Below are 120,819 nucleotides of genomic sequence, written 5' to 3' on the forward strand. Positions count from 1 at the left end.
CATGTTCTGTCTGTTGGATTTTCATGCCCAGACCTCACCAGGAGAGGCAGAAGAGATTGTAAGTGCTTCTTCCTAAAGAGGTACACGAGGCTCCAGGCACTCATCTGATCCAAGGCCTGAGACACCTGCTTTGGCTCCTGTGACTTTTTCCAGCAAGTCAAAGCACCTCAAAGGTTCCAGAAAACTGGAACTTTCTTGGGTACTACTCCAGATCCTGTGGCTCAGCGCAGTCAGTTTTGAAGGCACTGTTGGTGGAGAAAGGCCAAACCACCTGCCTTTAAACTTAAGAGTCATGTTTACTCCAGCTGTGTCGGTTCCAAAAAAGGCAACAAGGGAGGTGAGCGACACGATATCTTTTGTTGGACCATCTTCTATTGGTGAGAGACAGAGAAGCTTTCAAGCTATACGGCGCTTTTCTTCAGGGTTACGCTATTAGAATCCCAGATCACACGTCAGATTTGTTGGATCCGTCCAACTCTGTCATGGGCCCTCTGGCTCAGCTCCAAAACCCAAGCCCGTTTCAGCTTCAACTTTGAGAACGAGTGGTATTTCATTGGATTCTGCACTATCCTGCTCTTCAGCTCCAACCTCTTCTCCGGTTCTGGGTCCCTCTTCAGCTCTTATGTAGACCCTTACTTTAGTGGCAGATGTTCACTGTTTGGCTTCTGAGCAGTCTTCTGATCTGAGTAAGAAATAGAGGATCTTGAGGAAAAGAGAGGCTAATGTTTGTCTTCACCTGAAAAAAGAAGAGCAAGAGATTATTAGTCTCTCCTCTGATCTGTCTAGACTTCGTCCTCCAAAGTCTCCTACAGTCTCCATGAAAAGCTTTCTCCGTTTATTTCTCTCCACCATCCAGGACCATTGCTCTCATCTGTGTGATCCAGCGCAGAGCCGAGGCTGGATCCATGTTTAGAGGAGGATAAAAGAAGAGAACCTATTTCCTCCTGGTTCATGCCTCCTTTTGCTCCTCCTCCTGTGGATTTGTTCCCAGATCCAAGTTGCTGGGGAGTGGCAGTCCTGAGCTCTATGATGGGGTGCTGCTATAGGAATTTTTAAGTTGTCATCCTTGTAGATGGAGGGGATGTTTCAGCTGTACTAAATCTGGCAGCTGAGAAATCCTTGGACCCAGTTCCACTGCATCTCAGGCAGTGGCACCTGATACTCTATCTGAAGAGGAAGATGAGGAGATTGTATAGTCTTGTTCAAAAACACCTGAGAGACTCTACAAAACCTGATTTATCACCAGATGAGCATCTGCCTCTTTCCATTCCGAGGACACTCTACAGTTCCATGATCTGGTGGGTCACACAGCATCCATATTGAATTTACCTTCAGTAGCTGTGGAGGAGACCTCCTATCCTGTGTTTGACATTCTTGGGGATACCTTCAAGAGCAGGATATCCTTACCAATTCTCGATGGCCTGCTGCAGCCTGCTAGGCTGTTAAAAGGCAGGAGTTGACCAACTTCCAAGAAGATAGACATTCTATCAGACATAAACCTGTGTGTTTTTTTATATTTTCACACATCCTGAGCCTCACGCTCAATCTGTTCAGAGATGCTGAGGGAAGGAATCAAAGGGGACATCAAGTGCAATACCAATACCCATAATACACAGTCTCATCTTGAAGTCCTGTTACAAGTAATCCACCGTCATTTACTCATCTATAATTCCTCTTGTAGTTTTTCCATGCCTTACAGCCAAAAACATTTGAGGCCTTTCATGGTTTCACCTACCCAGAGAAAAAGCAAGGCTGTCACCCATAGCTTAAGTATAAGGCCTTTCAGCTGTTGCTCTCCTTTCATCTTGGCTTTATCCTATGACTTCCCACCTTTTGCTTCATTTTTTGTTGTGCTTTAGATGTGGAAAGAGAGAAGAAAAAAATCATTAAAAGGCATATGATACAAGAAGTGAGGCACAGGTTAAGCACTTCCAGAAAAAAGGAGCCAAAAAAAATTGGCGGGAAGGACTAGTGTCTTTAATTCAGCACTTGACTGACATGGAGCCATCAGATCTGTAAAGGGAGCCTACTGTGTAGCCTTCCATTTATAAGGCAGAAGAAGAATGTACAATATTTACATTTCACAGAGACTGGGGTAAGTTTCTAACTGCATGTTCTATGTGCAAATTACAAGAATAGAATTTGGTTCATTCCTCTCTGCCCCAATGAGAATTGAGCCCTGGTCTAAACTACAAAATTACTTTGGTGTAACTACATCACTGAGGGATGTAACTAATCCACACTGCCTGAGCGACATAGCATTGTTTACAGCAGTGCTTAGGTCAGTATAACTATGTTGGCAGGAGAGCTTCTCCTGCTGACAACTACTGCCTCTCACAGAGGTGGAATTATTACGCCAACAGGAGAGTGCTCTCCTGTTGGCTTAAAGCATCTTCATCAGAAGTGCTATAGGGGCAAAGCTTCGCTGCTGTAAATTTGTAGGGTTGACATGCCCTGAGACTTACAAACAAGACACTTAATATCTGTAAAGTGTAGTACACATTCTTGAGTCACAGCAAGTGAGGGTTGTAAGGCTTCAAACTGCACATTAAACTGTAAGTAGGAAACACAGGGATAGTCAATAACTAAAACCCTACCCAGCCAAGGTGCTGTCAAAGTGCATTTTGGTGGGTATTTTTAATTAATGGAATGTACCCCATTTATTAATACTCCTTATGTAAATAAATATTTCAAGCATTTCAATTCAGCTACAATTGGTGAAAATATTATCTTGGTTTATTGCTTATCCAGTAATGCTCAAACTTTAAAGGGGCTACTACAGGCATTTGATTCTTACTTTTTTTCAATGAATGTAATAGGCTCAAAACAATCTACTTTTCAACTGTCATACTTGTAGACCACAGTTTTGGTTTGTAAAGTAAGTTTACATTTAAGCTACTTTGAATGAGAGTTATTCAGCAGTACTTGATCTTGTTTTCTTCCTAATCAGGAGTGTCCCACTTGATAGCGGTTTGAGTATTGGCCTGCTAAACCCAGGGTTGTGAGTTCAATCCATGAGGGGGCCACTTAGGGATCTGGGGCAAAAATCTGTCAGGGGATTGGACTAGATGACCACCTGAGGGCCCTTCCAATCCTGATAGTCTATGATTCTATAGCACTATTAATATTTAAGTGATTGGCAAGTTATTTCCAAGGGACCAAGAGCCACAAATAGGGGAAACAGGGACATGCTGCATTCCAGAGTTAAAGGTGTGGAATAACTTTAAAAAACAAAATATACACAGAATCAAGTGTTGAGATTGCTTATGATGGGGGGATGTTTCTTGTAGTGAGCAGCTTTGTGTCTTATTAGAGCCATCCCTGAATTCTCAGGAAGTCCATGGTGTTTCCCCAAGAGGTTGAACAAACTTTGTTTAAAAAATAGTTCCATCTTTATCACCTGCCCACTAAAACTACAGTAAGCCACTTTCTCCAAGGAGAGTGCATATCACTAAAATCAGTGAATGATCTGGGCACCAGTTACCTGAGAGATGACCGCATCTTACCTGTGAGTCACTGCACTAGTTAAGATTGCCAACAATGAGCAAGAATCAGATAATGACCTTTCCAAGGCTGCAGCAGGACTTTTGAATTGGATGGTTCTCACTTTTAGGAACTGACTTCCACTGATTGAGAAATGAAATCAAGTGCATTCAAACACTGTAATTGGCCCTTTATAAATTCTTCCCCCCTATACTAGTGCTAGCTTTGCATTTCCACAAATAAAATACACTTTGTGTAGAATTGCAGCTACGGGAAGCTTTAACATAGCAGTAGTTCAAGCCTGCAAATGGTCTTGGCAGGACAACTCCTAACTGTCTAGGGTTTTATTTGTTTCTCAAGAAAATGACATCCAGCAAGTGTTCAGTTGTTGCTGACAGAGTAAAAACCCACTACAAGACAATGAGTTAGATTTGTCTGGGGGAAGAGAATACACCTCTTGACAAATAAGAAAAATTAGATCATCCGTGTATAAGTGATGGATATCCTTTTTAGTTAGTACTTACCTTATACATTCTACCTAACTTTTGATATTAAATTGATCTTGAAGATTTGCTAGGTTGTACAATTTCCTTTCCCTCTGAAGTATGATCAAACGATTTAAAAACTCTTTAAATAAAAACGCCATTCTGAACGTATACTTCCTGAGTCTTTACTGTTTCAAGTTTACTAATGCCTCAGTAGTAGTCATCAATGTAACTAGTTTAGTTATATGCTTTCCAGAAGTGCTGTAATTAGCCAGTTTAGTGACATCCACTGTAAATTGCTCCCTACACCTTTCAGTGCATTCCAGATTAATAGTCTTACTCTTCCATATGCTGAAACAGACATGGTGAATATTCATTATGCAAAAGAGTCAGGTTCATGTCAATGTGCTTACCACCAATGCAAAATTAAAGCAATTTATTTTTGATATAGTTAAAATTGTTATTAGTGCAATAAGTCTTTAAAATGGAAAATTCAAATTAAAAATATTTACAAGTTTACACAGATAACTTAAGAGCAACAGAACCAAACCATGTACTGAGGTCATTGCAGTGTGTCTTTTTAAAGTAAAAATAAGGCAAATTAAAACTCCATCACTATTCTTGGTCCAAACTAATCAAACCTAAAAATTTATGATTGTCTGTACATATTGTTCAAGTACATCATCTGCTTCCAAACTCAAACATTTTACAGCAAAAAAAAGTTACAGAATTGTTCTTTTAACACATTTTCAGAAGGCTGCCAGACTTCCATTTCTCCTGGATGGGACATTTTCACTGGATTGTATTTCACCTACACAGGTTGAGCTTTCTTCGTCATGATTAAAGCATTCATATGTGGTTGGCAGAGTGCCATTGATTGCTCTGTCATCTTTCCGCAAGGAGACAGGCAGATTTGCTAGAGTGAAATTTACATCTTTAAAGGCATGCAATAAAAAGATCCCCACAATGATCGTGAGAAAACCACTGAAGGTGCCAATAATGTCAGCAGCAGACATGTGTTGCCACTCCTTGAAAAGAATAGCAGAACAAGTTAAAACAGATGTTGTAAAGAATACATAATATATTGGAGTCACTATGGAAGTGTTGAATATATCCAGAGCTCTGTTTAAATAGTTGATCTGTGTGCTCACACAGATAATAAGACTTAGCAGCAGAATCCAGGACAAAGGATGTTTTAGCACAGGTTTTCCTGCAATAAGTTCCTTGATAGTGATGCCCAAGCCTTTCACACAGGAGACTGACAATGCTCCAATTACAGAGCAGATTGTTATGTACACAAGAATGTTGGTCTGTCCATGGCGAGGTCCTACCACAAATATCAGTATTAAGGACACAATGACGACAAGTGTTGCAAAAACCACAAAACCTGCAGTAGGGGAAAAAAAATCACTTATTTATATACAGTACACAAGAGCATCCAGTTAGGTACCAAGAAACTTAGTGCATATTTTAAGGGCCACAAGTCAAGGCTGATAGGCTTTTTTGCTCCCCTTCATTTTATTAATTACATGTTCAAATGATTTTTCTTCTACCAGTCATCCAAAATGGAGGCTACAACAAATCTTATGACCCCAGGCCCCTCCCCTTTTACTGCAATCCTTGACTTATTACAAAAGCACAGAACCAGGGGTATGGAGAGACCATCAGGTGTATGCATGTATCTAAATGCTGTCTGTGATTTGTTTTGATTTGGGTGCTTTATTCAGCAACAGGAATTTTAAGTCACCAATGGGACATGCTCATAATGCCCTCGAATAAGTCATTTCACCCCTCAGTTTCATCTGTAAAATGGAGCTTTACCTTCTTTGTAAAGTGCTTTGAGATCTACAGATATCAACTGCTATATAAGAAGCAGGTCTCATTTTTATTATAATATAATGTGAAACAAAGATGACACTGACCTAAATTTTAGTTACTAGTCCTAATGGAAACCCTTTGATAGTGTAAATTTTCCCCACAGTCTATGCTTCATTTTTTAAGATCGGCTCAAAATTGACTTAAACAGATGACGTTTCTTTGCAGAAAATGTAACAAGGGGAAAATAGCTGTCTGCTTCTTAGGTTAACATATTAAAGTGCTAATTTATTATTCTTTCAGAACATGCTTTTACTGGGACAAAAACTGACCTCAGTTTAATCCTGGCATTCTGTACAAAATAAATTCACTGGTATCCTTCAAAGCTTCCGCTAAGTCTATTGTAAAATTCAAACCCATATTTTATTTACAGCTGTAGAAAAACAGAGGTGGTCTTTAACTTTTTGGTACTAGAAATTTGAAACAGTTGCAACTGTAAATGAACCACAGTCCTTCTAGCAAAGTAGGATAAACATACTTATCTTCCTTCATTAGCTACCCTGCTACTTACAGATGAACTTGACATTTTCTCTCACCTGGATCTCCTAGCTTGTGGGACATTTCATTCAAAGTTTCTACCTCCTCTTCTTGTGGAGCATGAATGACCATCACAGTTGACCCCAATATACTTAACAAACATCCAATTTTTCCATGCAGATTAAGTTTTTCATTTAAAAAATAGGATGAAAGAATGGCACTGAAAGGAAAAAATACATTGACAGATTAGGAATCAGGAGATTAATGTTTTTTTATGTCTGCTGTGGGCAAATTAAATAGTGTCAAACTTCAGAAAACACTTTTCTCTAAGTAATTAAGAGCTGTTAATTGTTATTCTAAGTTAAGGCTCCAAATAAACAAAGAGGGCAAACAATCTGAATACAGAATCAAGTACATACTGCCTCACTATGCAGATAAAAGCTCTACTGCTCCCTTGTTGCAGATGACTAGAGGTTGTGCACTATATTAGATATTGAAATATTACTCATGTTCATACATTTCTATTAGACTAAATCCACTAATTAAATATATTAAGCATAATTACAATTGTCTATATTAACATGTCTGCTATGCACTAGACTACCTGTAAATGTCTGGAGGCCCAAAAGTTGTTTTAAATTATGCTGCCTCCTCAAAATTGCGAGGGAGACTGTTACCCATCATCCTCTCTATGAAATCCCTCTCCAAGACAATGTGGTGTACTGGTGCAAAATCCTTGACTCTCTAAAGACAAATAAGATCCGGACTTTGGTCAGGAATGAAAATTAGTTTATTAGTCTTGGCTTCCACCCTCAAGAGATGCAGAAGACAGGAATAGCAGGGTGTTGCAAGTCAAGGTAAAGGTACACTGCTAGAGCTGTGCAAGGGAGCTTGTAGAGCGCCAACTCAGCTTATGCCTGGGTTAAGTCAGTGCTACTCCTTCCATTTTTATGAGTATTAAGTTTAGTCAGAGTTAAGCAGAAAGACATTTCTAAATACGTACGTCGCTTCTACCTCTCTGAAATAGTGCTTCTTTCTAAACAGTTCTTACCTTACAAGAACACTGAGAGCTCCCAATGGAGTCACTAATGTAGCTGGTGCAAATGCGTAAGCAGCAAAGTTAGCTACTTCACCAGCTCCCACTGCAGAATAAAAAAAGAATGAGGAAGTCTTAACACATGTAAGAGAAACCTCTGAAACTGAACAAGTGTTCCCACAGAGAAGAAATTCAACTAATATGTTCAGCTGACATGGCAGTTTAATATAAGCAGAACTCAAAGCTAGCAGCTAGATATTCCATATAACAAAAATAAATCCCACCTCTAATTTAGGCTAATCTATTTTTATGCAACAGCCTCTGCATTTCCCCATCCTACTAACTCAGGTCATTTAATTCTCACATAAGCAAAATAATCTGCAATTGTATCTTCTATGAAGCAGTACATAAACTACAATGAGTCAAGCTAAATGCGCATAGTCACACTGTTTAAGTCCAAAGTTTAGGAGACATGTAAAAAGATAACAAAACCAAAGAGAAGGAGAGAGAGGTGGTTTCAAAATATTTTAAAGTAACTTTTTTCAGTGAATGGTTTTGTATTTTGTATTGGCTGGGCTCCTGCAGAAGGGCCACGTACACGCAGGAATAAAGGAGACAGCCAAAACCCCACCACCCGGGATTGGGGCTGTTCCCCCCCACCCCAGTCCCTCACAGGGAAGCAGCCCAGGCTCATGCCCCTCCACCCCCGCACACACACACAAGCCCTCACCTGGAGGCAGCAGGGCTCCAGCTGTCAGCCCTGAGTTGCTGCAGCAATGCAGAAGTAAGGGTGGCAATGGGGTGCTAGGTCTGCTATGAAAAGTGATACTGATGAATATCACTTTTCACATTTGCCACCCTTACTTCTGTCTGTGCTGCTGGTGGTGCAATGCTGCCTTCAGAGCTGGGCACCTAGCCAGCAAAGCTGCTGCTCTCCGCTCTGCATTCAGAGCTGGGTGGCAGTATATGTACCAGGGAAGACACACAGAAAGGGGAGCCAGATCAAACAAGTTTAAGAACCACTGGTCTAGTTTAACTGCCCAAGCTTAGTGAAGTGAAAAAGTAAAATACATAAATGGTAAAAATTAAAAAAGGGTGAAATTCTCTGCTGATCAAGAAAAACTATTGAAAACATTCACTGGAGATGCATCTTTTTACACCCAAGAACCTTCTTTTTAATTTGATTTTAATTACAAAGATATTACTAATAATACTTTTTTTTTCAAATACCGATTTTTATCTCAGTGTACAGAGGTATGCACTATTTCTAGCTTTGGTTATTGTGTATTCAACAATTTTTTTGAACATTTTGATATTTAAAATCTTTTAACACTGGTTATTCTTTTTGATACACCTCTACCTCGATAGAACGCTGTCCTTGGGAGCCAAAAAAATCTTACCGTGTTATAGGTGAAACCGCGTTATATCGAACTTGCTTTGATCCACCGGCATGCGCAGCCCCGCCCCCCCCCGAGCACTGCTTTACCGCGTTATATCCGAATTCGTGTTATATCGGGCCACGTTATACTGAGATAGAGGTGTACTTACTTGACAGAAGTCCAGCCCACCACAGCCACTCTTTAAGATATGCATGACCGCCTTGACCTGGAATTGGAAGAACGAGTAATTAATCAGCAACACATAGGGGCAAACATCAATCACTATGACTGAGAGTTATATTCAAAAAAAAGAATTATTTTCAACCCATGTTATAAACATATATGCAACCACTCATTAAACAAACACCTGCAGAATTTGATGCATAATCAGAGGCTAGGGTTGAAGTAAAAATATTTTCAACCTCTTAAAATGTGCAGATATTCCTGTGCAATTTGCTTTAAAGATTAGCAGCGTATATATATTTCTTTGGGACTAGAAATGGCATTACAGAATGCACGATATTTGCCTATTCTGAGGTAATGTTCTAGACTTATAACAATGTTAAAAAACAAATTAAATAAAAAAGAGGATTTAACAGAGTCCCTATTCTTACAGTTGACCTAAATAGTTCCAGTTTGTAATCCCAGTTGACTACACACATTCTTCCTTTTATACACTAAATAAGGAGGATATCCATAGGAAGATACAACTTTATCTTGGGGAAACAGTCAATCGTATAATCTAAGGAGAGCATACATTATACCGTATACATTAATGTACACACTTGAAGCCACACACCTCCATGGTATTTGGGTGAACTTCAAAGGTAGAGGCCATACAATATTTGCCCCCTCCCAAACTGAGAGCACACATTCTGTGTTCACTCATAGCAACACTAACTTCTCTGGAATCACCAGAGATGGAAGGTTCTAATCCTGTGCTGTGTGGTGGCGGCAGTGTGGCCCAGCTCCAGCTGGGCAGCGCGGCTGTAGCGCCGCCAGTCACTGCTGCTCCAGCAACACGGTAAGGGGGCCGGGGGGGGTTGGATAGAGGGCAGGGGAGTTCGGGGTGGTGGCCGGGGGCGGGGGTATGGATGGTAGTCAGGGGGAGGGGGCAGAACAGGGGCAGAGGCCCTGGGGGGAGAGTCAGGAATGAGAAAAGGGATTGGATGGGGTGGCGTGAGTCCAGGGGTAATCAGGGGACAGGGAGAAGGGGTGGTTGGATGGGGCAGGAGTCCGGGGGGGCTGTCAAGAATGAGAGGAGGGGTTGGATGGGGCAGCAGGAGTCCAGGGACAGTCAGGGGGCAGGGGTCTGTGGATGGGGCGGGGGTCCCAGAGAGGCCGTCAGGGAACAGGGGGGTTAGATGGGGCAGGAGTCTGGGGAGGGGAGGGGTGAAGATAGGAGGTGGGGGCTGGGCCACAACCCCCTCCCCTAACTGGCCCTCCATACAATTTACGAAACCCGATGCGGCTCTCAGGCCAAAACGTTTGCCCGCCCCGTTCTAATCCATATACACACACAATTAAACTTTTCACTTCTTTGATACACTGCAACTATTTCAGTGTGGATCGCTTACCTGGGGGCAATAGCACAGACTATTTTCAGACTGATACAATTGGTCAACAGAGAGCAATTGGTGTAGAAGGGCAACAGTCCATCCAACATCATCTTGAATATTTCTAGCTGTTTTCTATCTAGCTCAGCTCTTCTGTTGTGCCCGCCACTGTAGTATCTCAACACCCAACACACAGTTACCCCACTACTACTTCAAGTCTTTAACATACTTATCAAATGCACAGTCAGCTGTAGCAAAAATCCAAAAAGTTGGATGGATGCAATGCAATATTACCCAAGGGATGAACCAGTTCTTAAAATTATTTGCCTTCGGTTTTGATGAAGTACATTAACTGCTATTAAAATGTCAAAACAACAAATTATTTTAGTATACATACACAAAACCTAATAAGAATTAAGTAAAATAACCTTATGTTTTTGTGCTACAGTAAAATATTAACCCAAAACCCACAACCATCTAAGGTTCTGGAATGTCATCTTCCTGAGCACTGCCCTTCCCCCTTCATGCCTTATTATTTCAGCATTTCTGACAATGAAAGTCTTCAGGAGACATTTTAGTTTTAGAAAATAAAAGCCGTGATGTATTCTGATCCAATACTTTGACACAATTACACTATTTATGAGCCCATCCATTTCTGCATCCAGGCAATCGGGATTGATCGCATTGGTTCCCAAATCATTTTCAAGTACAATTCAAGGTGCAGTTTAGACCTACAAAGCCCTGATTTGGGTCCTAAGTATCTTAGAAATTGCCTCTTTCATCTCTATCCCCACAGTGGAGATCAACTGAGACACTCAAACTGACAGTTCCTAGGTTTGTTCACTTGGAGGCAAGCACCCTCATTGTAGGGGCCCTGATTCTGGAATTCATTCCCCTCCACATCCTCCAACAGTGACAGTATGTTGATCTTCCAATCACAGAAGATCATCTCTTTAAACAGGCTTTTTCCAGGGGGAGGGGGGAAGCTCAGAAGAGGGAGGCAGGTAGGATGTGACCAGGTTTATTCTTAACTGAGATGTTTTTTGATTAACATATGCAAATTTACAGTTTGTTTTGGAAATGTACTTAGAGGACACAAACTGAATATATTACAGAAAGGGATTTCACCTTTTACTATACTTAATAATGAACTAGAAATAATGCAAAGAGTCCAGTGAAAATACAGAAGCTGAATATTTTAGGTCTAGAAGTTTCATCTCTCAATAAGGAAACAAAGTAAATCAATACTCAAAAAAATCAGAGTGAAAATTCAGTAGCCATTCACTAAGCATTCAAATAAAATTAAAAACAGGCAAAAGTTCTCAAGTGCATAGCATACCTGCTCTCATGGAGCCCTTCCTGGCCAGCCGGAGGAGACCCTTCTTTTTTAGGATGAAACTCCCTCCAATGAAAATGCTGGAGCTCATAGCCAACACGAGACCAATATAGAAATCATATTTTCCTCCACTCTGGGTCATTTCGTAAACTACTGAAGTGTTCAAAACCGCCACATCGATCATGGAACAGAAGAGCTGCTGTTACTGGAGATAGGGTGATGCAATGCTGAAACCTGAACAAGCGCATATTATCACAACAGGATTTCATACAAATAAATCACACGTCTACTTTCTTATGGAAAAACTCTGTTTGCAGCCAACAAAAATGGCAGTGTGGCTGGGCCTGCCCCAAAGAACCTGAACTCTAAAGGCAGATAAAGATCAGAAAATACACTGGATGAAGGTGCATACTTGAGGCAGGGGTGAAATAGGACAGATAACGCATTAAAGATTTTGAAGAAGTGCAGAAGAGCATCTGGCACTCCAGATGAGAGTTCACAGTACAAGAAGCAACAAGGAATGACGCTTGAAGACAAACATAAGCAGAGCCACGTATTTTCAAACATATATAGTGTTTTTTTCTTCATATTCACATGCACGCCTCTACCCCAATATAACGCTGTCCTCGGGAGCCAAAAAAATCTTACTGCGTTATAGGCGAAACCGCGTTATATCAAACTTGCTTTCATCCGCTGGAGTGCGCAGCCCCGTCCCCCTGGAGCACTGCTTTACTGCGTTATATCCGAATTCATGTTATATTGGGTCACGTTATATCAGGGTAGAGGGGTAGTTCCACTCCATATAACACACACAAAGCATTGCTATTTATGTTTAAATTAGTTTACAATCCAGGTTTGAGTTAAGACAGCAATAGCATCTCAACAGCCACATAAGATTACGGGAACAATAGAAGAAAAAGGTTACAAAGGACTGTTCAAATCATGGTAGTTCAGTTAGCGGAGACCCTTTTTCAGGATGCATAAAAATAGTGCCTTGAAGGAACAACGTAGCAGAAACTGCAACAACCACCAGCAATCCTCTGTTTACCAATAGATTTTGCAGGGTTGTTTTTCTCAGTACAAGTTTAACAAAGCATCCCTGATGCTTATCTACAATGGTGATGGAAGAATTTACTATGGAAAAGCCTTCACTCAGACTATTGGAGTCTCAAGCCTAGTTATGTGAAGAACTGCAGCAAGGGCCTGGGGAAAGTGTTAAACAAGAACTTTTAGAACAGGAGTCAAAATCTTCAATAATGAACTCCTGTTTCTGGCATGATATGACAATTGTCTATTTGCTCTAAATTATATTACTTTTCTGATACATGGTGCAATAAAGATATTACAGTTTCTTTCTGAGACATTAGATTTGGATTTTTAAGATATGCGCATAAGCTGTCTTAAAACACTGAAATGTTCTGCTTAATTATATTTCAAGGTGGCTTACTAATTTCTGTCAAATATGAAAGGGAATGAACATTTCTCTCATTTCCACTTTTAAGTTGCATAGAATTTTTTTAAAACAGCTGACCAGTAGAGAGCACTACTCTGATATACTGCCACGAAAAAACCCAACTCTGGATAAAAACAGCATCAAGTTTCTATATACTGGAACTGCAGAGGGAAGAGGTCAACAAAAATGTGTTGAAACTTACAGGAATATATGAAATGTTCATAATATTCCTGGTTCACCTATGTAATATATGTTCCAGGTATAAAAGAAACTAACATATAGTGCAAGTCAATTTAGCATGTATATGATCTAAAGGACAGTAATAAAATATTTCTACTTCAACGTTTATTGCCAAGATGAATTTAGAGTCTGTGCAAACACTGTAAACCCATACCACAAACTACTGCTATTTCCCAAATATTGCAGGCGGTCTGAGGGGGCTAAGGCACTGGTCCATCAAGGCCCCAACACTGCTGCCTTAGCTGAGGACACCATGCTGTGAGGAGCCCCTGATGCACTAGTGTCTTGCCATTCACACCAAGCTCTTATCCACAGCAGGTTATATGGACAGCCCCAGATCCCCCCATTCAAATACCGTCACCCCATACTCCTGACTGCCCCCTTGATTCACCTGACACACCTTAAAGGAAATGAGGAGGGATATGAATGAGTAAGCAAGACTATGGTTCTCCCTTCCCTGCTATGCTCCCTTAACTCCTCTGTTCTATTAGGTTTTTAAACATTGATATATATCAGTGTGTCAAGGTTGAATATGGTAGGGCAGTAGGTGGACATGGTCAGAGAATGTTCTGAGATGGAGCAATGGGTGGGGAAGGGGCTGAAAAAGCAGAGCTGTGTAGGACAGTGAAATATGGGGGCAATGCAGTTTGTGCATGGAAAAGTGGAATGAAGGGAAAACAGGACTCAGTCAGGGAGTATGATGAAGTGCAGCTCTGTGGTAGGCCAGGATGGGAAGTAAGTCACAGGAGACATTCAATCTCTGCAGGGAAAGCATGCAAGAGAATACACAGTAACGATTGATTTTCAGTGTTTCTACTCAAAAAATTGGGAAATTCCCACACAAGACCTCTCTGACTTTGCTAGACTGTCTAGCCCATTCATACAAAACTGTAAAAGAAATCAGCAGTTTAGCTTGGCATAGCACCCCAATCCTCCACCCCTACCCTAACCCCCTCCCCCCCCCACGAAAAATATCATCCCCACCCACACTGAGCTAATATTCCTATCCTTGTCTGCCTGCTGGCAACTTTTGAGAGAAGGTTGGGATAATACTTCTGAAAGCAGGGTCCCTTCCATTTCCTGTTGGGAGAATTATGTTTGGTCAGTGTTTTCCATTTTAGAAATCTGACTGATATTCATACTGAGCAGCAGGTGGTTTCCAATTCAGCGATCTCTACAAAGTGGATGTGACAAACTGACAGAGTTCGTGTTATCCTACTATACCCGAAAAACTTAATTTCATAAAGTTAAATCTTACTGAATTAGTGTAAATACCTTTTGGGGCACATTGTATTAAAAGTGCAATTGTGTGTGTGTTATTTGGGCAGCGTATGTACCTTTTCAGTAGGGAGGGGGATGCTCATATACTTCCTCCTTTATAAGCCCTTTGAAACCACTTCCCCCCACCCCACCCAAGAAGTTCACATCCCTGGAAAATCCAGTTTGAAGGGGTAACAACAAAGAAAGAGTTTTTGGATAAATAGCCTGTTTTTAAACTGGCTCAGGGCCTTCTTCCTGATCCAACAAACAGATAGGACCCAGGGTTCACGGAGGGCCCCAAACATTAGTGAAAGATTAGGAGTGGCTCCATAGGACTGTGTGTTTGTTCTGAGCTGAAGCTCTGATAAACTTGTCACCACAAAGGAAATCCTGTGGATGGGGTACTGAAGGGCTGCTCTTGCCAGAGCTCATGCTAGTGTTGGGGGATTCTCTGGTAAGCTTATTTGCACACGTAGGTTCTTTCATTGTTTTAATAGGTTTTCTCTGTAATGCCTTTTACCTTAAGAATAAAATAGGGTTGCATAGGAAGTGCTGGGTGGTATCTTATAACTGTAGCAATCATACCTGGTAACCATCTCTGAAGAGAAAGCAAACAGGTGTCATTGTGCAATCTGTCTATGGAGGGAACAGCACAGTGAAGGCAGGGAACTGTACCTAAAAATACCCTGATCAGAAGAGAGAGAAAAATAGGGTCTCCACCAGAAATGCAACAGCAGGGGAGCTGCAAGGTGAGAGTGGGTGCCCCTGCTCAACCACTGAGGGGGAAATACAGGTGCAGTCACTCTGAACTGTGACAGTGAGTATGAGTACGCTCCCTAAAACTTGACTGTCATTCATCTCATGCGTCTCTGCTAAACAATTCACAAATTATAGATTTTAAATAAAGCTATTGCCCCAACCCTCCAAACATAATCAGAACACAATATTTTTGACTCCTCAATCAAGTGCTTAGTTGTGGAAGGCTTAATTTTTGATAGAACAGACCAAGGAAAGACAAAAGTTATTCAAATAATTTTAACTAGAGTAGGTTCTCTTATATGGTTCAATCTAAAAATGGATTAACAGAGCAACTGAAAAGTCAGTTTATTTGCTGCAAGTCCATTCTGATGCAAAAAAAATTTTTTATTGGAAATAACCTAGTGCACTGTCTAATCTTCATGGATGCACCCGCATAGTTCAAGCACCACTCTGTTTTCTTAACATGCAATAGTGCTTCAGCAAATACCAGTATATAAGAACTTTCAACACAGCCCTTTCCTGATCAAATAGCTGTTGGGTTGGGAAAATGGCAGGAGTAAGTGTTCCATTCACTAAACACACACATGGTACTGGTGTTGCTCAGAATAATGTCAGGTGAGCAATTTACAAAATACAAAAGAAACACTTTCCTTGGAAAAAAAAGTTTTATTGCATACAAAAAAGATTTTATCATGAGAAACCCAATCTCAGTGACTTGTACTAGGGGTATTGCTTGTTTATTGAGTTGACTTACCTGTTTATAGCATAACAGAGCCTTTGTCATACTCCTGATAGAGCTCAGAATCGGTTTTGACTTTCTTTTAAATGAATACATGTTCTTCCATCTTGTATAAATAAATATCAAAATGAACTTTAAAGACTAGCATTTATGCAAATCCTTGATGCTGTAAACAAAGGACAGTACAAGTCTTTAAGGGCAAAATGAGACTCAGTCCCCTGCTGAAGAAAGGCTCATTTCATGTAGTGAAGAAAGATAGTCCTAAATGGCTGTCTCCCACTCCTCAATATCAGCTGAGGAAGTGAGAAATAAGGTCAGAACAACCCATATCATATACCCCTTAAAAGCAAAGGTCAGGTCTACATTAGAAACTTGCAAGCATAGCAACATCAGGTAGGGGTGTGATTTTTTTATGTTATTTTTATGCCAGCGAAACCCTCTTTGCACAGATTAAGTTATACTGGCGTAAAAGAGCTTTTGCTAGCATAACTATTGGTGAAATGGTATATAAACTATATCAGCAAAGGCACTTTTTTGGCCAGGATAAGCTTCATTGATACTAGGGGCCAGTTTACACTTTAAACACTGTGCCGCTGTAGCGCTTTAATGAAAATGCTCTAAGCCAATAGGAGAGAGCTTTCCCTTTGGCACAGTTAATCCACCTCCTCGAGAAGTGGTAGCTATGTTGGCAGGAGAAACTCTCCTGCCTCATAGCACTGTCTACACATGGGATTAGGTGGGTATAACTACGTTGCTCATGGGTGTGGATTTTTCACACCCAAGTGACATAGTTATGCCAATATAGGTCTGTAATGTAGACCTGACCTAGTAGGGTTTTGCTAGTATAGCTACAGCAGCAAAGCTTTTAAATACAGACTACGCCAAAGTCTCATTTTCTCCACCCCTTCTTTTTTAGGAGATGAGGAGATAGGAGAAGTCAGGCTCTAAGATTTCTCTGCTCTGGGAGAGGGGAAAAAAAGATATCTGATCATGATACTGCATCATGTACAGCTTGAAAACTGATGTTATGACTCACTGGCACCGAGTTGCATATAGTAGGCAATTCTCTGAATTTAGGCTAGCAATACCCTAGGGCAAGTACAGCTTGAGTCCACTGTTTCTTTCAACTTCCATCAATAAGAATAATGATGCACTTTAGATTTTCGCTCTCAATTCAAGATTGCATAAATGGTTAGCAAACAACGCTCAGTTCCTGTTTTCTTTTGAACATTTTCATGACCCATTTCTAGCTCTTACTATGAAACCTTCAGGCTTTGTCTAAGGCTAATTCCAATTTTAAAATGGTATCTGTAATTACTGGTCAAACTCAAATTACTAGCAGACTAGAAGAAAAGCTTAGTTTGGAAAGGAAACAAAGCGAAATCCCTTTAGATTTTTCATCACCATCTAGGTGATGGCTAGTACTTTCTGTGGATGGAATAGTAATATTTTGTGACCGTTTTGTGGAGCTGAGATACAAATTGCAGATTACAATTACAGAATTTTCAAGGAAGTGACTGTCTTTTACTGTATATTTGTACACTGCCCTGAACAATGGGGACCCTGACCATGATAGGGGTATTGAGAACTGTAATACAAATAATAATTTGTGACTTAAATATTTATTCCTAGAGAAAAACTAAAAGGAAGGGTTCTATTAACTGATGTGACCTATATGACTAAATTACATTCTGCAATACATTTTAAAATGTTATTTTGTAATACTAAGGCCATTTTTAAAACACTGGCGTGGCAGTCCTCTGTCCATGGTTTATAGTTTATGGAAAAGGGGGGAAAAAACGCTTAGAGGTTTAAGCAAGAGGCCTGGTATGTTGGCTTGTCTTCACTGCAAAGTTCACTTGAGTTACAATTCAAGTCCTGTGTACCACCTTAACCTCAAGTGTGACAGTCCTTTTCTCTCAAGTTTTCTGGCTCATCATGTTTTATAGGTTAAAACTTGAGTTAGCAGCTGCTGAGTTTTGCTAAAAAAGACCACTCTGTATTGTGGATGCAAGCAAACGCCACTTGAGTGCCAACAGTCCTCCAGTGCCTTCCCCAATTTTCCACCACCACATGCTGAGAAAGAACAGACAGGTTTTCCCACAGTCCACTGGGAAAATATTCATAGAGCAGTTCAGCTTATTCCAGTGCAAAGAATTATGGGATATACCCCAACAGTGTTAGGTGCGTATGAGTGAGTGCAGCACGACTGTGGACACAGAAGCTGGAGTGTTATTTCACACTGTGACTGATTCTCACTTGAGCTAGGCTAACTTGTGAGAAGTACCTGACTGTAGATAACTTTAACTCTGCAGTGAAGACATGAGATATGAAAGGAAATATCTGAGCTAGGCAGTTAAATCTTTGAAAAACTCTGATCATCATGAAGGGTTTTTCTTTTCCAATGGACCATCTCCCAGAAGGTGCTAACTCCTCTTTGTACATTTGTCTTAAAAAAAAAAAAAAAACTGTTTGGGAAAGCTGGGGAGGGGATTTAATAAATATGTCTAGGTGGACAAAGGAGAAGTTGCCCTGTAGACTGCAATACGATGCTGGCAGGCTGAGCGGTCAGAAAGAGGGGATTGCTTTCAAGGGATGTAAGCTATTCACTTTTCCTTTTTCCTCTAACTACAAATAGTTTAGCTTATTCAAAATGAGAGTCTAGATACATTAAGCAAACCAATATTTTTGTTTAAACTTCATTTTCATTCTGTTTTTAATAAATCTTGGTTTTATTAAGATTACTGTTTATGGGTCATTTCATGCAGCATCCCCAGAAAAAACAGATCCCCATAACCTCAAAGGAGAAGAGTAAAGAGCTTCTGGAAACTACACCTCTCTCAGCCTTGGTTAAAGGGACACGGACAAAGCTGTCTTCTCCCAGTGACTTGTGCTGTCATTATGCTGAACACAAGGGGAAAAGCCAGAAGACCATGGAGAAGATATTGTTTTGGTCACAAATGCTGTAAATTTGCTAAGTGTTCTCTTACTAAGTGTATGGCCCAATTCAACAGGAAATTAACTCACTCTCACAAAGTTGGCTGTTGCTCAACTGTGGAAAATCAGCTTGACACTGAACCGATAAAGTTGTGACTCAGCGATCAGTTTACTTTTGTAGAATAAAGAGCTTGGAACCATAGCACCCACACAACAGTATATCACCCTTTAGGAGGCATCTACTCATAGTCTGTCCGAGTCAACTGATGTCAAAGAAACAGCTCTCACATCAATTTAAAGAATGGAGCTATGCTCTCCCTCATAAAAAATAAGATATTTCTTTTGGGAGCAAGGGGATAGAGGGAAAACAACGTTGTGGAAAACTTCTGAGAAGAAAGAAAGAGCACCAGTCACTTGACAAGAAACTCATTTGTCTTCAAAATCTAATAAAGGAATAGGCCACACCTGACAACGTAAGCCGTGAGGAAGCTCTTTGCCTTCCAAGTTGTTGTTCTCAATGTGCCAGCAGAGTAGCAAAGTGGTATTTCCAAAAGACCTTACCAATTTCACTTTCCTGTTTCAACATGAGCAAAGTGACTAAGTAACATTTATAGTAATGGTTCAATTTCACATTCCTACTCCATTAGGCCATAGCAGCAAGCATCCAAATAGCGCAACCAAAAAAAAAAAAAAGATTTTCAAACTAAACCAGGTTTTTGTTAAGTGGAGACGATATTGATTAAAATACATAAGTTTGTGAGAATGATGTGCACAGCATAGCACTTGAAATATATGCAAAGAAGGTGGAAAAAATAAAAGACAATGTAACCTTTCACCTTGTGCACGTTTACCTACAGATATGACCATAAAAGTTTCCTTTGTTAAGCAATGAGAAAAGGAAGTGGCCTTACTTGGTAAAAGCTTACCTGTTCAGGTCTAAGGGCTGGTCTACACTGAAAAGTTATGTCAACCTAGCTTTGGCTCTCAGGGGTGTGAAAAATCCACACTCCTGAGAGATGTAGTTAAGCCGACGTAAGTGTAGGCAGTGCTAGACTGACAGAATTCTTCTGTCGACCAAGCTACCACCTGTTGGGGAGGTGGATTTCTTATGCCAATGGCAGAAGTCCTCCCATCATCAGAGGCAATGCCTAAGCTGAAGCACCGCAGCAGCACCGCTGTAGTGTTTTAAATATAGAAATACCAGCTAAAAATCAATTGTGACTAAAACTTTCTACACAGTCAACACTAAATGAAGGTGGTATTTCATGAAGCACATTAGGGAGCTAGTCTTTTTTACATTTAAAATTAGGCAGTTGTAAGTCAATATCAAGAGGGTACTAACTTAGCCAAAATGACAAGTTTTATATCCTGTTTGCAAATGGAACACTGCTCATGGAGATGACTGTACTCTTTCCATTTGTGAGCAGAATGAATTGTTCCAACTTACCCAGTTTTGCCACTGAATGTAAACAAAGCCACATTAATAATTAGACAGGGTCTCCTTTATTCTAAAATAATCCATGCTGAAAATACTAAATGTTATAAGAGTTGTGACACAGCTCTAGCATACAAAGAAGCTATTAAACTGTCAAATATTACTACTTTTGAGGCCACATCTACATTGGAGAACTTTACAGTATAGGAATACCGGTATACTATACCAACAAAGCCAAAGCACTCTTAGTGTAGATGCAGCTATGCTGACAAAGCTGTGCTTTGCATCAATATAGTAAAACCATCCCCCATAAGTGAAACAAGCCACACACCTGCAAAAGCAGAGTTTTGACCATATAACTATGTCTACACTGGGGCTTCTGCTGGCATAGCTATGTCTGTCAAGGATCCCATCTCACTGACCCAGCTATGCCAGCATAAGTCTGTAGTGTAGACCTGGCCTGAGTTAGGTCGCTGTAGTGTTGATACTTACTACAACAATGGAAAGACTTTTTCTGTTGCTGTAGTAAATCCATGCCCTGAAGAGGCTGTAGTGAGGTTGATGGAAGAATTCTTCCGGCAACCTAGCAGCATTTACATTGTGGGGTAGGACGACCTAACTACATTGCACAGGACATGAAATTTTTCACAGCCCTGACCAACACAGGTAGGTGGACCAAAGTTTTAGGTATAGATCAGTCCTGAAAATGAATGCAATTAAGTCCTCATAACATTATATGAACATGTGGCTGTTACCATTCTGATTCATTTGAAAAAGATATACTGACTTTTGTTTTCACAAATTTAGCAGATATAAAACAAACTTAAAAAATGAAAAGATATTTGCTTCTTAAAAGATTTCAATATTAAGTTTCTGAAGTATTAATATATTTAAAATTATTTTAAATGTATTTTAGGTGGCTCTACCTAAGAAAATGGTCATAAAAACTGACATTGAGTGAACCCCAATCAATAAATAAATGGCCAGTACAAGACTTATGGACTACATGTCCCACTTCAGCCTTTGAAAGAGATTGTGAGATTTAAGCAGTGCATATGCCTTTGTTTGAGCCTCTGCACAAAAACAAATTTCATTCTTTCTACCTACTGAATCATATTCAATTTTTTATTTCAAAATTGGACTGTTTTCTTACAGATCTCTTACCTTTCTGGCATCCTATAGATACTTCTTCACATGCCATATACCCTCCATTTTGCTAATCAAACAGACCACATTGAAAGAAAAAGGAAGCTAGCCCAAAATCTACGCTGACACTATTCTTTAAAAAAAGTACCACGCTGAAATGTCATTTTATTGAGCAATAAAATGTCTTGAAATTTATTTTTTTTCTAGTGCTGAACTCCTTATATAAAACTCTTAACTTAATCATATTGAGATATTGCTAAAATAACTATTATAGTTAAGGAGTCCAAGATTTAAGCATTGTGTGTAAATGGATCCTCCACAACACCAAAATCAAGGAATGCCTTCAGAATCAAGACCCTTTTAAAATGAATTAAGAAAAGTTCACACCTGTTTCAGCCTGATTACAGATTTCAGGAAGAAGCAAAGCACCAATTTTAAAACAGAATTTTTAAGACCTTTCCTGTGGATTTCTGTAGACTATAGATCTGTAGATTATTTCAGAAAATAATCCTGCATCCTTTGTTCACAGATTTCGATTTTCCCAGATAATAATGAAGACTAAAATCTGAGATTTTCATTCAGACACCATGATGTTTAAATTCAACAACAGTGCATTCTGAAAAAACTGCCGATACTAGGAAGTTTATCCTAAGTACCAAACGACACTAAAAGTGTTTGTAATGTTACCTGGACCTGCTCAACTCTTACCATGTCTCCAAGACTATTTTTATTAGTACGACATTGAAGAACAGTATTGATACTTCACTTCACAAAGAAGAAAGAGCAAATCTTTTAACACTTTTTATCATTGACTTTTGTTTTCTGTTATGTAGCAGCAAAATGAAGCAAACCTACCACACTACAACATCTGGGGAGTAAAGGAGTAACAGGTCAAATATACTATAGGTACTACTTCATCCTATTTAGCAAGTCTCTGTCAGTCTACATAATTGCATTTTTTAAATACTTTGCAGTAGTAATAAGAAATATACTCCTCTTTACTATGTCACATTACATGGTAAATTAAAAGCAGCAAAAAGTCCTGTGGCACCTTACAGACTAACAGAAGGTGCCACAGGACTCTCTGCTGCTTTAACAGATCCAGACTAACACAGCTACCCCTCTGATACATGGGAAATTAAGCGCTTCAGTGATAATATAGTTTTGATACTGGAAGCCTTTACTTTAATTTATACAATAAACATTTATACAACATATAAATGAAATCTCTATGAAAATAACCAACAAAAACACCATAAACAAATATTCTCAATACCGTATTTTCCGGCGTATAAGACTTTTTATACTAAAAAACAACCCCCAAAAAATCGGGGGTCGTCTTATACGCCGGGTATAAACATACTGTAGCTTCGGCTACATACAGAACGTCCCTATTATTACCTTTTAGCCCGCTGGATGTGCCCTAATACAGTACTGTAGCTTCGGCTACATACAGAACGTCCCTGTGCTGATACTGTATGTACCGCGCTGAGCCAATCCCGGCAAGCGGTGCATTCTATTAATGCATACAAAGCCTGCTCGGATTGGCTGAGTCAGAGAGGCGGCCTATTACAACCTTTGCCAGTCCAAGCAGGCTTTGTATGCATTAATAGAATACACCGCTTGCCGGGATTGGCTCAGCACGGTACATACAGTATCAGCACAGGGACGTTCTGTATGTAGCCGAAGCTACAGTACTGTATTACCACACATCCAGCGGCCTAAAAGATTAGGGACGTTCTGTAAGTGGGTGTACAACAAATGGCTGGTAGAAAAGACCCCATCATGGCTCCAGCAAGAAGAAGGAAATTTGAAGCCAGTTTCAAGCTGAAAGTTGTAAACTTTGCCAAGGAACATAATTGTGCTGCTGCAAGTCAATATGGAGTAACAGAAAAGATGGCCCGAGACTGGAAAGCAAATGAAGATGCATTAAAGAGTATGCCAGGGAGTAAGTGTGCATTAAGAAGAGGCACCCCACATTGGTCAGAACTTGAAAAGCACATAACAGACATGGTGCATGAGCATCGTCAAAATGGTTATGTAGTGACACAAAACAAAATACGTATGTTTGCACTTCAGTGGGCCAAATCTAACCCAGATCACAGCAAAGGATTTAAGGCCACTGTATCCTGGCGTACTAGGTTCTTGGAAAGGCATAATCTGGTACTGAGGCAAAAGACCAGAATTGCACAAAAATTACCTGCAGATCTCGACGGCAAAGTAAGTCTTTGATGAACTTATGATGTCAGAGGATGAACATGATGAGGATTTTGAAGGATTTTAAGTACCGGTAAGTCAAAACCATTTTAATTAAAATTATTTAAATCAAATCTGATGTTATTAAATGGTGTTGCCTCGGAAGGGGGGGGTAGTCTTATATGGCGAGTATAGGCCAAAACCTATGTTTTAACTGGAAAATTAGGGGGTCGTCTTATACGCCGGAAAATACGGTACATTTTACTGTTAACAGCCTAACATACAAGTACTATTAAGTTAAAGCCTCCCCCTAGCTCAAGCATCTTTTGTCCATTCATGCCCCTTCTCTTCTTTAGTGTGAGATACAGATGCCTCTAAAGAAGGACAGCTGCAGCATAGCATGAAACCAACAAAGACTACAGTCACAAGAGATCTATAAAAAAGCATATTAGCCATAAAATTCAATAGTGCACATAATATCCACCTATTATGTCAGGTAACTAAACTAAAAAGCAATTAAACTATAACAATGATGTAATGAAGGACTAGTACAGAGATACTTAAAGCAACAGCTGTGTTAAAGCTGGATTTTAAATCTACCTGTTAGTGTAAACACCTTTAAGTAGATCTTTCACACTTCTTAAAACAATTGCCTAGCAGTTTAAGTTTTTTATTAACAAAAACTTAAAGCTGCAACTGACATGCTTTTGAAAGCCCCCATGTCCCAAATGGAGCAGAAAGCCACGTTTTTACAGCAGCAGTCTATCACAGCTGCACACTCTACTCCTGAGGGAATTGTGCAAAAATAAAATAAATAAATAAATCTGCAAACAATATTTTAAAATTCTGCAAATTTTGTCAGTAACAACCCTCCCCCCGCTTTCCCCTAACTTGGCGCTGAGGCTACACCTGACCCTGACACAAGGGCTGGGTCTATGTCCAGAGGTCTATGTCCCAGGGGGAGGGCTGCAGGATGATCTCCAACCTCTGTGCAGCCAGTGGCCTGTGCTCCCTACTGCCACGTTGGAGCCTCCATATTTATTTATTGACAAATAAAATTTGCAGAATTAAAAAAATATCATGTGCAGAATTTTTATTTTTTTGATGCAGAATTCTCTCAGGAGTAGCAGGCGAAGTAACTCACCAGGGCTAGCAGCCCCACGCCAGGCACACCAGGTGTGGGCGGGCGGGCAGACTCAGCCTGCCAGGACCTAAGTGTGGAGGGGTCCAGGAGTGAGGGGAGAGGGTTCTATGTGGAGCAATCTGGGTGGGGGCAGCTCAGTGGAGGGATCTAGATGCACAGGGGCTATAGAACTCTGTGGAGGGTGCTGGGGCTTGATGGGGTAGGAGTCCAGGCGCAGCTAGTTGGGGCTCAGTGGAGTCGGGGGATCCAGATGCAGGTGGCTATGTAGTGGTCCAGGTGCATAGGTGATGGTGCTCATCAGTGTGTGGGGTGCTCTGGGTGGGTGGGGGTATGGTGAGGGGGACGGAAGGGGCTGGATACACGGCAGTTGGGCGGACAGGGGAGCAGCTCCCCGTACAGTGATCCCCTACCCTCTGCGGCTGAGGAGCAATGGAAGCAGGGGGGAGAGGGGAGATACAGAGCTGGAGGACGTTTCTGGGAGTGAGTCTGACCCTGACCCAGCCGCTCTGTGCAGGTCAAGTGCACTCCTCCCCCAAACCCAAGTGGGACCAGCCGCTGAGTCCAGCGCAGGATGGGTGCCACCAGTCAGGGTGGGTCTGGGGCTCGGCAGGACTCTGGATGCAGGAGATGAGGCTGGTGGAGTATGGGTATAGGGGGTGTGCAGCCCCAGCCAGAGCATCCCCAGCCCCGCTCCACCTGCAGTGACTTAACTCTCCACTGGCTGCACCCAAAACAACTTTCCTATGCTGCTGGGTAGGGGAGCATGACTGCTCTTGCAGCTTCTCTTTGCTTCCCCCATCAGAAAGTATTTTTTCTTCAGGGAAGCACAGAAATCTGCATGGGATATGCATTCTGTGCATACACAGTGGCGCAGAAAACACTCCAGGTTTTGTGGCTTGGCTACTACAGTAGCTTTAGAAATGTTCAACATCACAGGAAGTTACAAAAAAAATCAGAGAACGCTACATTTTACATGGTAGCTACTTAAAAAAGAACAGAGAATATGTTATAGGAGTATTTGAATGAGAAAAAGTAGAAGTTCAGGTGACTAGTTTAAGGATGCCCTTTTTCTACCTATAAAATTAAGTATAAGCTAGTCAAGGCAGGTCTCACATCTGCCTATATATTTGTGTAGTGCCTAGCACACTGGCTGCACTGTCTCTAGGGAAAAAAGGTGTGTTCTTAACTTAGGTGAGTTAAAACGCACAAGATAAGGCCTTTATGCACATCTAAGACACTTGGATAAATGGTTTCAGATAAAGAGGGGAAATGACAAAGTATAAACCAAGGGTTCTCAAACTGGGGATCGCATCCCTCGGGGTAGCGAAGTTATTACAAGGGGGGTTGCGAGCAGTCAGCCTCCACCGACCACAAACCCCATTTTCCATCCAGCATTTATAATGGTGTTAAATACATTAAAAAGTGCTTTTAATTTATAAGGGGGGGGTCGCACTCAGAGGCTTGCTATGTGAAAGGGGTCCCAGTACAAAAGTTTGAGACCCAGAGGTATAAACAGACCTGGGAAAAGGTTTTAGGGTAATGTCTGGGGGGCAATGGGGCCACACGGACAGGGAGAATTGTAAATGGAAGCGGAAGCTGCTAGCAATGGAAAGCGCGATCCGGCAGTAAATGGTGAGTATTCAGCGCGCACTGAAGTTTAGGAAATTGCTTCCCGAAGGGGCGAGAAAAGGGCTCGGGCAGAGCGACCGGCCTGGAACGTGCTAATTCGGCGGCTGCTGCCGCCAGCAGCAACCGGACAGAGCCGCTGCCGGGGCTCCCCGGGCACGACCGAGAGCGCCACAATTTCGGACCGACGGGAACCAGCGCGGGCGGCGGCGGCACAGACGAGCCCCCGCCCCGGTGACCTCCCCTGCGCTGGCGGCTTGTCGCCTACAAAGGTCCCGCAGCCGCCGCCCTGGGCTCCGCGGCACCAGCGCCGGTGCGGGCGGGTTGCGGGGACCAGGGCCCGGCCCGACTGGCTTAGCGCGCTCGCCGCCGCGAGGGGAGGGGAGGGGAGGGGGGGGGGCGGCCCAGCACCGGGGCGACCCGCGGAGCGGCGGGGGCAGCTCGAGAGCGGTGCCCCCCCCCGCCCCGCGTGTCACCTGAACAGCGGCTCCGGGTCGCTCGGTACCAGGCGTGAGCGCGCGGCGGGGGGGGGGGGTGTTGGTCTGGGAGGCCCCAGGCCCGGGCTCCCTGCGCCACTCGGCGCGTGCCCCCGCCCCGCCTCCTCCGATAATAACCGATGTGCGGGGCGGGGTCGGGGACCAGCCTCGTTCCCAGGCCAGACCTGAACTACCCGCCCCCCCCCCGCGCAGCGGGTCCCCGCGCGCATGGCCCCGCCCAGGGGCTGAGGGGAGGGCGCGGCCCCCACCCCGGCCGCGAGTCCCCCCCCCGCTCACCTGCGGCGGCTCCTCACATCCCCGCCGAGGGGCGGCCCTGGCCGTGGCCCGGCGCGGGAGGAGGGAAGCTGGGGCTGGTCCCGGCCCGCTCCGCCGCCATGGAGAACCCGGCGCCCAGTCGCGACTCGCTCTTCCAGCCCTCGCCGCCGCGGGCCGTCACAGCCGGCGGAAGGGGCGGGGCCAGCGCGGGGACGAGGCAGCAGCGGCCCCGCCCCAGGGGCGCCGCCCACGTGACCGCTCCGTGAACGCGGGTGGGCGGGGGCGCTGGCCGCGCGCCCCCTCCAGCAGCCGCCCCCCCCTCCCCTGTGTGGGGCCTGTGCCTCTAGAGCCTGGGAAATTTCCCAAAATCTGGGAATTTTTGAGTAAAATGTTTCAAATTGGGAATTTTCATTCAAAGCCTAAATAATCCTGGGAAAATTTCATAAAAAGTAAAAGACTTTCCAACTCTCACACATCCTGGGAAGTTTTCATAACAAGTAAAATATTTGCGCTTTTTAAATTTCCCTCAAAATGCGTTCAGTTGGTGAATATTTGCCATGTGGCTGTGTGGCTCTCAGATTGATGAGCTTCAACATAGGGATAGCTCAGTGGTTTGAGCATTGGTCTGCTAAACCCAGGGTTGTGAGTTCAATCCTTGAAGGGGGCCACTTAGAGAATGGGGGTAAAAAATCTGTCTAGGAATTGGTCCTACTTTGAGCAGGGGGTTGGACTAAACGACTACCTAAGGGCCCTTCCAATCATAATGGTCTATGAAAAGAAAAAAAAAAGACAGTAGTGACAAGTACGCACAACAAACCAACCCCAGCAACGGCTGGCTGGCAGGTAATGAGGAGCTGGTTATCAAATTTATCTTCTAGGTAAAGTTTCTTCCAACAATTAAATATATTTTAATACTTACTGATTATGATTAGTTTCTTGATCTGTCATTAAATCTCTACAATTTTGGATTTTGTGCTTGCAGTTGCACAGAGAATGTGGACCAGAGCATTTGGCTGTTCTTAAACTTGTAACAGCACCTTCCTCCAGGCAAATATTAAATATCTTCACCTACTGTGTTAGGTAATATATAATGTGTTCCCTTCTTTGATTTAACTATAAATTGAAATATACATTATACTAATTATCATATTCCATTATTTCAGAGATCTCTTCACATTTTTTATCTATCATAAAAAATGAATAAAGAGACAGCTAAGGCTGGTGAGAAGAGAACTGCAGTAGTAGACAAAGATCCATCCACATTGAAACAAAAACAACAGGATAGCACCCCGGACAGAGTATTGAAGATTCGAGGTGAACTTCCACCAAAAGAGAAGCCATCTACTTTCAAAAAAGCCTTTCAAGACTCATGGCTTCAAGAAGGTAAATACAAAGACTGGCTGCAGAAAGTAGAAAACAATTGTTTTTTAGCTTATTGCAAATGTTGTGATGTAAAAATCCAGGAAGGTACTAGTGAGTTAGATAAGCACGCAAATGGTAAAAGACAAACAAAAGGTTGAGACAGTATCTAATACAAAGAAAATTGAGATGTTTAATAAACAAGATTGTAAAATTATAAAAGCACAAACATTTGAAGAGCAAGTTAAAAATGCAGAGATTAGAATGGCTTGTTATTTTGCTGAACACGTCAGTATTCAATCTGTAGAACACTTGACTGAAGTAGTTAAAAAATGTTTCCCTGATTCCAAAATTGCTGAGGCTGTAACATTAAAGAAAGAAATGTACTGCTATAGTTAGCAATGTTTTGGTGCAAACTGAGACTGAGGAACGTGTAGAAAAATTGAAAGTTAATGAATTTAGATTATTCAGGTCAATTCATGTTTGCAAATATATCTGAACTGGCTAAAAAGGTTTTCACATTACCACATTCAAATGCAGCATGTGAAAGAATTTTTTCCATGGTAACTGACATAAAAACCATAAAAAGAAACCGTATGACAACCAAAACACTCAATTCTAGTGTAGTTATAAGGTCAACTTTGAAAGCAAAGCAAGAGAAATGTTCTAATTTTGTAATTACTATTAAGCACTTGTATTTACATTGTAAAAATATGTACAGTAAAAATGACAGTGATAAAACTATTAAAAATATTAATGATGGTAATGATGTTTCTAGTGACGACTCAGACCATGAGTCAGAAAATGGATAAAACTCAGATTATAATAAGGAAAATTATGTAAAAGTGTTATTTGTTCTTTGTTTGCTTTTTTATCTTATTTTATAAACATATGTTTACTTTTTATTTTTTGATGTACAGTACACTGCAGGGCACATGCTGTACTTATTAATACTTTTTTTAAAATAGTGAAATTTGTGTAAAATACATTGTTTTCTATCATTTCAATCCTACTTGTGTGTTAAATATTTTATTTACTGTATAAGTAACAAGTTTAAAATTGAAAAACATGTCTATACATATAAAAATAATAAATGAATGAATAAATGAATAATTTTGATATAGTATATATTATATAGTTCTTAAAAACACATAATGAAGTAAAAATCTTAAGCGAATCCACATGTTCCATAGAATCTCTATGGATAGAAATGTCATGCTCTAATAAAAATATACATTAGGGATCTATTATCGATCACCTGACCAGGACAGTAATAGTGATGATGAAATGCTAAGGGAAATTAGAGAGGCTATCAAAATTAAGAACCCAATAATAGTAAGGGATTTCAATTATCCTCATATTGACTGGGAACATTTCACTTCAGGACGAAATGCAGAGATAAAATTTCTCGATACTTTAAATGACTGCTTCATGGAGCAGCTGGTACAGGAACCCACAAGGGGAGAGGCAACTCTAGATTTAATCCTTAGTGGAGCTGGTCCAAGAGGTAACTATAGCAGGACCGCTTGGAAATAGTGACCATAATACAATAGCCAGGAGCAACGCCAGGGTTTCTGGCACCTTAGGCAGAATTCGGGGGGTGGCATTTTGTGCACTCCCCACAGGGCGCGCGGGAGCTTTTGGTTCTGCTCCCATCACGCCGCCGAAGAAGGACCCTCCGCCGAAATGCCGCAGGCGACAGCAGCAGTCATTGAGCTGCTCAATTGCCTGCCGCTGTTTTCCGCGGCACGTTGGCAGAAGGTTCTTCTTCGGCGGTGCGACAGGAGCGGAACCGGAAGCTCCCGTGCGCCTGTGGGGAGTGCACAAAATGCCGCCCCCCGAATCCTGGCGCCCTAGGCGACCGCCTAGGGTCGCCTAATGGAAACGCCGGCCCTGACAATAGCATTCAACATCCCTGTGGTGGGAAGAACATCTCAACAGCCCAACACTGTGGCATTTAATTTCAAAAGGGGGAACTTTGCAAAAATGAGGGGGTTAGTTAAACAGAAGTTAAAAGGTACAGTGACTAAAGTGAAATCCCTGCAAGCTGCATGAGCGCTTTTTAAAGACACCATAATAGAGGCCCAACTTCAATGTATACCCCAAATTAAGAAACACAGTAAAAGAACTAAAAAAAGAGCTACCGTGGCTTACTAACCATGTAAAAGAAGCAGTGAGAGATAAAAAAGACTTCCTTTAAAAAATGGAAGTCAAATCCTAGTGAGGCAAAAAGAAAGGAGCATAAACACTGCCAAATTAAGTGCAAGAGTGTAATAAGAAAAGCCAAAGAGGAGTTTGAAGAACGGCTAGCCAAAAACTCTAAAGGTAATAAAATGTTTTTTAAGTACATCAGAAGCAGGAAGCCTGCTAAACAACCAGTGGGGCCCCTTGATGATTGAGATACAAAAGGAGCGCTTAAAGACGATAAAGTCATTGCGGAGCAACTAAATGGATTCTTTGCTTCAGTCTTCACGGCTGAGGATGTTAGGGAGATTCCCAAACCTGAGCTGGCTTTTGTAGGTGACAAATCTGAGGAACTGTCACAGATTGAAGTGTCACTAGAGGAGGTTTTGGAATTAATTGATAAACTCAACATTAACAAGTCACTGGGACCAGATGGCATTCACCCAAGAGTTCTGAAAGAACTCAAATGTGAAGTTGCAGAACTATTAACTAAGGTTTGTAACCTGTCCTTTAAATCAGCTTCGGTACCCAATGACTGGAAGTTAGCTAATGTAACGCCAATATTTTAAAAGGGCTCTAGAAGTGATCCCGGCAATTACAGACTGGTAAGTCTAACGTCGGTACCGGGCAAATTAGTTGAAACCATAGTTAAGAATAAAATTGTCAAACACATAGAAAAACAAACTGTTGAGCAATAGTCAACATAGTTTCTGTAAAGGGAAATTGTGTCTTACTAATCTATTAGAGTTCTTTGAAGGGGTCAACAAACATGTGGACAAGGGAGATCCGGTGGACATAGTGTACTTAGATTTCCAGAAAGCCTTTGACAAGGTCCCTCACCAAAGGCTGTTATGTAAATTAAGCTGTCATGGGATAAAAGGGAAGGTCCTTTCATGGATTGAGAACTGGTTAAAAGACAGGGAACAAAGGGTAGGAATTAATGGTAAATTCTCAGAATGGAGAGGGGTAATTAGTGGTGTTCCCCAAGGGTCAGTCCTAGGACCAATCCTATTCAATTTATTCATAAAATGATCTGGAGAAAGGGGTAAACAGTGAGGTGGCAAAGTTTGCAGATGATACTAAACTGCTCAAGATAGTTAAGACCAAAGCAGACTGTGAAGAACTTCAAAAAGATCTCACAAAACTAAGTGATTGGGCAACAAAATGGCAAATGAAATTTAATGTGGATAAATGTAAAGTAATGCACATTGGAAAAAATAACCCCAACTATACATACAATATGATGGGGGCTAATTTAGCTACAACGAGTCAGGAAAAAGATCTTGGGAGTCATCGTGGATAGTTCTTTGTAGATGTCCACGCAGTGTGCAGAGGCGGTCAGAAAAGCAAACAGGATGTTAGGAATCATTAAAAAGGGGATAGAGAATAAGACTGAGAATATATTATTGCCCTTATATAAATCCATGCTACGCCCACATCTCGAATACTGTGTACAGATGTGGTCTCCTCACCTCAAAAAAGATATACTGGCACTAGAAAAGGTTCAGAAAAGGGCAACTAAAATGATTAGGGGTTTGGAGAGGGTCCCATATGAGGAAAGATATGGGCTATGACTCTTCAGCTTGGAAAAGAGGAGACTGAGGGGGGATATGATAGAGGTATATAAAATCATGAGTGATGTGGAGAAAGTGGATAAGGAAAAGTTATTTACTTGTTCCCATAATACAAGAACTAAGGGCCACCAAATGAAATTAATGGGTAGCAGGTTTAAAACAAATAAAAGGAAGTTCTTCACGCAGCGCACAGTCAACTTGTGGAACTCCTTACCTGAGGAGGTTGTGAAGGCTAGGACTATAACAGCGTTTAAAAGAGAACTGGATAAATTCATGGTGGTTCTCCATAAATGGCTATTAGCCAGGATGGGTAAGGAATGGTGTCCTTAGCCTCTGTTTGTCAGAGGATGGAGATGGATGGCAGGAGAGAGATCACTTGATCATTGCCTGTTAGATTCACTCCCTCTGGGGCACCTGGCATTGGCCACTGTCGGTAGACAGATACTGGGCTAGATGGACCTTTGGTCTGACCCGGTACGGCCATTCTTATGTACAAATTACCTTCCTTTGAGATTTTGAAATAATAAACTTTATCTGGGAATTTTTCACCAGATTTGGGGAGATTTTTAGCGCTAGGTTGGGAAAAGTTGGCATCACGATATAGAAGCTCTGTCTGGGGCCAAGCCCATCTGCAGGCTGGGAGCCCAGGGTTAACCCTGTGTGGGGCCCAGGCTGCGAGGTGGGAGAGTCGAGGTGGGGGAGGGAATAGCGCTTAGGGGACCCACTGCGGCAGGTGAGAGCCAGACGCACTTTCCAGCCGCACCAGGGGTGGAAGATAGGGTGACCAGACAGCAAGTGTGAAAAATCAGGACAGGGGGTTGGGGGGTAATAGGAGCCTATATAAGAAAAAGACCCAAAAATCAGGACTGTCCCTATAAAATCAGGACATCTGGTCACCCTAGTGGAAAAATTGCTCTGTGCAACCTTGTCTCTGTCCCCAACTGCGGTGAGGACGATAAACGATACTACGTGCCTCTAGGGTGACCAGATGTCCTGATTTTATAAGGACAGTCCCGATTTTGGGGTCTTTTTCTTATATAGGCTCCTATTACTCTCCACCCCCTCCCGATTTTTCACACTTGCTGTCTGGTCACCCTACCTGACTCCCCCACCTTGTCACCCTCAGATGCAAGGGAGGGCCTGGTCCTGATTTCCTGCCACCAGCTAAGCTAGATCTCCAGTCTGTGCCAGGAACCAGAGCGGGGGCACGACCTCGCTTCCTCCAAGAACCAATTAGTGCTATCATGAACTGGACAGAAAGGAGCACAAGGTGGGGAGGCCAGTTATTGTACTGTGGCTACCTGTTCCTTTCCTGACCAGCTCACACCCACTTTCCCGAGCCAACCTTAGTTTTTATTTGTTTAAACAAGGCAGATAGGCAAACCATTTATCCCCAAGCCCTCTCCCACCCAGGCACAGTCCCAAAGTAGCTATCCATGTCAGCCCCAGCCTCCCTTTTCTTAAATTTAACATAAAATCTGACAAACAGCAATGAAAGATTTTCAATCTTTAAGGGAAAAAATGTGTTATACTATGGGATAAATTGCATTGTCCTTTACTTTTCAAATAGATAGATAAATAGGAGGTTAAATATTTTCTGTAACTTATCTTCCCTTTTCCCACTTTTTTTCCTTATTACTTTATACTTTCCTGTGGTCAAAATATATTTTCCCGTATGCACTACAAGTATTATTTTTTATTAAAGTCTCGGGTATATTTTATACTCTGACTAGTTGAGACGATTTCTCAACCTCACATAAGAGTGATATACCCAACTTTAACAGCTCAGTCTTAGGACCCAGGGGTGGGGTTTTTTGGGGTTTTTTTTGGACAAGACTACAATATTTCTCTGCGATGCTCTAAAACTTAAACTGCAGGACAGCCTTTGAATGTGTAAGAGGACTGTGTGCATATTGGAGAAAGCAGGGTGCATGATTGTTACCTTTTCTGATGGGGGTAGATTCTGTTTAGCCTCTGTGCCTTGCTGCCAGTCTTGTCTTTCCAACCTCTCTCATAGGTCAACTTGGCTCCTTGTTGCTCTTCTTCATAAATGGTTGCATGTGGCTTGCTTTTTTATTTTTCAAATAACAGAGAATCTTTGTTTTCTCTGAGGCAGCTCACTGTATTTCCTCACCAAGTGACTGCTCATTTAATTCAATCTTAACATTACTAGACAAAAATGGCCCCTCCCTGTACCAGACAGTCTCTATAGCATACTGAGGATCAATTGTTGTTTTTAAAATTCTAGGCCTATTTTACTCCCCATTGCATTTTATCTTGTGGATACAAGATTAAAACTGATGTAAAAATCATAACATTAAATGTACGTGCTTGTAAGAACTATTGCCCAAGTAAGCAAATATGTAGAGGCCTGAATTTTGTACAACTTTGTTTAAAAAGGGGTACTTTCATGCCTCAATAGTCTTGTGTCCAGTGCTAAAATAGATTAAACTAAAATATAAAATATACTGTGCAAAATGGTGCAATATGGAAGATGTGTATAAATGCATAACATCTGAGAAAGCTCAGTGTTTTAAGTGTTAAAGAAATTTGGAGCCTGTTGGATCCTAAAACTGATTGAGCTAGTCTAATCTTGGACACATCTTTCTTTGACCCTCAATCAACTCAGCAGAGAAACTAGATAGACATGGGGAAATAAGTACAAAACCAGAAGTTGCATCCTCAGCCTCAAAAATGTATGATTTAAAACTTTCTATTATTTGAGCAAAGGTTTGCAATTCCTGTTCATTATCATGCCCTTTGGAAATACTGAATATATTATATATTTTAAAAATTAAATATAGTTTAATACGATAGTAAAATCGGTATAATGTAAGACTGATTAAATGCATATAGTCTACTTAGCACTAGACTTCAGCTCTAGAGGTGCCCATTATAGCAACTTTTTCCCCATACACTCCACAAAAATACAAGCCCCGCCCCCGCCAAAAAAAGCCTTTTAAGAAACCTCTACGAACATTATTAAAGGGAACAATGAATAAATACATGTAAAATATTAAATAGATTACTTCAAGTATTGTAATTTCTTCAAGGAACTTTGTGAGTTTTTAGCTGCTCCTTTTGTTCATGTAATCTCGATTGCTGCCTCTGTCCAAAAAAAATTTAACCTTTTTTCAGACAAAAACATGAAAGTTTAGCCTAGCCCACGTTTCATCATGAATCATTATCTCAAAGCCCAAGACTTTGCTCTGTAACATGAAGTGTTCAAAGTATCTCTGAATAATTCATAGCCGGTTTCGTTACATAACATTTCAACCACGTTTCAGAAATACTAGCTGCCACATGGAGTGAATCCCAAATGTTAGGATGATGGTGACCCATCTAATCTAATCCATTTTTGCAGTGTAACTTCTCATTTAGACCCAGTCAGCAAAGTGATTCAAGTGTCTCATTGAATTTCACATTGAAGGTCTGCAGGGACCGACTCCTTTGCAGGACTGGGGCCAAAATCCTTAGGAATTCTGGGTTAGATTCTCTGGCCTATTTTGGTCCCTTTGCACAGTTCAGGCAGTGCAAAACAGGTAGAAGCAGCTCACATCTCTACAGCTGGGTACTCTCCTTAAGCTGAGAGTCCCATTCACACAGTCGTATAAGCTGTTTCATAAGTCATACTTCCCACTCAGAGAGAACCTGGGAAAGGGATTGTACTGTGGTGGGGAGAGGGCAGATATCCTCAGGTGGTGCATAGTCTCTTGGGTGACTTACCAGCTGAAACGGTTTTAAAACATCTAAAATATTCTAAATTCAGTAAGCGCTCTAGCTGGCAAAAAAAAATGGAACCTAGAATCAGGGAGCCTCCCTCTATTGCACTTAGTAAACGGAGCACAGCAAAGAATCTGGGTTTCTGAGTTCACTAAAACAATAATAAGAACAGGAGTACTTGTGGCACCTTAAAGACTAACAAATTTATTTTAGCATGAGCTTTCGTGAGCTGCAGCTCACTTCTTCGGATGCATAGAATGGAACACACAAACAGGGGACATTTATACATACAGAGAACATGAAAAGGTGGAAGTATGCATACCAACAGGCAGAATCTAATCAATTGAGATGAGCTATCGTCTCAGCTGGTTTTAACACAGTGCTACATAAAATGTGTTCTCCATTTCTATATTAAAGCTTCCACTACTGGTGCACTGGTGGAGCTGCTTCAGGTCTAAATTTTACTAATATCAACATCCCTAAAGTACATATCCTGCATCTTATTTCCTATTCAAAAGGTTCAGTGACCATGCATGTGGGAAGAGAAGTGTCAGCCTGTATAATTTTTTAGACTTTACATCTGATCACATTTGAATGATCACTGCTACCTTTGAATATAAAATAGAGCCTGGGTGTATTGACACTAATTGTTATTCACTACCCACAAAATATCTTTGACAGACACCTTTTTTCCTTTTTAAAATTAATCCAACTCCAATTTGAAGTAGCAATGGCATAACCCCTTCAACACAGGTAAAGAAGCTAACACAACATTAATCATTCCTGCTCATAAATCCTGCACTCAGAAAGACATCCTTGATATTCACACTTTTGTTAGCCTACACCGTCAGACATGATAGCATAATGGCGACTCTCAAAATGTTGCCAATTTCACTATAGCACTGGGTCCAATTGAAGGCAGAATTTGATGGGCAACCTGCATAATTTTCCAAGTGGTTTCTACTCTCACTTGCTGAGATTTATTTAGCAATGGGGTTAGAGGTGTACTCTGCTAAACAACTACCCAAAATATAGAAATGTATGGACAGAGTAAGTAATGACATTTGAGATACAGAGTTTGCAAAGGACTTCAAGCCCTGACAGGTATTTATAGCTTAAGAAAAATGCTCAGTTCATCTGTAAACAAACTGCAATGGTATTAACATATTAAAGCTTTGACCCCTTCTTGTCACTGTGTGCTTAATTCAGTCATCATTCGCATGACTCTTCTTCTATAAATGTACATGTGAACAGCACATTTACCACTATTCAAGGCAGGACTCCAAGTTTTGTGGATGAGCAAATGAAATAATTTTGGTTCATGCATCAGGACTAGGTCCTGTGGTGGCTAAGCCTGTGTGAAACACAGAATATTTTCTTTATGATAAAAAGCAGAGCAGGAAAGTCACAAACAAGCATTGAGCTAGAAATTAGTCATTTATTTTAAAATATTACAGATTAATAAATAGGTTAGTTATCAGAAACCTTAATAAATAGCCTTTTATAATTTACACAAGGCAAATACAACATGCCTATATCTATTTTTAAAAAGCAAAGATAATAAGCTAAACTTGTAAGCCATTAACAAATCTATATACACATTATTTGGAAGCTAAAATAGTCCATTTTCATTTCACCTGTAGTAACTATATTGCAATAGTATTTAAGTAACCAAACCTCTGACAATGCATATTTGTTCCCATCCCTATTTTCCACATTCCATTAAAATTGATTTAAAACATACACAAACAAAAAACAAAAAAAGAGTTCTCTCATTTAAAAAATAACTCAAGATTATCCCTTCTGTATAACATTTTTTCCCCTGCAAAGTGCAAACCATCTGAACAGAAAAAATAAAAAAATCTTAATTCTTTAAAAACATTTCCCCAACTTTGAAAAGTATTCTGGACTTTCCATTTCCTAATTTTCACCCTTTGGAATCTTTCAGTTTCAACACTGCTGTATGAAATACTTTGGCACTAAGAGTTCTGGAGCTCCTAACATTATTAGTGCAAATGCTACATGCATTAACATGTTCTGTAGCACTTAAACCCCATATTCCCTGGCCCCAAAGAGTTAATTACAAAGACTAATCTCCTTGAAGGCAGGAAGTTAAGTATAATTAGATATAAATTTGTTTCAATAATAAACTTCAGCAGTTCTGTAGATTACACTCTCTCAGGACAGTATAGGAAGTATTACAATGTCCTATGTTTAAGTAAGAAGGTGAGAGTGGTACATTTCTACTTTCAGTGCATTGCAGTTTGAGGTCCCTGTATTTATTTTCTTTAAATCATTCTTGTAATAAAAAAGCCTCTTATTTTAAAATAAAAAGGAAAAGTAAAGCTTACAGCTTCCATTATTTTAACAAACAAAATCCAGTGCTTTCACTGTCAGTGCTAGTTACTTCAGAAAAATACATATACAGTCAGTATAAACCAAAATTATTATTAGGAAGCATCACTTGTCAAAGTGTATATGACATTCTTATTCATATTAGTTTCAAGTGACTAATTAATAGGCTTTATTTACATATACAGTATCCTGGATAATTAGTACAACAGCTATCTTCTTTAGACATTTTGCTTTTTATACACAGATATTTGGGATTTAAGAAAAAAACATTTTTTGGTTGTATCAAAAACAGTTCTATTCTTCTGTTGGATGTTTGGGGGATTTATGTGGGTAACCCCTACTAATGATAATGGTGCCTACACATGTCAATCCTTCATATTTTGAATGGCTAATAGTTCTCAAAATCTATCTACTTCAACAGATTAAGAGCACTGAATATGTAAATATGTCTGATAAATTTAACAGAAGCCACAGAAACTATGAAACTCCTTTCACCGTGGGAATAAATATATTTTAATGCATCCCATCAATATAATCAGTCTACTTTACGACACTTTTTATGTATAGCCTCTGTCATTTCTGCTTTGGAATCAGAATTTAAGTAAGCTGGCTTTTGGCTATTGATATAAATAATTTATGAAGCAATGTGAAAAAGGTGGACCCAGTGGGCAGAAGACCAAAGCTCAGGAGACAATTATTTTCTCCCTGAGACGATGGAACTCATAAGTATTATTCAAAAGGTGCTCCCTTGCCTTGCGGGAGGAAGAGAGAAGAGTTGACAGTTCACTTCAACAGTGCAATTGTTTTTAAACCAGAGAAGTAACATGAAAAGACCTAGAAAAGATAAGAGGTCTGGGATGAGGGGAAGGGGAGAAAGAATCCCATCAACAGTGACAATACACACAACGTCAATACACTTTTAAAGTTAGAATTGAGCCAGATCCAGTTAGAGACAGGAAATAAAAAAACACTGCTATTTTCTGAAGAGTAACAAAAATAAAATTTTTCATTATTTATCATTCATGATGTAAAAGGCTGTAGGTATACATGACATGCAAGGCCACTTGAAAAGCTTTTCTCCATATGTGCTGGCTTTTGGCATCTCCATTTCAAGAGGTTCAGAAGATGGAGGAGGAGGAGCTGGAGAGAAGAGAATTCCTGCAGAAATGTATCAGCTCCAAGGATGATAGGAAGACCAAAGAATACATCTGCTATTTCAGTCTTCCCCTGCATAGAGACTGCTTATCATAACTTGGTTTTGAGATGTGGAAAGAGGTTGCTTTGGGACAGGGTAATCTTGTTGGTTTGAGATTGTATAATTTTAAAATTTGCATAAGCACCTAACATACGAGGATAGGAACTTTTTAATCAATAAAAACTTAAATAAGCAAACATACTTGGCCAAATAAGGACTAGGATGAGATATGACAGTCATGTTCACTTTGAACTGAGAAAGAATTTGGACACTTGCACAAGCCTTTAAAATACTGCTGCTGAACTACAACACAGCTGTGAAATACTGGATCTGAATGCGTGTGTACTGGGTTACTCAACTCCACCTTTCTAAAGACCTTAATCTTACCCATCCTTCTTCTGAGTTAATCAAGAAATCTCACACCTGTGCATCTCACAAAAAGTTTTTGCTCATACCAGTGCCAGTTCACAGCCTGATTTCATAATTGGCAATCTAGTGACATATAAGTCCATTTACTCATTATCCTGTTCTGAAGAACAATTTTGTCAATTAGCTACTTATTAAATAAATTCCTATATTCTGTGGTATAACTGGATTCTACATATACTGGATTGCTGTAAGTAGACCTCTTACCAATTACTTCTCATTATGATTATAGACGTTCGCAGAAGCCACCAAAGCATCTCAGCATTGACTTCAGGCTTGTAAACCTTTCCAAAAATATTCTGACCTTTCTGTCTCCTTTACATGCTTATAATTTGAGTACAGTCAAATATTACAGACAACAAAACTGGATTTTTCTAACCTGTTACAAGCTCTCAGAAACAAACATTCAAATTAAATGATATTTTTAGATTACAAAGGCACTGGATAACCCACCATATATACAGCAAGACTGTGCATCACTTCCACGTCCTTCACGCTCTTCCTGTCCATTAACCGTGAAAAGCTCTTGGATGAATGCTGTATGTCTTAATGCACTTAAAAGAGTTATGAATAAAATGTATACCTGTAATCTGGATGCTAGTTCCAGCTGGATCTATGAGCTAGTTTCAGTTGGTAAGTAAGTAGTGAAAGATTTTAAGGGTTAGATGCACTACTCTATACCAATGACTTAATTTAGAACTCCTCAGTGCATTCACCTGTGTCAGTCCAAATTGCGGAGGCAGTTACTGTACAAAGGACAAATCTGTAGACCACAATTCAAATCAACATTTGTTTCACAATTCACAGCCTGGACTGTGAACATATTGCTGTTTTAAGGAAATTAACAGAATTGTTCCATTTGCTTACAATTTTTTTTAGGGCATAAACTATTCATGAAAGGTGCCAGACTGAGTGCATTGGAAACTGATGTTCTCTGTCCACAGAACAAGGACATCATAGGCAGTCTAATGTAAAGATTTCCTACACTGGCCTGTCAGAATGTCATCAAACCTTTTCTGGATGGACCACCTTTTAGGGGCAAGGAGATACATCAGTCTCTATGCGGATTCATTCCTTAGCCTTCCTGTTGAGACAGTCAGCAATGATACCAATTAATGTCAACTTATTATGGTGATTTTGGGTATGTGGACAACTGTCCATTAAAACTGGATGAAGGCCACCAATTCATATTACACAAGCTACCACTCTCTGAGGGTAACGTCTGCCAATCTCAGTCATATTGGAATCAGTGACCTAGAAATGGAAGGCTCTGTATCATTCCCTGAGCCATCCAGTTCCCTTCAAATATGTTTTTAATCTGTCTTCACATTAGGTTTATTCAAATCCCCAATATTGAAGTTGAACTCCTTGAAGACTTGTATAAGAACAATTCCAATAGATACAGTGATGAATCCACAAGCCATCCCCAAGAAATCTACCACTCCCACATTACTCCACTCCCTAAAAAGGATGGCTGAGGCCAGCAGGACTAAAGTGGTGAACACGACGTAGTAGATGGCACCAAACACAGATGAGTCAAAACATTCCAGTGCCTTATTGATATACTTGAACTGAATGATGATGCTACATCCTAACACTGCCAGAAGAACCAAACAGAGGTACAAGGCTCTTTGACTTGATGGATTATTGTGGAAGATATCTTGAGCAGCCAGCCCAATGCCTTTTGTGCTGGGCACAGTGAAACTACCCAACAGTGAGCAAATACTGATGTAAACCATAATATTAGTGGGTCCATGAGCTGGTGCTATCCAGAAGATAAGCAGGAGAAGCATGAGAAGTACTATGCAGAGGTAGCCCACAAACACTGAAAAAAACAAAGAAAACAAGGCAATGGCTTGTTAATGGCAAGGTAGAAACTTTTGCCCCAGGTAATTTATTAGAGATATTTAAAGGCTCAGTCATGAACCCCTAAACATGGTAACGTATAAGGACATGTACACAAAGCTGAGGATCTCCTATCAACTAAAGAACAAAAGCCTTTGAAATTGGTTAAATCAATGTACAACTATGACAGTTGCTGTTTTTACCCTCTTTGTGCAAATCAAATAATAATGTACGAATACCAACTGTTTCACACTGTAACTCGATTTAAAGGTTTTTTTTAAAAGCTGACATTATATTCCTATTAAAGTCCCCTATGAAGAATGGTTGCGATATAACCACATTCATAACTCTGACCTGAATTCCGCAAAGTACCTAAGCACATTCTTAAGTCCTATTCGTCCCATTGACTTTAATGGGACACACTTCAATAGTTAATTTTGGTCTGGTTGGACTATTAAAGGCACAAAAACATTTCCTTTACTAACAATTTTAGGTACACTTTAGGTTTGAGTTTCAGTGAAACTGAAAATGTTAAATAGTTCCCAGTTTAGCATCTATGAAGCACAGAGAATATGCCAAACAACTAGCAGGTAAGGAAGGGTTTACAAGCAAGTCAGTCCAGTGAATAGCAGTAAAGAAAAGGAACTTCACAACGTGTTTTATTTGCGCATTCATATATGCCTCCAGTGTGCAAAAGCAAACATCCACTTGATAAATAAGTAATGTATATGCGCACCATCAAAATAGATCCTATTAGATCTTAAAGTTATTTGGCAACAAGAAGTGCAAGATTTTACCCACAAAGATTCAATTTTTGTTTAGAACCCCTTAAAGTGAGCTCCTGGAATTACAGTTTTGATTCTTTTCTTAAGAGGAAACTACATAAAACGTCTCTTCATCATTTTAGGAAACAGGTTACATGTCCAACTTACAGCCAAGTTGGTTTCTTCACTTAAAAAAAAATAATTTATTTGCAGTTCTTGAGTTACCATGCAAAAATGCAATAATTTTCATTGTAAGGAAAAACTGAAATGGAGAATTATTTCAAAGCACTAAAAAAAAAACAACCAACCAACCAACCACCCCACACTTTTGCGAAGTTGCAAACTTGAAAACTGAGCCTTTATTTCTTTAGATCAGATCCTAGTCCTTGTTATGGCTACTCTGCACCTCCTTGGTGACATAAAGCAACTGCAACATCACTTTAACCAGTTAATAGAGGATTCCGCCTGCATGGGAGAATCCTTAGGTGGTGCAGAAACTACTGTAGCTCCTATACCACCGCTCCCTGTGTTCTCAACCCCTTGCCGTAGGGGGGGCATAACCAGCATGTCTCTATACTCCATTTAGCCCCAGTTTATAGAATGGCCCTTTATGGCCAGAGGTAGTTGAATACATTAGAGCAGACTAACTTATGCCGATAACTGGCTGGCTCCTGGGCAGCACGAGAAGCAGGAAACTATAAGCTCAGACAACCCAGGATCGGAGCCTTCGAATTTGTCTGCTGGCCAGTTTCTAACTCAGGACAGTTTACCACTTAATCCATGTCTATTTAGGTTTTTTTAATAAACAGCTTCATGACAGATGCTGTCAAAGGGTACATTTTCAGAAGTGCCTAAATCAAAGGGAGTTAGGCACCTAATTCACTCAGGCCCTTTTCGAAAAAATCATATCTATAATTTCTCCTTTATACATTATGTTGTTGGCACACTCAGGGAATTCTAGTACACTGAAGAGATGGTTTTCATGTAAGGAAACCATGGTGGTTTGTCTCCTTTATACCATATTTGCCTAGGAATGCAGAAGCCTTAATACCACTAATGTTGCTGCTTTGGGGAAGCAACTGTTCCCTTCAAATAAGTGTTCCTGGACAGTGCTATCATAATTTTGTAAGAGACTGAAGTACCTGGATTTGTAAGCTTCTCTTCAAGCTCAGCCTGAGTCGTTACACTCTCAGATTTTGGGGAATGGATTATGAGAACAACAGACCCAGCACAGCTCAGCAGACATCCCAACTTGCCGAGAATGTTGAGTTTTTCTTTCAGTAAGTAAGAAGCTAAAATGGACCTTTCATAAAGTGGAAGAAAATTAAAATTAATCTAAATTATTCATTCTCTTAATACATATCTCTCAGCTAGGGTATTACTTGCCAGCCCTTCGTTTATTCCAAAAATAGTCTTCATGTAGCCCATTTATACGCTTCAGACCTGTCCCAAGACAGGGGAGGAAGGCAGAAAATAAATTCAGTCTCTATGTCCATTGAACCCTCGACCTCTTAGCTGAGAGCACAAGGGGGCCAGGCCAACTGTGAGGCAGACACCTATCCAGTGCAATCTGGTGGGAGATTACCAATCCATTTCACATGGGCCACAAGCAGTAAAGAGGTAGCAATGATTTTTGGTCACTAACACCACAGGCTAGATTCAAACACCCCTCCCCCATTAAGCATCCAAGCCATGCACACCTCTCTCCCCCCCCCCCCCCCGCAGTACCCACAGCTACACCTCCAGGCTGCACACGTCTCTTCTCCCCCACCCAGCTACCACGGCAGCACACCCCCAAGTAAATGGCCCAAACATACAAAATACACTGCTTGTTTAACTCTGTGTGATCATAACTGTTCAAGGCAAAGGAAGACATGACACCAACCCCAAACATTTTGCAGCTTAAAGTAGATGATCAATGCAGTTCAGATGCATAATTAAGGTTTTAGTCATAGGTATTTTTAGTAAAACTCATGGACACGTCATGGGCAGTAAACAAAAATTCACATCCTGTGACCTATCCATGACTTTTACTATATACCCCTGACTAAATGACTAAAACTTGGGCGCAGGCAGGGCTGAGTGGGGTGGCCCAAGGAATACTGTGGGTGCTCAGGGGGACAGGATGTGTGTGGCCCGGGGGTGGGGGAGGGGTGTGCTGCCATGGTAGCTGGGTGGGGGAGAAGAGACGTGTGCAGCCTGGAGGTGTAGCTGCGGGTACTGCGGGGGGGCAGAGGTGTGCATGGCTTGGATGGTTGAGGGGGGAGGGGTGTTGCGCACCATGAGCACTTGGGTGGTGGGGGGCAGCTTCCCTACCTGGTTCCTGGGAAGCAGCAACCTCCAGCTCCTAGCTCCACATGCTGCCTCTGCTCTGCCTCAAGGCCCAGTTCTGCAGCTCCCATTGGCTGGGAATTGCAGCCAATAGGAGCTGCGAGGGCGGTGCCTGCGGGTGGAGGCATCATGTGAAGCTAGGAGCTGAGGGAAGGGAGTTCCTGTCACCGTTCCGGGGAGCCACCCCCCTCCCCCAGGTAAGCACCACCCCAGACCCCAATCCCCAGCTCTGAGCCCCCGCCCAAACTCAAACTCCTGCTGCTGGGGAGCAGCAGGGCCCGAGACAGCTCCAGCAGCAGCCGGTGTGACTGCTCCCAGGCCAGCTGCTGCAGAAGTCACAGAGGTCCTGGAAAGTCACAGAATCTGTGACTTCTGTGACAAACATGGTGCCTTTTGCATAATACACCAATTAACACCACCTGGTGGAAAAAACTCCAGGGAGTGCACAGTTTTGTTTATTTTTAAATACTATTATTCTTTTATGGTGGTTTAACAGTTACACGCTGGATACTCTCAAAATATTTAGCTGCATATTACATTATTTTACAAATCTTTCTCCACACACACACATGCACTGATGCTAATGAAAGGTGTGGCAAGGGAAAAATCTTTGTTTGGAAAATTGGACCAAATTCAATAGGATGCAATACAATGTGTATTTGAGGTGGGGGCAGCAAAAAGGAAAGGGATCTATAAATGATAAGAGATTAAGCGTGTAGAAACATAAGAACGGCCATACTGGGTCAGACCAAAGGTCCATCTAGCCCAGTATCCTGTCTTCCAACAGTGGCCAATGCCAGGTGCCCCAGAGGGAATGAACAGAACAGGTAATCAAGTGATCCATCCCCAGCTCCTGGCAAACAGAGGTAGGGATACCATCCCTGCCAATCCTGGCTAATAGCCCTTGATGGACCTATCCTCCATCAATTTATCTAGTTCTTTTTTGAACCTGTTATAGTGTTGGTGTTTACAACATCCTCTGGCAGAGAGTTCCACAGGTTGATTGTGCATTGTGTGAAAAAATACTTCCTTTTGTTTGTTTTAAACCTACTGCCTATTAATTTTATTTGTTCTTGTTAGGAGAAGGAGTAAATAACACTTCCTTATTTACTTTCTCCACAGGAGTCATGATTTTATAGACCGCAATCATATTTCCCTTAGTCATCTCTTTTCCAAGCTGAAAAGTCCCAGTCTTATTAACCTCTCCTCATATGGCCGCCGTTCCATACCCTAATCATTTTTGTTGCCCTTTTCTGAACCTTTTCCAAGTCCAATATATTTTTTGTGAGATGGGGCGACCACATCTGCATGCAGTTTTCAAGATGTGGGAGTACCATGGATTTATACAGAGGCAACATGATATTTTCTGTCTTCTTATCTATCCCTTTCTTAATGATTCCCAACATTCTGTTCACTTTTTTGACTTCCACTCCATATTGAGTTGATGTTTTCAGATAACTATCCACAATGGCTCCAAAATCTCTTTCTTGAGTGGTTACAGCTAATTTAGACCCCATCATTTTATATGTATAGTTGGGATTATGTTTTCCAATGTGCATTACTTTGCATTTATCAACATTTAATTTCATCTGCCATTTTGTTGCCCAGTCACCCAGAGAGATCCTTTTGTAGCTCTTCGCAATCTGCCTGGGAGTTAACTATCTTGAATAGCTTTGTATCATCTGCAAATTTCACCACCTTACTGTTCACCCCTTTTTCTAGATAATTTATGAATATGTTGAATGGGACTGGGCCCAGTACAGAACCCTGGGGAACACCACTATTTACCTCTCTCCATTCTGAAAACTGACCATTTAACACCACAAACGTGGTGCAATTTTGATTATCTGTTTAAGTTGTTGATAATAGCTGACATTTAAACACTATTCATCTTTCTGGGCAAAGAATCCATCAACTATGTTTATTACACTTCATTAAAATGTGAGAGGGGAGACTAATGTCCACAAGCATTATGTTTTCCTGATGGAACACAAATGGTCACTGATTTTATTTAGAATCTAAATTTTGCTGGCAAGTAATGCAGCATTCAAATAAATAAATACAATTCTTACCCAAATGGAACGCCAAGAGCTCCTAGAGGAGTCACTAACACAGTTGGAACTGCAGTGTAGGCCAAGAAATTCCCAATTTGACCAAGTGCCACTGTTAAGAGAACCACAAAAGAGTTTTTTAAACCCCTTAGTAAATAGGAATAAAGAAAAGCTATTCAATGCTGGCTCATAACTACTGACCTGACTGGAAGATGAACATTACTGAACTGTTTAGTTCTGTCTATAACTTTTCAGTTATACAAAAACTAAATTTTCCAGCTGATTTTTTAATTTTTTTTTAAATAAAGGCTTTCTGTTTGCAAAAGAGAAGGCACCAAGAGAGCATCATCAATAATTCTGCTTATTAATGTTCTCTTCACTAATTTTTCATAATTAAATAGGGAAGAGAGTCAAGAGACTGAATTTGAAACCCTGTCATGGGTTGCACTCAAATTTCCTGATGTAGGTAGGTCTGAATTTAGGCATTCCATGTTCTATATTAGAGGTCAGCAACCTTCGGCACACGCCGATCAGGGTAATCCACTGGCAGGCCTTGTTGTTTTTTTTAATGTTGACCATCCGCAGGCACAGTTGCCCACAGCTCCCAGTGGCCGCGGTTTGCTGTTCCCAGCCAATGGAAGCTGTGGGAAGTGGCTACAGCACATTCCTGCGGCCTGCTGCTTCCCACAGCTCTCATTGGCCGGGAACAGTGAACCGCAACTACTAGGAGCTGTGGGGCGGCCGTGCCTGCGGACGATCAACGTAAACAAAATGTTTCATGGCTCCACCAGAGGATTATCCTGATGGGTCATGTGCTGAAGGTTGATGACCCCTGATCTAGATTCTAGAGCAGGGGTGGGCAAACTTTTTGGGCTGAGGGCCACATCTGGATGGGGAAATTGTATGCAGGGCCAGGGCAGAGGGTTGGAGTGTGGGAGGGGGTGCGGAGTGCAGGAAGGACTCAGGGCAAGGGATTAGGGCAGAGTGGGGTGCAGGGTGTATGAGGGGGCTCAGGGCAGGGAGTTGGGGTGCAGGAGGGGTGCAAGGTGTATGAGGGGGCTCAGGGCAGGGAGTTGGGGTGCAGGAGGGGTGCAAGGTGCAGGCAGGGGGCTCAGGGCAGGGAGTTGGGGTGGGGTGCAGGAGGGTTTCAGGCTCCAGCCCAGCGCTGCTTACCTAAAGAATCTCTGGGGTGGCAGCAATGTGCACCATGGCCAGTGCAGGGTCCCTGCACACCTGCCCTGTCCCCAGCCCCACGCCGCTCCTGGAAGTGCTGTGGCCCCTGAGGAAAGAGGGGGGGGCAGAGGGCTCCGCATGTGCTGCCCTTGCCGCACCCCCAGGTACCTCCCCCGAAGCTCCCATTGGCTGCGGTTCCCTGTTCCCGGCCAATGGGAGCTGCAGGGGGCAGTGCCTGAAGGCAATGCACGGAGCCCTCTGCCCCCCGACCTGGGGGTTGCAGGGACGTGGTGCCAGCGGCACTGCGGGCCAGATCCAAAGCCCTGAGGGGCCGGATCCAGCCCACAGGCCATAGTTTGCCCATCCCTATTCTAAAGCAGGAGATATTTGGAATCCCATATAGCTGGCTATAGTGCCCCACAACAGCCTTCACCCTCACCAAGGGATGTGAGGAAACCACTGAGTGGGTACAGGGAGAGAAGAATATTCAAATATTAAATACTTTGTTAAAAGCTGTTGGATACTAAATTAAAACACAGATAACAGGACACGTGACAATCTGTGCACTATACAATATTCAGGGGGCAGATCCTCAACCAGCGTAATGCACCATGGAGCTATGACAATTTACACTAGCTGAGAATCTGCCCCTCACAGTCTTATACTAAAAAATGGAATTCCAAATTGACCACATAACTACATAAAATAACCGTGCTGCGTTCTAAAAATATTGGCTAGTTTTAGAAATGCCAGCCCACCTTACAATAAGCCAGCTTTCATATTAGTTATCAATAATAATAAACAAAATCTTTGAGACTGAATGTGCAGTACAATATACTAGAAAAAAATGGAATTTCAAGTTGTGGCCATTACTAGCACTTAAAATCAAATCGTTTCAAGAAACCAAGCCTTTCTGCACTCTACTGTCAAATACCATCGTCATTATACTACTTCTTTATACTTAACTAATGTTTTACATCTGCAAAGCACTATACAAACATTCATTCATTCACCAAATAAGTTCACAGCTCAGTAAAGCTGAGGTACCTCTTAAGGAACACTGAAGAAAGAAAACAAATTTAGAAGATATGGAGTATGGTGGCATTATGCTGACTCAATTCACTGGTGTTTCCTGTGCATGTAATACTGAATCTAGTGAGGTAGCCAGCAGTCAGTCAGCCACATCTTTAAAACCCAAGAGTCAGTCATGATCTTTGCATGCTGTCTTTACCTAGGACTGGATTATAGTCCCTCTAAGATCTGCTCTTTATTGAGCTCTCTCGTTTGTGTGCATGTTTTTTAAGCAAGTACATATGGCAGCTCTGGCTTGGAGATATTCAGAGTAGAAGGGAAAGACCTTGAACTGAAGAGAGAGTATGCTGGGTTCACAATATCCTCCCTTGGACTCCCCACTGCTCAGTTGCTCAAATTAAAATTTGCTTTTTCATGGCTCAGATCCCCTGACTTCATGGTTGAGGTGGATTGCCAGAGCCCTAGTAGCTGTACAAAGACAAATACATAAGTATCTCTGAAATGCTACTCAAGTTAGTATTCTTCATTATTTGTATTGTAGTGGCTCCTAGGAGTCCTAGTCATGGAGTTGGAAACCACTGTTAGTCACTGTACAAATACAGAACAAAGAGATGGTCTCTGCCCCAAAGAATTTATAATCTATGTTGAATTAACTCCTCAAACAGACCAAGAAAATCAATAATAATCTTCGCCATGTTTCAGTATGCCTGAGCCAACGCCTTTGCTTCTTCTGAGCAGAAAATGATGAATCAGTTAGTTTTCTACATATGATTCAAGGAGCGGCACTTTGTGACTGCGGGCTGGTCTTCACTACGATGCTGCAATCAATGCAGAAGGGGTCGATTTAGCAGGTCTAGTGAAGACCCATTAAATCAACCGCAGAGTCATCTCTGGTCGACCCCGGTACTACACTTCTCCAAGAAGAGTAAGGTAAGTCAACTGGAGAGCATCTCCCATCGACGCAGTGCAGTGAAGACACTGCAGTAAGTCGACCTAAGCTATGTCAACTCCAACTATGTTATTCATGTAGCTGGAATAGCGTAACGTAGGTTGACATACCTCCATCCTGAAGACAAGCCCTATGTCCCACTACAGCCAATCTGCTTGTAGTATGCTTCTTTCTTTGGAAACAGCAGCATCATGTTTAAAATGGTGGACCATCTTCTGGCAGAACACATACAGAGGTCTCATCAAGGCTATTTTTAATAAGGTTTCTTTTGCTGGGGAAAGCACTCTGAAACGTTCACATTGCAAACACTAGGAACGTGTGCTACACTTTCAGTGTTATCTTGGAAAACCACATGTTTTCTTGGAAAACTCTCAGTAGCAGGGTGCCATTTATTGAACACACTCAAAGGCATCTTTCTATAGCTGTTACCACTTGCCTGCTGTTAAGAGCCTTGCACTGCAGAACTATCCGTTCTTCTATTTATATGGATCCATCTCAGTAGTATTTGAGCTCTTCTTCTTTGAAGTCTGCAGTAATCCTGTAAGTTCCACCACCAAAAAATCCACCGGTGGTGTTTTTCTGGGTTTAGATATTTGCACTGAAATAGCAGCTATAGTTTCCACAAGGCACTGTGGATATTTACTAGATTCCAAAGAATCAACCCTTCTTTGGGTTCCACAATTCTCTACCTGGCTCTTGCTGTTTGTGACTGGATTGAAATTCTGAATCCACAGCAATCTAGTTCAGTGATTCTCAACCAGGGGTACACATACCCCTGGGGGTACTTAGAGGTTTTCGTGGGGGTACATAAACTCATAGACATATTTGCCTAGTTTTACAACAGGCTATATAAAAAACACTAGCAAAATCTGTACAAACTAAAATTTCATACAGATAATGACTTGTTTATACTGCTCTATATACTATACATCGAAACGCAAGCACAATATTTACATTCCAATTGATTTATTTTATAATTATCTGGTGAAAATGAGAACATAAGCAATTTTTCAGTAATAGTGTGGCTGTGACACTTTTGTATTTTTATGTCTGATTTTGTAAGCAAGTAGTTCTTCTTCGAGTGATTGCTCATATCCATTCCAGTTAGGTGTGTGCGCGCCGCGTGCACGTTCGTCGGAAGATTTTTACCCTAACAACCCCAGTGGGTCGGCTGAGCGCCCCCTGGAGTGGCGCCATAACGGCACCGCATATATACCTCAGCCGACCCACCCGACCCTCAGTTCCTTCTTACCGCCCGTGTCGGCCGTTGGAACAGTGGAGTGCAGCTTGCCTGTCCTCCGCTTCCCTAGCTTCCTCATAGTTCTTTTCTCTAAAATTGTACATAGTTGATCTTAGTTGTAGGTTCTTGTTTTTGATAGTTTAATCAGTTTATTGTTAGATAGTTAGTGGGTTCGGGGATTAGCCCCCACCCGCACCCGGGACCGGAGCGCATGCCCGGCTCCCCGGGTTTCAAGCCGTGTTCGGCCTGCGGCAGGCCTATGCCTACAGGGGATCCTCATAGCTCCTGCTTAAAGTGCCTGGGAGAGTCGCACTTATCTTCTAAGTGCCCAATTTGCAAGGCTTTCAAGCCTCGCACAAAGAGGGAAAGAGACATTAGGCTTAAACAACTCCTAATGGAAGCAGCCTTAACCCCTCCGGCCGCGGCACCGCCCGCTGTCCCTCTGGACTCTCGCAGCGCCGCCACAGCGCCGGGCCACTCTGCCGTGCAACAGAAAGTGCAATCGGCACAGAAACCCGCCCAGAGACGCTCTCTCTCACCAAAGGCAAAGAAGGGGAAGGCCACTGCCTCTTCGGCACTGCCTGCTCCGAAGCACCAGAGTGCGCCCCGTCCGGATCGCCCAGCACCGAAACCTGCCGCGGCACCGGTTCCTCCGCCGCAGACGCTTCTGCCAGCACCGGCGACTCCGGCCCCTCAGAGGCCGTCGAGCCCGGCACCTGTGAGCTCCCCGGCTCTGGCTGCGGTAGAGATGCCACTGCCGTCGACTCCGAAGACCTTCGATGCGGCGCGGGACCTCATCGCATTGACAGACCCAGCTGTGCTGCCGCCCCCGGCGCTGCCGGTGCGGGCGCCCCGTTCCATGGGCAAGCCGTCAATGCTCAAGCCGCCTGCCGGCACCGAGTCCGACCGGCACCGCTCCCGTTCCTGCTCTCAACAGCGCTCACGCTCTCGACGCCGATCTCGATCTAGGCGCCGATCGCAACGCCGCTCGCAGTCCCGGCACCGCTCGACTACACGGCACTGGTCAGACTCGCGGCACCGGTCAGACTCCCGCTCTCCGACTCATCATTCCCGGCACCGTTCAGGATCTCGGTACCGCTACGGCCGCCGCTACTCGCGAAGCCGCTCCCGGCACCGAACATGGAGATCCCGGTCGACCTCCCGGCACCGCGCCGGTCGCAGGTCCCGTTCTCGCTCCCGCTCTCGCTATCGGGATGCCTCCCGGCACCGGTCGCCACAGAGGCGGGAAATGCGATCCGTGGGCACTTCGGCACAAGGGTTATCTGCTCCGCCCTGGCCCTCCCGCCACGCCTCAGCCTCTTCCCACGCCGACAGTTACTACGTCGACGAACATGACCCTCCGGTCCCTTCGGGAGTTTTTCAGCAGTCCCATTACGCGGACCAGGACCCTCATCACTGGGGTTATTGGACCCCTTGGGCCTACCACCAAGCCCAAGGCGCTCCTGTGCCTACCACGCGCACCGTACCAAACGAGGCACGCATCCCGGAGGATACGATAAGCCGCCCCCCAGTTGAAACTGAGGTACCATCGTGCGCGGAGGAAGGTAATCAGCTGGCCCAGGAACCTCTGGAGCAGGAACCTTCCCAGGTCCCAGACGCTGACCGGGACACCATCATGCCCGGGATTTCTTCTTCTTCCTCTTCCCCGGACGAGGCAGTTGCAGGGTCGTCGTCTGCAGGTCCCCCACCAATTGACTTACGGGCTCACCAAGAGCTCCTTCGCAGGGTGGCACTGCGAATGGACCTGCAGGCGGAGGAGGTATCGGAAGTGGACGATCCGATAGTGACCATTTTGTCAGCAGACGCCCCTACCCGCATAGCCCTGCCCCTCATTAAGACTATCCAGGCGACTGCTGATAGCTTATGGCAGACTCCGTCCTCTATTGCGCCCACAGCCAGGGGGGTGGAACGCAAGTACATGGTCCCTTCCAAGGGATATGAGTATTTGTATGTACACCCTATCCCCTCGTCGTTGGTGGTGCAGTCTGTCAACGATAAAGAGCGTCACGGCCAACAAGGCCCGGCTCCTAAATCAAAGGACGCCAGGCGAATGGACTTGCTTGGTCACAAGGTCTACTCTGCTGGTGCCCTGCAGATCCGAGTGGCTAACCAGCAGGCCTTGCTAAGCCGTTACGGGCATGACACTTGGGCTGAGGTAGAGAAGTACAAAGAGCTCCTACCTCAGGATTCCCGACAGGAGTTCGCAGCCTTCGTAGAGGAAGGTAAAAAGGTAGCACGCACCTCCTTACAGGCCTCCTTAGACGCAGCTGACTCGGGAGCACGTACTATAGCCTCGGGCGTTACCATGCGCCGGATCTCTTGGCTCCAGAGTTTGACGCTCCCTCCTGAAGTTCAGTACACCATTCAGGACCTTCCCTTTGATTCCAAGGCTCTCTTCTCCGAAAAGATGGACTCCAGACTCCAAAACCTAAAAGACAACAGGGTCATCATCCGTACTTTGGGGATGCATACCCCTGCTACCCTAAGGTGTCCGTTTCGCCCCCAGTTTAACCGGCCTTACTATATGCCTCGCTACAGGCAGGACTCTGGTCGCCGTCGGGGTCGCGGGGGACGTAGACGACAGCCTGGCAATCAACAGGGGCGAACCCCCTCTAAACCATCGGGGCCTAAACCATCCTTTTGAAGATGCGCCTGGGGACGGCATACCAGATCTTTCTCCAGATCTCTCCCTGCCTTTTTCCAACCACCTTTCCTATTTCCTCCCGGCGTGGGCCCGGCTGACCACCGATGCCTGGGTCCTACGCACCGTGGAACGTGGTTACCAACTACAATTCGTTTCACCCCCACCTTCCCACCCTCCTTCCCGGTCCCTCTTCAGGGACCCCTCTCACGAGCAACTCCTCTTACAAGAGGTGCATTCGCTCCTAGCCATCGGAGCGGTCGAGAAGGTTCCGGAGAGGGAAAGGGGCAAGGGGTTTTATTCCCGTTATTTTTTGATCCCCAAGTCCAAAGGGGGCCTCCGGCCCATCCTCGACCTGCGAGACCTCAACGCATACATGCTGAAGTTGAAGTTCCGCATGGTATCCCTCAGGACGATTATCCCTACTTTGGATCCGGAAGACTGGTATGCCGCCCTCGATATGAAGGACGCTTATTTTCATATCGCCATCTTTCCACCGCACAGACGATACCTCCGATTTACAATCGCTCACCTGCACTTCCAGTTTGCGGTCCTCCCCTTCGGACTATCTACGGCCCCAAGGGTGTTCACGAAGTGCATGGCCGTCGTCGCCACCCACCTCCGTCGGCGCGGCATCTGCGTTTTTCCCTACCTGGACGACTGGCTCATCGGGGGGAATCGCAGGCCACGGTCCAGCACCATGTCACAGTGATCAAGGACTTATTCACACGCCTGGGCCTAGTTCTCAACATAGAGAAGTCCACCTTAGTACCAACTCAGAGGTTGGACTTTATTGGCGCGACCCTGGACTCATCCCTAGCCAAAGCCTACCTTCCTCGGCTACGGTTCCAGGCCCTTACACAGCTAATCCGCGCCCTTCAGGCTTCTCGTATGACCTCGGCCCGTGCTTGTCTCCGCCTCCTCGGTCATATGGCGGCTTGCACACACGTAACTCCATTTGCCAGGCTCTGCCTCCGCCCACTCCAGCTGTGGCTCCACTCCAGATACCATCCGCACAGGGACCCTCTGGATACCCTACTCACCATTCCAGCGGGTGTCCTTCAATCCCTGGATTGGTGGCTGACCCCTTCCCAAGTATGTGCGGGGGTCCCATTCCAGGCTCCTCAACCTTCCCTTTCCCTGACAACGGACGCCTCGTCCCTCGGATGGGGAGCCCATCGCGGCGATCTTCGTACTCAAGGCCTTTGGTTGGTGCAGGAATTGAATATGCACATCAATGTCAGGGAGCTCCGGGCAGTGCGCCTGGCATGCCAGGCGTTCCGAACTCGCCTCCACGGCCGTTGTGTCTCAGTCCTTACGGACAACACAACGGCCATGTACTATATCAACAAGCAGGGCGGGACCCACTCTTCCCCCCTCTGCCACGAGGCGATGCTACTCTGGGAATTCTGCATAGCCCACTCGATACATCTGGTGGTGTCTTTCCTTCCCGGCGTCAAGAACACCATCGCGGATCGCCTGAGCAGGTCCTTTCTCTGCCACGAGTGGTCGCTGAGAGCAGACATCGCCCATGTCATTTTCCAACAGTGGGGATTTCCCCATGTAGACCTGTTTGCATCCCGATTGAACCGCAAATGCCAGGATTTTTGCTCCTTTCAAGGCCTGTCACCGGGCTCTCTGTCAGACGCATTTCTCCTTCCATGGACTCGTCATCTGTTCTACACCTTTCCTCCGTTCCCCCCCATACACAGAGTCCTGCTGAAGCTCCGATGGGACAAGGCAGGTCTCATCTTAATTGCGCCAGCGTGGCCCAGGCAACACTGGTTCACCACGCTGCTCCGTCTGTCGGTAGCCAGCCCAATTCCTCTGCCGCTTCACCCGGAGCTGATAACACAAGATCACGGCACTCTCCGTCACCCAGACCTGACGGCCCTCCACCTCACAGCGTGGCTCCTGAGTGGCTAGACCAGTTGGAATTGCGCTGCTCTGCTCCCGTGCAGCACGTTTTATTGAGCAGCAGAAAGCCTTCCACTCGATCTACCTACCTGGCCAAGTGGAAGCGCTTTGCTTGCTGGGCTCAAGTGCGCGACGCTATTCCTTCAGAGCTTCCGCTTCCAATGGTCCTTGACTATCTCTGGTCGCTGAAACAGCAAGGCCTTGCACTGTCCTCTATAAAGGTGCACTTAGCGGCTATCTCCGCTTTCCACCCCGGTGAGGGAGGGTATACGCTGTTCTCTCACCCGCTGACTACTCGTTTCGGAAAGGGCCTTGATCGTCTCTACCCCCAGGTGTGCCACCCGATTCCCACCTAGGACCTCAATCTCGTCCTCAGCAGGCTCATGTCCCCACCCTTTGAGCCGCTGGCCACCTGTTCCTTGCTGCACCTGTCATGGAAGACGGTTTTTCTAGTGGCTATCACATCAGCTAGACGGGTTTCTGAGCTCAAAGTGCTCTTGGTGGACCCACCGTACACTGTTTTTCATAAGGACAAGGTGCAACTACGTCCACATCTGGCATTTCTCCCGAAAGTAGTGTCTGCGTTCCACAATAACCAGGACATCTTCCTTCCAGTTTTCTTTCCAAAGCCTCACGCATCCTCGCGAGAGCAACGACTTCACTCCCTTGATGTTCGTAGGGCGTTGGCTTTCTATGTTGATCGGACAAGACCGTTCCGCAAATCCCCGCAACTGTTTGTGGCAATTGCTGACTGTATGCGAGGTCTTCCTGTCTCGTCGCACGCACCTGTTATAGCTTGGCTAATGTCCCCTTGGGCCATCTCACCGCCCACTCTACCAGGGCCCAGGCGTCCTCCGCTGCCTTTCTGGCGCAAGTACCGATACAAGTGATATGCCGAGCGGCGACCTGGTCGTCCGTTCATACTTTCGCCTCGCACTATGCCCTGGTCCAACAGTCGAGAGATGACGCAGCCTTTGGCTCTGCGGTCCTGCATTCCGCCACGTCTCACTCCGACCCCACCGCCTAGGTAAGGCTTGGGAATCACCTAACTGGAATGGATATGAGCAATCACTCGAAGAAGAAAAAATGGTTACTTACCTTTGTAACTGTTGTTCTTCGAGATGTGTTGCTCATATCCATTCCACACCCACCCTCCTTCCCCACCGTCAGAGTAGCCGGCAAGAAGGAACTGAGGGTCGGGTGGGTCGGCTGAGGTATATATGCGGTGCCGTTATGGCGCCACTCCAGGGGGCGCTCAGCCGACCCACTGGCGTTGCTAGGGTAAAAATCTTCCGACGAACGTGCACGCGGCGCACACACACCTAACTGGAATGGATATGAGCAACACATCTCGAAGAACAACAGTTACAAAGGTAAGTAACCGTTTTTTTAAGTGAGGTGAAACTTTGGGGTACACAAGACAAATCAGACTGCTGAAAGGGGAACAGTAGTCTGGAAAGGCTGAGAGCCACTGTTCTAGTTAACTCTTTCCATGGTGCTTTTATAAGCTGCTAGATGCTTAGTTTTGACACGCTAGCTGATGGATAGTAGCCAACACATCATTCTCTTGAGCAATTTTGGCTTCACAAAACTCAGTCAGTTGGCTTACTCAGGGTTATGTTGACTCACTGAAAAAACCCTCTCTCTTATTCTCACTCCTTCTGTCCAGATATTCAAAACAAAATGAGGAGACAGGCTCATTTTAAACACTATAGAACAGAATTGCTACTGCACCCAGCTTCCAGTGGTCAGAGCAGAGTAGCAGGGCTGTCAGGGAGCAGATTACAGATTCCCAAATTCCATCCCAACCCAGGTTCAAGAAGCATGGGTGGTACTCATGGAGACAGAGGAGCACTTTGCTGGCTTTACACTTGCTGCAGAAGACTTTCCCACATGAAGAGAATTCTCATCGAGGAATCTGGTGGTTTCCATTTCCTTTGCACCACTTGAATTGTGCAAGGAACACTACTGAAAGTCTAATGACTATTTGTGATTTACATACGTTGAAGGAACCCGTATCACAGCAATACTAATAATCCAACAGATTTGATTAGAGTACAAAGGTAGGACGCCATATTTCCCAATAACTGAACTGAGAATTGAAAATGCTAGCTACTCTGTATCTTTTCTTGGACTCCACATCACCAATCCATTCAGCGTAATAAATGAGACTATTTGTGCGAGTAAGGTCTGTATTCATCTCATATCCAGCACTGCCCAAGGATTCAGCAGCCTACTTTTTGCAGTGACAAAAATTTACTATAGCTAGAAATGACAAAATACTAAAGGTGAAAGTTGGCTAAGTGTTTTCTGATCTAAAAATTAACATATAATAAATAAGCCTTATGGTATGGAATTACATTTTCTTATTAAACTGCCTTCAAAAAAAATTGACCTTACTATCACAATTCACAGATGCATCACAGGCACAGTTATTGTGTGAGTGCTAATAATTTCCATATCATTTTGGTAGAAAGATAACTCTGAAGGCTAATGAGATGTGCTAAAATCAACACTACAATACATGATAGGCTATTTAAAATCCAATCATCTATGCTATTCCATTCTTTACATTATCTTACAACATTAGATACTTACTTGCAATAGTACCAGACCACCATACTATATCTGTTAAATATGAAGTACCTAGAAGAGGCAACATGGGAAAAGAGTGGATGAGTGCTATTGCAAAAAATATAAGAGAGCAACATTAAAGCTACACTAATAAATTATTTTCACACACTCTCGCACATAGTTGTAAAGACATTAGAAAAAAACTATGATGGTAGCTCAATGGTTTGAGCATTGACCTGACAAACCCAGGGTTGTGAGTTTAATCCTTCAGGGGGCTATTTAGGAATCTGGGGCACAAATCTGTCTGGGGATTGGTCCTGCTTTGAGCAGGGGGTTGGACTGGATGACCTCCTGAGGTCCAGTTCAACCCTAATATTCTATGAATCTGGCCTAACTAATCCTGGTATGCTTTCTTGATGCATCTGATCATTAGAAATTCAGTTTCAAGTGCTTATGAAATATCCTCATCCTATATTAAAGGAAGCCTTGAAATATCCACAAATGTTTCTGAAGATTCTATTCACCATACATGCCATTACCAGGAGATAGGGTTATCTTTCAGAAAATCTGGCCTAAGAGGCAAAGAATAATTTCTACAAGACAATTTTGCTGGGACAAATTTAAGATACTTACAGAGAAATCTGTGAGAGAAAATGTTTGGGTGTGGACATTTGGCAAGCTCTTAGTCTCCTGTGGCTATGTGATCTAGGCCTTCTCTGGGATGTGAACATGTTACATTTCAAAGACATGGGTGAAAACTCCAGACTGTTCTTTAACTGCCTGCCTACCAATCTTGAGACTGTATATTTTCATTATATCATCAGATAATTGTTATGGATTTTTCATCTACTATTTTACCTTAGACTTTTAACGTGGAATTTACTAGGGAGCTGTGATATTCTTAAAACTTGACTAAAAGAAAGGTATGATTTTTCAGGACACACTTTACAAATCATGAGTTTTATTTTCCTATTGGAGAATCCTAAAGAAAATCAATATTAAAAAAAAGTTGTAAGAGTCCAAGGTCCATCATGAGTTACAATAAGTCCTGGACCAGAGCAAAAAAATAGAAAACCATGTTAAAATAAATTAATGCCTGTCCAAATACTACTAAATATTTTAAGGTCTAATATCTTGCAGACCATCAAGGCTAGACACCAGGAAAACTCTCAAGGAGCATAACATTTGTGTTTATCTGGGGTAGTTTGCAAGGTGTCAGACATTAACATCACATTATTCTGGTTATTATTTCCTACCCGTATGCCCACACTTTAGTTCTGCTCTTACTTTAGCAGATGCTCTCTTACAAATTGCTAGAAATCGAACCAATGTTGTACTAATCAGCTGAAAGTTCAGAATCCCAAATGGCATAAAGCAATAACCTTTAACTCTAGTGACTTCTAAAATAATGGCTGCTAAAACCACATCGGAATTGAAATGGGAGAAAAAAATATGACAGTAAGCACTAGGATCAGCTTTTGAGTGGGTGTCTAATTTATCAAATGTTTTACATTTCTGTTACTGCATATAAAATAAAAATGTCTCAATAGTTGTACAAATTACACAAAATATCAACACTAGTAAATTAACTTCACAAAATATTTGTCCCCCTACTGCTGTTCCTCTCCAAGCACAGTTTGATAGTATCTCACTGATTCAGTTCACTAGTGAAGCAAAAACTCAAAGAGGCAAGTACCATGCTGTCAATTATGGACCTAATGCAAAGCCTACTGAAATCAATGGAAAGACACCCTCTGACTTCAATGAGCTTTGAATTATGCCCTATGTTAGTTCTGACTTCCACATTCAAGCTATGCTGGCCCAATATATTAAAATGGAGAAAACACTGGCCTCCAATCTTTTAGGATTCCACACTTCATATTTTTGCTACTTAATTTTGCTGGGCTTTTGTAGCTCCCTCTTGTATACAGAAATTAGGAAATGCTGTCCTCAGTAGGTTGGCACTCAAATTTTGCCAAGAAAAAAAACATAGTGGAGATACAAGTAACTTTTCAATATATTTTGTGACATTAATGTTATTTTAAATATTTGACATTCAACTACCAATACTGAAAAAAAGTTAAATTATGTGAATTTGAGAGTTCACAACTTTAGCATAATTCTTTAAATATGGTTAGGTCCCAGCTACACAGCAAAATGGAAATTTGATTTACTTATGCTGGGAATGACAATGTTGTAACCAGGTTACTCCCGAAATGTGTTTGTTGTGTAAATATCACTTGTGAATGAAAAAAAACCAAAAATAAAGCACAAACAATCCAACAAAAATTAAACTTGTGTTTAGAAAGCATATTCCTAGGGGAATTCTGCACCACTGCTCATGTGTAGAATTCATGTCCCCCCCAGATTTCTTTGCTTCCCCACAAAAAAATGACTTTCTGACAGAGAAGCAAAGGAAAGCTGCAAGAGCAGTAACACACCACTCCCTAGCAGCGCAGGTACATTTTTTCAGGCACCAAGAGCAGCTGGCAGAAAGGTAAATCACCACAGGGCTGGGGACACACCAGCCATTGGCTCCTACCCTGAGCCAGGATCAGCTGCTAGCCCCAGCTGGGCTAGAGGCAGGAGAGGACAGGACTTCCGCTTCCCCTGAAAGGAGTGGCTGGGACTGTGTCAGACCCAGCCCCAGAAACCTGCCCCAGCTGCAGGAAGCTCAGCATCCTCTCCTGCTCCCTGCCCCCATTGCTCCTCAGCTACAGAGGGAGGGGTCACTGTACAGGGAGCTGCTCCCCCATCTGCCCAACCCCTGTACAGCCGGACCTCCCGTACCCAGACACCCCTGCCAAGCCTCACCCTGTATGCCCAGAACCCCACTAGACCTCCATACCTGAACCCCACCCCACTGAATCTCAACCCTTGTATCTGGAGCCCCCTGCACTCAGACCCCCACCTCTGCACCCAGACCACCCCCCCAGAGCTCCCTGAACTCCCTGATGAGCCTGAGCCCCCACATCCAGACTCCCACACCACTGACCCAACTAGCTGCACCCAGACCCCCACCCCACCATGTCCTACTCCTCCAGCACTGAGATGCCCCTGCTGAGACCCCACACCCAGGCCCCTCCACTGAGCCCCAACCACTTTCACTTGGTAGTCCCTGCAGAGTCCCATTGCCCCTGCACCGGGAACCTCCCAACGAACCTCTGTGCATCCAGATTCCCCCACACCTAGACCCCCACTGAGTTGCCTGCACCCAGATTGTCCCACACATAATCCTCTCATCCCACCCCCGGATTCTCCCTCACTGAGCCGCTCCACACTTGGATCCTGCCTGGTTGAGCCTGCCTGCCCCACACCTGGTGTGCCTAGCACAGAGGGGCAGGATCTCAGTGTGTTTCTGGGTCAGGCCCAGGCCTTGTGCTATGTCAGGGTTGGGTGCAGCATCACCACTGAATCCGTGTCCCGGGGTTAGGGAAACTGTAGAGTGATCTCCCACCTTCATACAGCCAGTGGCCTGTGCTCCCAGCTGGCTTGCTGGAGCCTCTGCATTTATTTATTGACAAATAAAACTTGCAGAATTGTAAAATACTGGGTGCAGAATTTTTAATTTTTTGGCACAGAATGTCCTCAGGAGTAAAAGCAGCAGTGTGTACAGGGCCTTAAAATGTCACACAATGCTGCAGTTGTGGAAAATGCAAAATAAACTTGTTAGATCATGCTGTCAGCTGGTAGTAATGCAGTTGCAAGTTGCTTGTTATACTTGAATGAGTCCATCACAAACACATCAGACACAGCCTGATCTTGAAATGTGAGCTGGTCCTACCACCTGGGGGGTGGTAATATAAAAAAAATTCTGGAGGTCATATCTAAGGCCTGGTCTACACTGGGGGGGGGGGGTCGAACTAAGGTACGTGACTTCAGCTACGCAAATAGCGTAGCTGAAGTCGAACTACTTTAGTTCGAACTGCCTACCTGTCCAGACGCCGCGGGATCGAAGTCCGCGGCTCCCCCGTCGACTCCGCCACTGCTGTTCATGGTGGTGGAGTTCCGGAGTCGACGGGAGCACGTTCGGAGTTCGAACTATTGCGCGTCTAGATTAGATGCGATAGTTCGAACTCCGAGAAGTCGAACTCTACGCGTCGACCCGGCGGGTAAGTATAGACCTACCCTAACATGTTCTGGTAATCTGAATAGATATTCCATAAGAGTTCCCTCCAAATATATACAAATACAAAAGGAATGACTGCAGTGCAACACACAGTCTATGAGTTTCCTCTTATAATCATTCCAAAGCAGGGATCTGGTGGTGTGGACAGACAAATGTTGCTATTTCTTACAGATACATTCAAAGCATAAAAACTCTGTTAGGAAATAATTTCATGCTTTAGAAAACTGTGACTTCAGAACACACAAAAAATGACAAATTGTGAATTTGTAATAATCATGTTGATTTGTCAGAAACATTTAACTGGGCAGCACAATGAGCTATTGCTCTACATTTTTACCTTAGGAACCCAACTTCACATTAAGGCTTACAGTTATATAATAAAGAAAAAAAGTCTGGTGGTTTTATAATACTTGGTGGGCATTTCTTCACAGGACAAGATAACCACATAATTCAGCATAATTGGCAGTGTGTGCTTATGAGAGAACCAGAACAAAGAGGGGGTGCAAATAAGAAAGTTAGCTGGAAGTTGAAGCTAGACAAATTAAGACTGGAAATAAAGCATAAATTTTTAATGCTGAGAGTTATTAACCATTAGAACAATGTATCAAGGGTCCTGGTGGGTTCTCCCTCCCTGACAATTTTTAAATCAAGATGGGATGTTTTCTAAGAAATCTGCTGTAGGAATTATTTTAGGGACATTCTATGGCCTGTGTTACACAGAAGGTCAGACTAGATGATCACATGGTCCCTTCTGGTCTTGGAATCTATGAAAGAACAAAATGGAGATTCATTGGTACAACTCTTTGGAAAGAGTTTTTACATCTTTCTCTAGCCAGCAACAAACAGGGCTTTGGAGCTGTGCTCCGGCTCCACTCCAGCTCCAGGCAAAAACCGGCAGCTCCACTGCTCCGGAGCTGCTCTGCGCTCCAGCTCCGGGCTCCGCTACAAAGCCCTGTTCTCAAATGTACATAAAATATTACAAGAATAATATTTGTTTTTAAATCAAAGATCATCAGTGGTGCTGCAGTATTTCATGAAGTGAGCAACTGATCCATAGACTTAGAAGTACATTGATGACTATGCCTAACTCATCTTGACTGTTTCAGTTTGACTTCATATCTGGGTTTTGTTATTATTACACCTCTAACTTGATATAACGCTATCCTTGAGAGCCAAAAAATCTTACCGCGTTATAGGTGAAACTGTGTTATATTGAAATTGCTTTGATCCAACGGAGTGCGCAGCCCTCCCACCTGGAGCACTGCTTTACCGCGTTATATCCAAATTCGTGTTCTATCAGGTGGCGTTATATCGAGGTAGCGGTGTATTTCTTGCTATTCACTCCAACATTGAAACCAACTCACGTGACTATCCACAATCAGAGAAGTTTCATGTGCTGTATTTTACAATCAAGTTTGCTCAGGCAGCAGGACTGAATACATTTCATAACTGGACATCCAAATCAAAGATGTCAGTTCCTTAACATTAGAGCATGGATTTTTTCCATGTAGAGTACCTTCTCTATCCACCCTAATTGCTCCTAAAGGAAGAGCATGAAAGCCCTTGCTGGTGCTTTCTGCTTTGAATAGCTGATATGGGATGAAAAACCTCAGTAATTTAATGTCCAGGTGACAGTTAAAGACATGACAGAGAGGAATGGATTCCCAAATTACTTTCAGTAAAAGGCTGGGGGTTTATATTTCTTCCCCTATCTAGAGTCAGAAGGTGGGTGAGGGTCCAATAAAACATATTACAGTACAACTTCTGTTGGTGAGAGAGACAAGCTTTCAAGCTACACAGAGCTCTTCTTCAGGTCTGGGAAATGTACTCCCAGAGCATCACAGCTAAATATGGCGGAATGGACTGTTTAGCATGAGTAATTAGCACATATTCTAAGGCAGTGGTTTTCAAACTGCAAGTCTCAACCCAGTAAGGAATGTAAGACACTGAGTCGTGGTGGCTCTGGTCAGCACCGCTGATTGGGCCATTAGAAGTACCGTCGGCGGTGCTGCCTGGCTAACGATATGGCTACACTTGCAAATTTGCAGCGCTGCAGCAGGGTGTGAAAAAACACCCTCTGCAGCGCTGCAAATTGCGGCGCTACAAAGCGCCAGTGTAGTCAAAGCCCCAGCGCTGGGAGCGCGGCTCCCAGCGCTGTCCGTTATTCCCCACAGGGAGGTGGAGTATGGACCAGAGCTTTCTCCCAGCGCTGGCGCTTTGACTACACTTAGCGCTTCAAAGCACTGTCGCGGGAGCGCTTTGAAGTGCTAATGTAGCCATAGCCTAAGGCAGGCTAGTCTCTACCTGTTCTAACACCGCCCCGGAAGTGGCCAGCAGCAGGTCCAGCTCCTAGGCAGGGGAGGGGCACGGGGCTCTGCGCGCCGCCCCCACCCCAAGCACCATTAGCCAAGGGAAGTTGAGGGGAGGCGGTGCCTGTGGGCAAGAGCCGTGCAGAGCTGCTTGCACACCTGCACCTAGGAGCCAGACCTGCTGCTGGCTGCTTCTGGGGCACCACGTGGTCCACGGTGCCAGGACAGGCAGGAACCGCTGCGCTGCTGACCAGGAACCGTCCGAGGTAAGCCCACACCCCAACCCTTTGCCTCAATTTCCTGCCCCAGCTCTGAGCCCAGACTAGGAGCCCCATCCTAAACCCCCAACCCCTCATCCCTGGCCCCACCCCAGATCCTGCACCCCCTGAGCCCCCCCAACTGAGCCCCCTCCTGCACCCCAACCCCCTCATCCCTGGCCACACCCCAGATCCTGCACCCCCTGCCCTGATCCCCCACAAACTGAGCCCTGCACTCCTATACCCCAAACCCTTCATCCCTGGCCCCACCCCAGAGCCTGCACCCCCAGCCCATAGCCCCCCCCGCACCGTAACCTCCATCCCCAGCGTTGAGCCCTCCCCAAACCTGGAGCCCACTCCTGCCCCCAAACCTCTCATTCCCAGCCCCACCCCACAGCCCTCATCCCTGCACTCCAACCCTCTGCCCCAGCCCTGAGCCCCTCCCACACCCCAAACCCTCATCCCCAGCTCCGCTGGGTCACGGGCATCAACAATTTTCTTCAACTGGATTGCCAGAAAAAAAAAAAGTTTGAAACCACTGTTCTAAGGGACCATTCAAGGTACACAGTGTCTATGAGGACCGATATAGAGCTATTGCTTTGTGAAAAGTGTTCATCCTAAGGTCATAGGGTGTTTTTGTCTTTTATCGTTTTCCTGTGTAAGTTCATTTGAGAGCATAGTCTGGTTTCACTAATATAGCTGTTACTGGGGCATTTAGTGCACAGGATGAAGTATACCATGTTGTGATAGACATCTAGAAAATCCATGGTTCTTGAAAAGTGTGTTGTGGGGAGGGGGGTGTTCATTACAGCAGCGGAATTCATTACTGCACAAAGCAATCACTCTATGTCTGACCTGTATCAGAGGGGTAGCCGTGTTAGTCTGGATCTGTAAAAGCATCAAAGAATCCTGTGGCATCTTATAGACTAACAGACGTTTCGCAGCATGAGCTTTCGTGGGTGAATACCCACTTGCATCCTACGAAGTGGGTATTCACCCACGAAAGCTCATGCTGCAAAACGTCTGTTAGTCTATAAGGTGCCACAGGATTCTATGTCTGACCTATCAGTCTTCATCATCAAAGGAAACCTATACAACACATTCAAAAGATGAGCGTGGGACCTTAAATTCAAAACTCTTGTAGACACTAAAAATTATGGACTGAATAGAGACACTGGATTTATGGCTTGTTACAGAAGTCTGTAACCCACTAACCCTCTCTTTTTGTTTATGACTGCAGAGGTGTTAATGGGCCACTCTCCCTTAAAAGGGGTGCTAACTACTTATGCCAAACAATCTGTTCCACTTGCATTTAGCTATAGGAGTACCTTTCCAGACCTGAAGAAGAGCTTTATAGGGCTCAAAAAGTTGTAGAAGTTGGTCCAATAAAAGATATTACTTCACCCACCTTGTTTCTGTAATATCCAAAGACCAACGTGACTACAGCTACACTGCATGTAACAAAAGAACCTAACCAGAATCCACAGATTTGGTTTTGGCAGACTAGAAAAGAATCCAAACTTCTCTTTCTCTCCGACACCACTGCCATGATTTTACTATCATTCTGTAGGTATAGGATAGCCAAGGTACTCAGCAGATCCATTGGGCCCTTTCCCTCTTTAGCCTGCAATAACTCAGATCATAGGTTGGATATAGTTGGAGTGCAGGTCCTATGATCTGAGTTATTGCTGGCTAAAGAGGGAAAGGGCCCAATGGATCTGCTGAGTACCTTGGCTATACGATACCTATATATATATATTTTAACTTTCTTACTAATTCATTGGAGCAATCAGCTTAAGACGAGTGCAGAGACACGGGAAATGGGCAGGGAAGGTTGAAAGGAAAGAACATGAAGTTCAAGGACCATGGTGAAGAGTTTAAGTAACAGTGAGGCCAGACCCGATCTGCAATAGCCACACGGGCTGAAACTGTCTTGCTCTCCTCTCTAAAGCAGTGCGGCAGCATTAGACAGAGCATCCTCCCCCTACCCCCATGCACTGAGCACCTCAGCCCGCCCCCCAACCTATTCGAAGGCGCTGAGTGCCTCCCCCCACAGGTTATCTAGAGGGAGGGAGCAGAAAAGGACCTCTCCCTTTGGGGGAGCAAAGGCTGCCTCTGGCAATGGGAGACGCTCTAGAAAGGGGAAATGCATGAGGTTGCAAGGGCTACCGTGTACGCCACGGGTGGGTGGTGTGTGCTAGAGCCACCCCATCTGCAGTGGGGTGGCCACCAGCCGGGCAGGGGCTGATCCTCACCCCGGGCTGTGAGGGAGGCATCCGGGGTGGGGGTGGGGATCGGAGCAGGGGGCGGTAATGCAAAGCGTTAAGGCGGGGGTTGGCTTTTCCCGGGGGGGGGGGAGGCCAAGGGGGGTGCCGAGCGGCGCCGCAGCCCCCGTACCTCGTCCTCTCGCCCGCACGATCCCTTTCTTCTGCAGCACGAAGGTGGAACCGTTCACCAGGCTGGAGACCACGGCCACGCTCAAGCCCAGGGAGACGGCGGCGGGGCCGGGGCTCTGCGCGGCCCCTTCTTCCCCCGCGGCTGCACCCACCGGCATCCTCATGCCCGGCAGCACCGCAGCGCTCGCGTCCCTGCAGCCAGCCCGGAACCGGCCGCGCCAGCCGCCGCTCTGCGGGACCCGCCCCGAGCCGCCCAGGCCCCACCCCCGCCCGCCGCTGCCGCCGCCGGGGGCGGAGCTCAGCGGCCTCTGGCAGCCGAGCCGCCGCATAGCGGCCGCGCCTTACGCCATCTCCCCTGCCCGCGGCGGCGGCGGCGAGAGAGGGGCGATGCCCCCGCCCGCCGGTCGCAGCGCTCCGCGAGGCGGCGGCCGCCGCACGTCCTGCCCGCACAAGCGCTGGCGCCGCATTGCGCCGCGGCCCCACGGCGGAGTAGCATTATGACGTCATGGTTGCATCCTATTGTCATGTCATGGCGTCACACAGCACTGGAACGTGGCACAGCGGCACCACGTCATGGTGCGGTGCAGCCGCTGACCCTCATGACATAGCGTTGAGGGAGACAGTCGAGGTGGGTGGGCTGGTAATAAGGTGTATTGGGTTGGACCCACTTCTGTTGGTGCCAGAGACCAGCTTTGGAGCTACGTGGAGCTCTTCAGGTCTCTGCGTAGCTCCAACGTTTGTCTCTCACCCCCCGAAGTTGGTCCAACATAAGATATTACCTCACCCACCTTGTGTCTCTCATATCCTGGAGCCACCACACAGCTACGATAACACTGCTAATGACATAACATTGCCATCAAGTCGAATCTGCATCTATCATCTTATGCTGGTGCTAATCACCTTAGCACCTGAACACTTCTCCCTCCTTAAAAAAAGACAGCTGTGTCCCTCTCCTCCTTCCCAGAGGGTTGGCATAAAATGCTTGACTAAAATTAAGGATGTTAAAGTTTTGTTTGCACAGTGTAATTTCGAGGTAGTTTCACAACACGATGCACCTGAGAAGCCTGATTTATGCAGTGGGAATCTCAGAATTATGTTGTGCCACTCCAATAAACCCTCTTCCTCACTTCCACCAGGTCCTTTCTAATGTAAGCAGTGCAGAATCATTTGCTTATTTTTGTGTTAAATTCAATTTGCTTTCTCATCCCAAAACTTTTCAGTGTGCTGCAGCTTTTTTAAAGGAAGGGAATCTATATAGAAAATAATCCCTGTAATGTTGAAGTGCTCCTTCTGTTCAGGCCCATCCCTGGCTTTACCAAATTGACAGTCTTGTGGCGGGCTCAAGTCTGGCATTTCCTTTCATTGGAAGGTGTTACAGTAATACAAATAATAGTAACTTCTGACATGCACCATCTCCTCTGACCCAGGTAAAGAATCATAGAAATCACCTTTAGAGGTCAACTCACTGGCAGTTACAACAGTTGTTGCCCACTGATTGCTTAGGTGGGGTTACTGTTGAGTGTACACAATGCCTTTGTTTCAGTGCAGTTGTCTGATGTTTTATGTTTCTCCAGTCATATAATAGCACTCTGTACATTTTAATAAACCAACAGTATTTTTTCAATTAATGTGACATTTATTTTAAAAGAGATTGTTACACTGCAAGAAATCACATCACAAAATGCAAAGTTGTATAAAAGTTGAATGAAATGGCTAGACTTCAAGGTTGAATTTTTCTTAGTAGGCAGGATGTTTACTACTCTATGGCTTATATGTTATTTATCAGTCTTGATCAAATTTCATGTAAATAAATGCTCCTTTTGTGTGTCATGGATTTCAACATTACAGATATATTTTAGTAACATGACTGAGAATGTCAGATTAAATTTGGCTTTATTTTGTGCAATGCATCAGATGTCTAATTAACATTCCTTGGCTTTAATTGGAATTTTCTGGTCATAGTATTCCAGGTAGACACAATATTGTGAGTGATGATGGACTGAATCCTCAGGTTTCTTCCTCAGGTCTGGTCTTGTTTTGGCTACTCCATTTCTTAGGTCAGGTTTTGTGTTTCTCACACCTGGGCTACAGTTCTTAAAGAACCAGCTATTACATTTACTTGACAAGAGGACTGGACACACTAACAGACAAACAACTACCTCAAAAGAAAGCTGCATCTGACAGAACCAAACACAAATTGCTAGAAGTATTTTCAAATCCTTTTTGTCTCAAGACAGTTTCTTCTCAGATAAGATTGAATACATAATAGCTATATTTCACTATGCTATAACAATTATTTCACCCTGTCTAGAAATAGCTTCTTAAAGCCTTCTTAAAGCTTCCTTCTTTATGAGACTCATTCTCTCTAAATCACAGAAATAATAATTTGGTATTTTAACTTTTCTTTTGGACTTTCTGTGCCTAATTTCAGTCTTGCCAACTCCACAAGTTTGAAAATTATGAGTCAGGCCACTGCAACCATGAGATAGGTCAAAACATATAATTTAATCTCATGATTTTGGGGGCCAATCATCTGCTTTTTCTTAATTCTCTCTGCCCACCCCAATATGTTCTTTATAATGACAGTGTCTTTCAATTGCATAGAAAGTAAGGTGATTTTGGCTGACACCCCAGGAGCTCTCACTAGAGGACCTGTGACAGAATATACCCCTGTACTCACATCCCACTGTTGAAATAATCATTGTACAAAATATGCCTTCTAAGATATCATTTGAAAACTCATAATTTGATGATCTGTATGATCCTGATAAAATGTGTGGCAACACTGTATGTGAAGTTGCAAGATTCCACTGCATGGTGTTATTGTTCCAAACTGAGGTTGGGAAACAGGTCTGTCTCAAACAAAGAAATGTGTGCTCTTTTTAATTTGCATTTAAGCAATAAACAGAATCATTAAGCAGGAAGGGAAACAAAGGAATCTAAAAAAGGTGAGAAAAAAGCAATAGGGTTCATCTTTCCACATAGCCCTTTTGTCTCCTGATACCCATCTGGAAATGTTTTTTCAAGAGTGGAACTGAAACTATAAAAAAGGAGGAACAAACACCCCAAGGCACCCCACTCCTCTCTGCCCATCAATTCACTGCACCTGAAGGGACAAAAGAAGTAGCCATTGGACTGGACCTAAGAAGGTTGGTCAGTAAGACCGCTGAAACCATGTGGTGAGAAAACTTTGCTTTGAATTTAACACTTTGTTAAGTTAGGCTCCAGTTGCGTTTTATCTTATTTTTCTTGTAATAATTTCTGACTTTTATGTCTCATTACTTGTACTCAAAATCTATCTCTTCATAAATAATTAACTTGTTTAATCCAGTGTGTTTAAATTGAAGTGTCAGGGAAACTCCATTTGGGGTGACAAGTTGTCTGCGTATCTTTTCCATTAAAGAAATAATGGACTTTATATACTCTATACTGTCCAGGAGAGGGCTGGGCAGTACAGGACATACATTTCTGGGGGGAAATCTAAGACTGGGTGTGTGTTGGGGGTCACCCTGCAGTATAACCAAGGCTGGTGAGAGGCAGAATGTAATCCAGCTGTGACTGGCAGGCTGCAGTTACTGACAAACACTTGTATGCTGGAATGCTGTTTGTGAGTGGGCCAGGTGGGACCTGCTTCAACCAAAGCAGGGGTACCCAACGCAGTGCTTGCAGGTGCCATGGCACCCGTGGAGGCTTCTAAATGCGCCCGCGTCCTGGCTGACAGTCGAGCATCCGCCGAAATGCCGCCGAAATTTGGCGGCATTTTGGCAGCGATACCTCTGGATGATGCCGCTTGCTGCCGACAAGCGGCGTCATCACCAAAATTTGGCGGCATTTTGGCAGCGACACCTCTGGATGATGCTGCTTGCCACCAACAAGCGATGTCATCCAGAGGCATCGCCGCCGAAATACCACCGAATTTCAGTGGCATTTTGGTGAATGCTCGACCGCCGCCACGGTCCTTTGTCTGGCGCCTGCCAGACGAAAAAGGTTGGGGACCACTGAACCAAAGAATAGTAAGGCATCCCAGCCTACTGGGCAGGGGTGAAACAGCTGCTCATTAGTGTGGATTCTACTCTGGTATTTCACAGGACCCAACTGAGATTAGGTCTCCATTGGGCTAGTCATTCTACATACACAGTAAGAGACAGCCCCTGCCCTGAAGAGTTTATTGTCGAGTGCAAAGCATAGTGGGGAATTTGTGACACAGGAACTAGAACTTGGACACACCCAATTTCCATTAGATGAGAACCAGCTTTAATTCCTGTGGAAGTGGGCAGGATTTAGACTGGTAACCTATAGGTGAAAAGCATGCGCTCTCATTCACAACACCCTGAAGCATCCAGTCCACATAAGTACTAATATTACACCATTGAGAATAAGGCTTGCTTTCTAGAAAGATACGTTTACAGTGCATGAGTGGTGCCAGAACACTCAGAATGGCGTTCTGGGACTTTTTTGAGGGAGCTGTAACAGTATTCTGGTACTTCTGGTCACCGAACCACCATCATTCCTTCCAGGAGTACCCCTCGGACCAGCTCCCTGCTCCAGCAGGAGAGATGGGTCCTGACTTAACAAGCCACCATCTCTCCTGCTGGAGTGGGAAGCTGGGTTTGGACTCTCAGGGGTCCTGTTGGGTCAGGGGGCATGGGCCAGTGAGACACCTACTTTGGAAGGAGAGATGGTGGCTTGGTACCCCAATGACCAAGCTGCCAATCTTTCCTTCCAGAGTGGGCCCAGAAGCAGAAGAGGTGTACATGGTGTGAAGAGATGGCACCCCAGCCTTGCATTATGCATGGCTGAAACATCCATGGGAGCTGGTCAATGATTTGAAATTGATGATGACCTGTCAGTTCAAGCCCTTCCCAGAAGCAAACCATCATTTCAATCCCCTTCGCTCCAGGCAGCTCCCCTATCATAATTCCTTCCTTTCTCAGCCAGCCATCCTCCACACTCCCTCCTTAAACAATTACACACCCCATTATGTGCCATAAGTAGACAACCTGTGGGCCACTCATTGTAACTCCTAACCCCCACCCCACAGATCTCCCATCCCTTCCATCCACTTCCCCCAAGTCCCCACTCCTGCCCCACCTCTTCTCCACCGCCTCTCCTGAGCACACCAGGTCCCCACTCCTCCCCACTCCCTCCTGGAAAGTGGTAAGTGCCACCCAATAGCTGTTTGGTGGCAGGAAGCACTGGGAGGTAGGCAGAGGAGTGGGGAAGCAGCACACTGAGAGGGGAGGAGATGAGGAGAGGTGGGGCAGGGGGTGAGGGGAGCTTGGCTGCCAGTGGGTGCAAAGCACCCACTAATTTTTCCCCATGTGTGCTCCAGCCCCAGAGCACCCACAGAGTCAGCACCTATGAGTCTGGCTGGCCTCTGTGTCCTAGAGTGTCAGCAGTCCCACTGCAGAAACCAGCAGCACACCTCCATTCCATTCAGCAGTCAGCCCCAACTGAAGTGAGTTGCTCCCCTTTATATATGGGTTCCAGCTGGAGCATGTCCAGCAGAGACGAGGGAGCATGGCCTCTTAGGCCCACAGAGTGTGATTAACCCCTGCTGAACCAGTGCAGGGCTGATACACCCCATCACAACACCCTACACACTATTGTAATAATCTTTGTACAAGGTACGCCTTGTGAGGTGTCATTTGAAAACTCATAACTTGCTGATCAGTAATGTGTGTGTAGCAGCATTATGGTATAAATTATAAATACCCCCCGTATGACGTTAAAAATACATGTTCAGACTCACATAGCACCAAGCTAGTCAAACAGACCAGTCCAGAACAAAGGAGGGTGTGTTTGCCTTAATTTGAATTTAAGCAAACAGAGTCATCAAGCAGAAAGGGTGAAGGAAACAAAAGGAAACCTGTATGTGAAAAAAAATATCAGGGAACATCCTTCCACACAGTCTCTTTGTCTCCTGGTTCTCAGATGGAAATGTTTTTCAAGAGGGGGACTGAAACTATAAAGAGGAGGGGCAAGCACCCTAAGAGACCCTTCCTCTCTCTCCCTGTTCATCTCACTCTTTGCACTTGAGAAGGCAAAAGAAGCAGCCACTGGACTCTGGGGGAGAAGTCCTGACCTAAAGAGTTTGGTCAGTAATACAGTTGGAAGCATGTGGTTAGAAACTTTGCTCTAAATCTAAATAGTTGAAGTTAGGCACTAGAAAGCATTTCATCTTTATTTTTCTTGTAACCATTTCTGACTCTTATGCCTCACTGAGTGTGTTCATTTAAAATCTCTTTCTGTAGTTAATAAACTTGTTTTATTGTTTTATCTAATCCAGTGTGTTTAAGTTAAAAGTGTCCAGATAATTCTATTTAAGGTAATAAGCTGCTGAATATTAGTCCCTTAAAGGAATAACTAACAATATATTTGGACTGTCCAGAAAAGAGCTGGACAGCACAAGTCATTCATTTCTGGTGGAAAATCTGTGACTTGGAATGTTTTGGGGGTACCCTGAAGTATAACCAAGGCTAATAAAAGCCAGAGTGTAACCCAAGTATGGCTGTCAGGCTGCAGTTACACACAGACACTCAGGGTATGGCTTGCATGCTGGAAGGCTGTTTGGAAGCTACTGCAAAAAGGAATTGTAAGGCACTCAAGGTTGCAGGGCAGGGGTGACAGCCTCTCTCTGGTCTGGATGGCTGGCACCCCCGTATGTCATACATCTCCATAAGAGACTCCCACCAATACCTTCTCCATCAGACACACACCCACTGTACCCCCTCACCAGAGTGATGCCCATACCCTACAAACATTCTCACATCACCATATTTCCAGTTCACCCTACCTGCCACACCTCCCCAAACACGCTGCCATCCATTTACAGCCCCCATTTACACACGCATTCACAACTCACACATATTCTACCCACCTCCCTCCAGCACACAGTCAGCCTACCTCCTTTAATAAGAAACAGCATGCATGAACCATCAATGTTTTGTTTCTGTGGGCAAAGGAGACATCATGAATGATAAAAAACACACAGGGATTTTGTCATATTTTGTCTGTCGCTTACAAGAAACTGAAAAGCGACTTTCAAAGCTAAGTTTGATATTTTTAGGTGGTAGAAACCATCTTTTGATTTTGGTCATTTTTTATTTAGTGTAAAATTTCCTCTTAACAGCTTATTCTCATAAACAGTTTGTTGGATTAAGATGAAAGATGTATAGATCACTACTAGAAGTTCAGAAATAAGTGTTAACAAGGGGTGGATAGGGTGGAGTTGGAGGCAAGAGAGAAAGTCCTGGGGAGTCAAAAGGGAGAACATTTTGATTAATCTTGTTAGAGTTGGTATGGCAATACCCATTTTTTCATGTTCTCTGTGTATATATATACACTTCCTACTGTATTTTCCACTGCATGCATCTGATGAAGTGGGCTTTAGCCCACGAAAGCTTATGCCCAAATAAAGTTGTTAGTTTCTAAGGTGCCACAAGTACTCCTCGTTCATTTTGAAAGTGGTTCCAGAGTTGAGAGCCATATTACTTATTCAATTTGTCTCATCACCAGATTTTGAACAAAAAATAATGTGAATTCTTGCTCGGCTTGGAAGCTTCAGTGGTGACATCATCCCCATTTTGTTTGGCATCACGAGAAATATTATCTGCAACGTCATCTCTGACTCAGCACCTGCAGCTTTGGCCATGGCCTCACCATCTTCACCAACTTCCAACCCTGCCTCTTGTTTGCATTCCAGTAAATCAACAGAAAGGAAATGTGGAATGGATTTATATTTAGCTCCATATGAACTCTTATCACTACAAAAAGCAGAATTTCCCTCTTGCTGGAACAAAAAGCAGGCCACTTACTCTGTAAAGGCTAATCTGTGGCTGCTTCTTTCTACTGAGAAACTGCATTGCCAAGAAGTTAAATACTTAGGAGCAAGCACAAGACAAGGAGTTTCTCAGACATCAGAGGAGTGGAGCACTGATAGTGTTGGATTTTATGTTGCCACAAAAAAAATTACAGCACTCCTCACTGAGGAAGAAAATATTTGAACATGTGACAATTGTGATACACTCTGTAACTGCTTGGTTTGTAGATGATACAGACAAATGTTCTGGAGAATGCTGTTGCCAAACCAAAAAGACATCTGTGCGAATTTACAACTAGTGTTTACTTTTTTATGGAAAAAAATGACAATTGAATGATCTTCCTGATTTGACTGATTTGCAGTGAAGCAACGTTTTAGATATAGATGTTATTTTGAATGCTGAGTCAGCCTATGAAATCACAGACCTTATTGGACAGGAAACGAGAAAAAAAAATCTTTGTGATGAAGTTATTGCTTCAGTAGCCAAAAATTCTGTATTCATAGACAAATCAACAATAGTAGCTTTGAAATCAGGGTTGATTGTCTATATATGCAGTTATTCATTCCACGGCTGTTCAGTTTTTTCTTGACTTAATTTAATTAGAAGGAAGTGATGCAGGGATGATTGTTAAGGAGGTCAAAGCTTGTTTAGCAAAACATGCTTTCTGCAATGAATATTTGATTAAGAACTTTATTGGTGTATTCAGTGACTATGCTAGCATTATGGTGAAGATAAAAAGTGGAGTGCTGTCTAGTTTAACCAAATATGACACTGATCTTACCAAAGGGCATTGTGTATTTCACAGAATTAAACTTAATGTTGGGGATACCACCACTGAGGAAGTTGGAAAAAAAATCACTTCAAAGTTTTCATGGATAAGGTACATTCAGTTTATATCTGATTTCCCCAAAACCAACTGAAACTTGTTGTGCCTTAAAACTTGGTGTACAATGTAACATGATCCAAAAAATTCTGTTGGTATGTTGATGGGTTTCTAGTTTTAAAGCAGTATCAGCCATGTGGAAAAATTATGCAGCTGTTCACATGCATTTCATATTTGCATCTGAAGATCAGTCCTACAATGCCAAAACCCAAATTTGGACTTTCGATGGATACACTAGAGGAGGTAACTAAAGTGTAAGAACACCTTATAAAATGATCATCTGATATGCTTGAGCTAAGGTGACCTCAATAAGATGGTTTGGGCAATTAAGAAGATGAAACAAGATGCTCCCCACATATATCAGAAACACAGCAAGCTGTTGCTGATCAGGTTTTCAAGTCAGTACCACTGTTGAAGAGTGCATCCACCCATAAACAAACAATCAGCAATCAATCAGCAACAGTGTCTCCAAAGCTTAGCCGACAACCTTATCTCTGTTGTTTACCACTGTTGCCTGGAATTGCTCTATCCTTCTTGGTAAGCATAATCAACAGAATGTTGCCAACTTCAATGCTCTTAGGTCTGGGTAAGTGACCACTAGATACAGAGAATCCTTGGTATGAGAGGAGAGGAAGTTGAAGAAATAACAGTATGTGAAAAGTTACATCTGAGTTTAGAACCAGTTAAAGAACACTTTTGTGATTATATCAACAGTAAAGACAAAGATGTTCAGGGGGAATCTCAAACCTCTGGTCTTTGCTGTTGAAGCAAATCCCATGTCAGCTGACACAGAAAGAGTGTTCAGCACAATGAACAGTAACTTCTCCCCCCCCCCATGCAAAAATGCCAAAATACTTTGGCTTGCACTGTTGATATTCATTAGCTTGCTTGGACCTTCTATTCATTCTTTCAACCCAGTACCATACATAGAAAAACTGGCTTGCAAGACATTGATCAAAAGACGACACAAACATATCAGAAGAGCAATAAAGCAATATCATCATATCTGGGATATATTTGCATAGAATCCAGTGTTTCTCAACCAGGCACTGTGGCCACATGCAGTCACCAGGGGCTTTTCTTGCAGCCACAGTCTCTTGGGAGATGATTGGAGCAGGGCGTGGGGGGGAGCTGGAGAAGCAGTGACCCCTCCTTCATGGCTGCCAGCAGTGGTTGGGCCCTGCCCCTCCCCTCACACCCCTCACCCAGAGGCATACAAGCTGGAGGAGCAGGCAGCCGGTGAATTCCCCACCTTCCCTGGGGCAATGAGGTCAGGCTTCAGCCCTGGGGTGGTGGATGGCAGGTTCCATTCCCCAGCCATGTGGTGGCAGGCTCTAGCCCTGAGCTCACCGCTCCCCCTCGCCATCACTGCTGGCCCCCACTACCTCTCCCAGTGTCCCATCACTCCCAGTGCCCCATCACCCTCTGGTCCCCACTGCCTCCATACTCATCTCCCCATTCAGGAGTTAATTTGTCCTCAGGCTTGCTGGGGCTGCGTAAGTCTGTGAAAAGTGATATTTGTTTATATGTTAATATCACTTTTCACAGCAGACTTAGTAGCTAGTAAGTCCTTTAAAAAAAGCAACCAAAAAAAGCAAAAAAAAACAAGAAAAAAAAGACACACTTATTTGTGTTTCTATTCTGTTTAGGTACAGTAAAGCATAGAGACAACTTTACATTATTTTTATTATTGAGTCTGCAAAAAAACCAAAAAAACCCACCTACATAAATAAATTACAATGATTTGCACATGTATATGTGCATATTTATTTGTTTTCCCCAAAGTATTTTAGGAAAAATTGTCAGAGTGGCCACCAGTAAGAGTTGGTGGCCGCACGCTGAGGCCACCAAAATTTTGTTGTGAGAACCCCTGGCATAGACAATGAAGAATGTGGGGTGTGTATATAGTATCTTTCAGGTACACAGTAAAAAGGTATGTTACTGTTTTTCTTGTTGTCAAAATCATGGATTCTGGCATTTCTTGGTTTTAAGACTCGAGCACTATAAGTTTATTAAATCAAGTCCTGACCATTTTGGAGTTTACATAGGCAACATCTTCCATTCTCCAGAATCAAAGGCAAAATGTCCCACACTTCACTTCCATTCTCAAACCCTATTCTTAAAGAGGTAGCTCCCCTTAACAAAAATACAAACACTACAAATGCAACAGTAAAACAAATGTTAACAGAACATCGACATTCATTTCTAAATATAATATTTTGCAGGATAAAATCATTCCAATAATTACTCCACAGTTCTTACACTAACTTTCACATTTATTTTTCCCCACTCACATATGTCATCATCAGCATTTGGCAGAGCCAAAGTACAGACCTCTTGCACTTCCTCAATATCCAAAAAGAGGGAAAACCTATTATTGTCAATATAGACATGGGTGGCGCGTGACTCCCACATTTGGTAAGGCTTGGCATGAGCCCTGGAAGCGCCCTAGAAGTGGGGGGACCACGCCCCCTGTTCCTCCCCAAAGCCCGCCCCTGCTCAGTCACCTCTCCCCGAGGCCCTGCCCATGCTCCACTGCTACTCTGCCCCTATTCCCTGATGGCCCATCTGGGACCCCTGCCTCATCCACACACCCCCCACTCCCTGTCCCCTGACCGCCCCTGGACCCTCACGGCCCCATCCAACCTCCCCTCCTTCTTGACTACCCCCTGGACCCCTGCTCCATCCAACCACCCCTTCTCCCTATCCCCTGACTGCCCCCGGAAACCCTGCCCCTGATTGCCGCCCGCCGCCCCATCCAACCCCCCTCCTTCCTGACTGCCCCCCCGGACACCTGTCCCCAATCAACCCCCTGTTCCTCCCCCAACCACTCCGACCCCTATCCACACCCCCATCATGAACTCCCCTGCCCTCTATCCACTCCCTGTCCCCTTACCGCGCTGCCTGGAGCACCGGTGGCTGCCGCTGCCACCACCGCCACCACGCAGCACAGAGCACTGGGTCAGGCTGGACTCTGCAGCTGCGCTGCCCCAGGAGCTCACAGCTCCGCCGCCCAGAGCATTGCGCTGGCGCTGGAGCGAGCGAACTGAGGCTGCGGGGGAGGGAGGACAGCGGGGGAAGGGCTGGGGGCTAACCTCCCGGGACAGGAGCTCGGGGACCGAGTAGGACGGTCCCATGGGCCGGATGTGGCCCACGGGCCGTAGTTTGCCCACCTCTGGGATAAGCCTATACAGAGCTCTACAACACAATCATTGCCAGTGGGTTATATAAATATGATAAAGAGACTCAACCCTGTACAGGGATATTTGATTTAGGGGGTGTTCAGGGTGAATTCGCTGTCATTGTTCTAAAGCAAGGATGAGGCCATTCCCCCGAGAGGGAGGGGAAATGACAGCTGGAGAAGAAGAGGGGGATGGCTGTGGGACAGAAGCAGGTTGTGGGAGATGGGGAGAGAGATGGAAAGAAACAGAGGGTCTGTTACTAAACAGAGAAACAGGGCGAGGGGAGGAGGCAGCCTGGAAACCAGTACAGTGAGAAACCAGGACTGAGTGGCGAGAGGTTGAGCAGGACAGACAGATAGACAGACAGACATCAGTTTAAAGCTGTGTCATTAAGTCAGTCTGTGTTTGATGGTGTGTTTCTGGGCACCTGTTTTTGTTTGTTCCTGAGCATCAGTTCCAGTCATCTCCGGTCATTGATTTATATTGGCCTGAAGATCTGGAACCATGGAACCAAAGGTCCTTCAGACATGGTCTGGTCTAATGTGCACCACTGGAGTCAAGTACATCTCTTCAGAAAGTCACAGGATGTGCCTGAGGCTCAAAAACTGACATGGGTCTTAGACAGTATCCAGTGAATGATTTGAGGAAAGGGGAACCTTGACCTAAAACAAATAAGAAATAATAACCTATAAGATAATAAATAGCCTATGCATACAGAGAGAGAAATCCATTTCTTTATTTAGAGAGTTCTATTTAGTTAAGTATGCTTAGTACTAATTTATAGTGTGTATATTTGAACCATTTTTATTATATATATTCTTTGTCTGTTTAATAATATTTTAGGTAGATGGAAACCAGTTTTGTTTGTGCCCGTTTAAATAAAATCCTCATTCTCTCTCTCACACACACCCCTACCTAGTAGCGAGCCAGATTGGTCACAGAGGGGAGCTGGGCTCTGTCGGTTGTGATCCGATGCTCCCGGAGTTGTGGGAGAACGAACCCAAAGTTAGTTTTTTGCTGATTTTGCTGTGTCAGTTTGTGACCAGTTACTCTTTAATTGGTGTTATATTTTGATGTCAACATTCCAAAACACCTCTGAGAGGGTCGTTCTGTCCTGGTTTCGATGTAATCAATTGTCTTGTCTTTAGGGGTGCCAGCCTCCACTTCAGGGTCATCAATCTGCCTTTCCTTCATTATGGATGCGTGTTGATGGTTCTCTGGTGTTGTTAAGTCTCCTCACTCCTTCTTCCCTGACCATATCGCTATAACAATGGCCAGATGACACAAATAGAACCTAAACCAACACACCTGGTTTGTAAAACTCCTGTTTTGTAGGTTTAAGGTAAATTGGTTTTGTTGGGGACTAGACCTCTGGATGTAAAAGCATGAATTTCTACCATTGAACTAAAGTACCAGATAAGGAAATATTAGCAGAATAATAAACCTCTATGTGTGGTCTAGCTGCTAGAGGGTGGCATAGAGTCCCATGATGGATTACTGGAGCACCTAGTTTGTGGCAAAGTGGATGAGAGTTGGCTCTGTTATGTTAAAAACCTGGATTTTGTTTCCAGCTCTGCCTTACATGACTTTGTACAATCACTCAGTTATCTTAACTGTGAAATGGGTGAATTATAGTTAACTCCTAAATCTGGTGTATTAATCCTTATTTAATAATCAGGTTTAAGCATATAGAAGGATTAAAAATAGCCAGTGGAAGTGCTGGACTAGAACTGATGTCTCTAGACTTGCAGAATAGTGCAACTTGCTCTATACAACAGTGCATTGTGGGGGGCTCATGTACTTGTATTTTGCATCCCAAAATTGCATGATAATTCTTGTCATCCCAATACTGTATGCAGCAGGAGCCAAAATTGTGTCACTTGCAATACAATTGTCAGAGTTGGAAAAACTGTCATTTTGAATGCTGATTGTTATTTGTTGCCTACTTGGCTGTTGTTATAGTCTCTCTCTCAGTGCTGGTGTTCCAGCATTGCGTAAGCTTCTTTATTCTTGTTCTTCATTTCTTTTAAAGAAAAACAAAACCAAAACACTTTTCTGAGTCTTTAATGATTTGCTTACATTTTTCTGACTGTTTACATTTGCTTACTGCTGTTGTTTTGATGAATTAAAACTATATGTTCTTGCTAATCTTTTTTTATTGATTCTCGAATTACTGACATGCTGTATGCCACCCTCTTTGTCTTGTCCAAATAGCCTGTTTCATAATGGTTTGGACTAGAACAATTAAAGAATTGTAAACAGGGCCACGTGATCCTTCAGCACTTTTGCCAAGAATTAAATTAAATTGAAAATTTGTAATTTTCTAGCCTTCCTCCTGGAGATGAACCAAAACCAGAATCTCAAATCCAAACATCTTAAAATTTCAGGCAGAAAGGGGTGGAATTTGAATCCACAAATCCAAACCTGCCCTACAATTTTAGTTCAGGATTTGGAGATCTGTTTTCCAGTTATGGTTCAGATATAACGTGAGAACAGCCATTCTTAACAAGAGAACAAGCCTTCTAACAGATCATGGACCCGGGGTGCTAGAACAATGTGTATAGTGGGGGTGTTGAGAGCCACTGAACCAAATTGTAAACCCTGTATATATTGGAAACCATTTCAAGCCAGAAGGTGTGACAGCACCCTCAGCACCCCTAGTTCCAGCACCTATGACAAGACCAGCTGAGTCACCACCCTATTTTCCAGCATCTGGGGCCTAAGTCTTGAAAGGAAGAGACTTTTCGATACCACTGAATCTGAAATCAAACTCTAGTCCTTGTTCAGGCTCATATACATACCTTAGCCTAAACCTAATCCAGATTAAAACATTTACCTCTGTTTCCCTGTAATTATCGTTTGTTATAATAGGATAATACGCTCTTAGTTCTACAAGACACATTTTTGCTACAAGGTTGCCTGCTGAAAACTCTTAGGCAATGCAATTAATTTTAACTCCTGACATTTCAGAAGGTTGGCAATTGTGCTAATATTGTCAAAATAAATGAACAGGTACATATTGTGAAGCAGTATTTATGTTAGTTCAGTAATCTGGTACAGATCGTCTACTGTATATTACTAAATAAATTTAATCTGTGACTGTTTAGTCTGTGGGGATTGCAATTAAATATATATTCTATATGATTTCATTTCTCTTGTCAATGCCAGTCTGAATAAATGTGTAAAGCAGACCCTTCCTGGGAGCCCTCCTGTGATAGGCTACAACACACCTACCTCGGTTTCCCTTTCATCCATCCATACAAAGGGATAGTGTCTCTCTTGGTGGAAAATTCAAACCCTTTTATTAATATAAAGGCCCACGGTCCATAGCAAATTCCCAAAATAAAACAAGGTTACAACACTCTTGAATCCCTTTCAAAGGTCACCATTCCCAGCTCACCCACCTGAGAGACATTAGCAACTCTGTCTCAGTCCCTTTAGCCCCTGTTCCCGGGCCCCAATCTCAAGCCTCCCACCTGAGAAAAAAAATAGCATGTGATCCTGTATTCAAAGACTGTCTCATAATATGTATGCACAAGGAGGGCAAAATTAAATTGCACAGTGAATTCTGGCATTTCCTAACTTTTGAGCGCTTGATTCTGCAACCTTAATGATCTATTAATTCAGTTTTATAGTATGTCATGAAAACATAGATTACATTGCGAATAACACTATGCCAAGATACCCATAGCTAAAGGGATGTTGTCAGATCTATTTGTATATATTTTTCTTCGTTAGAAAAAGAATCCAAAGCATAACTTGTAGATTCTCTTATTTTATATTCTCAAGAAATTCCGGAAGAGATTGTATTTTGAAAGTGACTAATCTTTAGAAAACAAAGCTATTGCAGGAACATCTATTTCCACCCCAGAGAGAATCTTCTATAATGCACCAAATGTACTTGTTCTATTGCAATGTCTTTTATTACTGCATCCATGAAAGTATCGGTGATGAGATTTTCTCACATGATGAAACAGGTGATGAGGTTTCTTCCGAGAAGGGAGAAGAATGCATTAATGGCATAAAGGGTTGATATCCAGCAAGCGCTCTCAGGAGCTGCTCCAACACAGAAGTACTAACATTAGCAGTAATGCAAGTGAAAGTTACCCATCTAGTGATCTAGCAGATAGCAGGATGTCAATTTTCTTCTAGAAAGATTTGTCGCACAAAAAAGAGAGGTTTTAATCTTTTAGGATACAAAGGATTTTACTGGCTACAGTACAAGTCTGTTTAGAACAGGGATCGGCAACCTTTGGCACACAGCCCATCAGGGAAATCTGCTGGTGGGCTGGGACGGTTTGTTTACCTGCAACGTCCGCAGGTTTGGCTGATCGCAGCTCCCACTGGCCGTGGTTCACCATTCCAGGTCAATGGGAGCTGCGGGAAGTGGTGCGGGCTGAGGGATAGCTCAGTGGCTTGAGCATTGGCTTGCTAAACCCAGGGTTGTGAGCTCAATCCTTGAGGGGACAATTTAGGGATTTGAGGATGGTCCTGCTTTGAGCAGGGGGTTGGACTAAATGATCTCCTGAGGTCCCTTCCAATCCTGATATTCTATGATTCTATGTTCTGGCTGCCACTTCCCACAGCCCCCATTGGCCTGGAATGGCGAACTGCGGCCAGTGGGACCTGTGATCGGCCGAACCTGCAGATGCTGCGGGTAAACAAACCATCCTGGCCTGCCAGCAGATTTCCCTGACGGGCCGCATGCCAAAGGTTGCCGATCCCTGGTTTAGAATGTGGAGGTTTCATGCAAGTGGCCAATGAAGTTCTGATTAAGCAGTCACACAGAGGCATTTTACAAACCAAGCAGGAAAAGAAGCATGCAATGTTAGCCCTCTGAGACACCAACGGCTGGAAACCATTATGCAGCTAATGGGCCAAATTCTGATTCTATTGAAGTCAGTGTAGTGAGTCTGATTATTCATTGGTTTACCTGAGAATAGAATTTGGCCCAGTGAGTCTAAATCCATGAGCCAAGGGTACAAGAGAGATTTTCTGGAGGACAACACTTATTAAATATATTTATTATTTTTAGGCCTCGCTAATAGGAAGACTTAGTAAGAGTAACAGTGAAATGGCTGCTACAGAATCTGTGCCACTCTAAGTAACTTCCCCCACTACCCTGAAAATCAGAGGAAATGCTGAACATGCCTGGAAATGGTTCAAACAGCATTTCGAGCTGTATATGAAAGCCACAGGGACAAACAAACTGGAGGCTGACGAATAGATTGTTTTGCTCTCAACAGTGGCAGGCACAGATGCATTGGATGTCTGCAATGCATTCCATACAGATAGGGAAAGAGAGGAAAGCATTGCAGAAATAATGAAAATGTCCGAGGATCATTGCGTCCTTAGAAAATGTGTTATTTTTGAAAGATGTGTTCAGGGTTAGAACACAGAATGAAGGGGAAACAATAGAGGAGTTAAGCACAGACTTAAAACTAAAAAGTCATTCCTGTGAATATGGAATATTTAGACTCTCTCATTAAAGACCAGATTGTCCTGGGGTATAAAAAAAGGTCTGTGTGTAATTACTAAGGGAGATGGATCTAGCAATATAAAGGACAATATGTATATGCCAAGCAGCAGGACAAACAAACACAAATAAAAAGTCTAGAGAAAGGCACAGGGCTCATGACTGTGAGTACTAAAGCTAAACCATCAAAAGAAAAGTTCACAGAAATTAAATTGGCTAAAGACACAAACATGGAAAGCAGGAAACAATGCCAGTGATGTAGCAACCAGAATGAGTATAGGAAATGCCCAGCATTCAGGCAAATATGTAGAAACTGTAACAAACCCAACCATTATGCTAAAATGTGCAGAGAAAGCAGAACAGTAGATGGATTACGTGCAGAAAGGGAACCTCAAGTGAAGAGGAAGAGCTGTTCTTAACCACAATAATGGAGGAGGCTGAAAGACTCAAAAGATCAGCTAATGAAAATGTGCACATATATGACATACAGGAGAGACACTGGGGCACCGGTAAATGTAATAACGGAAACTGAAATAGAGAGAAGTAAGGAACACATAAAAGTGGAAGAGTCAGAAGTGTCTGTGAAAGACTACAATGCAGGAATAATTCCTGAGTTCGGAAAGTGTGCGCACACACTTAAATACAAAGGGAAAACAATAAAATTAGTTTGTGGTGGTACACAGAGGGAAGCAATCAGTTTTGTGCCTCCACATCTGTAAAGTGCTTGGTCTCATTAAGAGGATGTATTTATGCCATAGTGAGACAGAAAGACAGAGAACCACACATGAGAATATTAATTAGCATCTTATGAAGATATATCCACAGAAAATGGTTGCCTGCCAATAACATACAAGATAAGCTTAAGAGAAGATGTGGAATCACAAAAAGTTCCACAAGCCTTAAGAAAGAGGCTAGAAGAAGAGTTGCAAAACATGACTGCAAATGGTATCATTTGGAGAACAGAAGAATTAACAGATTGGGTTCACTCCTTAGTAATTGTATAGAAAAAAGGAGGGGGACTAAGGTTCTGTATGGACTCAAAGGAGCTAAACAAAATCATAAAGAGAACACGCCCACTTGTCAACAAGAAGTGAACTACTGTCAGTGATGGCAGAAGCCAAATTCTTCAGCAAATTACCTGCATTGGCAGGATTTCTGACAGTTCCCCTTGGACACTGAGAGCTCGAAGAGAGGCACTTTCAACACACCATTTGGCAGATACTGCTTCCTACACTGCCTTTAGTTGTCTGCCTTCATGTGATATGGTTGAATGGGACTCTTGTCTGACTGTTTCTCTTCCTTTTCTACCTGTACTTTATCAACTTCTATCCTCTCCTCTTTATTAGGATATATAGAATCCCCATTAATAGAGCCTCCTCTAAGAGATGTCTCTGTCCGAACCATGTGCTCCTCTGCACCTGTCGGCTTTCCCGTAGCCCTGAATTTAAAAACTCATCTACAACCTTTTTAATATTACATGCCAGCAGTCTGGTTCCATTTTGGTTTAGGTGGAGCCCATCCTTCCTGTATAGGCTCCTCCTTTCCCAAAAGGCTCCCCCATTCCTAAATTCCTTCTCTGAACACCATCATCTCAGCCACACATTAAGACCCTGCAATTCTGCCTGTCTAACTGGCTCTGTGCTTAGAACTGGAACTGGAAGCATTTCATAGAATGCCAACATAGAGTTCCTGGACTTTAATCTCTTACCTAGCAGCCTAAATTTGGCCTCCATTTGGTCTCCTAGCTTTCCCTAAGTCATTTGTATCCACATCTACCATAACCATCAGCTCCTCCCCAGAACTGTGCATAAGTCTATCTAGATGTCTTGAGAGGTCTGCAACCTTCGCACCTGGCAGGCAATTCACCATGTGGTTTTCTTCGTCATCACAAACCCAACTATCTCTATTTCTAATATCGAATCCACCTCTACTATTATCTGTGTCTTCGTAACGGAATCATAGGACCGGAAGGGACTTCAAGAGGTCATCTAGTCCAGTGCCCTGCATTCCTGGAAGAACTAAGTATTATCTAGACCATCCCTGACAGGTGTTTGTCTAACCTGCTCTTAAAAATCTCCAATGATGGAGATTCCACAACCTCCCTAGGCAATTTATTCTAGTGCCTAATCACCATGATAGTTAGAAAGTTTTTCCTAATGTCCAACCTAAACCTCCCTTGCTGCAATGTGAACTCATTGCTTCTTGTCCTATTCTCAAAGGTTAAAATAAAATATAAAAATATATGGAGATATACCTATCTCATAGAACTGGAAGGGACCTTGAAAGGTCATCAGGTCCAGTCCAGTCCCCTGCCTTCACTAGCAGGACCAAGTACTGATTTTGCCCTGGATCCCTAAATGGCCCCCTCAAGGATTGAACTCACAACCCTGGGTTTATCTCAAACCACTGAGCTATCCCTCCCCCCAAGGGGAGGGGGACAATTTTAATTTAAGGGGAACAATTTTTCACCCTCCTCCTTGTAACAACCTTTTATGTACTTGAAAATGTGTAGGAAGAGAAGTAAATATGGCAGGCGACCAGCTTGGCTTAACAGTGAAATCCTTGCTCGTCTTAAACACAAAAGAACAGCTTACAAGAAGTGGAAGATTGGACAAATAACCAGGGAGGAGTATAAAAGTATTGTTCAGGCATGCAGGTGTGAAATCAGGAAGGCCAAATCACACTTGGAGTTGCAGCTAGCCGGAGATGTTAGGAGTAACAAGAAGGGTTTCTTTAGGTATGTTAGCAACAGGAAGAAAGTCAAGGAAAGTGTGGGCCCCTTGCTGAATGAGGGAGGGAACCTAGTGACAGAGGATGTGGAGAAAGCTAGTGTACTCAATGCTTTTTTTGCCTCTGTCTTCACAGACAAGGTCAGCTCCCAGACAGCTGCACTCTGCAGCACGGTATGGGGAGGAGGTGACCAGCTCTCTGTGGAGAAAGAAGTAGTTCGGGGCTATTTAGGAAAGCTAGACGAGCACAAGTCCATGGGGCCGGATGCGCTGCATCCGAGGGTGCTAAAGGAGTTGGCCGATGAGATTGCAGAGCCATTGGCCATTATCTTTGAAAAATCATGGCGATCGGGGGAGGTCCCGGATGACTGGAAAAAAGCTAATGTAGTGCCCATCTTTAAAAAAGGGAAGAAGGAAGATCCAGGGAACTACAGGCCAGTCAGTCTCACCTCAGTCCCTGGAAAAATCATGGAACAGGTCCTCAAGGAATCAATCCTGAACCACTTAAAGGAGGGGAAAGTGATCAGGAACAGTCAGCATGGATTCACCAAGGGCAAGTCATGCCTGACTAACCTAATTGCCTTCTATGACGAGATAACCGGCTCTGTGGATGAGGGGAAAGCAGTGGATGTACTATTTCTGGATTTTAGCAAAGCTTTTGATACAGTCTCCCACAGTATTCTTGCCAGCAAGTTAAAGAAGTCTGGGCTGGATGAATGGACGGTAAGGTGGATAGAAAACTGGCTAGATGGTCGGGCTCAACGGGTAGTGATCAATGGTTCCATGTCTAGATGGCAGCCGGTATCAAGTGGAGTGCCCCAAGGGTCGGTGCTGGGGCCGGTTTTGTTCAATATCTTCATTAACGATCTGGAGGATGGTGTGGACTGCACACTTAGCAAGTTTGCAGATGACACTAAACTGGGAGGAGTGGTTGATACGCTGGAGGGTAGGGATAGGATACAGAGGGACCTAGACAAATTAGAGGATTGGGCCAAAAGAAATATGATGAGGTTCAACAAGGACAAGTGCAGAGTCCTGCACTTAGGACGGAAGAATCCCATGCACTGCTACAGACTAGGGACCGAATGGCTGGGTAGCAGTTCTGCAGAAAAGGACCTAGGGGTTACGGTGGACGAAAAGCTGAATATGAGTCAACAGTGTGCCCTTGTTGCCAAGAAGGCTAATGGCATTTTGGGTTGTATAAGTAGGGGCATTTCCAGCAGATCAAGGGATGTGATCATCCCCCTCTACTCAGCACTGGTGAGGCCTCATTTGGAGTACTGTGTCCAGTTTTGGGCCCCACACTACAAGAAGGATGTGGATAAATTGGAGAGAGTCCAGCGGAGGGCAACAAAAATGATTAGGGGGCTGGAGCACATGACTTATGAGGAGAGGCTGAGGGAACTGGGATTGTTTAGTCTGCAGAAGAGAAGAATGAGGGGGGATTTGATAGCTGCTTTCAACTACCTGAAAGGGGGTTCCAAAGAGGATGGATCTAGACTGTTCTCAGTGGTAGAAGATGACAGAACAAGGAGTAATGGTCTCAAGTTGCAGAGGGGGAGGTTTAGGTTGGATATTAGGAAAAACTTTTTCACTAGTAGGGTGGTGAAGAACTGGAATGGGTTACCTAGGGAGGTGGTGGAATCTCCTTCCTTAGAGGTTTTTAAGGTCAGGCTTGACAAAGCCCTGGCTGGGATGATTTAGTTGGGTTTGGTCCTGCTTTGAGCAGGGGGTTGGACTAGATGACCTCCTGAGGTCCCTTCCAACCCTGAGATTCTATGATTCTATGAAAATGGGTTATCATGCCCCTCCCCTCAGTTGTCTCTTCTCCAGAAGATCAAACCCAATTTTTTCAATCTTGTCTCATAGGTCATGTTTTCTAGACCCTTTTTGTTGCTCTCCTCTGGACTTTCTCCAGTTTGTCCACATCTTTCTGGAAATGTGGCACTCAGAACTGGACACAATACTCCAGGTGAGACCTTACCAGTGTAGAGCAGTAGAATTACTTCTTGTGTCTTGCTTACAATATTCCTGCTAATACATTCGAGAATGATGTTTGCTGTTTTTGCAACAGCATTTCACTGTTGACTCATATTTAGCTTGTGATCCACTATGACTCCCCAATCCCTTTCCTCAGTACTCCTTCCTAGGCAGCTGTTTCCCATTTTGCATGTGTGCAACTGATTGTGTCTTCCCAAGTGAAAATTTTGCATTTGTCCTTATTGAATTTAATTCTATTTACTTCAGACGATTTCTCCAGTTGTCCAGATTATTTTGATTTAAATCTATCCTCCAAAGCACTTGCAACCCCTCCCAGCTTGGTATCATCCACAAACTTTATAAGTGTATTCTATGCCATTATCTAAATCACATAACTGTGGTTCCACCACTGGAAGGACCCTTCTTCCAGCTGATTTCACGGTATTCTCTTGCACTCCATACTTCATCTCTGAGGGCCATGAGTTTCTTGTACCAAATGCATACATATGCCACCTGCCCATAAGACAGGCAATACATGCTGCATTCAAGTTTATTGCACTGATAGAGCCTTCTCTGCTGCTGGACTGCTAGTATTTTACTTTTGCAAGGTTTTGTGTGTGTGTGTGCGCGTGCGCTTGCTTGCCTTTGGGGCAGTTATTGGCCTAAGTTTAGAAAATGTTTTTTGGGTGTATCTCACTGTCACATGCCTCTCTAATCTCCCTGGCAAAACTCCCATTTGCTGCTCTTGATGTGGCCTATGAGCTGACTTTTTAAACTCCTGATCTCCCCAAGGGATCAAAGGGATTAGGGGTCAAAGGATAAAACTCTCAGCCTCCCCTAGCAGGCCACTAAACTTAGCACACAGCCCCGCCCCCCCCCAAACAGACCACCTATAAAGCGTCCCCGGCTGCCCGGCTCCCCGCCTCCCCGGCTGCCCGGCTCCGGTAGTGCGGTCCGGGCACTGCGGCTGCCGCGACCCCACCTACCCGGATGCCCGGCTCCGGACACTGCCCGGCCCCCCGCTCCCAGCTCCAGCCGCGGATGGACTGTAGCACCACCAGCCACGTGCAGGCAGCGCGGTAAGGGGGCAGGGAGGGGGTGTTGGAGAGAGGGCAGGGGAGTTCCAGGGTGGGGGGATGGATAGGGGTTGGGGGGGGTCAGAGGGCAGGGAACAGGGGGCTTACTTCCGTGTATAAGACTACCCTCAATTTTTAGGCTAAGGATTTTAGGAAAAAGTATAGTCTTATACACGGAAAAATACGGTAGTTGCCGCCACTTGTTGGGGTGGTTTAATTATGTTGACGGGAGAGCTGGCTTATAAGAGATCTTAAAGAGGTGCAGCTGCATCCATACAGCGGTGCCACTGTAAGCTCTCTAGTGTAGACATAGCTTAAAGAGTGTGACAATAGGCAGATAGGAAAGAGGAACTGAAGGAAGATACAAGGTTGGGATGGGGGCCGGTCCATGAGCAGACAATGTGGTGAGAGAAGAAGGGAGTCAAATGCACAGTAGATGAAAGTGTGGTTGAAGGGGCAGACCATTGAGCTGACAAAGGTAAGTGAAGGAAGGAGAGGAGTTAGGTCTGCGGAGAGGCTGGTGGGCTGGAGATAATAGAAGAAGTGAGTGATAGGGCAAAGAAGGAAAGACTAGATGCTGAAGGTCTGCAAGCAAGGAGAGAGGAAATTCTGGGATCAAGAGAACAGAGTTGGGAATGCACTACACAGGGCAGGATTTGGCCTGGAGATCATAGGGTGACAAGATGTCCCAGAGATTAATTTAGCCTCTATTACTGAAAAGAGTAAAGGTAGTCAGTATTGCAAATCTCACCTTGTGTTTACCAGTTACGAAGTTAGATGGCAGCTGGTAATATATTAAATTATATGTGAAGATGTTTATTTCTATTAAATCTTAACACTATTCAGAGATTTTCAAAAGTACAAGATCATTGTACTCAGAAAAATCTCCCATTATTGTAATAGTAGTTATTTTTTTTGAAGTCGCAGAGCTTTAATTCTCATGCATGCAAAGCCTTTCAGTTAATAAAGGAAATCTAATTGTTTGTTAGCTTTTACTTAGGAATAGAAAAATGAAATGTGCGCTCCATACTACACATCATTTTTGGTTTTGTTCTTTAAAATTGATGGTTTCTCTATCCATCTGTCTTAGGGTTTTCTATATTGCTCACCACCATAGTATCTTCTCAGGTACATTAGTCCACCTTAGAATACTTGCACTAAATTTTAGTTATATTATGTGATGCTGATTATGGCTCTGATTCAGCAAGATACTTAAAGTGCTTTACCTTTAACTGTGTGAACAGTCACATAGGCTTACAGTTAGGCATATGCTTAAATACCTTGCTGAACTAGGGCCTATGAGAGTCATACTCTTTCTTCCCCCACCTTTGCAGTCATTCTCTATTAATGTTGACATGCTTAGTAATGGTAGAGCAAAAGAATGCTTTAGGTTTCTTGGTCATTTCTTCAATCCCCTTAAAAGGCAGTATTATGTAACAGGGTTTTTTAAAAAACATTTCTACTAGGGAATAGTAAGAACAGACTTTGGCTAAGGAAGTAGCAGACCAAGTTCACCTACACTGCATTGTGCTGAATACCCCCAAGCCTGTTGCTTTCTTGTTTGCTTTAGAGAAAAGTTTTACAGATTGTGTATTCCTCCCACTAGGCAGAGCTCCCACACACAGGAAATATGAGTGCTGCTAAACCACCACAATATAGTAACAAAGAGCAACAATATGCTCAATTCATGAAATGCATTTTTTTTAAGCTCTGACTTATTTCATTGCTTTACATTTTCTATTAGCTGCTGTAAAATGTAGTGGTTAAAATCAACATGATCAGCTACTGACAATCAAGTGGGTACTTTTTATCTTTCAGGTTAGTTGCAGCCCTACAGCTGCCTGGATTGTGTCATTACTTACACAGCACTTAACTTGATTGTGTAAATAACCCATCTGAATTACCTTAGCTGGCAAGCATCTTGGAAACCTCAGTAGTTGCTCAAAGATGCAGACACATCCTGCCCAATGTGCCAGAAATGTGGCTTTAAGAGCATGCAGTAACCAAAAGGAACGTTTTACATGTACTCTTCTCTTTCATAAAGCTATTTAAAATACTGTAATTTTCAGCTAAACTTAGAGCTGACCCTGCCTGTTCACAGATCTAATTTGTAAACTATTCCAGGAAGACTTGCTTATACCCCCTGCTCTAGTTGTACAACACTACCCAGTCAATATTAAAACCATGAGCAATGTAGGTAAATATAAACATAGCATGTCTGTACTGATTAATTATACTAGCCCATAAATTTACCTCCCACATTAATAGCACAGGAGGGGGAAATGTATCTAGAAGTCTATGTGGTTTTGATTTTCCTGCAGGTCTAACATATTTTAATGCTATGCAGAACTTTTATCCTCATCATCCCATTTAATCGATGGAACTTGGGGATGTGGCTCACAAAAGCTGTGTAGCCCCAAATCTATAGGAATACACATTCCAGACCCAAAGAGACATCCCTGCTCTGTTTGTGCACTCCTACTGCTATGGGAGTCATTTATATGATGCATCCGACATGCATCCGACAAAGTGGGTATTCACCCATGAAAGCTCATGCTCCAATACGTCTGTTAGTCTGTTAGGTACCACGGGACTGTTTGCTGCTTTTACAGATCCAGACTAACATGGCTACCCCTCTGATACATTTATATGATGGTGATGGAGCCTTCATCATTCAAATTGCATATGCAAAGGACATCCTAATGTTAATTAGTTCATACTTAACTGCCTCATTACCAGTTTAGCCAAAGAGGCATATTTAATGGGACTGCTCTATTTGAATGCCCATTAGAAATAATAATTGATGGAATTAAATTATCCCAAAGATATTGTTACATCAGTCAGTGTCAGATGGGATATGAATAACACTTTGGACAATGGACATTAGGTAATAGGGAAAGAGTAAGGGAAATTTTACAAAATTAAAAGGAGGGGAACCGAGAGACAGCTATGGTACTGTAAGGGAGTGGATTCACCCCTGCGGTTCCTCCTGCTGGTCATCCATGGGAATTAGCTCTTTTAGCATCCTGGAGCACCCCCTGCAGGCTGGTGATCCACCTTACCGCTGGCCCCCGTGTCCCTCCCAGGACCCCAAGTGCCCCTTTCTCCAGGTTGCTGCCCCCCTGACATTACCCCCCACACTCTGGGTCTCCCCACCCAGGGGAACCCCCCACCCACTAACTCCACTCACCTCAGTAAGGCTACTGCCAGTCACCATCTAGCCCCACTCCCTGGGGCAGACTGCAGTATACGCCACTCATCACAGGCAAGGTTGGGTTGGACCTGCTGCCTCTCTCTATAGCTGGGCTGCCCCTCTGCAGCCCCAGTACTGTTCTTAGGCCCTCAGCTAGGCCCACAGCCTGGGGCTTTCCTAGGCCAGAGCTCCCCAGCTCCTCTAGCCTTCCCTCAGACCTGCTCCACTCCCAGTACCTTGCTCAGCTCCCTAGCAGCCAGGCCCTTCTCTCTCTGAATGCAGAGAGAGACTCCTAAGCTTCTGGCTGCCCTGGCCTTCTTATAAGGCCCGGTTAGTCTGGGGTATGGCCCCAGCTGCAGCCACTTCCCCCCAGTCAGCCAGGGCTTTGCTCCCTTCCCCAGCCCCAGCCCTCTCCTGGGCTGTTTCAAGCCCCACAGGGCAGGAGCGGGTAACCACTCTGCTACACACCCCACGCCACCCCACCCCACCCCTCAAGGTAGAGGTGTCTCCTGGCCTGGACCAGTCGCCCATGTGCCTCCAGAGCGGTCCACTTCTTTTCGGACTCCTCCAGCTGCTTCCGCAAGCGGACTCCCTCGTCCACGACCAGGGCCGGCTCCACGGTTTTTGCCACCCCAAGCAGCAAAAAGAAAAAAAGTAAAGCAAAAAAAAAAAAAGCCATGATCGCGATCTGCAGTTCTACCGCCGCCGCTTCAGTCTTCAGCGGCAATTCAGCGGCTGGTCCTTCGCTCCAAGAGGGAGTGAGGGACCTGCCACAGAATTGCCGCCGAAGATCCGGACATGCCGCTCCTCACTGTTGGCCGCCCCAAGCACCCTGTCCACGATGGCTGCATATTCTTTAGCGAGGGGCAGGGGTGTGTGTATGTGGATGGGACAGGGATCTCAGGGGGCTGTTGGGGAACGGAGGGGGGGTGTTGGATGGGACATAAGTCCCGGGGGTGGGCCGTCAGGGGTGAGAAGCGGGGGGGGGGGGGTAGGTGGATGGGGATGGGGACCGGGCCACGTCCACCTCCCCTAACTGGCCCTCCATACAATTTCCAAAACCTGATGTAGCCCTCAGGCCAAAAAGTTTGCCCCCCCTGTGCTAGATTGTGCAATACAGTCAGTTGAAGAATGTTTCATGCAGCTCAAGGAACACAGCAGTATATTTGGGATGTTGTACAATATTCCAGAACTCCTCACTATACCTGAAGAAGACCTACACCAGCAATGCAGGGCACTAGAGACAGTGTTGACACATGATGACATGTGTGCTGTTGATGCGAGTGATTTAGGTGATGAACTGAAAGCCCTTTCAAGATACCTTTAAGCAGGATCAACTCCAATGGCTGTTCTGGAATATATGTGCACAAATAAGATGACTACCCTCTTTCCAAATGCTTTTGTTGCTCTGTGCATACTTCTAACAATTCCTGTAACAGTTGCCAGTGGAGAACGCAGCTTCTCCAAGCTGAAGTTAATAAAAACACATCTACGCTCCACAATGACACAGGAGAGGCTGGTCAGCCTTGCAACCATCTCAACAGAGCATGAACTGGCCCAGACTGTGGACCTTCAGGAAGCAGTTCAAATCTTTGCAACCAAGAAGGCACGGAAAGCACCACTTTGATTATTCAAACAGATAAAAATGCCAGTGTTTACTATGCAGACAAGAAAAGTTACATTTGCTGTTCAGGCATTTGAAAGTTACGTGTTACTTAAAATTTTTGAACAAAGCATTTTAAGTTGTTAGTTCTCCTTTATTGGGGTAGGTAGCAGAGCAGTACCATGAGAGGAGTAGAACAGGAAGAAGGCAGAATTGAGACCTTTCAAACTTTTGGCCCAAGTAAGGGGGCATAGGGGCGTCATTTGAGCTCCCCACCTCAGGCGCCAAAATGTTGTGGGCCAACCCTGTGTACGGTGTACACTTGAAATTGCATGAAATGTGAATGGTGTCTGTTCAGCTGGAATTGTATGTAGCTGGAACTAATAGGGTTAAGTGCTGCCCTCTGATGGACATATTTACAAAGGGAAAAGAAGAAGCAGGAAGCCCCTTTCCTAATACAAGCAGGACTTGGTCAGCATGGGTCCAACCTATATAGCTCAGGAGGATCATAACAGCCTGGGAGGATGGCCTGCTAGCTAGAGCATGTGCCCAGTGAGTGTGTATGCTGCTCTCAGGGACACATATGCTTACTATTTCTCTGACCTACAGTAGCAGCATGTTGCAGGAAATCATCCTAAACCAACCTGCCCTGAAAGGGCAGAAAGTGCAGCTGGCACAGGTCAGTACCCTCTCCCAGCACAGCTCCTCAAAATAAGGGTGGAATTTTGTCAATAATTAGGAATAATTCATCTAATTTCCACATCATTAGGACATCAACCAAGATGGATTATTCAGTTGTAAATTGCTATTCTTGTTTATTTCTCTCTTAAATCATATGAAGGATCATCACAGGAACAGCTGCAGAAGTGAACAGAAGATTAATAATGTCCAGATTTGGGCTCAGAGAGCACTGGGCTCTCAAAGCACTCCCTCCCCCGAGATGAATACATCTCCTTATTTCTCAATCACAGCTTGTCAAGAGAATAAAGGCAGGAGAACAAATAGGATGTGGCTTTAATTTTGCTTCCTTGGAGAGCTTGTTGACACTGGCATTTGTTTCAGAAAGCTTGTTTAAGAAGTACCTCCCCGGAAGCTCCCATTGGCCCCGGTTCTCCGTTCCCAGCCAATGGGAGCTGCGGCGGGCGGTGCTTGCAGGCAAGGGCAGCATGCAGAGCCCTCTGCTCCCCCGCCCCCAGGGGCTGCAGGGACTTGGTACCAGCCACTTCCGGGAGCGGTGTGGGGCCTGCGGTGCCACGGAGGTGGCAATCCTGCAGGCCGGATCCAAAGCCCTGATGGGCTGGATCCGGCCTGTGGGCCGTAGTTTGCCCACCCCTGGTCTATAGTCACCCACCAAACAAATAATTCTCTACTTGACCACAGTAAGGAAAACACCTGCCTGGAACTCATTCCATGGAAGAGGGAAGTGATGCTGGCAGGAAGAGGAAAACACTTTGAGGAGCTAGCCAAGGCCCTGCCTGCATCCCCTGCAGAATATATCTGTGTTTTGATTGTCCAAAGCATGCATAGAATGGAAGGCATTAGTATAGTCAGTTCCTTGATAATCTGGTAGCAAGAATACATTTCTTCCAGGAGACTAGTCCTCTGATGTGGGCCTGACAACTGCACAGAGATTGGTGGCATAAAGATAATCTGAAGCACTCAGTTTACAGACGTCTCATATTCATCACCTCAAGACTCTAGTCAATCAAACGCCAGCTTGTAATACATACACAGTCTGCCTGAATAGGACACATCTCACCAGAGTTCTGTTCCCTCCATTGGCTGCCCATGTGCCTCAGGGTTCAATTAAAATTCCTGCTTTTAACTTTTCAAGACCCAAATGGTATGGAATCAGGCTCCCTCACAGATCACTTCTTCCTTCCTAGTGGATGTTTGAAATCAGTAAGTCTGGATAACTTGAACCAAAGTATCCTAAAAGAGTTGCCTGAGGAGATGTTAATTTTTTTAAAATCTTGGAATATTGGGGAAATTCTAGAAGACTGGAAGAGTGCTAACATTGTATCAATATTCAAAAAGGGGAAGATGACAGGAGTAACTAAATATATAGGCTGGTTAGACTGACATCAATCCCAGGCAAAATAATATCAAAGCTGATACAGGTTTCAATTGATAAAGAATTAAAGGATAGGAATGTAATTAATGCCAGTCAACATTGTTTTATGGAAAATAGGTCTTGTTAAACCTGATTTTATTTTTTGAGATAACAAGTGTGGGTGATAAAGGTAACTGTGTAGATGCGATAAACTGAGACTTTTGACTCAGTTGACTTGGTATTGTACAACATTCTGATTTTTTTTTAAATTGCGCTATACAACATTAACAGCATCATTACATGGATTAAGAGCTGGTTAACTGGCAGATATCGAAAAGTAGTTGTCAAGGGAAAATCATCATTGAATGGGAGTATTTCTAGTTAGGTTCTGCAGTGACCAGTTCTAGGCCCAACACTATCAGTGTTTTCATGATGAATATAGAATAATTGCTAATAACATTTGTGGATGACACAAAGATTGGCAGAGTGGTAAGTAATTATGAAGACAGAAGATATCCAGAGTGATCTGGATCACCTGGTAAACTGGGGCCACTCAATCTAGCCAGGGGCGGCTCCAGGCCCCAGCACGCCAAGAGCGTGCTTGGGGGCGGCATGCCGTGGGGGGCGCTCAGCCGGTTGCCAGGAGGGCGGCAGGCAGGCTGCCTTCAGCGGCATGCTTGCGGAAGGTCGCCTGTGGGAGGTCCACCGAAGCCACGGGAGGTCCACCGCATGCCTGCGGGAGGTCCACCGGAGCCGTGGGACCGGCGACCGGCAGAGCGCCCCCTGCGGCACGCCGCCGTGCTTGGGGCGGCGAAATGTCTAGAGCCGCCCCTGAATCTAGCTAAATGCAAAATCACATATCTAGGAACAAAGAATGCAGGCTACCTACTGAATGGGGTGCTATATCCTATAAAGCACTGACTCTGAAAAGGATTTAGGGGTCATAGTGGACAAATTAATGTGGGAATCCCAAAGCAATACTGTGGCAAAAGGGCCAATGTGATCCGTGAATGTATAAAGAGCAGACTAGTGAATGGGAGTAGGGAGGTGATTTTTCCTATTTATTTGGTCTGGGGAGAGCGATACTGAAATGCTGCATACAGTTCTGGTGTTCACATTTTTAAAAATTAGAGGGTGCAGTGAAAATCCAAAAAAGTTACATGAGGGCTAGAAAAAAATCCCTTACAGGGAGAGATTTAGAGCTCAATTTGTTCAGTTTCTCAAAAGATGATCAAGAGATGACAATGTATAAACACCTTCACTGCAAGAAAATATTGTTTACAAAAGGGCTTTTTAATCTTGTGGAGAAAAACATAAGACCCAATGGCTGGAAGCTGAAGTCAAATAAAAAATAAGTCACACAATTTTTAACAGTGAGGAGGATTAACCACTGGAACAAACTACCCCATACTGGGTCAGACCAAAGGTCCATCCAGCCCAGTACCCTATCTACCAACAGTGATCAATGCCAGGTGTCCCAGAGGGAGTGAACCTAACAGGTAATGATCAAGTGATCACTCTCCTAGCACAGTTCTTCCATTGACCTAGCACTGTCTACACAAGGGTTAGGTCAGTTAACTGTGTCACTCGGGTGTGGCTTTTTCACACCCCTGAACGACATAGCTGGGTTGACCTAACTCCTTAGTGTAGCCCTGGCCTTGGAATGGCAAAAGCAGGCTCTATTTCAATAGTTTTTTATGCTTAGCATCAGGGGCTGTTGTAACTTATGGCAGCCTGCCCCATGTTGTCAGTGGGCTGCCTTGCAGTTCACAGCCTACACAGTGAAAGGTGCTATGCACTTGCCCCCACTCCCAGCACATCTTCTCTGCTAGGGCTTGGGTGGGGGCTGCTTACATCAATCCTATGTTGTGCCTCTGATGGGGAAATTCTCCCCAGGACCCATGTTGCTCATTTACAGCCCCATCTGCCTGTGGAGTGGCGCAAAGCAACTGGTGTTGGGATCAACCTCCTAAGGGCAGGTCTACACTACGGGGAAAAATCAATATAAGATACGCAATTCAGCTACGTGAATAACGTAGCTGAAGTCGAAGTATCTTATATCGAATTACTTACCGTCCTCACGGCGCGGGATTGACGTCCGCGGCTCCCCATGTCGACTCCGCTACCGCCGTTCGCATTGGTGGAGTTACGGAATCGACATGAGCGCGTTCGGGGATCGATATATCGCGTCTAGATGAGACGCGATATATCGATCCCCGAGAAATCGATTGCTACCCGCCGATACGGCGGGTAGTGAAGACGTACCTTGAGATAGGCTGTGTCTTTACTGCACAGTTAACTCAGGCTCTCACTTGGCTTTTAGCCCAAGCCCCCTTACCATCCACACACAAAACCCTACGAGCAGAGTTTGAGGTGCTTTAAATCTGGGCTCGCTTATGTGGTTAGGGAGATAGGTTAAAGCTCAGCCTCCAGAGTTTAAATCTGGCTAGAACCTGTCCACTTTGTAATGCAGATGCAAACAATAATTTAAATGCTGATCACCTTCCAGTGCTTTCCCACAATTTCCCCCAAATTACAAACAAGTTCTGTCCCAACTGCCTGGGAAAGAATCCTACAGAGTCTCAGGGCACAGAACCACGGGATATGCGCCCAGACACTCACAGGTGAATGCAGAAACAGTGAGGACATAATAAAGCAGGTAGGGCTTTGCTGTGGGGATGCTCACACCCAAAGGAGGGTGACCTGGGTGCTCAAAGCTGGATGCTGATCACCTGGCTTAACTGTGCAGTGAAGACACACTCCTATATAGACAACAAGAGCAACCCAGCTGATTACAGTTCTTATGATGAAGCATAGAAGGAGAGGCAGGGTGTGGTTCAGAGGCCACTTCCCTGGGATGGAAACAGTCACCCCAGTCTCAGTTTCCCTCCCCCTCACTCTGCAATTAACTCACACACAGCCAGGAATTTTAATGAACATTCCCCCTGTTGGGGTCTGCTTCATCAAGCCATTCTGGTTCCATAATATAAGAACTTCACTTGCCCTCCAAGCCAGGGCCTGCTGGTACAGGGTTCTCTGTAGTCCTCCTCCTAGGGCCTACAGCTAAATACTGACAAGTTTTCCCATTCTGGCCTACCACAGGTGACATTTTCTACTCCCTATAGATCCCCTTCCCCTCCAACTATGTTAACTGGCAGCCCCTTAGGCTGTGCTACCTCCAGGTTGCTCCCAGGACCTCTTGGTCCTGTTACCCACAGTCTAAAGCTTAGGGCCTTAATTCCTAACAGGCTCAACTTTACCTAGTGACACTATCTGTAAACTAGGTCTTGGGCCGTTCAGGCTGTAGCTTATATAAGCAGCACCTGCAACTGCTAGCATTTTATTTAAAAGAGATTAAAGAAGAAGTCTGACATAATTTCAGGAAATTTATGGCCATACTACGCAAATTTCTAATAAAAGTGAACAAGCTGAATATTAAAGTGACTTGAAGGCAGCAGAACTTTTATCAAATCATGCCCTTCAAAGAGCAAAGATTTATTTTAATGAAATTGGACCAATCCTGGCTCTTGGCAAGTCCACAGGTTGGCTGGGCTCCCCTGCCACTTCAAGCTGCTGCATAATGCTTACATAGCTGCCAAACCCCTCTCCCTCCCTAGAAGTTGTCCATGACTCCCCTTTCCTTGCCTATGATGGCAACAGAGCACTGGGGAATGATTTCAGGTGGCAGTACTTCCCTGATGTCCCAGCAGGATGGGGCAGATGAAATCCTCCCCCAGCTGAGTGACCACGAGGATCACTGAATAGGTGCTGTGTCCTACAGACAAATATAGCTAGAGCCCAGTGGAAAGACGATGAAGATAACATTTAAAAATTACATGAAAGGCAGAACATTATAAGTCAGAGACAGCAGCCTCTGCCTTAATTTAACATTTCTTCATGTGTGTCATAGCAACTTAACTTCAAAGATTTGGAATGTTCTCATTGTATTTAATTTCCTTATTTTAGTGGATATGGAGGGAAGGGTTAAAAACTTCTTTACTTTTATTAAGCAGTGTTTACAACAGTGCATGATTTCCAATGCACATCAAGCTATATGGTGGACAAACCATCTCCAAAGAAACAAATAATAAAAATATCATGAAAAATGCTCCAAAACAGAGGGTCTGTACTAACATTCATCTGGTGCCAGAATATCACTTTACACCATTCTAGGACTCAGGAAAGAGGAGTCTTCCATTATAGTGGTGGTGGGAATTGCATAGTTCATATAATAGTCCGTTAAAGGAGGTAATCAGTAAAATTTACAATCATATTAGTTCTGCTGCCAATACGTCTCGCTAATTTATGTATTTATATGGTCCTAATCTGAGCATCTATAGCATCACACTACTATCCAGCTAAGTACTGCTGATCAATTATATAAATAAAAATGAAAAACATTGATCTAGCTCAGGAGCTCTCAAACTGGGGATCGGGACCCCTTGGGGGGGTCGTGAGCTGTAAGCCTTTACCCCAAACCCAGTTTTGCCTCCAGCATTTATAATGGTGTTAAATATATTAAAAAGTGTTTTTAATTTATAAGGGCGGGGGGGTCACACTCAGAGGCTTGCTATGTGAAAGGGGTCACCAGAACAAAAGGTTGAGAGCCACTGTTCTAGCTCAACTTGAAGTATGCAATCCACTGAAATTACAACGACATGTAAACGGATTAGTTCATCCCAGAGTGCCCATTGCTAAGTAAGAATTATTTCAACTCTTAGCAAAAATGCACTGCCTAAAAAGAAACCTTAGTTAAAAAAATAATTACAGATGGGATTTCAGAACATTCACTGATGGTCTTGCTCTGCCCCTATTGATGTCACTTGGTGTTTTACCACTGACAACAGTGGGAGCAGTTAGACCATCACCTGAGTGTTTTTGCAAATCCCACTCAGGGACCGAACAATTGCACATATTAAATTTTGCTAGACTAACAAACAAAGTTCTCTGGATGAAATCTAAACTTCCAAGAATAAAACAAGTCAGAACTTCAGTACTCCATTTATACATATATACAATATAATCACTACATTAATGTACAGGAAAAGATATATAGATATAACATATTCAAGGAAGGCATGAGACAGCTAATGATCCTGTGAGGTCCAATAATTTTATCTCACCAAACTGCCTCTATTTTTGAAGTTAAGAAAAGCCTTTGTGTCTCTGTGGCCTTAGTGGGAACATATCCTTGTATCCCCAAAAAGGAACCCAGAACCTCTGACTAAATTCAGTCTCACTACAAAATTACAGCAAAGTGGGGTCTTTTGCTATATTTTTACTACTGCAAATGTGAGCCTGCTCTTAAGTACTGCATCAGGATAATCTGGGTTCAGGGAAATATAAATCTCTTTGTAAGCCATCCAGCCAATTTTGCTGCTTTTAAAATTATGTTTCCTTCCTGTAATATGAGACTGATAATAATGGCTGTCTTTCCTCCTTGATGTCCATCAAACATTGGGCTTTTGGCCTACAGTGGAATGAAGTGGACTGCTTCCAAACTGGGCAAAGCTCTTAGCCCTAATTGCTATAAAGTTTCAAACACAAAAGTTGCATAAACAGTCTCTGGCACTTCTCCCAGAAATTTACCCTTGAGACCAATAATCTTAATATTCCAGATCAACAAATATTTCTCCAAGCTCATCGAGATGGATCATGTAGCATTTGAGATCTTTCAAAATGTCTTCATATATTGTCTGACATCACAAAAAGTAACTGAAGCTGCCGACACCCCAGATGTGAGTTCAAGTTCAGTCAACTGATTGCCATGGTTTATAAGTTTCTCTGACATTTGTCTAAATACTGTGGAGGTCATCCAGATGCTTTTGAAGTGTATACGAATCCTGCTTAGCAGTTTTTTGAGTAATTTATAAGAGGTTGTGTCCACAATTTGCAGAAGTGAAATTGTTCCAGATTTAGCTGCTGACATAGCAGCACCTATGGGCTTGAAAATGTCCTTTGCAGAATTTGAATGTCACGAGTTAGGAAGGTACTGTCCAAACGCCACTCCACTGGCAAATGGTGGGTCAAATGGGCAAGAAGTGGTATGCTTTTCTCTCAAAAGTTTTGATGTGTATTGTTAATTCACAACTTCTAACTTTCCTTTTGCATCTCTCATTACATTTTACCGTCCAGTAAAGCTCTCACCTGATTACTGTACTGAAACTGCTCTTGTCTGTTTTTATCCTGTAATGCTCTATTATTACTATTGAAATAGATTGAGTTCCATTATTTCTATATTAATGTTTGCAAGACAAATAAGAAAAGATCATGAATCCAAATTTTGCTCTCATTTACACTGAATTCAATAAGGTTACACAGGCTTATTTGAAAGCAAAATGTAGCCCAAATATTTTACCTGGTAATACATCCCTGGACCAAGTAAATTGAACTGGTCATCTCTTATACTGAATATAAAAATGGCCAATCTGGATCAGACCAATGGTCCAGTAGCCCAGTATTATGCCTTCCAGCTTTGGCCAGTGCCAGATGCTTCAAAGAGAATGAACAGAATGAGGCAATAATCAAGTGATCCATGCAGTCTCTGCATCTGGCAGTCAGAAGGTTAGGGACATCCAGAGCATGGGGTTGCATCCCTGACCATCTTGGCTCGGTCCATCAATGGTTATTATTTTACCTGTGAAAAGAGCCCACCATACATGGCGTATCTCATGATAGCCCCATGAGTTAAAACAGGGTCTTCACAGGATTCTGATGTGACTCACAAAAGAGGGTGAGGTGCAAGGCAATGAAAGTTAACGGAGTGCAGTGTGGTTGGGCCCTGAGTCTGTTAAATGAGCAAGACAGTTTATTTGTAAACTGTGCTATATACTCAAAAGACAGCCCATTTATTGGTTATTGCAATTTGTCTGCCAGTTGTTTGTCTGTTTTGTACAAAGATTCCTCTGAAAGTGTCTGAGTCATCTAAACCCAGCAATGGAGATCAATTTTACACCATTTGTAATTTGTCCTCATATGCATGATACATGTGTCAAGAGAAATACACAGGGTATAATTCAGAGTTGAATTTTACCTAATAGCAATAGCACATATAGAGAAACCCATGATAGCATTCAAAACTAAAACAAGTGTACTTAAGGAAAAGGACAAACATTAAAAAATTAGGGGAATTAGTTAGGGAAGTGCCCTAGACTGAAGAACTCAAGGATCTGAATGTGGAAGAGACTTGGAATTACTTTAAGTCAAAGTTGTAGAAACTATCTAAAGCCTGCATCCCCAGCAAGGGGAAAAAAATTCATAGGAAAGGGTTGCAGACCACACAAATGAAACAGGTGATTAAGAGAAAGCAGAAAGCCTACAAGGAACAGGAGAAGGGATGGATCAGCACAGAAAGTGGTCAGAAAGTTTAGGGGGAAAATGAGAACTGACAAAAGCCAAGCAGAGTTGGACCTTGCAGAGGAAATTAAAACCAATAGGAAAAGTTTCTTTAGCCATATAAATAAAAAGGAAACAAGGAAAAAAGAAGTGGGACTTCTAAACACTGAGGATGCGGTGGAGATTAAAGATGATCTAGGCATGGCCCAACCATAGGCACTAACTCCGTGGGTGCTCTGGGGTGGAGCACCCATAGGGGAAAATTAGCACCCACTGACTGCCAAGCTCCCCTCATGCCCCACCCCACCTACTCCCCCCCCCACCCAGTGCGCAGCGTCCCCACTCCTCCACCTGCTTACCAGCGTTTCCATCCAGCTGCTGCCAAACAGCTGTTTGTTCTTGCTGGGAGGGAGAGGAGAAGCGGAAACGTGGCACGCTCAGGGGAGGAGGCGGAGAAGAGATGGAGCAGGGGTAGGGACTTTGGGGAAGAGATGGAATGGGGGTGGGGTGAGGGTGGTGCAGAGGTGGGGCCAGGGAGTCGAGCACCCACTGGGAAGAGTGGAAGTCGACACCTATGGGCACAACACGTAAACAAATATTTTGCCTCAGTTTTTAATATCAGAGGGGTAGCCGTGTTAGTCTGGATCTGTAAAAACTGCAAAGAGTCCTGTGGCACCTTATAGACTATTGGAGCATGAGCTTTCGTGGGTGAATACCCACTTCGTCGGATGCATGTAGTGGTCATGCTCCAATACATCTGTTAGTCTATAAGGTGCCACAGGACTCTTTGCAGTTTTTAATATGAGTATTGAGGTGCTTGGGGCAGTGGCAGTGTGGCTAATGGGAATATGGATATGGAAGTAGAAATGACCACATCAGAGGTGGAAGTCAAACTCAGTCAGCTTAATGGGATCAAAGTGGAAAGCCCAGATAATTTCTATCCAAGAATGTTAAAGGAACTAGGAGACAAAATTGCAAGCCCAATAGCAAGGATTTTTAATGAATCCATAAACTCGGGGGACATACATATGACTGGAGAATTGCAAATATAGTACCTGTATTTAAGAAAAGAGGGGAAAAGTGATCTAGGAAACCATAGGCCTGTTAGTTTGACATCAATGGTATGCAAGGTCTTAGAACAAATTTTGAAAGGGAAAGTAGTTAAGGACAGAAGCAAATGAGAATTGGGATAAAATGCAACATGATTTTACAAAAGGTAGCTTGTACCAGACCAATCTGATCTCCTTCTTTGAGAAGATAACCAATTTTCTAGACAAAGGAAATGCAGTAGATCTAATGAACCTGGATTTCAGTAAGGCACAGTTCCAAATGGGAAAGTATTAGTTAAAATGGAGAAGACAGGGATTAATATAACTATCAAAAGGTGGATAAGGAACTGGTTAAAGGGGAGACTACAATGGGTCATACTGAAAGGTGTACTATCAGGCTAGAGGGAGGTTACTAGTGGAGTTCCTCAGGGATCAGTCTTGGGACCAGTCTTATTTAACATTTTCATTAATGATCTCGGCACAAAAAGTGGGAGCGTGTTAATAAAATTAGTGGATGATATGAAGTTGGGAGTTTGGGAGAAGGACCGGAATATCACACAAGAAGATTTGGATGACCTTGAAAATTGAAGTAATAGAAATGGGATGAAATTTAATAGTACGGAATGCAAGGTCATGCACTTAGGGACTAGTAATACTTTTTTTGCTCAGGGTTTAACTGATTGCCACATTTGGGGTTGGGAATAATTTTCCACTTAGGTCAGATTGGCAGAGACTCTGAGGTTTGTGGAATTTTTTGCCTTCCTTTGCAGCGTGGGGCACATATCACTTGATAGTTTGAACTAGAGCAAATGGTGGAGTGTCTCTAACAGGAATTCTTTTAATCATGATTTGAGGAGTTCAGTGACTCAGCCAAAGGTTCTGAGACTATTACAGGGGTGAGTGGGCGAAGTTCTGCGGCCTGCAATGTGCAGGAGGTCACACTAGATGATCATGATGGTCCCTTCTGGCCTTTAAGTCTATGAGTCAGTGCCGGGCTGCTGGCCGACCTCAGCACCAGGTTGCCGGCTGGCCTCAGCATCGGCCTCCAGCACTGGGTTGCTGGCCGGTGTCAGCACCGGCCCACTGGTCTCTGGCTGGTAGTGAAGCTGAGTTCCTGACGGTTTGGGCACCGGCCTGGGGGAGAGAGCGGATCATGGGCAGAGGCAGAGCTTGGCTTAGCCTCCCCATGCCTATTATACCTGCCAACCCTGACCTAATCACAATAGCAAATATCAGAAACACACCTTAGCATTCAAAATTTTACTTAAGGAAGGCTGGAGTACACACCACTAATACAGTGCTGAAACTGGACATTCAAAATCTAAACAATAGAACTGAGTTACTACTACATCCAAAGTAACTAAGGCTCAGATCCGCAAAGGTACGGTATTTAGGCTCCTAACTTCCACTGATTTCAAGCTAAGCAAGGGTAAGTACTGTGTCATCTGCTCTGTTGTAGTGCCAGAGGCGATAACAAGCACTGGGTGTAGCAGCTATTGCAATAGTGCAATTAGTCCCATAAATGCAATCCCATGACATTCCTGCCCATCCACAGCTTTGACAGCTCAAAGCACTAGCTCCATCACCTGTTAAGCCCCTTACCTGCTGGCTGTATGAAGGCCTGTGAGCCACTGAAGTGATACTAGTTTACTTTTTGCTAATCTTGGCTCTGCCTGGCCCTTTCCTTCATTCAGGGCAGGCCAGATTATACAGCCGAGATGGTACTTAGCTGGTCTTGACTGTACTGGTTCCTCTTCTAGGGCCACTCACTTGACTCCTCAGAGCAGCGGAGAATGCAAAACTCAAATATAAAATAAATTCTTACTCAAAATGACTATAGCAGTTAAAACTTTTGAAATTTTTTTGGCCCAGTAAAACACCAAGGACACAAACACACATGTATACAATCTCCTCCGCCAATTTATTTAGTTCATATGGGGGCCAGTCATGGCTGTCTGAGCACTGCCTCAACACCAGCGCCCATGTTTCTGAGATCTGCAAAAGAGAAAAGAGATTGAGACATTAATTATTGGATGTGCAGCAAAGCTCCCCGGATCTTTACTGTTATTCTTAAATTAATCCAATTCTCCTTACCACATGGCAGTCTAGCATCTACTCATCAATCTTACCCCAAAGAGCCTTACATCCCTGGGGGGGACTCCACTGCAGTATGTGGGTGGGGGAATTCTCTGGGCTGCATAGAGAGGCCTGGCGGGAGGTCATCTTTCTGAACCAGGGCTAGATCACTTCCATCTCTGGCTCCTAGAAAGAAACACAAAAGAGAAGGAAACCATTTGCTAATCAAATAAAATATATTATTTAATAGTGTGATACAGTATGGCCAGAGGGCAGCAGGAGAGGGTTAGCAGGGAGCCTTATTCCCTGCAAGGGGAGGAAGGTTTGCTATAGATTAACTAGAGCACCTGAAGCCAATTAGAGCACCTGAAGCCAATTAGAGCACCAGCAGTCAGTCACATGATATTAACCCCCTGCTTCAGTCAGACAGTGTGGTGGTTGGAGCAGGAAGGTTTGGTTGGAGCAGAGAGTGGTTTGAAGGAGTTGAAGCAGAGAACAGTTTTGAAGAGAGACAAAAGGAAAGTTTGGAGAAGTGCTGCGGTGGGCTGAGAAGTACAAAAAACCCTAGGTAAGGGGCACCTGGCTTGTGTAGAAGGAAGGCAAGAAGCCCCTCCACAAGCTGAAGGGCAGGAGAGGGAAGTAGCCCAGGGGAAAGAACCACCAGTTCAAGTGGTTCACCACTAACCTCAGGGCCCCTGGGTTGGGACCTGGAGAAGAGGGCGGGCCCAGGTCCCTCCCTCTCCACTCCTCAAGGACACTAGTGGGATAACTAAAATACTGGTTCAGAGGCAAGCAATGGCATCCTGAACCTTCCCCAAAGAAGAGAAAGCATGAGACCCAGCATAACAGTACAGGCAATTTGCCACAATAGCTTAATAAATTAATGGTGTCAGACTCCTTAACTCCTTGAGATCCAACTCCAAAGATAGGATTAGGAAATGTCAGAGTCTACCCTCACTTGAAACTGGGCGGTTTCAAAGTGAGGACCCGCATGTCTTCCCCCCACCCCAAAATCCTAGGGTAGGTCTCCCCTTCGGCTGCCACCACCCGGTCAATTCCGTGGGCCGGGACACCCCTGTTTCCCCCCTTGGGAACACAGATCAATTCACAGAGGAGGAACCTTCCCCCTCCCCCCTGATTCAACTCCTTGAATCTCACACACACAGGGAAGCAGCCCACTTCCCCCTCCCCTTCCCCTGAATTTCCCCAAGGGAAGGAATTAACCAAGTCCAAAGAAAAGAAAAGAATTTATTAAGAGAACAAAAAGAAAGTACAGAATCTCTATGAGCCCAAGCTGGACACTCATAGGGTATAACCTTATCAATCTCTGGAGAGAATCCCCTCTCCCCCTTTTCTCAGTAAAAGCAATATCAGCAAACAGGAATAAAGCATTTCCTTTAGCAAACACACAATTGCCAATATAGAAATCAAATCATAAGACTAATTCGCCTTTCTAATTAATACTCACTATTAATTAGTAGAAACTACTCCAGGAGAACTTGGAGACATGACTGTACTCTGTTAGATCCAAAAACAGTTCTCACACAGACAAAGGCTTCCCTCCACAGAGATTTGAAAAAATCTTATCTCTGATTGGTCCTCTGGTCAGGTGGTCACCAGGTACTACATGTTAACCCTTTACAGGTAAAAGAGACCTTAACCCTTAACTATCTGTTTATGACAGGAAACATGGTGGCAAAATGCCAGGGGCTGCTCTGCATTAAGGCCCCATTTCAGCAAGGCACTTAATCATTTGCTTTAAGTCACCTGAGAACTGGTGCCCCTTTTTGACCCAAGCAGCTAGTCAAATTTCAGAGCCCTGGGGATGTTCCAGTTGGAAGCAGAAATGGATGGAGACTGGTATTTTTGTTGATGCAATCTTGTTTAATTACAATGACTGTACAAAGTCCTGCTTCTCCAAGAACAAGAGGAGCAGTTTCTTATCTTACAGCCTCATTAGCCAACATCAGGCCCAAAAGCACGTTCTCTAGCTTTTTCCAGGGTCACACTGTGCTTGAAGGCAGCTGCTTGGGTTTCTTGATTTTTGCCTCTGCCTCTCTCTCTGGTCTTTTCTGTTCTGTTTCTGTGTGTTCTGTCTTACCATCCCTCCACCCTGGTGATAATACCCAGTGGAACACCATGCTCACATGGTGCTGGTTTTTGGGCAGACTCTATTAGGCCTTGTATTAGATGTAACCCCTTGAATACCTCTTACAACTATCGTAAGTGAAGGATGCGTTGACACCCAATATCAAAGAGGTTTGTGATCCAAGCAGTCATCAGTATCTCTCAGCATTATGGAACTCACATTCTTAAGGCATGTCTACACTACAAAATTAAGTCAACCTAACTTATGTTGGCATACAGCTGCTGCAATAATGACATAATCTGTGTGTGTCTACACTTTGCTCCTTGTGTTGGCAGTGTGTGACCCATTCTCACCAGGAGTGCTTGCACTGATTGAATTGCCAATATGGGGCATTATGGGATGGCTTCTGAAAGCCAGTAACAGTTGATGTTAGCGAGGCAATGGCTACACTGACACAGCATTGACCTAACTACCTCAACATTGACTCTGCGCCTCTTGTGGAGGTAGGGTTATTAAGTTGGTGTAGTGGACAAGTTTCTTTGGCGGAAGCAAAATTTTAATGTAGATGCTTACAGAGTTAGGTCAATGTAAACTTCCTTGTGTCAACTTTACTCTGTAGGGTAGACAAGATCTTAGTTATGTGTGTGCTGAAGTAACTTGCTGAACTGGGGTTCCACTATTGCTTTCGAAGTTGCAGAATTATGGGTCTCAATTTTGCCAGTGTACAACGCAGTCTTAGCTGAAATGTGCCTCCTGCTATAACCCTTATCAGGCAAAGGCCTGGGTAAACAGGCTCTGCTCCTTGCCCTGAAGGTCGACAAACTTGGACTCTAGCAGGCTGACAAGGGGAACAAGTAACATGGTTGTTTTATTAACTATGATACTCATATATTGGAACTCCTCTTTTTCTAACTTGGCCATTTTGTACATAAGCTAGGTTATTATTTTACTATTAAACCATGAAAACATGATGTGACAGTCAAGTATAACATCATATTGTGATTTTTGCCACTGTGGTTTAGGTTAAAAATGTTATGTTTAAACAAACTTGAAAAGCATAATTCTCTGCTATAAATGCGTTATGACACCTAAGGGAGTTTTGGAGACAAGGGATTGTGCTGAAATAGCATTTTTGCAGATGCTTGAATTGCACACGTGGATACACGCTGTTCCTAAAATATTATGGGAAACTAGTAGCTCAAGGCCCCTGCTGTCGTACAAGTGTAATTCATAAAATCAGGTATGGAAAAAAGCTGAAAATGGCTAAGAACTGTGCTTGTAGCTGTTTCCATCACTTCACACTGACTCAACAGACATTCTAGGCTTCGGAGTGATGTTTGGGGTTCTGGTGGGTGCGATGGTTGTGTTGATTTGTGGGTGGGATGTGTTGTGCTGGGAGACTTGTTTGGATTTGTACGGATCGCAAATGAGGGATGTGTGTTGCCATGAGGGGTTATTTGTGTTTGGCACTATTGTGCATGCTCACTGTGTTGATTTGTGTCTAGAGGGTGTTGTGCTGGGAGATGTGTGCTGATTTGTGTAGGTGGTGAATGAGGGGTGTATACTATGGAGAGGGATTATGCATGTTTAGTTATTGTGTGCTGGTTGTGTGTGAGTTGTGCTGGGAGAGTTGTGTGCTGTGATGAGGGGTTATGTGTGTTTGGGATTATTGTATATGCTGGTTGTGTTGTTGTCTGGGGGTTGTGTTGATTTATGTTTAGGAGTGGTGTGTTGAACGTAAGAATGGCCATACTAGGTCAGACCAATGGTCCATTTACCCAGTATCCTGTCTTCTGACAGTGGCAGGTACCGATGCTTCAGAAGGAAGGAATAGAACAGGGCAATTTATGAAGTGATCTATTCCATCGTTCTGTCCCAGCTTCTGTGTTGATTTGTACATGTGGCAGCTGGGCCAAGTAATTAATCATCTGTGCAGTCTCCTCATACAACCTATGAAACTGTTGCATGCAAACAGTTGTAGAGCAAGGGCGGAGTGATTGGCTCAGTTACCTCTGCTATGACAGTACTCTGGGACTCTTGGCATGGCATAGATACATGCCTTACTGACTGTAGCTGCACACCACATGGGAGTAATTGATAAAGTTAAAATGGCTGAGAATTTAACAATTGGACGGTAACAGACTCGAAACTCAGTGATGATTCAATCAGGTGATAATCTGAACAGAAAGAGCTTTCAGCCATGCTTGTAGTTGCTTCCATCACTTCACACTGACTCAACAGACACTGTAGGCTTCAGAGTGACATTCCTGGAATCTTATGATATAGATCAGGGGTTCTCAACCTTTTTATTTCTGAGCCTCCCCAACATGCTATAAAAACTCCACAGCCCACCTGTGCCACAACAACTGTTTTTCTGCATATAAAAGCAAGGGCCAGTGTTAGGGGGTAGCAAGCAGGGCAATTGCCTGGGTCCCCACACCACATGAGCCCCTGAGAAGTTAAGTTACCCAGGCTTCAACTTCAGCTGCAGGTGGCAGGGCTTGGAGCCCTGGGTTTTAGCCCCAGGCTGTGGGGCTTCAGCTTTTTGCCCTGGGCCCCAGCAAGTCTAATGCTGGCCCTGTTTGGCGGCCCTCCCAGGGAGCCTCAGACCTGGTTGAGAACCACTCGTATAGATTATGCATAGTCTTGGCTCATGAGAGGTCAAGTGCCAAACCAGCATGGGATCTGAATCTGCTCTCAGTTACATGGGTGTAAATCAGGTTTAACTTAATAGAAGTTAGTGGAGTTGCATCAGTGGAAAACTTGTGTAAATGAGATTAGAATCAGCCCTGAGTCTCTTATCACCTTCAGGGGAAAAAATGATGCAAACAATAGTTAAGACAAATGGATTAATGTCAATAAATACTGAGCCTGATTCTTCTTTCATTCCCACCAGTGTAACTTCATTGACTTCATTAGCATTATTTACAACAGGGTTAGAGAGCCAAGACCATTGACTTAAATGGAATCAGGACTGGACTATAGGTGCCTGATTCAGATATCACTCCAGTTTTAGAGTGGTATAACCCCATTGACATCCATGATTACTTCTGATTTATCCATTGTGAGAACAGCGTCAAGCCCTATGTCTGCATGTATTGTAAATAGCCAATGAGCAAATAAAACCGCAGTTTTCAGATGACATTGCTTCTATTTTTTTTAAATCAGAAGCATAGAATTGTAATTTAATCAAAAGAGCAATACATAAAAGTTAAAAAGCCTTCTCTTCAGAATGCATGATGTGTTTAAATTGAGCAAATTTTGTTAGCATCAATCTTCAAACTGGTTCAGAAAAAATGGGTTAGGCCTCCTCAAACCACCTTAAACCTCTGTCTACACTATGGTTGTGGTTTTAAAAGCAGTTTAGTTGAACCAATTTCAAAACCAGTTAGAATATTCCCCCAGACCCTCTGAGTCTAGATTAACTGACAATGTCAAAGAGAAGAGTGTTTCAGAAGCAAAAAGGAGGATCAGTGGTCTGGGAGATGGGGCACTGGAGTTACACTAATAAATTTCATATGTTGAATATGTCATACTGAGAATTAAAGTCCAGCTGAGAGACTTAGAAAAGTAGGATTAGGAAGCAGAACCTTCACATGGCATGGATGGGTTTACACAATCAACTTTATGGAATAGATGTTTGAACATTTCCTACAAGAAATACACAAAATGAATAGAGGTCATAATTCGTGAATGTCAAAACTGCCCCAAAGGAGCACTCTAGATCACTTAACATAAAGCTGCAGATTTACCCTCACAAAACAGAATGACAGCCATATATCAGGAGGAAGTGATCAGTTTTGATGATAGAAAGGATTTTTAAAATATATTAAAGATGTTTTTCTTATACTGGCTCTGAAGGGACAAACATTAGAAATGAGATTGAAGAAGGAGATTCCCAATAACTCACCTCCCAATCCATTCATGAACTTTAGAGCTAGAATTTCCTTCAAAGAATCAAGAAGTTCAGGATAGGATGAAGATTTTCAAGGTTTAATTTTGTAAAAACTACTGGTAGTGAAGCTGTGGTAAAAACTGCACCTCTATTTCCCCTCCACAGTGCAACAAGAGTATCCACTCTAGGATCCAGGATCTCCAGCCGTCATCTCTCCTGACTGGAGACCCATACCTCTCTCACTCCTGATCGAGAATTTTAAGACTCCTTGTCTTACATTGTGATATCCCTAGCAAGCCAGTTGGCCTAGTGGCTACTGTTTGTGCTTTGCGTTCTTTCCATGGGCTATGACTAAGGCTACCATTCTGTCACAGAGGTCACTATGTCTGTGATTTTAAGAGATATCTGTGAGTTCTTGAAAATTCCAATAAAAGTATTAGATTCGAGAAAAAATGAGAAGTCACTTATTTCCTTTAAAATCTGCAACACAACAAGTGTCGAAAATATTGTTTTGTGCACCATTATTGCCAGGGCTGGTGGTAGGGGGTAGCAAGCAGGGCAATTGAAGCAAGTTACGGGTGGTGGGGTTCAGGCTTCAGCCCTGGGCGATGGAGCTTGGGGACTGGCTTCAGCTCCTGGAGGTAGGAGGCAGGGTGGTGGCCCACTCCTTAGTTTCTGGCCTGGGAACCAGCCAATAGTGATTCAGGGGGACCCAGCCTATCCCTTACTCTCCTGGCTCACCAAACTCTACACCAGCCACCTCGACAGCACCAGGGAAAGAGTCAGGTACTGGTTCAGCAGGTGCAGAATAACAACTGAATGTGCTTTTGGTAGACTGAAGAGATGCTGCAAGTTTTTACTCACAAAATTGGGAACTTAGTGAGAAAAATATCCCAATGATTATAGCTGCCTGTTGTGTCCTGAATAATGTATGTGAGGCATAGGCGGCAGGTTTGTATAATTTTTGGTGGTGCCCAAAATGGTGGTGCCCCCCAGCCCCCGTTCCCGCCCTGTAAGCCGATATAAAATGAAGCTACAACGCGTCGGCACCACAAGATCACAAGGGTCAATTAAAAGTGGAAAGTCAGAAGCAGCACTTGCCTGCTTCAATATACGGTATTATATTTTGTTGCACCTGTTGTGACAGAGTGGGAATGTTCTTAATGTTTTCTCTGAATACTGTGTTGGTGCCTCAGTTTCCCCTGCAAGGTGCCAACTGAAGGTGTTGGGGACAAAGAGATCAGGTGGCCTCCTTGTCCAGAAGAGACACAAAGGCTAGAGGAGGGAGTGTCAATTTAGAGCTGGCTGGGGAAATGGGGAGAGGCCCAGAACTTGGGTCTAGGCTCCCCACCCTCCAAGATGAACCTGACTGAGGGGTCCTGTTTTCTGTACCTACAAGCTCTGTTTTAGACTGTGATCCTGTTGTCTAATAAACCTTCTGTTTTACCGGCTGGCTGAGAGTCACGTCTGACTGCAGAGTTGGGGTGCAGGGACCTCTGCTTGCCCCAGGACCTGCCTGGGCACACTAGCTGCGGAAAGCGCACAGTGTGGAAGGGCATGCTGAATGCTCTGAGGTCAGACCCAGGAAGGTGTAAGCTTCTTGCCCTGGAGACAGTATGCTCAGAGAGAGGAGGCTCCCCCAGAGTCCTGACTGGCTTTGTATGGAGTAGTTTCAAAGCATCCCAGCATCCCCTTCCACACCATGTGCTTCCCAGAAGTCCGCACAGGCACTGACACTCTCTCCTCTGGCCTTTGTCTCTTTTCCAGGCATTAGGAGGCCACCTGATCTCTTTGTTCTCCAACACCTTCAGTTGGTACCTTGCCCAGGCCATCAGTTGCCCGGAGACAGGGTTTCGGCCATTCTCTGTGCAGACAGCATCACACTGGCACTCTAGGGCTCTACAACAATAACACACCCTTATCCCACCATCTAGATCCTTGAGAAATGCATAGGGGAAACTGAGGCACCCACACAGTATTCAGAGAAAACCTTAAGAACATTCCCACTTTGTAACACCCATATACTTTAAAGGGTGTAAAATAATCAAGTATTGTGCTAAACACAATGATACTCCAAACTCTCCACCAAATTTAAGTTGAATGTTTTTCCCCTCAAGTGAGGGCTCTGGGGTGGGGCTGGGGATGAGGGGTTCACAGTGCAGGAGGGTGTTCAGGGTTGGGGTGCTGGGAGTGCAGGCTCTGGGGTGGGGCAGGGCTGGGGATAAGGAACTTGGGATGCAGACAGGCTGCACCATGGCTAGGGCCAGAGAGGACTCCCCCTCTTACTGGCAGCAGCAAGCTCCAGGGGAGGGACTCCTCCCCCACACCTCCCCCGGCACCCCACAGTACACTCACTCTGCACCACGGTCACTGCACATACTCCTAGGGACTCTCTCAGGTCCAGAAAGCCCACTCGCCTCTCCAATGGTGGGTACGGGGGGGGGGCCGGGTTTGCCATCACCTGCTGCTGCCCCTCACCATAGCCTCATTGGGGATGGGGGATGGGACTGCCCCATGCTGGGCAAGGGGCAGGAGTCGGGACTGCAGGGTGGTGGCTGGGGTGGGGGGTAGGATGTCACAAAATTCACCCAAGCCCCAGCTGCTCAGGTCTAGGAAGCTACCCTCCTCCATCTCCCCTGTGGTGGGTGGGTGCTGGGGAGCGGGGGGAACTGCCAGCAATGTGGTTTCCTTCCTCCCCTGTTGCAGCCTGCTGCCCCTCACCCTTGTCTCACTGGGGATGGGGCTGCCACTTGCCCAGCATTGGGCAGGAGTGGGGGCTGCGGGGGGAGGGGGTGGATCACAGGGTCAACCTCACCGAAGCCCCAGCAGCTGTTCAGGTGAGTGAGGTCCACCTCAGATGTCCATCTCCTGGCCGGAAGTCCCCTTGGTGTCTCCTCCATGTGGGTGCCGGGGGAGAGAGCTCCCAAGCACGTATGTGCCTCCCCCACCACTTCCTCTCTCCCTCTTCCCCTCCCCCGGTGCTCCAGGGGGTTGGCAGTGGCTGATCTCTATAGCCTTAGGCAGAAGCAGCACAAGCAAGGGAGAGAGGCACCGACTGTTTTCTCTCAGGCAGGGAAGCTCCGAGGCGGGGGACGGCCTGCTCCAGGAAGGGCCAGGGTAGAAACTCAGCTCTAAATATTGGTGGAGTACAGCCCTCAGCCTAGAATATTCCTGGTACTCGAGGACCTTGAGCCCATATATCCTGCCGCCTCTGCCTGAGGGTAGGACACTTGGAGCTAGGATTAGGGATCCAATGGGTAGGATTTCCTGCCTTAGGGTTACGGTTCCTGTCGGTAGGGCACTTGGAGCTAGGGTGGGGTTCCTATGGGTAGGGCTTCGCGCCCTAGGGTTAGGGTTGCTATGGGTAGGGCACTTGGAGCTAGGATTAGAGTTTCTATGGGTAGGACTTCCCACCCTAGGGTTAGGGTTCCTATGGGTAGAGCTTCCCGCACTAGGGTTCGGGTTGATATGGGTAGGGCACTTGGAGCTAGGGCTAGGGTTCCTATGGGTAGGGCACTTGGAGCTAGGGCTAGGGTTCCTATGGGTAGGGCTTCACGACCTAGGGGTAGAGCTCCAATGGGTACGGCTTACCGCCCTAAGGATTGGGTTCCTATGGGTAGCGCACATGGACCTAGTGTTAGGGTTCCTATGGGTAGGGCTTTCCTCCCTAAGGTTAGGGTTGCTCTGGGTAGGGCACTTGGAGCTAAGGTTTGGGTTCCTATTGGTAGGGCTTCCCGCCATAGGGTTAGGGTTGTTATGGCTAGGGCACTTGGAGCTAGGGTTAGGGTTCCCATGGGTAGGTAACTTGGAGCTAGTGTTAGGGTTCCTATGAGTAGCGCTTCTCGCCCTAAGGTTAGGGTTCCTATGAGAAGGGCTTCCCGCCCTAGCGTTAGGGTTCCTATGGGTAGGGCTTCACGCCATAAGGTTAGGGTTCCTATGAGTAGGGCACTTGGAGCTAGGGTTGGGGTTCCTATGATTAGGGCTTCCAGCTCTAGTGTTAGGGTAGCTATGGGCAGGGCACTTGGGGCTAGGGTTAGGGTTCCTATGGGTAGGGCTTCCCGCTCTAGGGTTAGGGTTCTTATGGGTAGGGCACTTGGAGCTAGGGTTAGGGTTCCTATGGGTAGTTCACTTGGAGATAGGATTAGCGTTCCTAGGGATAGGGCTACCCACCCTAGGGTTAGGGTTCCTATGGGTAGGGCACTTGGAGCTAGGGTTAGGGTTCCTATGAAAAGGGCACTTGGAGCTAGGATTAGGGTTACTATGGGTAGGGCTTCCTGCCCTAAGGTTAGGGATCCTTTGGGGAGCGCTTCCCGAGCTAGGGTGAGGGTTCCCATGGGGAGCGCTTCCCGCCCTAGGGTTAGGGTTCCTATGGAGAGGGCACTTGGAGCTAGGGTTAGGGTTCCTATGGGTAGGGCTTCCCGCCCTACGGTTAGGGTTCCTATGGGTAGGACTTCCCGCCCTAGGGACAGGGTTCCTATGGGTAGGGCAATTGGAGCTAGGGTTAAGGTTCCTATGGGTAGGGCTTCCCACCCTAGGGTTATGGTTCCTATGGGGAGCACTTCCCACCCTAGGGTTAGGGTTCCTATGGGCAGGTCTTACCACCCTAGGATTAGGGTTCCTGTGTGTAGGGCACTTGGACCTAGGGTTAGGGTTCTTATGGGGAGGGTTCCCCGTCCTAGGGTTAGGGTTCCTAAGGGAAGGGCACTTGGAGCTAGCGTTAGGGTTCCTATGGGTACGGCTTCCCGCCCTAAGGTTAGGGTTGCTATGGGTAGGGCACTTGGAGCTAGGATTAGAGTTCCTATGGGTAGGACTTCCCACCCTAGGGTTAGGGTTCCTATGGGTAGGGCTTCCCGCCGTAGGGTTAGAGTTCCTATGTGTTTGGCACTTGGAGCTAGGGTTAGCGTTCCTATGGGTAGGGCCTCCCGCACTGCGGTTAGGGTTCCTATGGGTAGAGTTTCCTAACCTACGGTTAGGGTTACTATGGGTAGGGCACGTGGAGCAAGGGTTACGGTTCCTATGGGTAGGGCACTTGGACCTAGGGTTAGGGTTCCTATGGGTAGGGTTTCCCGCCCTACGGTTAGGGTTCCTATGGGTAGGGCACTTGGAGCCAGGGATAGTGTTCTTATGGGTATAGCCCATGGAGCTAGGATTAGGGTGACTATGGGTAGGGCTTCCCTCCCTAGGGTTAGGGTTGATATGGGTAGGGCACTTGGAGCTAGGGCTAGGGTTCAAATGGGTAGGGCTTCACGACCTAGGGGTAGAGCTCCGATGGGTACGGCTTACTGCCCTAAGGATAGGGTTCCTATGGGTAGCGCACATGGAGCTAGTGTTAGGGTTCCTATGGGTAGGGCTTCCCTCCCTAAGGTTAGGGTTGCTCTGGGTAGGGCACTTGGAGCTAAGGTTTGGGTTCCTATTGGTAGGGCACTTGGACCTAGGGTTAGAGTTCCTATGGGTAGGGTACATGGAGCTAGGGTTAGGTTTCCTATGGGTAGGGCACTTGAAGCTAGGGTTAAGCTTGCTATGGGCAGGGCACTTGGAGCTAGGGTTAGGGTTCCTGATGGTAAGGCTTCCCACCCTACGCTTAGGGTTCCTATGGGTATGGCTTCCCGCCCTAGGGTTAGGGTTCCTATGAGTAGGGCACTTGGAGCTAGGCTTAGGGTTCCTATGGGTAGGGCTTCCCGCTCTAGGGTTAGGGTTCTTATGGGTAGGGCACTTAGAGCTAACGTTAGGGTGCCTATGGGTAGGGCTTCCCGCCCTAGGGTGAGGGTTTGTATGGGTAGGGCACTTGGAGTTAGGGTTAGGGTTCCTATGGGTAGCGCGTCCCAACATAGGGTTAGGGTTCCTATGGGCAGGGCACTTGGAACTCGGGTTATTGTTGCTATGGGTAGGGCTTCCAGCCCTAGGGTTAGGGTTCCTTTGGGGAGCGCTTCCCGAGCTAGGGTGTGGGTTCCCATGGGGAGTGCTTCCCGCCCTAGGGTTAGGGTTCCTATGGAGAGGGCACTTGGAGCTAGGGTTAAGGTTCCTATGGGTAGGGCTTCCAGCCCTAGGGTTAGGGTTCCTGTGTGTAGGGCACTTGGAGCTAGGGTTAGGGTTCCTATGTGGAGGGCTCCCCGTTCTAGGGTTAGGGTTCCTAAGGGAAGGGTGTTTGGAGCTACCGTTAGGGTTGCTATGGGTACGGCTTCCCGCCCTAAGGTTAGGGTTGCTATGGGTAGGGCACTTGGAGCTAGGATTACAGTTTCTATGGGTAGGACTTCCCACCCTAGGGTTAGGGTTGCTATGGGTAGGGCTTCCCGCACTGCGGTTAGGGTTCCTATGGGTAGAGCTTCCCTCACTAGGGTTCGGGTTGATATGGGTAGGGCACTTGGAGCTAGGGCTAGGGTTCCTATGGGTAGGGCTTCACGACCTAGGGGTAGAGCTCCGATGGGTACGGCTTACCGCCCTAAGGATAGGGTTCCTATGGGTAGCGCACATGGACCTAGTGTTAGGGTTCCTATGGGTAGGGCTTTCCTCCCTAAGGTTAGGGTTGCTCTGGGTAGGGCACTTGGAGCTAAGGTTTGGGTTCTTATTGGTAGGGCTTCCCGCCATAGGGTTAGGGTTGTTATGGCTAGGGCACTTGGA

General features: G+C 44.4%; 2 protein-coding genes and 2 long non-coding RNA genes across 4 annotated transcripts; 1 reads left to right on the plus strand and 3 right to left on the minus strand.

Annotated features, from left to right (window-relative positions):
• Positions 1-4,389: 4,389 nt before the first annotated feature.
• On the minus strand, positions 4,390-27,513 carry NIPA2 (NIPA magnesium transporter 2). The gene is made up of 6 exons (XM_045004938.1): positions 27,336-27,513; positions 11,631-11,861; positions 8,905-8,961; positions 7,372-7,462; positions 6,380-6,540; positions 4,390-5,355 (listed from the first exon to the last, which is right to left on the minus strand). Exons 2-6 carry the CDS (start codon positions 11,809-11,811, stop codon positions 4,718-4,720), a joined length of 1,128 nt encoding a protein of 375 aa, XP_044860873.1. The 5' UTR covers positions 11,812-11,861; positions 27,336-27,513; the 3' UTR covers positions 4,390-4,717.
• LOC123363686 lies at positions 27,456-29,726 on the plus strand. The gene is made up of 3 exons (XR_006576863.1): positions 27,456-27,586; positions 28,297-28,394; positions 28,478-29,726. It is a non-coding gene; the product is annotated as an uncharacterized LOC123363686 (long non-coding RNA).
• A 7,912-nt stretch (positions 29,727-37,638) lies between these two features.
• NIPA1 (NIPA magnesium transporter 1) lies at positions 37,639-68,100 on the minus strand. The gene is made up of 5 exons (XM_045004965.1): positions 67,761-68,100; positions 58,693-58,740; positions 47,143-47,233; positions 43,882-44,042; positions 37,639-41,955 (listed from the first exon to the last, which is right to left on the minus strand). Exons 1-5 carry the CDS (start codon positions 68,086-68,088, stop codon positions 41,444-41,446), a joined length of 1,140 nt encoding a protein of 379 aa, XP_044860900.1. The 5' UTR covers positions 68,089-68,100; the 3' UTR covers positions 37,639-41,443.
• Positions 68,101-108,006: 39,906 nt separating this feature from the next.
• On the minus strand, positions 108,007-117,154 carry LOC123376358. The gene is made up of 3 exons (XR_006581761.1): positions 117,017-117,154; positions 108,271-108,403; positions 108,007-108,136 (listed from the first exon to the last, which is right to left on the minus strand). It is a non-coding gene; the product is annotated as an uncharacterized LOC123376358 (long non-coding RNA).
• Between the last annotated feature and the right edge of the window lie 3,665 nt (positions 117,155-120,819).

Source organism: Mauremys mutica, chromosome 1 (genome assembly GCF_020497125.1).
Source record: "Mauremys mutica isolate MM-2020 ecotype Southern chromosome 1, ASM2049712v1, whole genome shotgun sequence".
NCBI lineage: Eukaryota > Metazoa > Chordata > Testudines > Geoemydidae > Mauremys > Mauremys mutica.

What these genes read in the sequence shown, in the direction of transcription:
- NIPA2 (XM_045004938.1), bottom strand. Translation starts at nt 11,811, where the DNA reads ATGATCGATGTGGCGGTTTTGAACACTTCAGTAGTTTACGAAATGACC. An exon ending in GTGGGCTGGACTTCTGTCAA is followed by an intron (nt 7,463 to 8,904) that starts GTAAGTACACCT and finishes TTTATTCTGCAG; the next exon opens with TGGGAGCTGGTGAAGTAGCT. An exon ending in GCTCTCAGTGTTCTTGTAAG is followed by an intron (nt 6,541 to 7,371) that starts GTAAGAACTGTT and finishes TTTTCCTTTCAG; the next exon opens with TGCCATTCTTTCATCCTATT.
- NIPA1 (XM_045004965.1), bottom strand. Translation starts at nt 68,088, where the DNA reads ATGCGGCGGCTCGGCTGCCAGAGGCCGCTGAGCTCCGCCCCCGGCGGC. An exon ending in GCTCTTGGCGTTCCATTTGG is followed by an intron (nt 44,043 to 47,142) that starts GTAAGAATTGTA and finishes ACTTTATGAAAG; the next exon opens with GTCCATTTTAGCTTCTTACT. An exon ending in AGAGAAGCTTACAAATCCAG is followed by an intron (nt 41,956 to 43,881) that starts GTACTTCAGTCT and finishes TGTTTTTTTCAG; the next exon opens with TGTTTGTGGGCTACCTCTGC.